The sequence below is a fragment of the Adiantum capillus-veneris genome, chromosome 12 (assembly GCF_014529385.1).
Source record: "Adiantum capillus-veneris isolate H3 chromosome 12, ASM1452938v2, whole genome shotgun sequence".
NCBI lineage: Eukaryota > Viridiplantae > Streptophyta > Polypodiopsida > Polypodiales > Pteridaceae > Adiantum > Adiantum capillus-veneris.
This window is the reverse complement of record NC_140942.1, coordinates 91075050-91219228: the sequence shown is the minus strand read 5'-3', so window position 1 is coordinate 91219228 and position 144179 is coordinate 91075050. Positions and strand designations below refer to the sequence as shown.

Here is a 144179-nt window from a genome sequence, read left to right as displayed (position 1 = left end):
GGAATGGTAGTTACAGATTAGCAGATTTATCAGGAAAACTCCACAAAACAAGAGTCAATGGATGGAGATTAAAGCCCTACTTTCAACGTATCAATCCGTTGATAGGAAGTCATCTACCTAGATCATCTAAGCTCCAAATTGGCATGGATCCCTTCGGCTTGGCAAATGCTCCACCTATTTTTAAAGCTTTGATGTGCAAAGAAGAACCAGCCTTGGAATCTCAACATACCCAAGGCAACCCTCCCATCTCCGATTTATGGGATTGAGGTAATGAAAAGCAGGTCTAATGGAGTAAAAGAGTGTATATCACTCCTCCTTTTTTTAGAAAAAAAAAAAAAAAAAAAAAAAACTCTTTTGTTTCATTTAGGAGCATGAATGATCCTAGATGAAGGGGGAGGGCTAATATGAGTAGCGTTAAATGGTAACCTTGCATTTGAACTATATTTCTACTCAAATGTATATATTTTTTATCAAAGTTTTAACTTAGTGTTCATTCTCTCTTTCCGTAATAGCCTTTTTCCATACAAACACCTTACCCTTCTTAGATCTTTATGCATTTACATCATATTTCTCTCTTCATGCTAAATATAAATAGTAAACTTAATTCTACTCTCCTAGTTTTTTTACTGCATATTCTTTTAACTTATTACCTTTACTAATTTAAATAGCTATCTACATCCCATAATTTGTAAATAAATAATTTATGGACACTTATCTTACCCATCTTTTCTCAAGGGTAGGGTTAACCTTGTAGGCCTTCCCTTCCCCACCACTATGTGACCAACTCTTGGAACATTTACTCGTGTTGGTCAACAAATCTTAAATATAATGTATATCCCCAATAAATCAAACTTTATTGGAGCCTACCTCATTTGTTTAAGGTGGATTCTCTTTTGAAAAAAGCATGCTAAACCTTGGATGCATGCTAAAGGGCCCCCTACAAGGAGACTTGGTTCAAAAGGTGTTTTGGATGCATCTTGAACGCCATAGCTCGTGGGTATACTTGAGTAACACTCCAAAATCAGCTTAAACACTTTGAGAAGGTCAACTTTGCCTTTTACAGCACCCAATTCTGAGTTACAGGCTGAAAGTTATGGTGAAAACAAGGTGCTTCGGACACTGTTACTACAGGTCAAAGTTACAATCAGGTAAACCACAAAGGTGAAAAGTTTTCTTGACTTCTCCAACATTCTAAAATACCAATGGGGAGTTAAAAACCACTTGCATGTGGAGGGGTCGGCTCAAGATGCTTCCAGAGACACAACAAACAGGATGGGGACACTCTGCAGGAGCCACTGGAGGGACATCATGGTGGGGCCCACATACATTATCAACCCTTATGGAGCCTCCACGACTTAAAAGGATATTTTTAATGAAAAAATAAGTCCCTTATTTGCATAATTGAAGGAATGGTCAAAAGGGAACCTAACTATGGTTAATTACCTACCCTAGTCAAGTTTAACCTAACCCAAGGTCTTGTACAACTATAAAAAGGCCCTTTGGCAAGCACAAAAATACACACACCTACTCCATTGTTGCAAATAAGCTCCTCTAAGGTTAGGGAAGCCCTAATCTCTCTCTCCTCTTGTCTCCCTATCCATTTCCTAAGCTCGCTATCATAAGCAGCACCATAGAGAGAGCATCAATATGCTATTGCTACCATTCTCTTTCAAACATTTCTCTTACCATACTCATCCCTAAATAAGGATTGTAGATTCTATATGAGAGTAAGGATATCAAGTTCAATGATCTATCTCATGGTTTGATCAACAAATTGTTGCAATTGGGGTGTCGTCGTCACACTTTTGCTCTAAACGCATGTAAAATTGGTAAGCATATCTTGGCAGCTTCTCATATTTTGTGCTCATTGGGTTGCTTGTTTGTTGAGAAAGTTTTTTGTGCACCATGGTGTCTATTTGTTTGGCTTCTCTCCTTATGTTGTGTGTAAGTAAGTCTTGGGGCTGCATAGATGGAGAAGAGCTCTCTATGCATGCCGCCTTATGTGTGTAAGTAGTCTCTTCTTTTGGGAAAGGAAAGGAATTGTCAAGTATTTGTGGATTATGGTGTTTTGAGTTTTAAGGTTTTGTGGTTGCTTTTCTTAGAAGTATATGAGCACTAATATGGTGAAGGTCAATCTTTGCATGTGAGTTTGTGCAGTGTTCAAAGGGATTGCTTAAGGAGCGTGTGTTGAATGGTTGAAGGGCATTTTGTGTTGAAGCACATAAGGAAGGTGTGTGTGTGTGTGTGTGTGTGTGTTGTATATGGTTTGTTTTGGTTTCCTTCTTTCTCCATAAAAGAGGGTGGTGCCCCTAAGAAATATGCGTGTGTAGGGTCTCACGGAGTGGTTGTCTGGTGGGAGCCTTGAGTTGAGCCCCATCTCAAAAATCCGCTCTCAGTGCTTGGGAGACATAGCCCATAAGCATGTCTTCTCTTTAGTCCATTTCATTCTCCCAAGTAGAGTGACAAATTCTACTTGGTGTTTGAGAGATGTTGGCATCACAAACATGATTCTAAGCATGCACACTATTTAAATTTGTGTATATATAAAAAAAAAGAACTAGTCTTATAAGACAAAAACATTGGTCATTCAAAAGAAATTTGTACATATGCTTACTCTAATATAGCATTGTAAGCATTGACAAGGTTCATACTATCCTTAAGCTGTACTCCTTGCATCCATCTAGCATCTTCAAAAGGATAATTTTTGAGCTTAATAAGAAGCCATCCATTACCATGTCGTAGTACCTTGTCTTCATGCTGAAGGATAACTTCGGGTTGTAGCACCTCTTCTTGGTATTCAATTTTGGGAGGGTCTTCAATAATTGGTTCACTTGGTGGCTCTCCTTTGTAGGGCTTAAGTAGGCTCATATGAAAAGCATTGTGTATGAGCCAATGGTTGGGCAACTTGAGTTGATAATCCATCTCATTGATTGGCTTCAATATTTGAAAAGGACCATAGTATCTTTTTGCTAGTTTAGTATAATACATTTGATGTCCCGTAGGATTTTTGCCCGTGGTTTGCCTCAATCGAGCCTTGGGAAACTTAAGTAAGGCCCAATCATTTTCTTTGAATGTTAAGGCCCTTTTGTGCTTGTAAGCAATAGCTTTTGGCCTTTGTTGAGAGATGGATATAGCCTCCTTAATCTTTTGAAAAGATTCTTGCAGGTCACGGCTATACTCATCGGCAGTGAAGATCTTCCCATGTACTTTAAGTAGCAAGGGACTTTTAGCTCTTTCCTCAATGATTTCAAAAGGTGCTTTTCTCGTTGAAGTATGGACAGTGTTATTTCATGCATACTCTACAAGAGGTAAGTTATTCTCCCATTGTGAGCGTTGATCTACTTTTGTCACATAAGTCTTTAGTAGATCGAGTATCGTAAGATTGGTTATCTCACTTTGGCCATGTGTTTGTGGGTGATACGCCAAAGAGAAGTTCAATCTTGTATCTAGATTTTCAAAGAGACCTTTCCAAAAAGTATTGGTCATTCTAGGATCTCTATTTGACACGATGGAAGTTGCCAATCCATGGTATTTGAAAATCTAAGATATGAAGAGAGTTGCCATTTGGTGTGCCTTAATAGTTTCTTTGACAAGTATAAAGTGTGCTTGATTGCTAAACCTATTGACTATTGTCCATATTCTCGTATTCCCATGGATAGACTTGGCTAATCCAAAGATGAAATCCATGGATATGCTCTCCCATGGTGAATTTGGGATAGGCAATGGCTGGAGTCATCCAGGTTGCTTCCCTCTATCATACTTAGTTTTTTGGCATATCATACATTTTGAAACATACTCTTGTATGTCCACTTTCATGGTAGGCAATAGAAATACGTCTCTACTCCTCCAAGAGTAGGTTGAATGCCTCTATGCCCCGTATAAGGAGGAGCATGGGATTCATACATGATTTTCTCACGAAGGGAGTGGGTAGCATATAGCCTATTGCCGTGGAGAAGATAACCATCCTACAAGGTGAATGGTTCCTCTTTCTTTCCCAAAGCAAGGGCTGATATTTTGCCTATAAAGTCAGGGTCAATAGAATACTCATCTATCATAGAAGATAGATCATAGTGAGTTGCTATAGACACCGCATTAACTTTTAGTTGTCGTGAAAGTGCATCAGCCACTTGATTGTGCTTACCAACTAGCAATGTGAGCAATATGAAAATTAAAATGCAAAAGAAAAATTTTCCACCTCATTTGTTTGTCGAAAATCTTGGTTTGCATCATGAAGTACTTGAGACTGTGGTGGTCTGTTCGTAAAATGAATGGAGTCCCCAATAAATAGTGCTTCCATGTGTCTAGGGCATGTAGAACAACTAAAAGATCTTTCTTGTAAATGCCCCCAAGACCGCTCATCCATATTGAGCCTTCGGCTCTCATACGCTATGGCATGCCCTTGTTGACAAGACTGCTCCAAGGAAATCACCACAAGAATCACATTGGACCTCAAATGGCTTTGAGAGATCTGGAAGCTGAGGACTAGTTGAGAGGTAAGCTTCTCTTTGAGCTTGTCAAAAGCATTTTGCTCCTTACAAATCCATGTATACTTAACGTTATTCTTTGTTAAGTCATGTAATGGTCCCGCTATTTGAGAAAATTTTGCTATGAAGACTCTTCAATATGTACACATACCAATAAAGCTTCTTAGCTCATGTAGATTCCTTGGATTAGGCCATGCTTTTATTACCTCTAACTTTGATAGATCCATACGGATACTATCTTGAGGGATAATGTGACCTAAGTATTGAATCTCTTGAAGGAAAAATTCACTTTTCTTTTGGTTGAGAAAAAGCTTGTTCTCCCTCAATGCTTGAAAGATCACTTGGAGACGTGGCTTGTGTTTCTCCAAGGACTTGGAGTACAGTGATGATATCATTAAAGAACACTCCAATGAATTTTGTAGTGTCTAAAGATTTTCTCCATTAGATTTGAACGTGGCTGGTGCATTAGTCAAGCCAAAAGGCATGACTAGATGTTCATAAAGACCAAACGTTGTACGAAACACAGTCTTTATGATATCTTCATCCAATATCCTTATTCGATGATAGCCACTTTTAAGGTCAATCCTACTGAAGTAGGTAGAGCCTTGTAGCTTATCAAATAGATCTTCTACCCGAGGCATGATAAATCTGTTTTGATAGTGATATGGTTTAGTGCTCGATAGTCCACACACATACGGTATGTACCATCTTTCTTTTGCACTAAAAGGACTAGAGAACAAAAGGGAGAGGAACTAGGCCTCCCCATCCCTTTGTCTACCAATTCTGGTACTTGCCTCATGATATCCTCTTGTTGAGCTTGGGAAACTCGACAAGAAGGCTTGTTAGGCGAAGAGCTTTGTGGTAGGAACTCAATTCGATGGTCACCATTCCATCATTTTGGAGGTAAGTCCATAGGGATATCATAGATGAATACATCTTGGAATCCTTTTAAAAAATTAGACAAGTCTAAATATTCTTGATTCTTACCATTTACATTTGATGAAACATTAGGACCTTTTAGGGACTCTTTGACAAAAATCAAGTACACACAAACTGAGCTCTTTATTGATTTATAAAAATCAGGAGGATTAACAAGTGGTATAGTACGACCAGACTCACTAGCATCTATATACATGCTCTTGCCCTTGTAGGTGAAGTAGGTTCTCCTTTTAGGGAACTTTATGTTGGTAGCCATGCATTTGAACCATGGGGCCCCTAGGATAGCATCCTCATGTTGGAGAGGAGAGATGAAAAAGTCTTCTTTGTCGACATAGCTTTGGACATGAAGCCTCAACTTCCCAATCAAGGGAGTAACGGAGGCTTGTTGTCCCTTGAAAGCTGTATCTGCAATAACAGTATCTTCCATCTCAAAAGCTTGAATGCCCAACTTGGTGGCCAACTCTACTGATATGAAGTGAGTAGAGCCAGGGTCAAACAAGATGAAGGCATCATGCTCCCTTACCTTTCCCAAAGCATAGGAGAGAGGTCATCCTTTGCAATGAGCATCCTCTTTTGGAGCTTCGATGGTGGAAGCTCGAGGAGTCTTATTGCGAGCATTTCTCTTGGGAAAAGAACAATAGCCATGTCCTTACTCCCCACACTTAAAACATTTATGGTCCTTGTGAAAAGCTTCAAGCTCTTCAAGAGAAAGTTTGTTTTTAACTTTGTAAACTCCCTTCTTCTTGGACCGATTGTTGTTGTTGGAATTGCCTTGAGAAGAATTTTGGGCATTGGTTTTCCCCTTTGCATCACATTTGTCTTTGCTTTCCATGGGCTTGACATTCCGTCTAGCCCCTTGTTGAAAATTGACGTGCAAAGAAATCGTGGTATGGTGGATTACTTCGGTGATAGAACAAGGCCGTTGGGAGTTGATGCACTCGGCCATCTCTTTAGGTAATCCCGCACAAAATTGTTTCTTTTGCTCGGCGACGTCTATCTTTTGGAAGACAATAGCCTTGAGATGTATATCCCAAAACTTGTCCACATATTTGTAAATGGGAGCACTTTTTCCTTTGCATCACTTGAAAGGAATTGCTTCATGATGGAAACTCATAGAGTTTTCCATGTCTTTGGAGCTTCATTGTTTCCACAAAGGCTAGCCCACCATTGACGAGCCGATTTCTGGAAGTGCATAGCTACATGGCGTATCTTAGAGGACTTCGTGAAGCCCTCATCTCCAAAGGTCGCATCAAATTGTTGGATGAAGGCCAATACTTTGTCGGTGGTATCAAAGGTGCCATTATAGGTAAGAAAAGAGATAGTCTTTCCTTCCTCTTTAAACTTCTTAAACTTTTGTGACTTTCACCATGCAGGCCCCTCTTGTATTCTCTAGGAGAATAGCCACATCTTTCATCAAAAGAGGAGGAAGGTGAAGAAGATGACCTCTTTCTTTCCCTTTCCTTCCTTTGTTTCCTCTCTTCCCTTTTGGAGTGATGAGGAGAAGGACTGTGGGTCGATTGTTTCCTCTTGGGAGGAGTTGGCGATCGTCTTGACCGCCGTCTTCATGGAGCCACATCTTCAGAGGAACTTAAAGTTTCATTACTTTCTTGCTCTTTAGATTCCTCCTCTCGTATGGGAGAGAGTCTTCTTTTGGGGGTCTCATCAAGAGGCCTCCTAAGATCTCTCTCCTCTTGGAGAGGAAGGGAAATCTCATAAGCGCGAAGTTGTTGAGTAACTTTGGCTTGCAAAGCAAGGTTTCCCATAGCTTTTTGCAACCCACTAACAAGATAATTAACAAACATGGGGGCATCATCATTAGAACCTTCATGTGCAAAATCAAAGTTATCAATGTTCATTCTACTCTCTTGGTTATTGTCAGCCATGTTAACAAAATTTGAGTACTTGCTTAGTGTGTGCTTTGGCAATTCAAAACCTTAGTTACTACTCCTCTTAGCCTTTGAAACTCAGGATTTAAGTATCTATACCCACGTCTTGAGTTGGTTAATTATAGAGAGTAGTGGAGTACTTAGATTCCGACAGAGTTGTCACATCATAGGTGAATCAAAAAAAGAATTTTCTAAAATATGAGGAATCTCATGGCGTGCTATATATTAGTAGATAGAGCTTGAAGAGGACATTCTAACTGTCAAACCTCCGCCAACTTTGGAGTTTATTTGCAAAAATTTATCCATGCACCCGTTTTGGTAGAGAGAGGTAAAGTCAAACTTCTTAAAGGGCCCCTTTGTGAGTCCAAATTTGCCTAATGGCCAAGGGCTAGCTCCTTTCGGACTTCTTATGGATCAATAATGGTAAACTCATAGGCAAGTCTAAAAAGACCCCATTATTAAGTCCAAAATCTCCGGAGGTGTGCACCGTATCCCACATAGTGGGCTCAACAAAATCGATAATAGATCCCAATCCACTTACCCTAATATAATTAACAAAATCAACCATTAATAGGCTACTTAAGGACCTCTCTTCTTAAGCAAGAAAATAGAAGCCAAATGCTTCGATACCAATGTAATGGAAATGGCCTATGAACTTTGAGAGTAGCGGAATTAGGAAACTTAGAAAAAACATTTTTGTGAGATTACTTTGAGAGCATAGAGGGTGAACTTAATTGATGGTAGCAACATAAACATAGTACTTAGTTAACTTGGCATGAACAAGACTTTTGCAAGAGAGAGAGTTTAGAGAACATGACAACAATTGAGGATCGGATTTATGTGGAGCCGGTCCCCCCTCCAATAGGCATTTGTATTATAGATTCTTGCATCAAGAGAGAGACTTGGTACAATACAATCTTTGTGTTACTTGTGACCTAGGAGATGCAATGAAGATGGAAAGCTTCATGCATCACGAGCATAACAAAAACTTTGCAAAAAGATTAACTATCCCAAGCCTCAATCCCAAGGCCTCAAACACCTTCAAAGGTGGAGAGAGCTAGCGGGGAATGAGGGTAGAGAAGAGGAAGAAGATACATTCCATAGGAGAAAGAAGTAGTTCCTCACTTATCATCACTCTTCTTGCTAGCATACATAATAGCATAATAATGAAGATGGAAAGCTTAAGCAATTGAAGCACGGCTCTTGGTTGGATTTGCATTCCGTATCGAAGAGTGTTGGTGTAGGCTCTCAACTTCTCTACTAGCTTGGAGAAGGAGATGGAGCTCGTGCACTTTGCACTTCACACCATGAGAGTGTGTGTGAGTGTGTGTGAGAGAGTATACCCCCAAGCTAGCCCCCTTCTTTCTTTGGTCGACCCCCCCTTGAGAGTGTGTGCAAGTGTGTGTGGGAGAGTATACCCCCAAGCTAGCCCCCTTCTTTCTTTGGTCGACCCCCCCTTGTAGCTCATTGGACCTTCCCAGGCCTAGCCAATTACATGCAAGATCCATAACATGCAACAAGGGTAGTTTTGGGACAAGTGTCCCCCTTTCCCCATTGAGAGAGAGGACTTGATAAATATAAAAACAATTAATTGAATTAACTAATTTATAATGGAAATGGCCTATGAACTTTGAGAACAGCGGAATTAAGAGAATTAGAGTGATCATTTTCATAAGATTACTTTGAGAACATAGAGGCTGAACTTAATTGATGGTAGTAACATAAACATAGTACTTAATTAACTTGGCATGAACAATACTTTTCAAGAGAGAGTATTAGGGAACATGACAATAGTTGAGGACCGGATTTACTTGGAGCCGGCCCCCCCTGTAAAAGGCGTTTGTATTATAGATTCTCCCATCAAGAGAGACTTGGTACAATACAATCTTTGTGTTCCTTGTGACCTAGGTGATGCAATGAAGATGGAAAGCTTCATGCAACATGAGCAAACATAAACTTTGCAAAAAGCATTAACTATCCCAAGCATTAGTCCCAAGGCCTCAAACACCTTCGAAGGTGGAGAGAGCTAGTGGGGAATGAGGGTAGGAAAGAGGAAGAAGAATCATTCATAGGAGAAAGAAATAGCTCCTCACTTATCATCACTCTTCTTGCTTAGCATAACATAATAGCATAGTAATGAAGATGGAGAAGATGGAAAAGCTTAAGCATTGAAGCATGGCTCTTGGTTGAATTTGCATTCCATAGCCAAAGAGTGTTGGTGCAGGCTCTCAACTTCGCAACAAGCTTGGAGATGGAGATGGAGCTCTTGCACTTTTCACTTCACACAATGAGAGTGTGTGTGTGTGTGTGGGAGAGTATACCATCTCTCATGCTTGGTCCACCCCTTTCTCTCTCACTCTGTCTCTTTTGTATTATTTAATTATATTATTTGGACATGTATCCTCTTTTTCGTCTTTGAGAGAAAGAACTTAATTATTTATTTTTATGCATCTAAATTCTCATGGGACCCCTTTAAGCCTACCCAATAGGATTCAAGCACATCATGAGGGCCACATGGGGAGGATCTTGACATGTGTTTTTTATGCTTCTTAAGATATAATGTTTGAATTGAACACTTCAAGCACCTTAGTCATTTAAGCATGAAAATTGTTTATGCCTCTTAAGAGATCATGTTTTAAATAAACACTTCAAGAACCTTAGTCATTTAAGCATGAGAAGCACCTCAAGCTTGGGCAAGGTTCCCACAAACACCTTAAGCATCTTAGTTAGCAAGCACGACAAGCACTTGATGCTTGGGTAAGATTCCCACCTCAAGGTCAACCCTAGCTTGCCTAATGTCAAAGGACTTTTCAACACTAACTTTTGGAGGTATTTAGTGAAGCTAACCCTAAGGTCTTTAAGCTCCATTAGGTAGCATTGTTGTTTAACATACCATTTCTCATTTGACCCCTTTAACCTTGGCCCCATGTTGAGACAAATCCATAAGCACATGTCTATATTTTAACCTTTGTTCCTGTTTATTCTCCCACATTAAATAATCAGGTTAATATGAGAAAATCATTGGGGTTGCTTAGATATTAGATTTTATGACATTACCTCTCTCGTGAAATCATAGTCGTCCTGGACTATGAGGTAGAAGAGATAAAGTCTTAGTCATTTGTCTACGTTTCTTAGTGGGTAGAGGATCCTTTGCACCCTACGACATCATTCCAGAATGGATGACTAATCCATTTGGTTCTTGAGAGACGTAGCTCCCGCAAGTATGTCTGCTCTTTAGTCCATATCATACTGCAAAGTAGAGTGACAAATTCTACTTTGTGTTTGAATGACGTTGTCATCACAAACATGATTCTAAGCCCATTCTAGTTAATTTTGTGCACAAAAGAGGATTAGTCTGAAAAGATAAAAACATTGTTCAATGTAGCATTGTAAGCATTGACAAGGTTCATACTATCCTTAAGCTATATTCCTTGAATCCATTTAGCATCTTCAAAAGGATAATTTTTGAACTTTATAAGATACCATCGGATAATCTTACCATGTGGTAGTACCTTGTCTTCATGCCGAAGGATAGCTTCTGGTTATGGCACCTCTTCTTGGTCTTTGATTTTTGGAGCGTCTTTAATAATTGGTTCTCTTGGTGGCTCTCCTTTATAGAGCTTACGTAGACTCACATGAAAAGCATTGTGTATGAGCCAATGGTTGGGAAATTTGAGTTAATAAGCCATGTCATTGATTGGCTTCAAGATTTGAAAAGGACCATAGTATCTTTTTGCTAATTTAGCATAATACTTTTGATGGCCCGTAGGATTTTTGCCCGTCATTTGCCTCAATCAAGCCTTGGGAAACTTAAGAAAGACCCAATCATTTTCTTTGAGCGTTAAGGCCCTTTTGTGCTTGTCAGTAGCAGCTTTTTGCCTTTGTTGAGAGATGGATATAGCCTCCCTAACCTTTTGAAAAGATTCTTGTAGGTCAGACTATGCTCATCAGTAGCAAAGATCTTCCCATGTACTTTAAGTAGCAAGGGACTTTTAGGTCTTCCCTTTATGATCTCAAAAGGTGCTTTTCTCGTAGTAGTATGGACAATATTATTGTACGTATACTGTACAAGGGGTAAGTACTTCTCCCATTGTGAACATTGATCTGCTTCTATAACATAACTCTTTAGTAGATCGAGTATTGTAAGATTGGCTATCTCACTTTTGCCATGCATTTGTGGGTGATAGGCTGAAGAGAAATTCAATCTTGTACCTAGATTTTCAAAGAGACCTTTCCAGAAATTATTGGTCATTCTAGGATCTCTATCTAACACGATGGATGTTGGTAATCCATGGTGTTTTAAAATTTGTGATATGAAGAGAGTTGCCATTTGGTGTGCCTTAATAGTCTTTTTGACAGGAGTAAACTTTGCTTGCTTGCTAAACCTGTTGACTATTGTCCATATTCTCATATTCCCATGGATAGACTTGCGTAATCCAAAGATAAAATCCATGGATATACTCTCCCTTGGTGAATTAGGGATTGGCAATGACTGGAGTAATCCAGGTTTCTTACTTCTATCATACTTAGACTTTTGGCATACCACACATTTTGAAACATACTCTTGTATGTCCACTATCATGGTAGGCCAATAGAAGCATGTCTCTACTCCTCGAAGAGTTGGTCGAATGCCTCTATGCCCCGCATAGGGAGGAGCATGGGATTCATACATGACTTTCTCACGAAGGGAGTAGGTAGCACATAGCCTATTGCCATGGAGAAAATAACCATCCTGCAAGGTGAATAATTCCTCTTTCTTCCCCAAAGCAAGGGTTGACATTACATCTTTAAAGTCAGGTTCAGTAGTATACTCATCTATCATAGAAGATAGATCATTGTGAGTTGCTATGGACACTGCATTGCATTTTGATCATCATGAAAGTGCATCGGCCACTTGATTGTGCTTACCAGCAATGTGAGCAATATGAAAATAAAATTGCGAAAGAAATTTTATCCACCTCATTTGTTTGTCAGAAAGCTTGATTTGCGTCATGAAGTACTTGAGACTTTGGTGGTCTATTCATAAAATGAATGGAGTCCCCAATAAATAGTGCTTCCATGTGTCTAGGGCATGTAGAACAGCTAAAAGCTTTTTCTCATAAATGCCCAAGACCCGTTCATCCGTATTGAGCCTTCGGCTCTCATATACTATGGCATGCCCTTCTTAAGCAAGACTGCTCCAAGGCAATCACCACAAGAATCACATTAGACCTCAAATGGCTTTGAGAGATCTGTAAGCATGAGGAATGGTTGAGAGGTAAGCTTCTCTTTGAGCTTGTCAAAAGCATTTTGCTCCTTAACAGTCCATGTGTAATGGAAATGGCTTATGAACTTTGAAAGTAGCGGAAATTAAAAGAAGCACTTTTGTGGAATTACTTTGTGAGCATAGAGGGTGAACCTAATTGATGGTCGCAACTTAAAAATAGCATTTAGTTAACTTGGCATGAACAATAATTTTGCAAGAGAGAGAGTTTAGAGAACATGACAACAGTTGAGGACCGGATTTATGTGGAGCCGGTCCCCCCTCCAATAGGCATTTGTATTTAAAGCTTCTCCCATCAAGAGAGACCTTGTACAATACAATCTTTGTGTTTCTTATGACCTAGGTGATGCAATGAAGATTTTCGTGCTCCCATAATTGCCTCTCCAACTGTTGCTACTCCACGTATTGCTTGCTTGTGTGGGAAGCTGCTCGACACCACCCGTTCTTGAGTCCCTCTGTCTGCTACAACATCTCTGTGGGCAACTGCTCGACACCACCCCTTCTCGAGTCCCTATGTCTTCTACACGACACCACCCGTTCTTGAGTCCGCCTGTCGGCTACATCTTCTCTGTGGGAACTGCTCGACACCACCACAAGAAGTTTTGGACAAATTCTCACAATATTTCCCACATTTGACTTACCTCAACATCATGAGCTTCTGTGAAGAAGACGCCGCATACCTAGCTAGGTACGATTGGGAGCCGGGGACTGTCTGCCCGGTGGGGGTGCCGGTGGTCCCCTGCCCCCAATCCTACCTAGCTAAGTATGCGGTGCCTCTCGAGCAGAAGCTCATGATGTTACGCATTGTATGAGAAAGACTCCGTTTTCCTACATGAGAAAATTTCTAAATTTTCTTGTGCACCCCTTCTCGAGTCCCCTGTCTGCTACAACATCCCGTAGGATACTTGTCTTAGGCATCCACCTGGACTTTATGGTGTATAAAGCTCAAGGAGGCTAGCCAGTTTACAGCGGTATGCCCCACTTCGAAGCACAGGATGCTCTTACATGTCGCTGGCGGTTTGAAGCAAGATGACATTAAAAGGTCTTTAATATGTAGAGAAGGTTGGCACTCGGAGGCGACGGGAGGCTAAGCACAAGTTTTGTAATGTTGTGGAGCTCGGAGATGGAGGCCATCCCATGGGTGTGCAGGTGGAAAAAGTTGGAAGAGAACAAGTTTTTTCGGTGGTCGGACATGGTCAGCAATGGTGAAACTGTGAAGCCAGGGGGTTTCTTTAAAATGTAAAGACGGAGTGAAAATTAAAGGAAAAAGAAAATGAGCGTGCAGCTGAAAAGAGTGGCGTTGCTGCATGCGGTGGAGTGGAGTACATGGCTCGCAGTGGAGGGCGGCGCTACAGTGGGCTCGAAGGAAAAGAAGAGGTGGGCTTCAGTTCTGCGTGGAAAGGGGCGGCCATGGTTAATTGAGCAGAGAAGCAGGGACAACAAGTTGCAGAGAAGGGGTGTTGCTTGCATATAAGCGAGGGGGTCAGTAGCATCAGGGGAGGTCCGTGTTGTAGAAGGTGAAGGGCCTTGGGGTGCTACAGAGCATAGGTCCACGACCTCCACCATTTGTATGTTAATTAAGTAATGAGCTGCAAGCAGAGAAGGAGGGGGCCATGAGCCCGAGAGGAGCAGAGGGCCTGTGAGCAGCCTCACTAGAGAAAGGGAGTCTGCAATCGCTTTAAGTCATAGAAGGTGTTCGTTGGTAGCAACCGAGAGGAGGAGGGGCTGCAGAATATTGGGGTGACCTTGGCGAGCGCGTGAGCTCGGCCGTGAACAGGAGGGCAGGGCCGCCGGTTGTGGGGAGCTCGCAGTTTAGAGGACGCTACTGTGACGTTGGCCAAGGGTGGTCGATCAAGAGTAAAAGGGAATGCTAATGCCATCTAAGGGGTGTGTTACCTGCAGAGGGTAGTTGCCAAGAGTCAAGCAAGAGAAGGGTGACTCCACAAATTAGGAGGGTTTGCATGAAAAAGATACATGAGTCTTGAGAGAGTCAAAGGGGCACGCTATATTGGGTGTAGAAGACCGAGAGCTAAGAAGACAAGGATTTAATTAACGAGCATTGATCAAATTGGGAGATCATTAGCATGATTGGAGCATCCTCATTGTTATACGAGTTGCATGCAAGCCAAGTGCAGGTCGAAGAGGAGCATAGTGCAAGTGCAAAGGTACCCTATGTGAATTAGTCCACTAGCGGACAATCTATTTTACTATTAACTAGTAGACGGGATTTAGCCTCTTCTTCTATTTTTTCATTTTCTCTTTTAGAGTCGTATTTTACGTAAATATGTTGTGGGTGAGTAGCAACTAGGGGGTGGGAAATGATGATGCAACCAAACCTTGTAGTTTCTTCAAGGACATGCCCGAAGCCCATGCATGCAAGCTAGCAAGCAGATGGCGGGGTGGTTGAGTATGTACTAAATGCAACGCACAACAGATGTCATTGAAATGTATGTGTCAGATGTGGCTTTTAACAGGTTGAAGGCATTTTTCCAGCTCAACTAGTCAGAGAGCTTAACGATGTTGAAGATTGATCAATACCATCACTTACGAAGGTGACATAGTGTGTACGCAGAATGAGTGCTCCAATTTAAGGAGCTCAAGATGATCTTTTGTACTTGAAGGACTGGTTAGGTTGGGTATAATCGTGAGGTTGCGCCTTTTTCCTTGACCTATCATAGCCGGGCTGCTTGAAGAGTGCACAGGAGAGAAGACGGTTAGCCTTGAAGGCCTGCCAAAAGCATTCAGAAGGGGGGTATTGCGGTTGAGTAGGGGTTTGGTAATGTGAGCTTTGAAGAGGAGTCCACACTGCAAAGGGGGTTGGGAATGAGCTCAAGAGCTGAAGGTGAGCAAGATCAAGAGGCTTGAAGGCCATATTGTAGGAGAATGTGGATTTGGAGAGGCCAAGCAAAAGGATCTTGAGATCCGAGCCGTTTGGGGCTGCTGAGGTTGAGACTGGAAAATAAAGCAAATCCAATAAAGAGCTTCCATTAGAGAATCTAAGCGCAAGTACTGATATGGACGGATGGCCGAAGCTCCCATAACGCAAAATAAAGGGTTGTCTATTGTAATTGCCGACGAATATAACTTCCTGTGCTGGCTTGAATTTCCTGTTCTGTCTTGTCCAGTGCGGCTCAACCACCTCTCGTGTCTAATGTAGCCATAACCCTCTATATGCATCCTTGTGTGTTGACCGGATTCAACATCGCTAATGCACTCCTCCCCCTTGTCTACTGTTGGTCGTTGCCATCTACTGCTCCAGCTCAGCTTGCAGGGTATCTACCTCCAGTCGACTACGTCGTTGTTCGATTGTAGTCTATCCAGTACATAGTTTACCTCTATATCGTTGGAACAGACTGGTAGCGACCTAGGGCCGCCACTACACCATTTCCCACTCCACACCAGCTCTACTCTAATACCATCCCTTGCAACAGTACAAATCAAATCGGCCTTCATTATTACTGCACCACCGTGGTGGCCACCACCTCCGCCCTGATCTCCATGCTCTCCCTCCCTTGGGTGCAAACCCTACACACGCTTCCACAATTTGGCCCACTGTTCACTTTACAATCCACCCTACACACGACAAATTTAAAGAAATTAAAAAACTTAAAATAAGGGGAAAAGAAAATAAAAAGGAGAAATGTGCAAGTTTTCACATATTTCTAGCAACAAATTGTGGCTAAGATTCACAAGTCCCTGCTCAATTCCGATCTTGCATTGGAATTTTACAAGCACTTCAGTATTGAATCATGGCAAGCTTTGAACTTGGACTTAAAATTGTGTCCCACTTGACGCATGTGGGCATATGGCATATATTGCAGAGGTTTGCATTGAATGAAGTCTAGTCTGGTTGTATGCACTACAAATTTTGCTGTCTTTCAATTTTTGTAGTGCTCTATGTCTTGCATCAATCCAACGGGACACAACCCTTGGAAATTGAGAATTACTGCACTTGTTTAAGTTGCAATAGTGATATTTACCTTCCACTACTCCTCTCAAGGACAGGCCTTGTGATTTTATCACTTGTTCTCATTGTGATACATACCCCATTGACATGTTTCTTCTTGGTAAGTTTTCAACTATGCAAATATCTCTTCTTGGTTAAGCGCTCTCCTCATTATCCTAGACGTGCCTTTGTGAAAAGGATATCACCGAGGAAAGCATATCTTATACCTCTCTTAAGTATAGTTTACCTTTGTTGATGGTTAAGCTCTCTCCTTACAAATCTTATGCGAGGCGCATGCAAGCTCTCCGTACCCTAGTATTGTGGATCACCAATCTTCAAGGTGTGAATCTTTTTGGAGAAGGTTGACATAGGGAGCTCATGAACTCTGCATTAGTTCTTTAGGGATATGCCAGACTTGACATGCATAGAAGCTTTGTAAGAGCATCCTCAATTATAAAACTAGTCCTTGATGTTGACTTTGTTCATTTCATGTCCCTTGAATTACATACACAAAAAATAATCATATTTATGAGAGAGAGAGAGAGTAAAAAGAAGACTATATTCACTAAAGCTCCATCCTACCAATCTCTCTCAATCTATTAGGCAAATTCTCACAAAATCCCACCTCCTCACATTAGTTGGGAATGTTGTTTGTTGTATGTCACCTAAAGCTCGAGCTCACGATCTGCAAGAGCGAAGCGTGTACTGAGCTATGCTAGATCACCACATGCGCTTTCACGCTTCTCGAGCTCTGCACAAAGAATTTGAAAAAAAAAAAACAGACTTGACTCTACTGCTACCTTGTGCATGTTTCTCCACATGCATGCACCACCTCTAACATGTGTCTCGCCACCTGTATCTCCCTCCACCCCCGTTGTCACGAGTACCAACTCAACCCCCGGCCGCCACCTTCTCTTTTCATTTGAAGTATCTTCCAGATAAAATAAAGGGGGCCTTGTCTTTTCATTTGAATTACTTTCCATGTAAAACTAAAGGGGAATCACTATTGATTCCCTTGAAAAAGACATTTGTGCATAGTACATGTACGTACGTACGTACTGGATCCACGATATATAATAGACATAATCTTTTCTAGATTTCAAAAATTTAACTTGTTGTCCCCTCCCCTCAATGAGCCTATTTCTCTCTGGTGCTTCCTCTTCTTTCATTTCCCCTTATGTTGGGTACTGCACCATATTTCCTTCTACCCTAGCTCATCGGGTGACTGTTACGCAAGGGAGTGCGGCAAGAAAGAGATAGGGGGAGATAGTGAAGAACATGGCATAGGGCCAGACAAAGAAGAGGGTTGCCTTGCTTGTTTGCACAAGCTTGAGAGACAAGGGCTCCATGCATGCATCACCACGCCCATATCCATCTAGCGCAGCCTCCCTCTCTTCCCCTCCAATTCCTCTAGCTCACTGCAAGGCTCCCAACCTCCCTCATGCCTTTTGCCCCACCATCCTCCTTGCTCTACCCCGAACGAATGTGCCTCTAATAGCACTATCCCCCAGCTTTGTCTTTGCCATTTTCTTAGGGGCAAACGTTCTTACAACGGTTGTGAGCACCCCTTCCTCGAGTTGGATGGCCCATTCCAGTAGCGTCATCCTTAACGCATAGATTGAGAGACACAGACCATAAGCTGGCATGTGCCCTCTACCCCCGCCGCCCTTTGCAACAACATTATACTCAAAAGAAGAGGGATGTGCCCACATGGATGCACCTTGCCTTGAAACTTTGCCCACATCTAAGATCCGACGCACGCAAAGAGAGAGAGAGAGAGAGAGAGCATGTGTGAGCTTGTCATGCAAGCTCTATGTATAGAATAAAGCATAGGATCCACGACCTCCCCTACAAATGACACCCACTCCAAGGTTGCGTGGCCCTAAACTCCTCATCGAGAAGACAGAATGTGCACTAAAATTGGAAAAAGTTACCTCTCTCATACTCTATCAGAATCAAAATCTCTCTCTCTCTCTCTCTCTCTCTCTCTCTCTCTCTAGCTCAACTAGATTTTCCCTCTTCGACGCACTTTTGCTCTAACAAAATTGGAAGGCATCTTCCTTGGGGAATAAAAATCGTTTGCACCACCTATTAATTAATTAAACCCCAAGATTCCTCTCCTAACCATCGCAAGAAGTAAAAGTCCCTTGCTCCAGCCGTTCCCACGCAACCTCGTGTCCCACCACGCCTTCGCTCCCAGCTGCAGTGTGAACCTGTCTCCTTGCCAGCCTGCGCACACAGATAGCCTAAACTTGCTAGCTCTCTCGCAATATAAGCTCAGAGCCCTGGTTTGCATCTGTGCATCCTCCACGAGACTCGCCCATGCATCCTCGCTACACTTCTTTGGCTCTCTGTCTGAGATTGTCTCTCGTCCACGCACCATCAGCATTGAGGTTATCATCCTCCTGCCCGCCTCCTATTGCATACACATTGTCCTACCCCTGTGCGCGATAATCGCGATCAGCTCTCCAGTTGGAGCATGTACTCTCGGAGCCGCAAACGAGAGAGATTCTCTGTGTGCAGACAAACAAGAACGAGAGAGAGAGAGAGAGAGAGAGAGAGAGAGAGAGAGAGAGAGAGAGAGAGCGCTCTTGATTGCAAGCTGGTTGCACCCAAGCCATATACCATTGCTTGCACAACCCCATTGGCTCTTTCTTCCCACAGTTTTGCTGATGAAGGACCATCGCCAGGGACGTCTGCGTGCAGATGATCGCGATGCCCAAAAAAAACTCTCTCTCTACGCTTTTGGCTCTGACAGATGGCATCAAGATGACCGCCATAACAAAATAATTATCTTCGTCTCTGGCAAGACACTTGGCATATCTCTCTCTCTCTCTCTCTCTCACTCATATGCACGTGCTATTTCCTTTCATTTTCTCCTCAAATCCCTCAAGGCATCTTTGTAGATTCCTATTTATAAACCCCTAAGTAAAATTGGCACTGCCTGCTCACTTTGTATTCACTTTAAAAAAAATTGAGTTTTTAAATTAAAAAAAGCCTCCCTAAAGATCTGTACCTATGTACATCCTTTAGGGAGACTTTTTTGGCCTGCCCAAAGGGCAAAGGTTATAGCGATGCAATGTCTTTTTGCTGACTAAAATAGAAAAAATAATTGAGTTGTATTTTTAAGCATTTTTTGCTAAGCCAAAAATGTTGATTGATTGAATTAAGATAGTGGCCGGTATTCATTTAAATGAAGAGTGTGTAACTCTAATGATGACATGTCTGTAGTTTTGAAATATTAAAGATTTTGGGCTGCCTCTAATGAAAAGAGAACGTGGGTTTAGTTTTGAGTTTTTTTTGCCTGCCCAAAGGGGGGAGACATTAATGATGGTTTTTCTTTTTGTTAGAAAAAGAAAAGATTATTTTGTAAAAAAGTTTTTCTTTTTTTAATTCACACTTTTTGGCCAGCCCAGGCCCCAAGTGTTGGGCTCCGGTTGATTCGGAGCTCCCGGGGTGACGCTGGGACGGTGACCACCCGATCTCGGCCAACCGTGGCACGAGCCGCGGGGACGCGCGATGGACCCGGAATGGGGACGACGGACGATGGGACATAGTCCTGACCTACATTTTCTCCTCACCACACCGTCTGGGTTCCGCGGACGCGTATGGGGGTTTGAGAGCGCCTGGTAACGGGAGTGTCCCCCTCCATTTCATCACATGGAGGTAATCGGGGGAGTCCGCCACGCACGGGGACTCCATGACCCAGTTTCGGGGCCGTCGGCTCATAGTCGGCGGGTCTCTTTCGGCGAGCGTCGGCAAGGCGCCTCATGCGGACAGGTGATCCGTTTTGGACGTTCAAGTACTCCACGCGGAGGTCTTGGCTTCCTCTACAAGCTCATCTATGCACATTCACGAACGCGCGCCCGACGTGCTCCTCGTTCGCAAACGAAGGCTGCGGCAGATTCATAGTCGATTCTTTTCGGCGAGCGTCGGCTCGACGCTACACGCGGACGGTATGTCCGAATTGGACGTTTAGGTGCTCCACGCGGAGACCTCGTCTTCCTCTTCGAGATCAGCCATGCACATTCATGAACGCGCGCCTGTGGCGCTCCTCATTCTCAACCGACGGGCTGCTGGCAGGTTCAGCCCACCCCGACCCGAGGCGGTCCGGGGTCCATTTCGGCAATTTTCCAAGATAGCCCAAAGTGGCCTGAGAGAGTTCCAATGAGACCTCTCAGCTATGCGCTCAAGGCCCGAATGGTCTCGTTCGCTCAACTTGAACATAACGACGCTTCCGCACTCAACTAAACTTCAACTCCGCGCGGTGCCACCAAGGCTCCCGCGCGCGTCAAGCTAGACGTGGTCTCGGGTCGTTTTCTGGACGAGCCCATCAGCGAGCCACCAAAAGGGACTCAAGTCAGAGGATGCGAGCCTCCCAGCGAGTGAGCTCCAAGTTGCGGGCCCTTGGCCTCTTGGTGAAGGTGTTCATCTTGAGTGTCCCGGGAGTCCCCGTAACACTTGGTATCAGAGCTAAACCCGCGATTTCCAACGGCGGGACAACAAAGCAAAGTACGCAAAATCTACTGCCAAGAAGATCACATATGTGCGAGCTAGCGATGCAAACGCACTAGGTCACGAGGAATGTGACCGGGGTTGCAAAGTAAAGCGACTCCAATGGAATGTGGGAAGCCCGGCGGCTGATGCCCAACCGTGGCTCAAGGAATGCACAGAAGATAGGCCCAGCAGGGGTACTTCGAGTCGTCAGGATACGTCGGCTCCAAATTTTCTTCGGTGGGGGCTCTAGGTGAAGAGACCCTCCATGCTATCAAAGCAGCGGCCAGTCATTGGGCAGCCGCGGGGACACAACGCTAAGTGTCCCCCCTTAGCTTTCACCTACAATCGGCCTCCAGTTGGATCGGCCCTCAAGATATGCAACTTTTCATCAGTCAGGCTCGTCAGGAGTTGACCAGCACCTTGTGAAGAGGTAAGCGGACCCGGAGTCAATCGTGACTATCAAGCATTGAGCTTCAACCTGGTATTGGTAAGGCTTGGCAGAGCGGCCCAAGGTAAGGGACCGACTCATTCAGATACAGCCTCAGCTGTCAACAAGGGCAGCGAGGTGACTTAGCATTGGCACTTCAAGCCTGCGTGGCACAGGCTCAGAGTCACAGTGGCAGTGGCTCAACTTCAGAATGCAGCATATGCGCTTAGACCCCTGTGGCAGGGTCACGGGCAGCGTGACAGGCTGTCCCTCGTTCAGAACATGCAAACCCACCATCATCGAGCTAAAGGGTACAAGGGATGAAGACGTACAGGGAGTGTGATCCTTGACATGAACATCGACGGCAAGTGCAGTTGTCTACAAGGGCTTTGAGCCCAAATAGCAATCAAGCTTGGACGGCATCTCCAGCTCAAGACATCACAGGTGGAAAGAAAAGCAAAGCAGTTCAGCGGCCAAGGCCTGGGAACCTAGCCGTCATAGCAGCGGAGCTAAGTGTAGCTCTCACCAGAATCACCTGGGCAAGCCCCGTGAGAAATCGGAACCATAGCGCCGTGGATGGAGGGCGTGTTAGGAATACTCCACCCTCATGCATATTTGGGGTGGGAACCTAAGGACTGGCATGAGGCCACTTCAGAGGAAGTAGGCACAGGTACAAGGATGCTACCACAAAATGTATCAACCGACAAAGGACACAACGAAGCCGCGAGCTACAAAGCACCCGGGATGGGACGGGGTTGCTCATCCTTCTAAGTATCTCCTGGATTGTGTTGGGCGCAGTTCAGAGACGCGGTGACTTGATGTAAGACAACACAAAGCAGCCAGCCACCAGCCAGAGTTTATCTGAAGATGACCAAGGCCTGCTTCGGCGCAGTCAGAGCAAAGGAGTAGAGCCAAGGCTTCTTCACCGTGAGGGGACAACGAGATGTCACCCCAGCATGTAGTCCAGTGGGACTCTCTCGAGGTCAGGCTAGATAGCCCCCTCCAACCAGCAGCATCAGCAGCAGCGAGGTAGGAGCCACAGAAGGCCCTCCTCATCAAAGGCAAAGACTAGCCGGCAAGGTAAGGCCGAGCTATATCAGCGTGAGGTCAAGAGTACCTCTGAGGAGAACTCAATCGGCAGGTGAAGGCAAGCAGACCGGATCCTAGCCCCAATCATCAACGGTTGAGCCCGAGGCTTCGGCAAAACACCCGAGAGAGGTTGAGCCCCCTCGAGGCGAAACACCCCAACTCAATCAGATGCAAGCAGCAACCAACACAAGCAGACCTTCACAAGCAAGACCGAGTGCCTACGGAATATCAGGCTACCATGAGAGCCCCTTCAACACACAAGAGACATGATCTTCACAAGCAGGACATGTGCCTGCAGACCATCTGGCTATGTAAGAGCCATTTAGCATCAGCGAAGCCGGGGACCCGATTTCGACTCGGGTGGACCGTGCACCAAACCAACAACGAAGCCGGGTACCCTGAAGTGGGCAGACCGCGCACCAACCATCGAAGCCGGATGACCCAGAAGTGGTGGACCGAGCACACCCTCGAAGCCGGATGACCCTGAAGTGGTGGACCGAGCACCACAGCGAAGCTGGAGGCCTGCGAGCGGGCGGGCCATGCATCTTTTTCCTTGCACACAGATTCGGGGATAGCCCCCCACAAAGACGGCTCAAGGCAAGGGCCACATGAGGAAGGCCCCCTCTCAAGAAGGCCGGAGGTTGAGTGATGCCTCCCGCAGTGACGGTCTACGAGATAGCACTGCTCATACACACAAGCCAACATCTGCCCAATCAGAGTGGGCACATCTTCAACAGAAGAAGGCAATCAAGGCTATGTCCACCCCGACGGTGACATAGACCCCTCAAGCAAAGACACCTACATTCGGGCTCAGACAGGAGCCCCTCCAAAGGTAAACAAGCAGAGATGCCTACATTCGGCTCAGACAGGAGCCCCAACAGGTACACATGCATCCAAGCCCAACATTCGGCTCAAGATGGAGCCTCAAAGGGCACACAAGAAAAGGAATGTGGTGCGACCACATCGGGCTCAAGAGGAAGAGCCCCACCATCAAACCTCTTTCTTTCAACCGAGCTTCAACCCTTTATCCAGATCGCAGCGGATCTAAACAAGGGAAAACATGAAGACCCAAGATGAGTGATTCTCAGGTTTGTTTTCGTCGGCCAACGAAGGCAGGTTTGTTAAGAACAAGTCGAAGTTCTTCCAGAACTACACAGATATATGTGAGCACTCAGGCTCAATCAAGCGACAAGCTTCAAGCAGATAACAAGGAACAGAAGCGGATCGGCCAATCTTCTTCTCTACGAGTTACCTACTTCAAGTCTTGCCCTCAAGTTTGCAAGACTCACATCCGAACTTTCAGGTTCAAGCGAGTCCTGAAGTATGCCAAAGCTTCAAGGTATCAATGGGATTGACTCTCCGGCAGTCTCAGGAAAACCTTGGTTTGTATGCCAAGGAAGCTATCAGCTAGGCTTCATCTTTTTGGTCAAGGGACGGACCGGTGCTCAATAAGCCTAAAAGGTACCTTCTGCGACGTACCTTACTTCATCGAGCAGGTAAGCTCACCTTCGTCGCCATCCAGGAAGGAATCAGCACAAAGTCAGACAAATCAGCTTCAAAGAAGCAGTGGGGATCAATGCAACTTGATTCACACACACAAAGACGAGAGCTGCATCGTCACTGCAGCTACAGGTAAAATATCCGGAACAGACAGGTTCCTCGGCATGGATCACGCAGTCACTTGGTCTATGCCCCCTATGTACATACACCTTTCATTCAAGCCCCAGCAAAAGTGCCAAGCGGACTTGGTACCCACAGCTTTTTCTGCATTCAGCAAGCACGGCTGTTTGAGTTAGACACTGCCTCATCGGTAAGACCACTCATGCAGCCCATTTTGGATTTCGTAGACGCACGTAGCTCTACACCCTCCAAAGCATTAACCAGTGAGATTCCAGCCCTAACAAGGCTACTCTCGGGACGAGAGTTTTCTAAGGGGGGGGTGTATGTTGGGCTCCGGTTGATTCGGAGCTCCCGGGGTGACGGTGGGACGGTGACCACCCGATCTCGGCCAACCGTGGCACGGGCCGCGGGGACGCGCGATGGACCCGGAATGGGGACGACGGACGATGGGACATAGTCCTGACCTACATTTTCTCCTCACCACACCGTCTGGGTTCCGCGGACACGTATGGGGGTTTGAGAGCGCCCGGTAACGGGAGTGTCCCCCTCCATTTCATCACATGGAGGTAATCGGGGGAGTCCGCCACGCACGGGGACTCCATGACCCAGTTTCGGGGCCGTCGGCTCATAGTCGGCGGGTCTCTTTCGGCGAGCGTCGGCAAGGTGCCTCATGCGGACAGGTGATCCGTTTTGGACGTTCAAGTACTCCACGCGGAGGTCTTGGCTTCCTCTACAAGCTCATCTATGCACATTCACGAACGCGCGCCCGACGCGCTCCTCGTTCGCAGACGAAGGCTGCGGCAGATTCATAGTCGATTCTTTTCGGCGAGCGTCGGCTCGACGCTACACGCGGACGGTATGTCCGAATTGGACGTTTAGGTGCTCCACGCGGAGACCTCGTCTTCCTCTTCGAGATCAGCCATGCACATTCATGAACGCGCGCCCGTGGCGCTCCTCGTTCTCAACCGACGGGCTACTGGCAGGTTCAGCCCACCCCGACCCGAGGCGGTCCGGGGTCCATTTCGGCAATTTTCCAAGATAGCCCAAAGTGGCCTGAGAGAGTTCCAATGAGACCTCTCAGCTATGCGCTCAAGGCCCGAATGGTCTCGTTCTCTCAACTTGAACATAAAGACGCTTCCGCACTCAACTAAACTTCACACTCCGCGTGGTGCCACCAAGGCTCCCGCGCGCGTCAAGCTAGACGTGGTCTCGGGTCGTTTTCTGGATGAGCCCATCAGCGAGCCACCAAAAGGGACTCAAGTCAGAGGATGCGAACCTCCCAGCGAGTGAGCTCCAAGTTGCGGGCCCTTGGCCTCTTGGTGAAGGTGTTCATCTTGAGTGTCCCGGGAGTCCCCGTAACACCAAGGGCTAACATTCAAGAAAGAATCATAAGTGGTAGTGGTGGGCTGTGGAAAAATGTGAATCATCCATCCGGTATGTATGAGTGAAGAAGAAGGGGAAAATATGAAACTATTATGTAATTTTTGGCCTTCCCCAAGGGGTAAGCCTCAGTGATGCGCAATTTATTGATTGGTTGGAGAAGACTTTCGAGTTTTATTGGTTGAATAAAGTAATAATGAATATGGTATTTAAAATGTAGGCTGCACATTCGAGAGAAATGTTAGGCTGAAAAATCCATCGCATGTACAGATAGCTAGGGCATCGACACGCGCGATGCACGATCGCACGCCAGAGAGAAAGCTCACAACATTGACGATGGTCGAGGGAGGAGGGAGCAGGCGTAGCTCTCACTGTAATATTCTGTTGCTAAGGCATCGCATACCTGCATTAGAAAAGTTGCATGTCTGCGGATGTCTCTCTCTCTCTCAGGCACACACAACTGCGCGCCTCCTGTTTTGGCATGCCTTGTGAGCCTGACCAGTGACCATGCTACCTTAGATCGAGAGGGTCGCTACCCATTGCATCTCTCTCTCTCTCTCTCTCTCTCTCTCTCTCTCTCTCTCTCTCTCTCTCTGAGAGTACAAGTGCGCCTCCTATTGACGGGCATATCATGGCCAGCTTAGCTAGGATAGGGCACATGGGTAGAGAGAGATCTAGCTTGCTCTTTGTTCTCCTTGTGGGATGTGGTAAGCAGTCGAAGCTCACAACAGTGGTTGCTATTTGCACATTGTGGTGGTGGAGCAGGGGGCAACCTAGCAGCGAATGGGAATTGTAGAATGATACATCAACGACACTACATTATAATCATGGCCAACAAAAGCCAGAATGCAGAATGGAGGTGGTCAATGAGCAATGTGGGCTCAACGAGGTCCTTGACGCACCAGCTTCACGAATACGCCCAAGCTTCCTGATCTAGGAAGGCTTGTGCAGCAGCATGAGATTTGCCCTTTCTGATTGGTAGGCAACTCCTGCTGCTACTGGTAAAAGTGATAAAATAAACTATATATAAGTATGTATGTATAACTGTTTTGCTTCCACGAGTTTTGACATAACCTTGTGCATACTTGGGGATCAGTTTTGACGTAACGCACATTGCATGACTGAAGCGGTAAAAACACAAGACTGTTTTTGACATTTTCCATGTGAGAAAGGAGTTGTTTACCCTTTGTATTTGGCCTCCCGAGGTCATCGTCATGAATCACTACCCGACGGGAGGACCGCACAGTACAGATTTAGCTAGGTGCAGTTTGGGCAAAAAGAAGTTTTTGAAATTTTCCATGGGGGCAAGCAGTTGTTTTCCCATAGTTTCTCCATCATGAGCTACTCCATTGGAAAAATCATGGCTATGTAGTTCCATGAGGTTAATGTTATAGTTGGGAGCAGGAGATTGCCGGCCGGTAACCAGCTTCCTCCCTGAATTGCACCTTATAGTAGGGACCAGGCGGCCGGCAACCAACTAATTCCTCTCTGAATTGCACCTAGCTATAGGTCTGTGGTCCTTCCCTCGCAGTAGCTCCTGACATTAATGTCATGATCCACAAATGGGGCTGGCATGGCAAGCCCACCTAGCTTGGTATGCGGTCCCTTCTTTGGAGAAGGCTACGATGTTGTCATATCTCATTTTGTGGGAATTATGATGGGAATGAACCAAAAACTTCTTGTGAAACTCTCAAATTACGACCTTTAATGATCCAGCTGGAGTAATTTGAGCTAGCATCAATGTACCAATTGTGTTTCCGCACTTGATTCCCGTATTGCAGGACAATGAGAAAACCCAAGGTGTAGGCTCATGCATCTGCTTTTTTGCCAGATTTGCCAGCTAATTCCTAGCTTCTTGCTCAAGATCGTTTGAATGCTTTCTCAAGCACCTGATGATGGTTAATGCTTCATGCAGGCTGCCGAATAGACCAGCGTTGCCACAGATAACCAAGTCACCTTTGCAGGCATGCAGCTCATGCTCTACGACAACGCTGGGATCATCCGGCCCTGGTTGTCCAGTTCCTGATCACCATCACTCTCGAATCACCCATGTTAGCAATGTAGAGTACTACTTCGACACGGTTCGGACTTCTTTCATCAACGCGGCAATAATGATGGTGCTCATAAGACAACTTTTCTAGCGCTCTTCGAAGCTGCAAAACTAGAATGATATCCCTTGGATGCATAAGATTACCTTCGAGCCTTGCACACTTTTCAGTTAATTCCTTGGAAAACTTGCCACAAAAGGTGGCTAGCCTAAGGTCTGCATAGAGGCAAACCTCTTTCACCAACTATGCCAGATCTCTCCATGGTCAAAGGCTCCTTTCATAGCTTGCCCATCTCTCCTCACCTCATTCCCTGCTTAATACTTGTAGCTTTTCTTGATTATCTTGTCTACTTACGCTTTGCTTGTGGGGGCATCGTTTTTGGCATGTTGCATGACATTAATGCAGGTGAGCGAGCTAATTAATCTTTAAGGTTGAGGCCTACTACTTATGATTCAAGCATGCTGCAAGCAAATGCGAATAAAAACAGTAGAAGATTTTTTGTTTTTTCCATGCTAAGAATGTAATTGTGTGTGTGAATAAGAGCTAGCCATGCTTGAAGGAGAGTGCGACTTCTCTATTACCTCACTCATGAAGATAATTCTTAGATGATTTTCCAAGCTTTGGCATTTACGATGAGCGATTTTTCTTAGGATCTCTTGACGTTGTTGTAGAAGTGTACTTACCTTCATATTGAGTTAAGATGACTTGTCAAGCTGGCAAGCAGGTCTATGATTCTACAGGTGTATCGACAGACGAGCACTCTCAAGAATTCCATTTCCATTCTTAATGGAAAGCAATCACTCTTCACTAAGAGCAAACCATTCTCTCTCTCTCTCTCTCTCTCTCTCTCTCTCTCTCTCTACCTAAGTTGGTTGCCTGCACAATGTGCATAAGAGAATAAGGAGGAACTTAATTTGTACTAAGCTCTCTCTCTCTCTCACACACACACATGATAGATCTTTGAGGTCTCTTGGGATAGTTGAGACTACTCTTTTTTTTTTTTCCCTCTCCCACCTTTTCTCTTTCACGATATAGTTTAGCTTTCAATTCTTTCCTTCCTTGGAGATCCCTACATCTCACTCAAGGTGGGATGAGAAAGTGATGGACTTGTAATAAATTGGTAAAGCGTGTTCTAAGAGTACTCAACTCAAACTTTCTTTGAGGGGGAAATTGTTTCTTGCAACCCTTAATGACGGATATGGGGCCGATCTCAATCGCTAGGCATATGGAAGTAATCGCACATAGTTTCTTTGGTTGTCACAAGTCTCCCTATTTTTTGGGAGCATTTCATTCTCTATGAAGAATCCAAAAATTATATTTATATATATCTCTCTTTAGCTCCAAAATGGGAGGCCTTGTGATTTTATCACTTGTTTTATAAAACTCAATCCAAAATGGGAGGCCTTGTGATTTTATCACTTGTTTTATAAAACTCAATCCTTTAGGGAGTTAAGCACTTTGTATTCACTCTTTAAGGGAAACACTTTATATTCACTACAATCCTTTAGGGAGTTAAGCACTTTGTATTGTGGACACATTATATTGGGTCTATTCGACCATTCATTAATTAATTAGATGCTCATATCCCTACTCCCACTCTTCTCAAACTAATTGCACGACCTTTGCCACAGTTCCCGCCTACGAATATGCATCAATCCCCATGCATGACTGTAGTCACTGCACAGATTTGTTCTCCTGCTTCGCTACTGCCACTCTTGGTTTGCCTTTGTTGTTGTTCCCCTCCCAGTCTCCTTGTTCTTTGTGCACCCTCCACCTCCAAATTCTCTTCGCACTAAAGCTCGAGGCTTCCTCCCACTGCAGACGTGCTCCACCCATGGCCTCTCCCAGACCAAGGCAAAGTTTTCCTCGCTCTCCCGTGCCAGGCTGATCCACGGATCACACTCTGCCTGCGACCCATAGAGCTCCTCCTCCTCGCATCGTTCCCTCCGGCCTGGGCATCTTGGACGAATCGACGCCCCACTCTCTGCAGCAACCTCCTCCCTCCCTCTCTCTCTCTCTCTCTCTCTCTCTCTCTCTCTCTCTCTCTCTCTCTCTCTCTCTCCCCCCCCCCGATGCCATGACGTAGATTCGCATTGACACCGCATGCAAAAAAAACGCCACGATTCCCACTCCTGCCTAAAACGGAAAATCTCCCATCGACACATGCGCCAAGCCTGGCAAGGGGAAAAGATAAAATACAAATTCAAGGAAAGGAATTTTATATCCTCGAAAAAATGAATTTTCCCGAATAGACAAGAAAAATGTCTTCGAAGATCGAAAAAATTATACCTTTTCATAAGAAGACTAATTGTCTATCAATACAAGATGATAAAAGTAGAATTTGACTTCGCATGCTCTCTCCGGTGGTGCGTCCACACCTGAAGCAGCAATATAGAGCGGTCTCTCAATGCCTGGATCAACGTTCACTCTTCGAGTATAACACCTCACATGAGAAGCAGCACGAAAAAGAGCAATCTAAACACCTACGATCGTGTGCCCTCCCCACTTATTACCGTTACGTTTATTGGGTCTCTCTCCAAGCGTCACCACCGTTACGAGAAATATTGCATGGACACCTCTACACGAAAAAATTCATTTTTCCAAGCATACAAAATTCCCACACTCTTTTATAAAATTAGGTTTATTTTTTGGGTTCACACTAATTTTCTCTTTTCAGGCAGAGTTTCACCTTTTCCCCTTGCCCTCAACTGGCACGATATTTAGCCAAGACACATTTTTCCTGAAAATTCCCACGTCTAAAATCTCCCTCTATCCCTCTCTCTATCCCATCCACGTGACATGCCCGCCCCCCCCCCCCTCCCTTCCCACTCACTTTAGCTTCCATCCAAAAAGCATCTTTGCTGATTCCTAACAAAAGAAATGAGGAAAACGTTTGAGGGACATACATACTCACCTCAAAAAAAACATTGAGTTTTTTTTTTTTAATGCCTCCCTAAAGGATCCAAGCCGATGCAAAAATGGTCGATTTTTTTAATTAAAAAAAAACCTCCCCTAAAGGATCTGCATCACGTAGACATTTTAGGGAGGCTTTTTTTAATTTTAAAAAATCAATCTTTTTTTGTGTGGGATATAGGTGTCCTGCATTGTGCAGCCTACGAGGCCTTGGAGCTTGGGGGGGCTCGAAGGGGGCGTTGCGGCGGCAGGGTGAAGTGCATGTGTGTCTCTGTTGGAGGATGTTGCATGGAGATTTGAGGCCATAAAGTCTCTGGGGTGAGGCGTCAGGTAGGCATGGCTTCTTGCTGCTGCTTTTCCTTGTCTCCCCCGTATTTTTTATCATATGAGAGGCATCGTTCTCCTGCCTCCTCATTGAAAGGGTAAACGGATGGCCTCGCTACTGTTTCATCACGGGATGTTTTCGGTTCTTCACTTTGGGTGTTCATTGCTTGGGCAAGGCTCCCTTCTAATAGCTTGTGGTTTCGGCTTCAATGTAAGTGTCTGCTCTGATCTTGGAGGATGTTGGTGCTTCTGATTCGCTAGCTTGTGATTCCGGCCTTGGTTGTGGGTTTGGCTCAATTGTTTATGGTGGTCTTGATAGACTGCGAGTTTGGGGTGGTCTGCTTTGCTTTGCGGCAATGTAGGTGCTCTTGTCCGGATCTTGTTTAGATGTTGCCTTTGGTGGTGGCTTTCGTCAGTCAAGCTATTATATCGACTCTATTTGGAGATTCCCTCTGAGCAGGCAGTTTGTCAGTGGTAGGGGCGTTGTCCTGGTGGCAACTACAAATGCCTTTACTCGTGATGGGGATTGTGGGCCCCGTCCTCTTGGCATGCTATGTGGATTAGTTTTTTGTTTGTTTCGGATTGGCCTCCCGTGTTCCCGGCTAGTTTGTTAAGGGTCATCTATGGTCAGATGGTGGTTATTAGAGTTGTTTATGTATTTGTCGGTTAGGCCTCCGTGTAAAAGGTCGTGATGTGGTTGTTGTTCTGTTGTGCTACTGCAATGCCGTGGCTCATTTTGAGCATGGCTTTTCATTTAATTCTTTTTGCTACTTAATATATATACTACTCACTATTATGAGTATTGAAAAAAAAAGGTGAATAGTCTCCTTTTTACTCTGCGTGTGTGTGTGTGTGTGCGCGCGCGCTAAAGTAAAAGTCAATACACATTTATTTTCTAAAGCTCTTGTGTTATTAAAAAAAGATCCCTCAAAGGGTCTCCGTCGGTGCAAGGGTCTTTTTTTTTTACTATACAATGAGAGAGAGAGAGAGAGAGAGAGAGAGAGAGAGAGAGAGAGAGAGAGAGAGAGCCTGCAGACAACCTTCAATTTTTTCTTTTGGGAGCTTGGTAGATTCCTCATAAAATCTAAATAAAACTCAACGAGGATAATGATATTGGTCAGCAAATAGCAACAAATAGGCAATGGTCTCAATTCGCAACACCCTAAAATATTCACAATAGTCGGCTAAGGTTGGCCCAAGCAAAGAGTTCAAAAATACTAAGTTTTACTATAATTAATCAAAGTCACATACAGTGCAAAAGTAGAGGGGGAAGGGGGTTTTTCTTGGAAGGTCGAGCACTGATGCATAGGAAGGTCTGTAAACATCATATCAACAATGTGATTTTCACAAACTTCCAAAATTCCTTTGGGCAATAGAAAATCTATGAGGTTTTTTTTATTTTCTAGAAAAAGACACAAGGAAGAACAAGCTCAAGAGTTGTCCAATGTTAGTCTTGCTAGCACCTACCTCTTGCTTAGCATTCTCATTCTTAAATTTAACCACCATCTTTAGGAGGTCCAGGGAAAATTAATTTAGTCTCTCAAGTGAAGAAATGAATGACTTGTATAAATGAGTGACTTACAGGAACTCTTGGCTATGTGTGTTTTGATAAAGATCCTCGCCGGGTTTTATCATCATATAAAAAAGTCTCCTCGGCCTTTGCAGGCAAAAAAAATTGCTTATGTTCATTCGACTATGGGTAAGTGAACACTATGTTCAACCTCCAAGTATACATAGAATTTGGTTTTATTCTCCTTTTGAATATGCTTTGCTTAGTGTTTTCAAGTTGGATGAATAAGCTTGAATGCTTTCATCAATTTTTCTCTTGAGAGACATGATAAGGTCATATAAGAGGAAATAATTTTGGGTAATAGTGTCCCAAATATATTTCTGCATTATGCAGTTATGGACCTATATGTATGGTTTTCTTTGCACATGTTGTCACATGTGATACAACATAGTCTAAGAACTCAAGGCGTTCGGTTTAGCCAGTGTGGAGTAAGGTTAATGAGGTCCCTCTCACTCATGTTGCAGAGTGTTTGCAGTTACCTCCACACACAAGTACATCTCGTACTTGAAGGAGGTTTCTTTTCTCAGACATCCTTAGTTCAAACATATTCCACATGTGGAGAATATGAATCTCTTGGGACTGACACTGGCGCCCGCTATTTCAATTATCTGTCGCGACAAAGTCCATAAGTGCTGGTCAAATTTGTTTTATAAACCATTTTCAGTACGCCATATTGGAACAATTTCAATGGCCAAGAATTGTTGGATACTTAGATTGACTTGTTAAGGTTAAAAGTACTGCTAAACAACATTAACGAATGGTTGTTTATGCATATATCAAGGCTATGTGTTGTTAATAAAAATGTTTCATTGTTTGTACCTAGAAGTGATTAATGTTTCACATTCTATTATGGTTCATGCTATGAGCATCATATTCTCCATAAGTATTGGCAAGTATGATCATGGATATGCAGGTTCAGATACGTTTTTGCTAAATACATGCACACTAGGTGTTATGGGTCCTAGTGTTTAGCAAAGGCTGATTTGGAGTAGCATGCGCATTCATGACATAGATCTAACAATCACCAATAGAGGTCATGGCTCAGTTTGGGTGCTTGTGGATCTTTCACGTTATAAGATGGTTTTTTATAACATTGTTGATTCCTCAACCATGTTATAAGGTATTGTGATCCTTGTTTACCAGTTATTTTGAAAGACTATATGTAAAGGGTTAGAAAACACATTTCAGTTCTATCATTTATCCAAAGAGGATAGGCAGATTACAAGTGCAATCTTGTGCTAAATAATATGTCAAACGCGTATGCTAGCACCAAGCAATCCAATCAGTAAGCATGTAATGCTCTAGTTGGAGTTCACCATAAGGCAAAGCATGTTTGCAACTCTGTTTATTCTCTTCTTGTGTAAGTCAAGTTCTCAATCTTGAACACTAGTTATGGTGAGGTGGTGGGGTTGTATACTGGTGAGAATTGATAACAAGTCATGAACTTATACTTTGTTGATGAGTTACATTAGCTAGTTACTTTCATGGAAAGTGTAAAGAGGTACTCTTTGGGGTACATCTTTGTTGTGATAACTCATTTAGCATACTCATGTGGGTTCTAAATGGATTTTACATACTATGTTGGTTATGGGCCGGTTACACAAGACGGTTGCAAAGGGATAACCTCCTTCTGAACCGTGTTCTGGTCAAATGAACAATTGGATCCATGAAGAATGTCACTATGGAAAACATTAGTGTTCTTATATAGATACAACCACTTTTGTTTTTAAGGACAAAAACGCTTCTCCAAGGGTGGCGTAATGTCAAACCTAGGGTAAGATCAGGCAGGCCAAGGACCAAGACAAAGTCATGTGGCTAAGGGGTTATTTGCAAGGCAGGGCCTATATAGGGCATGGTAGGGTGGAGAGTTGTAGGCTCTAGTCCCCTCAGTCTTACACTATTTTTACCAAATTAGGACCTGCATAGAAAGAAGCTAGTTCTCCTCAGATTTGTCTTTTATTCATGTTGAGTGAATGTGTGTAGTAATGGACCGCTTAACAAAAAGTTCATTCAACACATGAGCATGCACATCCTTAGCATCCGCTACAAGTATGCAAAACAACTCAAGTAGTAAACTACCAAAACCTGCATCCTTATCCACAAAACACTATCTTATATCATAATTCCATATGCCCTTTGCAACAAAGAGATATTGTATAATGTATGCGCGAGTAGTTGTTCCCATGCAATTTATCCTTAGAAGTCAACACATGGAAAACATCATTATTGTTATCTATGGTAGGTGATTACACCTAATGCAGAAGTTGCCTAGATATAGGAAAAACTACACAAAAATAACATGTGCTATATATAAAAACCCATATTAACCCTTTGCACTACGTCTTCATCTGTAATAATTATAGCTATCATGGCATGATCAAGCACGCCAGGGTTGCAGGCAATGCTCGAGAAATTTTTTTATAGGATCGGCTTTAAGTCTTTTTTACTCACAAATGAGCCAATTTCTTGTAATTTTGAGAAGATAAAATACACATAGAAGAAAGAAATAACACCACATGGTAATCTTTGTCATGTATAAGTTTTCTCCTGCATAATAAAACGATGTTTTGTGTGTGTATTTGTTTTAACATAAATAATAAGACATAATTGAACTTTTACATTCAAAAGATAGCTGGCTCCAGAGAAAGGAAAAAGATAAGTACAAAAACAACTCAATCTTAGAATTATCTTTGTACAATGTTTATAAGAATAAAGCTTCATTCCAGTATATAGATATCAGAAGTACTTCCCTTGCAGTAGGTGTATGTGTAATCAATTGCGGACAACCACTATAAGCCAAAAAAACTTTCCAAGATAAGATAGAGTCCTTACCTGCATCCATCCAAACAAGACAATAGATATGTTAGCCTTGGATGTGTTTTGCAGGTATCAATGGACTATACTAGTTGTTATCCATGTTCATCTTACAACCTCTTTTTAAAACTTACAAGTTTAGTCCAAAGTATTTATGTGTAAAAAGCTGTTCTTAAAAAAAAAAAAAACCCAAAGTTTCTAGCAAAAAAATATTATTTTTTGATTAGAAGGCCATCACCCCTTCTAATCCAAGTGTCTTAATCCCCCATCAACATTTTTATCAGTTTATAAGTTATCTTTCTAGATTAATGAAACTCCACCACCTGAAGCTATAAAAGAAGCTTTAGAAAAATCTATTTATAGTTCAAAAAGTATCAAGCTCATTTATGTTTGTTTAGGTCAGATAAAGTTTATGCCCATCATGGTACATGGAATCCAAATCTTTCCCCAGTTTGTATCACTTACCTTATACATCTCTTAGCATACCAAGTGGCAAGGAGCCCTTGCGGTATCAAGTCAGACCTCAAGTCAAACCATGAAGTCAAAGGAATAAGTGCCATTATGGTTTTAGTTTCCAACTTTTCATGTTATTATGAATGCAAAAGTATTGTAATACCTTACCAAGAGAACCAGTAACGAAATAAGCCCAGTATCTTTTGTAAGCATTCGGGCCAAAAACCCCGAAACCAAATAACGAAAACACAATCCAATATCCATATGCAATCGGGCCAAGCCCCCCAATTTACCATAAGCCAAAACAGTGCGTGAGACACGTCACAGAGTGGAGGACCTGGATGCCATCCTGACGCATCCTCTGAGCACCGAACTCACCCTCTCAGCAGCGAACTCATCCTGTCGGAGCGAACTCACCCGCATCCTTTGAGCAGTTTGATCTCTGGCACCCACACACACACACACACACACACACACACACACACAAAGAGAGAGAGAGAGAGAGAGAGAGAGAGAGAGAGATAGACCCTTGTCCTGGCCCGAATCACCTCTACCTGCTCCTCAATTCACCTTCCCATCCTCCACTTGCATAGACGTCCTGCTCCGCCCCACTTTCGAAACCCAAAACAGAGGCGGCAAAAATTCTTAATCTTCTTCTTTTCTTTCTCTCTCTCTCTCTCTCTCTCTCTCTCTCTCTCTCTCTCTCTCTCTCCCCCCCCCCCCCCCCCCCCCCCACCCCCCCCCCCCCCCCCCCCCCCGCGCCAAAACACGTGCCATCTCGTCCCCTTTTCTCCTCATAGACCTAGCGAAGCATCTCTCGTGATTCCTCTTAAAAGAAACAAAAAAAAATATTGTAGGGACATACTCGGTAGTATGTGTGTAGCCCTTGATCTATATAGGAGTCCCAAAGATAAATGGGGACACTAGGCCCCCATAGGGCCATAGGGGTGCCCACCAATTCAAACCCTTTTTAGTACAAGTTATTGGTCATGCATGGACCTTTGTATGTAAAACTCTTCTAAATAGAAGCATGTAGATGTTTTTGAAGATGTAGATGTTCTTGAAGAGTTTTGTGTGTTTTTGTGATGCTTCTAATGGAGAAAGAAGAGATGTCAAAGAAGAAAGAAGATTATGCTTCTTCAAAGAGAGGACTCTATGAGTCTATGTTTCTAATTAGAGAAGGCTAGAATCGTTGGTTTGATCAAACAAGGCCATTATGTTGGCAAGACGAAAGGTCATCTTATAGGAAAGTTGATGTATTATATTGTATTTAGCTTCATTGAAAGATTCTAAAATACAAATGGCCCTTATTTTGTCATAAAATCTAATATCTAACTAACCCAAATGATTTTCTCATATTAAACTGATCATTTAATGTGGGATAATAAACGAGAACAAGCGCTAGAATATAGACATGTGCTTACGGATCTATCTCAACATGGGGCCAATGGTAAGGGGTCCAAATGAGAGACGGTCTGTCAAAGAGCAAGGTTAACTAATGGAGCTTAAAATATCTTAGGGTTAGCTTAGACCTCCAATGGTTAGTGCTAAAAGTCTTTTTGACCTTAGGCAAGCTAAGGCTGAGCTTGAGGTGGGAACCCAACCTAAGCTTGAGGTGCTTGTCGTGCTTGATGACTAAGGTACTTGAGGTGCTTGTCATACTTAATGAGGAAGGTGCTTGAGAAGCTTCCCATGCATGGGGGGGTAAGGTTTATGTTGCTACCATCAATTAAGTTCACCTGCTATGCTCACAAAATAATCTCACAAAAGTGCTTCATCTAATTTCCTAATTCCGCTACTCTTAAAGTTCATAGGCCATTTCCATTACATATGTGGAGGGGGTTGGGGGGTCAGCCATTTTGACCCTCAATACTAGGTCGTCTCTCCTTCACTCTCTCTTTAACTTTCTACTTATGGTTATGTGATTATGTTATAAATCTCTTATTTTGCGTATACTCAAGTGATGATGGAAGTCTGTTTCTCCCATATTTTGATACAAGATCACCCTTGCAAAGGCATCACTTGCCTCATCATTGTCATCCAAAATAGATAGCTATCAGCAACTTACCTCCTTCAAATTGGCCCACCAAACATGGGTTCTCACACCACAATCTACAAGTCCCCATCCTCTTGGAGATAACCACATCCGATCTACAACCCAACCCTTTGATGTAAAGCATTGAATCTTTTGACCACCCTCATTTTGTGTAGGGACTCTTGTGCATTTTATCTTGTGTCTAGGAGACTTATGTGGGGGAGGATTGTGTTTTCCTACCACCTAAGAGGAAGATTGTATATTGTGTGACTTAACCCTAGTTTGTTTTATGGGTAGAATTGTGTGAGTGTAGCAAAACCCACAAGGGGAGGCTTGTTGGGTGTGAGGTTTGTTGCCCTTTTTGTGTGTGTGTGTGTGTGTGTGTGTACATCCTCTATCTCTATGTACAAGCTTACATGGACATACCTTTGTTGCACCTTGTGTGTGTGTGAGAGAGAGAGAACACCCTCTATCTATGTGGAAAGTTTAATCAACGATGATGCATAAACATTATTATAAGCCACCTAAAGTGTTTGCATGTGTGACACTCAAATCCTTTCCAGCTCTATAAAAGAGCATGTGCTATATATACATTATGCACAATAATCTAGTATATACTTTTGCACAAACTCTCTCTCTCTCTCTCTCTCTCTCTCTCTCTCGCACGCGCGTGCGCACACACACACACACACACAATTAAGTGGTAGCATCTAACTAGTCTTGTTAATAACATGTATTAGAAATCAATGTTACATTGGATTATCCACCATAATGCTTTCAATTATTAGTGTGCAAGTGTAGCCAAACTCAAAAGGGAGGTTTGTTGGTGTTGCACTTTATCTGTGAATACCCTTTACCTATGCATAGGCTTATGTGGACATAGCCATGTGACGTATCCCATGTGAAAAGTCTAGCCGATCATGATGTGTAAGGCATAGAAGAAGCCACCTATAGTGTTTCTATGTGTGGCAACTTAAATATCTTTTCTAGCTCTACAAAGGAGCTTGTGATGTACAAACCTTATAAACAATAATTTAGTATCTACTTGGTAGCAACTCTCTCTCTCTCTCTCTCTCTCTCAATTAAATGGTAGTATATAATTATTCTTGCTAAGCACATATATTAACAATGAACGGTGCATTGGATTATCCACCACAATGCTTTCAATTATTAGTGTGTGAGTGCAACAAAACCCACAAGATGAGATTTGTTGGATGCGAGCTTTTGTTGCACCTTATGTATGAACACTCTCTACCTATTGGAAGCTTATGTGGACATAGCCATGTGGTTATCTTTATCAATCCCTTTATCCTTAGTCTCTTTCTATACAAACGTCTATCCATAGGATAGAGTGCTACCATGCACCGAGCGATTTTTTCCAAGCAAGGACAAACCCAAGCAACTGTTTGTACACGATATAGTAAATTTTATCGTCAACATAATACTTATTGTTTGTTATATATTCATGCACCACAACAAAAAGGTTTATCAATGGATAGACTACCTCCTAAATTCCAAAAGATCAAAGTTTACTTTTAAGAAAATAAACACAATATTATCTTCTCTCTTAGGCTCGCTTGGGCTTCACATGTTTTTAACATAAAGTAAGATTAACACACTAATAAGAAGTCTAGCCTTGTACATGATGCTCAAGTCATTGTAAGTTTCTTTTTGTAAGGTCATTTGTAGTGCTCTTGTGTCTAGTATGTTGGTTCTTGATTGTCATTTATACTTGAGAGCATGTGAATCCTTCCTCATCTTAGACGCATCAATTTGATAGCAATTTATTGCACCTCATTAGTTCATTTATACATCAATCATCTTTTCCATGTCATCTTGCCCTATCTATACATCAAGACTGTGATCTTCATTCAAAGACACCCTTCTTACACGACACATTGCCGACAAACACCATTAATTATGAAAGACTTCTTTTGTTACAATAAAATCATGTTTTTCCTTAATTGACCAATATAGGACTTTTTTAATCAATTTACAAAAATAACAACCAAAATTTATAGAGTTCTATGCCTAAAATTTTCTAGAAAGGCATCGTCATAACTGGGGAAAAAATTAGTTGTAAATAAATAAAATAATTAGGATCTTTTACCGCACAATGTGACAACTTCAAAGCTTAGGGGCGTGAGTCTTCATATGAAGAGCTTCTTTCCCAAAAGATTGAAGATGCTAATCCTTTCTATTGTGAATCATTGCTTGAAAAAGTATGGCAGATGTCAGATATCGGGAAGGCCTAACATTCACCACTCAATAAACAAGCACATTATAATTGGAATATGCTTTACATCCTTGCTCATCTGGAATATTCATGTCACCACCAATTATAAGAGGCAAATTCTGCTCCAATCTATGAAGATAAAATCCATGCCCTACTCTAAAAGGTAGTATTAGGGCCTTCTTCACATCTGGAACAATAGTTTCAACAAGAGGGAAAGTCGTTGTAGTGACTTTTGCGGCGGCGAAATGCAATCATTTTTGAGCTTGTGTCTACTCAAGATAAGGCTGTATGGAAATCTTATTAGCTAGATGAGGGAAAGAGCTGCATCGTATTGACAACGCATTGTTTTGCAATTGATCATATCCATCCACCAGAAAGAACAACGCTAAGTGAGAGAAGATGCTTAGATCTCTCTCTTTCTCTCTCTCTCTCTCTCTCTCTCTCTCTCTCTCTCTCTCTCTCTCTAAAAAATGAGAAACAATATCACTATCGCGGGCACATTAATTAGCGATCGATTTTCAACAAAAATGCCATAGAAAACTGGTCTTTAGTGTATTTTTAAAGCACAAAAAAATAAAAATTCTCGATTAGTTTTGAGGGTCGCCTTGAAGGAAACCGGCTAGATTTGGCAGATTAAAGTGTTAAACCCTCAAAAAATCCTAAATTTTATTTGGAGATTTTCAATGCTCTCCTTTTTTCCATTGATTCATAGGTGCTTGGGAAAAATGTGTCTCAGCTTAATATCGTACCCTTTTCAATTTAAAAAATGTCAGTATGTCCCAACAAATTTTGGAAAAAAAAAGTACGACACAAATCCCTAGAGATGCCTGCTACAAAGACAAAGGACAAGACTGACAAAAGGAAGGACATAGAGTCATCTACTATAGCACGCTGGCACGAGCAATAGCGTGGGGTCAATGACACACAGTCATTAACAACAGCGTAGCCAGGTAGGTTTTGGGGGGCCTTGGTTATATTTCTTTATTAATGCGTTGCACTATGCCACGCAGCACTATGAAGCCTCCTATGTTGATTGCGCAGTTGATTGGAAGATGCACGTGTGAAGTAGCAAGAGTTCGAGTCCAACTTGCTAAGTTTTTGGTTGGGAGACTATTTCGCGACCTACCTTGGCCAGAAGTCGACATAGGCAAGCAGAGAGAGAGAGAGAGAGAGAGAGAGAGAGAGAGAGAGAGAGAGAGAGAGAGAGAGAGAGAGAGAGAGAGAGAGAGAGAGAGAGAGAGAGAGAGAGAGAGAGAGAGAGAGAGAGAGGTGCTCGCCTCTTCTCTCTTACCAAGCCATTGTAGCTTGAGCTTCAGCTCGCCAACCCACTTTGGCTAGTATGCGGGCAGAAGTAGACGCGGCAAGTGAGAGATGAGAGAGAGAGAGAGAGAGAGAGAGAGAGAGAGAGAGAGAGAGAGAGAGAGAGAGAGAGAGAGAGAGAGAGAGAGAGAGAGAGAGAGAGAGAGAGAGAGAGAGAGAGAGAGAGAGAGAGAGAGAGAGTTGTGGCTTAAAATCCTGTGGAGCCATTGCCCACCGCCTCTGAAAGCAACTGCAATAGCCAAAGAGAAGGGCGGTTTCGACTTCGGAGACGATTCGGCGTATGCCACCTGCCTCAAAATCCTCCGGATAATAGGATATAGGGGGAGTCCTACGTCAAGAAGATACGCCTTAAATACACACACACATACGCCTGACGAAAAACATGGGGAAATCTGAGGTGAGTCCCGCATGTGGTAATTCTAGAGAGAAGGCCAAGGGAAGGGGGGCCTTGCTCAAACTCTGGTAAGTCTGGAGATCGTACATTTTCTTTTGCCCAATGGGTGTCTGCCACAGAAAGAGGACACACGCGTCGTCCCCTCACCCTACCTCCACCTCCTCTGAACCCAACCTCTCTCAGTTTTTTAAAAAAATTGTGTGTGTGTGTGTGTGTGTGTGTGTGTGTGTGTGTGTGTGTGTGTGTGTGTGAGAGAGAGAGAGAGAGAGAGAGAGAGAGAGAGAGAGAGAGAGAGAGAGAGGAGAGAGAGAGAGAGAGAGAGAGAGAGAGAGAGAGAGAGAGAGAGAGAGAGAGAGAGAGAGACAAGCGATGGCGTACATTGTGCGCTGTGAGGGCATGGTGAGGGTGTCCTCAGCATCCTCGTCCATCGCTCCCTTGCTACCTTCCCTCCAGTCAACTTTCTCACAACAGTCAAGAAGGAAATTAAGCTCCGCTTCTCATAGGGGTAGAAAGAGCAGCCCTTTGCGTCTGATAGTGCATGCAGAAGGGCGGCGTGGGGATGGCATAACTACAGCAGAAAGGATTGTTTCTGCTTCTGTGTACCTTCTCCCTTTCCTGGATGGTGTACAATATGGACGGTATTTTCTCACACAGTTCCCCCAAGCCCAGATAGCCTTTAGACCTCTCTACCCGCTCCCGCGTGTTTACTCCAACACCCCTTTTGCAAGTGTTTCAGTTTTCTTTGGCCTCTATTTCCTGGTCATCCGGAATGCAAACTTCAATCGCTATGTACGCTACAACACCATGCAAGCTGTCATGTTGGATATACTTCTCATTCTCCCGAGCCTTATAGAAGGCATTTATCATCCACAGAGCGGTGTTGGCTTGGAGATTCTGGTGGTGTTTTACAATACTGTTTTCTTTTATGTGGTTGCCTGCTTCCTTCTTGGAAGTGGGTCATGAAAGACTCCACGCCTTCCTCTTGTTGCAGATGCTGTAGATGCTCAGGTCATGTGAGGTGCGCCATTCTTTCATGTAAGCTTACAAGAAATTGTGTAACACATTATGTAACAACTTAAACTAGAAAATATAGTATTTGCAAGTGTAGTATATCCAGTTGCGAGAGAGAGAGAGAGAGAGAGAGAGAGAGAGAGAGAGAGAGAGAGAGAGAGAGAGAGAGAGAGAGAGAGAGAGAGAGAGAGAGAGAGAGAGAGAGAGAGAGAGAGATAAGCCAATACTACTTGCTTGAGGCAGTTAGCGTTATAATCTTTGCTAGCAACCTGCTCACCATTTTGTGATGTGTTTTTTTCAAGAGAAACCACATCGTCGAAGCCAATGGCATCTCGCGAGAAGCTTGACCAGAAGGCCCGCGCTAGAGAGGTCGTTCCTGGAGGCAAGAACTTAGAAGCGTAGGAGCGCCTTGCGGAAGGGAGCAGCAAGGGAGGGCAGACACGAAAAGAGCAAATGGGGACAGAAGGATACCACGAAATGGGAAAGAAGGGTGGGCTTTCCAACCTGGAGCAGTCTGGCGGTGAGGTAGCTGAGGAGAAGGCAGTGCCATTCGATGAGTAAAAAATATAGGACTCAGTAGAAAAAATGTCCCCAGTTACGTCATCAGTGCATATTGTATCTTTTTGTTGTGCTCGATGGGAATTACGATCTTAGTCTACTACTAGCAGTAGTTTTTCGGCTGCAGATTAGCTTAATTAGTGCACATATTGTATCTTTTTGTTGTGCTCGGTGGGAATTGCGATCTTAGTCTTCTACTAGCACTAGTTTACTGGCTGTGGATTAGCTTCTGTAAACCTAAAGCTCTTGCTTTTGTAATTAAAACTACCATCTGCTATTTAGCTTTGCAAGTCTTTTAGTTTGCTTTCCAAAAAAAAAAAGAGAGAGAGCTAAGTCAGTCTCCATTGTTCTTTTTTTGACATCTCTCTCTCTCTCTCTCTCTCTCTCTCTCTCTCTCTCTCTCTCTCTCTCATGCACCTTAAAAGAGACACAAAACATGTCGTCTAGTAAGTCAGGCAGGAATGTGAATAAAGACAGAGTGGTGGCAAAGATGACATGTAGGGCACAAGGCATCTCACTACCGGTGCTACTACAAATCCTCATGAGGAAAGAGTTGAGAGGCTATGGGTAGTGCTACTGCAATTATTACTAGTATTAACACTTGTGAATGGGTAGCAATAGTGGGGAAGCTCAAGACTAACAAATTGACAGCCATGGTGGCCGATCTAAAATGATGTAGGGATACCTTAGAGTAGAGTTGGATATTCCAATTTTCAAATAATTTGCGGGTTGGGCAGAGAGAGAAGGGGGAGGAGAAGAGGTCTTTAGGGATAGCTAAACTATTGTATGCTTTTTGCTATGCAAATTCCTTTTATGATTTTTTTTTAATATCAATCATGTTCGAATCTGCTCGATTTTATGATTGCTAAAAAAGTTTTGCTCAAAGTTTCAAATTCCCCGTAGTGTATGTTTGAGATGGTTTTTTTTGCTAAAAAACTCTATTTTGGGGCTAACCTAGATGGCTACTCAAGGTGTCTAAAATTGCATAGATTATGTTGCAAAAGGTGGTCTTTAAAGTGCTCTCCAAGCTGGTACAGAGATGGCTTGTAAATCGGAGCTATGATGGCCAAGATATAACAAATACAAGGGAAAGGTGGTTTGCAAATTCCCAACAGATGGACAAATGTGACAATGGTTTGAGATGTATGTGAGCTAATAGGTTTGACGTGCTCAGTTTATGGTGTATGCCAATCTTTTTAGATCTTTAATCGGAGTCAAGATGATCAAGTCATGCGCAAAACATTTGTCAGGTCAATTCTGCAGTGACTTGACCGCTTTGGAAAGTATGCCATTAGGGTTTTTCTGAAGCTTTCCAGGGTTTGCAAAGGTAGTATGCAACATATGGAAGTTATTGCTTGCCAATCGGAGCTCTGGTAGTGATTTATGACTAGTAAAAGTTGGCAGTTTATGGTTGCAATTGGTCGGTAGATGACCTTTGTCTGTTTTTGGAGCGTCGATTCAAGGCCCTGGGAATGTCAAGATGTGGAGATAATGCTAGAGTTTGTTGTTGGTAAGGTAGACTTGGGATGGGTTTTTATAGGTTGTCAAACAAGCAAGTGAGTAGGAAGTTGTGTGCTCTCAAAGTTGTGTCGAAGGGGCTTTTAAAAAAAAAGTTAATGGTTTTTTTCAACCCCCAAAGGGGCGCATTATTCTGGAGCTGCCATGTGGCACGTGATTATACCCATATGCAATGCATGGGCCATGGGCCTTGGGGTATATATATAAAGTGGGGACTTCCCATTGGTATCACAAGAGGGAGTGGTAACTTAGGGGACGCCGGCTATGGCGGCCCCTCCCCCTTCCTTGTGCGGGGACTGCTCTATGGCACTGGTGATCGTTGGCAACAGTGTGTTGGTCATGGTCATGTGGGCTTGCAGGGGCCATTTCCCGTGTGGAAGCCTCTTGGCGCCCTCTTTTGATGATGGGAGTCCTGGGTCGTTTCAGACTCGACTTGGTGGGCAAGACAAACTCATGGCCAGTTCTAACAAAGTGGTGGTGCACATGTAGAAATACTAAAAGAAGTGGGACACTTGTGTGGTCAAAAGCTAAATTATACAAAAGTAAAAAAACCCCTTTTTGTGCATGCCTTGGGAAGCATGCAATAGATTTTTTGGACTACATGAAGCGCGGGAGCAAGCTGAAAGCCATTTTTTTGTAAGAAGAAGCTTTATACATATTCTTGGAGCACATAAAACACATTTTTTAGTGCATTTTAATGTAGATTTCTCATTCCCCACTTTGTTTCTGTGAGTCTCTTATGCTTGTGTATGGATTGAGTGCGTCTCTGTACCTCTCAGATTGTGAGTGTGTGCAAAGAGAGAGCACAAGTTTTTCCGTGGTGGAAAATCAAAGCAATGGTTGTGCATGCCGAGTTTTGTTTTCTGCAAAGCATGTGTGTGTGTGTGTGTGTGTGTGTGTGTGTGTGTGTGTGTTCGATTGTGCATACCAAAAATTTTGCAATTAGATAGTGTTTTTTTGAAGGTGTTTTTGAGAGGATAGGGATGTCATGAGTACCCTGAGCTATGTAGGGGAATTCATGTGTGTTTTGGGTGTGTTAATTCCCCCTCTGCATCTTTTGGTGCTCCCATGGAGGAGCACACTAGTTTCTCTTTGGTGGATTGCAGACTTCGAATTGTATATGCCATCATTGTGTATGCCAAATGAGGATAGCAAGATGTAGACCATCCCGTTGGTGATATTCGACAAGTCCAAGGTATGGTTTGATGCATTGGAAGGTGAACCCAACTAGGCATGGCCGGCCCTACGAGCTTCTGTTTTGCAAGATTTTTGCAAAGAGGTGTCTCCGATCGACATGGTAGCAAAATTGAAGGCTCTCAAGCAGGATGTAAGTGAAGATTTCAATGTTTTTCTTAATTTTTTTTGAAGAATGTTGGGTAAAATTGACAAGACGATGCAGTTCGACAATGGTGAATACCTTAAATTGGACAAGTTTATGGAATGCTTGCACCCCAAGGTGCAGGATTTTGAGAGCCTCGAGTATTACAACATTGTTGTGGCAGTTGTTGTTGGGGTTAAGGCCTATGTGCCTTGACCGGTCGCCCAGGTCATGGGCGGCCGCCCACTGTTACCCTATACTTATAGTGAGTATACTGTATAGGGGGAGCTGCCACTTCACAGTCTCCCCACCCACATCGTGTGTGTGTCTCCTTCTCTCTCTCTCTCACTCTCCGTCTGTGGTGCTCCCCGATCCCCTTCAATTGGTATCAGAGCGTAGGTGCGGAGGGAGCGCGTGTGTGCACAGTCACAACAACAGCGGAGAGCCTGTTTCATTCCCGAAATCGCGTCCGCGTGCGCGCGCACTTTTAAGAATGCAAACAGGGTTTCGACTTCGGCATCGGCAAATTCAGCTTTTCGAGAGCGTTTCCAGGAGGCGACCTGGTGTTTTACCCCCCTTTCAAAGCCATTCGAGCCATCAAAAACCTCATTCGAGCTACGGTTGAGGAGCTGCATTTTTCAGCCCTCTTGTGGCAGTTTATGCTACGTTTTTGGGTCGAAACGGAGGTTTTTGGCATAGCTTTCACACCCGGACTTGGATACATGTGATCCAGGAGTCTACCTTGGGGTTTTGGCACGCTCCGGACAGGCTCGTCATATCAGAATTTTAAAATTCTGAACGCTGAATTTTCTACAGCAGCAGTTGTTTATTGTGTGTCGAGGATTCCACACATGGTTTGCTCTCAGATGTGAGAGTGATATTTGCTGCAAGTTTCCTCACAGGTGGGAGGATACGATGTATGCCTTATGTGGTTTGATGCTCAGGGAGACTAATGTGATTGCATTTTGAGCTCGGCAATGTATGCCTCGAGCATGTTTTTTGGCAGTCACAGGTAGAGCAGATATTTGTGTACTAGATTTGCAGGTGTTTGCAATGATGTATGCAAAGTGTGGAGATTGGTGCATGCATTTGGAGTGCGGTTTGATGCGCTTTGGTTGCTCATGATTTTGAGTGTGCAGTCAGTTTGGTTACTGGTTTTGTGGCCGTTTTACTGACGAAACTCTCCGCACATTGTGGGCTTGGTGATTAGCTCACGGGTTTGACAGGCGTACAATTATCTTGGCACACTCACAGGAGTGAGTATTGTGATGTATGCTTGTGTGGCTACGAGCTAGGTAGCCGGATTCGAGCACTAATGGCTTGAGGTTTTTCAACAGGTTTCAGCTATAGGTTTACAAGTTTATAGGCAGGTTTGAGGGCTTATTTGGGCGCTGAATTTTCAGCCATTGTTTCCTCTTTGCAGGTGTCCATGTATGGCTCAGTTGTAGGCTGATCTGGGACACGTTTGTGACTTGTTTATGCAGCTGTTTAAGAGCTGAATTTTGGGGCTGTTTTGGGGCTGATTTGCAGCCATATTTTACAGCCATATTTGCAGACTTTTGTTTGATGCGATTCGAGCCAGTTTAGGGCTGATTTGGTTGACATTGCGGGAGCTCTATTTTGGAGTGTGTCTCATAGGTTTTACATTGTGTTTCTGGCCATATTGGTAGACAGTTTCCAGGTGTTGTTGGTGAGGTGTTTTTGCTTTCTAGTTTGCTACATTGTGCTCATGGCAGAGACAGGTGATCGATCAGATTGTGACCTCTCATAGATGCGCGTGTTTCATGGGTCATACTTTGCGGCATGGAGAGAGTGTATGCTTGATGCATTGACACATCGAGGGTTGCATCGACCATTGAGTGGTGATGCAGGTAGACCTTCAAACATGTCTGACGATCAGTGGCAGGAGCTAGAGGAGATGGCACTATCTACACTCTCTTTGCACCTTGCGGAATCTGTATATGCTCTTGTTATGTATGAGACTACTTCGAGAGCACTTTGGTGCAGATTACATGATATGTATGATAGGTCTGAGTCGTCAAGGACTCGTGTGAGACATTTACATTCACGAGCACGCCGAGAGGTGACATGTTGGTATTGTGGTCATTCTGGACACGTTAGACGGCGTTGTTTTCATCGTATGTGACATCGTAGGAGACATGGCAGTCTCAGAGATGTATGTAGTGATGCCATGGACTCAGTTGCTTTGACAGTTGAGGCACATGTAGTGTCGGAGTATACTAGTGACGGGGATGTCACTTTTACCTCGAGCTATGCACGAGATGCTATACATGTGGATAGTGCACTCCCTTCGCAGTGGTTGCTAGACGCAGATGCTATGTTTCATGTCACGCCGCATTGTGCATGGTTTTGTAGCTATTCTAGCGGGATGCTTGGCAGTGTACGTTTGACCGATGGATCGGTGCATGCGATAGCAGGTGCAAGAGATGTGAGACTGTCATTACCGAGTGGTGCATCTTACTTGTTACGACATGTGCACTATGTACTAGATTTGACAGTGAGTTTGATCTCGATTAGTCAGCTTAGAGATTGTGGATGTCAGATTTCGCTACGAGAGCGAGATTTTGTGATGCATTTGGGTTTGCTAGTGATTGCGAGAGGTGCCAGGAGTGGTACAGGTTACCCTTTGCATGTGGATCACGCGAGAGACGGTGTTGTCTCTGTGATCATGCAGCCAGGTAGACAGCGAGAGAGCAGGCGAGTCTCTTTTGCTTATGGGTTGCAGGGTGCTTTGCATGGAGTGCAGAGTAGTGAGCTCGTTGTGCACACAGTTAGGGCACGACTTGAGCAGTCACACAGAGAGGTGACAGAGTCAGACATGCATGCTTTGCTAGTGACTGAGCAAAGCAGAGAGTCAGTTGTGCGAGATACTTCTATGCAGGATAGACAAGTAGAGCGGTCTTGCTCTAGTGAGTCACGACAGGAGGACGTTGTGCAAGAGTCTATGCATACGGAGTTAGAGCATGAGAGCTCTAGTGAGTCACAGCAGATTGAGTGGTCATGTTTGTAGTGGATGATTGCAAAGGAGACTGAGATGTCAGCGATTATGCAGGCATTCCTTTCTATGCTCGACAGTGAGCATGGGGATATAGTTGTGCAGGATATGTCTTCCAGCAGACATCTAGAGCAGCTGGTTTGCTCTGAGGTTGCACGACAGGTTGATGCGTCTTTTGCGGACAGTAAGGAGATGCATGTGGCTGACACGCCTTGTCAGTCAGAGATGCCTATTGCCACGGATATATATGTTGATGCATGCTCTATAGAGCTAGCAGGGCCCGCTAGCATTGCATCGGCATTCGGTGGTCTCATGTATGAGATGTTGATCTTGAGACCGGATATCGCAGCTGCAGTGGGAACATTTGCAGCAGGGTTGATTAGTTGTTCGATGACTGATCTCGGCATAGAGCATAGGGGAGGTTTGTAGGTATTGGAGCGATACTTGCAGGAGTGCATGAGCTCTTGTAGACTATTTGCAGAGCTTGGAGCTAGCTCTGTGTGGCTTCCGCAGTGGGATGTTTGTCTGTCAGTAGAGCCGGATGCACTAGCTCATCGAGAGTCAGTGGGCATAGGTTGAGAGAATATCTCAGCTTCTATTAGTTGTACACTAGTAGATCTTGCTTAAAGGCACATTGGCCTTTAAGTGGGAGGTTGTTGGGGTTAAGGCCTATGTGCCTTGACCGGTCGCCCAGGTCATGGGCGCCCGCCCACTGTTACCCTATACTTATAGTGAGTATACTGTATAGGGGGAGCTGCCACTTCACAGTCTCCCCACCCACATCGTGTGTGTGTCTCCTTCTCTCTCTCTCTCACTCTCCGTCTGTGGTGCTCCCCGATCCCCTTCAGTTGCATGAGCAAAGAGTAGAAAGATCAAGAAGAAGATTGAGCATGGCACATTGGGATATGAAGCGGTTTCTCCCCCATTCAACCCAAGAGTCCACGTGATGAAGTTAAAGCAAAGAATCACCCAAACAGGGGGTGTGGCAACCGTTTTGCAACATTGGGTGCGTATTGTTCAAGATTTGTTTGAATAAATGCAAGAGCTTCATTTAAGTGTGATGGATAGAGGACAACCAAGGGTAGGTAGGGGTAGAGCTAGGACATTGCCTGGCCAATGCTACAATTGAGGAGGAAGGGCACTATGCTCTCAATTGTCCTCATCTGCCTAGAGAAAGAGGAGGTAGATTTCCATCGTTTGGCAGAGATAGAGAACAAGGGCCGCTCAATGGTCAAAATGAGCAACTTGTGGATAATGTTGCACCCACCAAGTAATGAGGAAGTTCATAGTCAACATTATTGGAGTGGATAAACAGGATGTTGATGTTTTGGCCGATAAGAGGGTTTGTGGAGATAGAGATGGAATGGGAAACCATAGCTCGCAAAGGTAAAGAGAAGGTGGATGAAGGAAGAGAGTAGGCAGAGTCTAGTAAGAGGAGAAGGCGGCACAAGATCCGACAGACATACTTCCAACTTGGGCAAGGTCATCCTAAATATGATATAGTGAGTGATGTTTAGAGTCAAAATTCTAATACTACATTTGGTCAATTGCTAGCATTGAACCCCAAGTTGAGGATATAGTGGTCCACTAGTGTCAGTATTAGGCTTCCACAGGTCATAGGAGATGTACATGCAGTGACCTTGAGGGTAGGGAATCCAATGGATGTGATAATTCTCATTGATGCTCTTATTAAAAAGAAGATGCAGGCATAGGCATACATCGATGGTGGAGCTCAAGTATTTGTTATGACAGATACTCCTATGAGGGATGCAGGGGCTAAAACAATGGTCGTCCACTGTGTAGATGAGGATGGCCAATCATGCCAAGGTGAGGTTTTTGGGCATATCTCATGATGTGAAGGTAAAGGTGATGGGTATTGAATGCCTTATTGACTTTTTTGTGATAAAAGCAAGTGATAATAGCTTCTTGCAGTATGGGCCGAGCAAGATTGGGAAAGTGGGGTGTTCACTTTGTTGGACAAAGAGAATGGCAAAGAGGTGGTGTTAGACCTAAGGACCAAGGAAAGCCACTTCCATCCTATGGTAGAGGGTTACAAAGGTGATTCAACAAAAAGCTATAAGTACGAGATTGATTCGGCTTATGACAAAGGCTACGTAGTTATGAAGGTAGAGGAAAGCGACCATGACCTTTTGAAGATTGATGCACATATGTTTGGAGTTAGCCTTGACACTCCCTTGCAAAGGAAGGTATGCGATCTCAAGTTCTTGGTGTAGATGCAGTAGAGGTGGAGGGTATGCTAGCTGAAGACTTAAGTAAGTAGGAGAAAGAGAGCTATGTGCGTTTTTGTGCATCCAATCCTCATTTGTTTTGTATGAAGTACAAAGACCTATGAGGGGTAGAAGGGATGGAACACCGGATTCTGCTTAAAGAGGGATATAAACCAAAGGCATGGAAGCTATGAAGTCTGGGGGGGATTCAAAAGGAAGCTTTATGGCAGGAGATCAACAAGCTACTTGAAGTAGGTATTATCTACCATGTGCAAGAGTCTGAGTGGGTTTCTCTACTTGTTATTACACCCAAAAAAAGGGGGAAGTGGAGAGTGTGCATGATTATAAGACATTAAATGCTGCTAGAAAGCGGAATCACGGGGTGATACGAATTCCAGTGTTTTATTTTACCTTGATATCTGTATATTGATAGGAGCACCCGTTGGCTATGAGCACAAAGGCTCCATCCTCTCTTATCTTTTTGGTGTATTTATGCAAAGCAAGGCCTCAATTATTAGCATATTGCATAGAATCTTCCAAAGTTTGGAATATGTTATTAGCATACAAGCTTGGGAGGGCTTTCCAACAGGTTTGAATGATATTTCATTGGGTGTCAATATGAACCAAGCCAAGCGGGCATGTATGGTACATACGACAACTCTCAACCTAGCAGCATACATGGCTATGAGCCAGATTCAAGCACACAGACGACAAACACAGACCAAAATTCACTCTCAAGTGAGCATTTACTTCTAATTCTAGGACAATTGGCTACAGAGAAATACTTGGCCTTTTGAGGTTGAACTTTGGGTACTGTATCTTTCAGGTTTGGAAAGTGCATTTCACTTTGGGTAAGTGTAAGCTATTTTCCACCTCCTAGTTAGCATATGGTTTGGTTTAGTTTCATTTTTTAATATACTTTGATTGAGTTTTCCAAGTGGGATACATATGATAGAATGCTTTTATCCATTTTTCTCTTCAGACACATGACAAGATCATGTAGGAAGAAAGAATTTTGGGACAGTAGTGTACCGAATATGATTTTGCACCTTGCAGTTATAGACATACATGGTAGGGTTTCATTTGGTACATGTTGTTAGTCATAAGCTATGCAACATGGTTTAAGAACTCATGGTGTTTGATTTAGCTAGTGTGGATCAAGGTTCACAAGGGTCCCACTCGTGTCACAGAATGTTTACAACTACCTCCAGACACAAGTACATATTGTACTTGAAGGATGTCATATTTCCCGACGTCATTATATGAGACATATTCCACACGAGGAGAATATGAGTCTCTATGGCTGACATTGGCCCTTGTTTTTTCTAATCATGTGTCACAACAGAGTCCTTAGGTGTTGGTCAAATCCAATCATTAAAACATTGTGAGCACGTCGTATGAGGAGACAGTTTTAGTGGCCAAATTTTTTTGGATACCAGTTGACTAAACTTTGTAAAGTTTATTTAGTTCACTATTCAATCTCTTGAGTAACCAAGTTGGTTGTCTATAATTTTTATGGATTTTATAGATTACTCAAAAATATTGGGAGGAACTGTCACCCGTGCTAGAGGATATGCTAAGAGCATGCGTTAGGCAAAAGCAATCCAATTGGAAAGGTTATCTCTCTAGTTGTAGTTTTCTTACCATGATGCAAAGCATGTTGTGACTAGGTTTAGTCCCTTCAAGTTTATGTCAGGTTTTCAACCTTGATCGCCAGTATGCTGCTATGGAAAACATTATTATTCTTACAAAGATATCATCATTTTTGTTTTCGAGGATGAAAACACTTCTCCAATGGGGGAGTAATGTCAGGCCTAAGGTAGGACTCGGCAGGCTAAGGACCAAGGACGCACATGCATTGGGGACCTATATTTAGCAGGCCAAGGGCCTTTATATGGCATGGTTGGATGGAGAAGTTTACGTGCTAGTTCCTAGTCTCTTACAAAATCTGTGACATTTTTTTTGTGTACGGAGTCTACGTACATTGTACAATGTTACTTAGGTGTTGAAAAATTAAAATGAAGAGGAAAGTTGTATCAAAGGCATGTGTGAGTGGATAGACTTCTTATGCATGGGGTGGGGGACATAAGGAGATTAGATTGGGTAGCTTTCAAAACAGCCATGTGGGGGAGGTATGGGTCAAGCTCCATGGCATTTGACTCGTATGGGAGGTGCCTTATCTTAATTAGAGGAATAATTCTTGGAAAATGGTAAAAACATCACATCTCAATAATTTTTTTAGAGATAAGCGTGCATTTGGGCTCACATTTTGGGTCCAAAGAGAGAGGAGGCATCCAATGCTAAAGAGCATGTATATTTTGAGTGTTTTGCCGTGGAGCATTGCTTCATCTCTGCAAAAGCAAAGCTAAGAACTTCAAGCATCAAGTCTTAGCAATGCACATGCAAGATCGTATATTATGTTAGTGTTTGGATCTTGCAGTGTTGCTCTAAAGGCTTTCCTTTATAGACATGTCGGTGGATGAAGCACCATACTCATATTTCAAAGATATCTTTATATTTTTTGCTTCAAATTTATAATCTTCTTCTATACTTTCATCTTTGTAACCATCTAAAATGGTGTGAAGGGTGCAATCAAAGGATTTTGTACTATGTCTCTAATCTACTACAACTAAAAGTTTGTCATTTCTTTCTTTTGTGTAATTAAATCTCTAAACTTCATAGCTATGTTTCATCCTTTTTCTCATCATAAATTTGATGCCTCAAATGTGTGTGAGTGCAATTAATGAGAGATGGTTGCACTTTTATCACATTTATTTGGCAAATCTATGCCAACTTTATGCAAAGCATTGATTTATTTTGCTTAAAACCTAAACGTTAGAGAGTTTTTTCTGTCCTAAAAAGGCATTCTTAATAAATAGGTTTGCCAAAGTGTCCCGTTAAGGGGAATCAACAAAGATCCTTTGGCTTTGAAAAGGTAAGGCCAAAAAGAAAAAACTTCTTGCTTTCCACGTGTAGCACGTCCAAATGTTTAGCAAGGTCTCTTGGGATATTTCCTGCGATGTTAGAACTCTCTTCTTGATTTCAAAAATCCCCAAAATACCTTTTATCTATTTTGGTTGGATTTGTCTAATCTTTATTCGTTTTTGACAATTGAGATCCGTTTTTGCTTGCTTAGCATCTAATTTGTGGCAAATTACCTCGCACTAAAAGCTAGAAAAAATTTTACTTTTTGAAGAGATTTACTCTCACAACTAGGGTACTTTGGGAATTTTGGAAAACTTGAAGGACATTTTGGGAATTTCTGCTCGGATATTTTTTGGAAGGGGTACGTGGAGCAGAGAGAGAGAGAGAGAGAGAGAGAGAGAGAGAGAGAGAGAGAGAGAGAGAGTCTCGAGCCACGAGATCTAGCAAGGTAGGATCTTCGAGCCCTCTCTAGATTCTTCATGCGGCGTTGAAATCTCTCTTCTTCTGCTTCTCTCGATGCAACAACTCTCTCTCTCTCTCTCTCTCTCTCTCTCTCTCTCTTTGAGACAGGGTAGATGTTTGAGGCCTCATGGGATCGTTCCTGCAACATTAAAATCTCTCTCGTGCTGGTTGATATGCAAAACGTGGTGCATAGAGAGTCTGGGGGCAAGTTGCCAGAGGAGGAGTATTGCCATTGCTTGTCATGCGGCCTATTCGCAGAGGGACCTCTCGTAGGTGCAACCATGTGATCCTCACGAGGGGAGTTAGAGAACCCTACAAAGGTGACAAACAAGGTAGGAAGGAGTCCTGAACGACTGTCTGAGGATGTTGATTCAATTGCAAACACCTTCCAAGAAGCTGTTGAGGCTTGGAAAAGCCAACCGTAAGAGGGAGTTGGCGAGAATGCAAGGGCACACACATAGAACACAAGGAGGCTGGAGCAGGCACAGGTGGAAGTGACTGTTGTTGTCATGATGGAGCTCGATGACCTGTTGCCTGTAGCTGTGTATGCAGGGTTCCACCAGCCATGGCGAAGCACACGAGGGCAGCGATGGCGAAGCTGCGTGGAGGGCAGGACGGCCACGGAAGAGAGAGGAGAGAGATGGAAGAGAGAGGAGAGAGAGGGGTTATTTTGGGGCGGATCTGCCGAGATTCCGCATAATAAGGGCAGAGCCATTAGGAGCTATAGCTCTATTTTATATAATTGTGATGGATATAGGTGCAGAATTTGGAGGCATTCTTGCACAAATCTAAGTTACATTTTAATACACAGGACACGATCACTTCCACATATTAGCACCCTTTCATAATGTACATAGGACATACTCACTTCCACAAATTAGTACTTTTTCATGATATAAAAGAATGAAGTGTGGTTTTTGAGTTGGGTGCATCTTTACTTCTATACATGAGTACCTAAAAGATGAGAATTTACACATGTGGCATTGTTCACTCAATTGTGAAGTTTGTGTGAGTTCTTTGCCTTGGAGTTTTGGAGAGGCCACCGTTATTATTAGGTAGCTGTGAATAAAATTTTCAAGTGAGATCTTTTCTTTAATTCTTTCACTTGTGAATTGTGGGTGTGTGCTACAGAGCCAATATACATGCACTCTCACCGCACAGCATATGCTTTATTCTATATGTGCTAGTTTACAAGGGTGAGATCCTCATCCAAAATTTCCCTTTTGAGCGTCCTCGTGTGTCAAAAAGACTCTCCATTTAGAACAAACACCCACCCTCAATTGTCTCTGATACTGCCAAGGTGCTGTGTATCCATACATGACACTTCATTTGCTCCTATTTTGATACTCAATCACTTTGTTAGCTAGCACACTTTACAACCATATCAACAATGTACACATTTGTTTCATTGCTTCTCCCTCAAGTGTGGCTTTCATCATTTGAATCGAATTTCTTGGCGTCCCCTTATGCTTCTTCACCACCTTCATTTTCCTTTAGTGTATGTTGCATCGTGTGGGTGCTACAAGGACGCCTCGTGTGAACCCAGCTCGTTCATTTTCGAGAGAGAGAGAGAGAGAGTTTGAAAGTTTAAAGCAGCTAGCTGTCGATGAACTTCGGGGATCTCGGCGCAAATGGGTTCTCTTGGCTTGTCCGTCTTGCGGATAGCAGCACTGCTTCTCGCTTCCACCTCCTCTGGTATGCTCTCTTGAGCTGCTCGCTTCACAGAGAGAGAGAGAGAGAGAGAGAGAGAGAGAGAGAGAGAGAGAGAGAGAGAGAGAGAGAGCCTGAAGCCTATAGCTAGATCTACGCATTGAGGCTCTGACTTTTTAGCGATGTTTGGACGAAGCTTGCTTGAAGGCTCTGATTTTTCAACGTTGTGCATCTTTCTTTGGCACCCACATGAGAGAGAGAGAGAGAGAGAGAGAGAGAGAGAGAGAGAGAGAGAGAGAGAGAGAGAGAGAGAATCATCAAGCTCTTTGTGATGCTTGCCTACCTTCATCTCCACACCTCTCTTGTGCTCCCATGAATGCCTCAAGTTTCTGGCAAGCGACCCTGAATGCACAATTGGTGGCAGGTTTGGACGTAGGGTGTCGAGACTCAAGAATGGAAAAGTGGATAAAGGCTGCCTACCTGGTCGATTGTAGCAGTTCTTCTCTTGTTTAATATGTATTTTGCACTAGTATCTATGTGGTGCATGAGTGTGACCGGAAAAGGAAGCTTGGTGGCCTTATAGGTTCAAACTGCTCCCTCCAAGAAATGCTACAAATAAATGAATTAAGCATTATTTTCCACATTATAATTGAAGATAATAAGAAAAACCTTGAATCAATGAATGAAGGAGAGAGAGATGGTGCAAATAAACAGAGAAGGAGAGAGCGATGTAAGAAGCCTGAAGCAATGGTATTCATCACCTTGATATCATATTGAACCCCAAAATCAATACACTTGGGAATTTCTTTCTCTCTTTGCCGATTTTCATGCCCACAACCTAGAATATTCATTGGAATATAAGGAGGTCTTGAGTGTGACTTATAGAGAAGATTCAAGCCTCGAAATCGGTGCCCCTTGGGTTGAACTTTATTTCGTGTGAAAGCACTCAAGGGTTAAAGGTTTAGGTAAAAAGGTTTTCACCCAAGACTTAGTGCGCTTTGTAACCTTGAGGGAGTTGAACTGAATTCAAAAGCCAATAAACCATAGGCATAAGATGGCTCCCAAGAGTTGGAGTGCTTCCTAGGAAAGTCTTTCCTTTATTGAATGGGTGAATCCAAAAGCCAATAAACCATAGGCATAAGATGGCTGGCTTCCAAGAGTTGGATTGCTTCCTAGGTCGAAGTCTTCCCTTTACTTAGTTGGTGCTACAAAATTAATTAAATCCTTGGAGACAAGACTGCAAAGTTGCGTTGGAGACATGACCAAAGCGAGTGTCAAAGGTTACTCTCATTATCTATGATAAGTGCTTTTGATTTGGAGAGCAGCAACGGATGCAAATGTGACTCTAAGCTAGAAGAGAGATATTGTATGGAAAGAGAAAGATTATACGGTCAGAGAGGTTCCTTTGATCGATCACTTTGATATGATCATTATCAAAATAGACTCCAGGACCTTTAGAAGTTGCTTTAGAGGTTAGTTGAGAGCTTAGTCACATGTAGCCCATCATTCAAGATAGCATTTCCAATAGAGATGTTTGGAGAGCAGCTTGTGCAAATGTGACTTGTTGTTGTAAAGTAGAAGAGAAAGACTCTATACTTAGAGAGGTTCCTTCTATCAATCACTTCAATAAGATCATTATCAAAATAGACTCCAAGCACTATAACAGGGAATGGACAGAACGTAGCCCAATCGTCCCGAAACGGCGTTCCAGACGAGTTCCATTCCCAAAACAGAGTCAAGAACGGAAAGCTGTTCCGGAACGGGGTGTAACCGAAACAGGGTGGAACGTGAGGCGAAATGGTGGAACGCGGGGCAGAAGGGGAAAAAGTAGGCATTTGGGGGACACATTTGGGCCAGTTTGAGTTTGTTTAGAAGTTGATTTGGGACTAAGCTGAATGGAGGTAATTCAAGTCTTATTTTAGTCGATCGTTCCGGCTTCCCCTCCCCGTTCCCGTCTCGTTCCGGACCCTTCCGTTCCTGTTCCGGGTAACTATTGACTTCGAAGACCTTTGGAAGCTACGTTAGAGATGGAGAATAGGTTAGTTGAGAGCTTAGGCATGTGTGGCCCATCATTCAAGATAGCATTTCCAATAGAGATGTTTCCAACACCAACTATAGGGAAGGGAGAATTATCACCAATATGATGTTGTGACAAGTGTGATACATATGAGAGGTGTCCCACTATTACCAATCCACTCACTCTTGGCGACAGCCTCAAGTACTTGGGCAGTGGGTGAGGCAATAGAGAGAGAGAGAAAGAAAGAAAGAAAGAAAGAAAGCTTTATTAACGTCTTCGAAAGGCCGAACTCGACCTATGAGACAATATCATATACATGTGTTGATGCTCTAGGCATCGGAAAATAAAAAAAGGGTACAAACTGAGATGAGCCTATACTATGCAAGAGGGTGTGGTAGGGTGGTGCATGTGGTGTACAATGTATAGTGTGGGTCCTCGTGTCGAGGTGTGCTCACGCATCATCAGGCTCAACTAGGGGCTGCAAGGTGATACCACCATGAGATGATAGGGAGGGTATCTAAAAACAAGCAACATATGTAGGGTAGAGAATGTGGTACATCGATGGTGGCCTGCTCAGGTATCTCTGGAATGCTGGATCTCCTGGTGCTGGTACATGACTCTGCTCTAGATACTGATGGTGTAAGGTTAGTATCCTCGAGACCTCCCTCTGGTGACACCCATGTGTCCTGTATCCTAGGCCTCGGTCTCCGACGTGCCCTCTGAGACTCTGCCTGCAGAAGGGTAAGCCCTCTACTCTGTGTAGGTAGTGTGGGGGGGTCTGGTCCTCCTCGTCGGAAAAACTGTGTGATGGTAGTCTGTGTCCTGCTATCCTGACTCTGGCGTGGCTGTAACAATTGCTCTCGAACCTCTAAAGCCGCAACCAAGAACTGGCCAAACCTCCTCTGCTCTCGGCCTATCATATGCTGCTGTAATGAATCTCCAATTCCATCTCTCTCTCTCAGCTCTGTATATGCTGGGCATCTCATGACAAAATGCTCCTCACTCTCCACCTCCGTCTGGCAAATCCGGCATGTACGCTCCTCTCGTGGTATGCCTCTGGCTCTGCCACTCTCAATCTCTAGCTGATGTGATGACACTCGTAGCTGGCCAATGTTGACCCGAAGTCGGTGTGGCATGTACTCTTGCATGTATGATGGAATCTCAATGAATCCCTGCTCTGAGAACCTCAGAAAATGCTCATAGTAATATAGCATTTTAGGAGGTAGGGTGTCTGTGGGCCTGCGCCATGTCCTCTGAATATATGTATGCCATATCTCCTGTCTGATGACCCTATTCCGCTCAGAGCGTGAGAGGGTATAGGTCGGGGCCTGGGTGTCATACTGGAGTGGTGGTAGTCTATCAATATCAAAACCGTGCTGAGCTAGCCAATCTCTTGTCTGGGCATACCATGAGCTAGTGTCCCCTGCTCGTGCCATCTCTCTAGATGCAATGAAGGCTCTATGAGAGATCCTATCTGGATCCATATCTTTGAATCTGCGAAGAAGGCAAACAGTCTGAATCTAAGAGAGAGAGAGAGAGAGGGAGAGAGAGGGAGAAGGGGTGTGCTTCAAATGTGGTAAATCGGGACACATAGCAAAAAAATATGCGAACAAAGGAAACAACAGGGTTTCTTCCGAAGACAAAGCCAAGCCATTGGTCACAATCAATGCTATAGGAGATGTGGTTGGCAATACAAACCATACTCCAGCGATGCTTCAATTACTTAAAGCTTGGGGACAATCGATCCAACGGCGAATGAGAATCTCATCTCTTGAAATTTAGCCAAAGAACTTGGCTTGGAGAACAATGACATGGAGACACGCTTAGAGATTCACCAAGCTCTAAATGCCGATGACAAAGACACATTGAAAACAATTGTACCTTAAATTGGCAAGCTTAAATTTGAGCTTCAAGGTTTCAAAGATCAAGACAAGCCATACTCAAGTCTCTAGATTAGTTAAGGATTGTGTACAATGTTGTTTGTTTTATGAAAACGATAGCCATGATAAAATGCATGTTGAAAATCAAGAACAACTCAAATTCTTGGAAAAGAACAAAGATCGTTTTTGAGAAGATTTTCCTTATAAATTACCCCCAGAAAGGCCTGAAGATTATCAAATAGATATCATCCTTGGCAGTTTTTCTCCCAACATTACGCCTTACCGAGTGAGCCATCCTCAACAAGAGATCAGGAAGCAAGTAGAAGACCTACTTAGTTGTGGGTTGATTAAGCCTAGTAGCTCACCCTTTTGTTCTCCAGTTCTTCTTGTTCAAAATAAGGATGGCACCTTAGAATGTGTATCGACTATCGGGCACTCAACAAAATAACTATGAAGAACACATTTCCCATTCCACGAATTGATGACATTTTGGATTGCCTTGGTGGTGCCAAGATTTTCAATAGGTTTGATCTAAAGAGCGGCTATCACCAAATGAGGGTAATTACATAAGACACCCACAAGACTGCTTTCGGTACTCCTTTTGGCTTATATGAATTCTTGGTGATTCCTTTTGGATTAACTAATGCACTGGCAACTTTCAATTGCATGATGGAGCGTACGTTTAGAGGTCACCGCCAATATGTCGACATTTTCTTTGATGATATTCTTGTGTTTAGCAAGAATGAAGAGGAGCATCGACAACATTTGGAAATTGTTTTGCAACTTCTTCATGAGAACCAGCTTCTCATCAATGGTAAGAAAAACGAGTTCTTCATGCATAAGATTAATTATCTTGGACATGTGATCTCTTTAGAAGGCATTCTAATGGATCCAAAGAAGACCACAATAATCTAAGAATGGCTAGACCACCACACTTCAAAGAGACAAGAAATAGAATGAGGGTTGAAGATGGGCACCCCCCAGAAGGAAATATATTTATGCTCAATCCAAGTACCTTAGGATTGAGTTTATGTAGACGGTGGGAGTGTGCATTATTTATTGTTCTAACCCACTACGTGGGTCCACCATAACGTGTGACCACTCATTAATGGCCTGCTCAAATGTACTATTCTCGCTATCCTTGAAAGAGGAAAACAATTTTCAAATGTAAAAAAAATGAGCAGTATTAGAAAAAGGATACAACATCTTTGTCTATTGAGTTGTGACAGCGGCGACATCATCTTGGTGGCTGAAATCTGAAGCAGCATGGGCTCAACCTTAGGGCTGGCTTTTCTGGTGTCTGTGAGTGTGAGAGAGATTGCTTTTATAGCCTTTGGCAACCGGTAGGAATAGAGGGCGTTTTCCCTCCAATAATAGGGTAGAGAGGGGCTGCCCCAGTAAGAGAGAGAGATGGCTTTTTTCTTCTGCTAGAGAGAGAGGGGATGCTAGTTTTTTTTGCTTTTTTAAATCTGCAAGTGTCCACTTATGAGTGGGCGGCCGGACACTCTTTAAATTGGTATGAACCTACTAAAAACTTAGTAAAACTTTAAATTGGTATGAACCTACTAAAAACTTAGTAAAACCTTATAAGCTGAAAATAATGCTTAGACAATCCATCACATGTACATCTAATCCTATGTGCATGTGGATAAGCGAATCCTTATTTCTAGCGTTTAGGACAGCCTAGGAAATGTTCTAGCACCGCACCCTTGTGAGCCTGTACATAAGACCTACATGACTAGGCACTTTAGATTAGTTGCATACCCTCTGATTGCACATGAACATAGCTTGTGTGCTACGTGTCGGCACTAGGGAGTGTTCCCATACAGTTGCATTAGTACCCAGCCTAGGTATTTATGTGCATGTGAAGCACCTCATATAAGTGAGTTTATTAACTCATCAATAAGTGACATTTTAGAAATTGTGGGATTTTTATTGGCATTGCCCAACCCAACTTTAATCCCATATATAAGTGACCCTGGGGGGTGAGGGGGGGGGGGGGGGTTTCACTTCTCAAGGATAAGTCAGTACCCTCAGTGAAGCACCAAGTACCCGTAGTATCTCAACATCCACAGTTCCCCTGTGTTTTTGCCTAGCATCAGCCTACCATCCGAAATTCAGCCTGTAGTGCCAGATCAGCCCTAGCGTTAGCAGTTTTCAGCCATATCCACGCCGTATCGCCGCTGATGCGCTAGTCACACCAGCGTTTCAGATTCAGCCCTCAAATCAGCCCAGCGTTTTCAGATTTCAGCCCATAGCCTCGTCAACACTTGCAGATCTCATGAGTTCTCCGAGTGTTTTTGCATTTCAGCCCTTAGCCTCGAAGAACCAAGCATCTACAACAAGATCCCATCAGCATTTTAGCATCTGGGACCATTGTATCAGCATTTGTGCAATCTAAAGCAAATACCTCTCTAGCGATAGAGAGGGGTGTAACAAACTTGGACACCCAAGTCTAGATTCTACCGCAACACAATAGAGATTCACTTTAAAACAGTTCACAAAAGACGACACGGCTTGGCGTAGTTCTGTGCCCAGAGGTATTAGCCCCAAAGACTGGCGCCGCTTCCGGTTTTTCTTTTTATATTAACCTTTGAGCAAAGTACAACTCCCGTAGGGTCCTCCGCTCTGAGGCTCTGTGTCCAGATGCCCTGAAGAGTGAGGCCCTTAGAAATTAGGGCTCTTTTATTCTTACAAAGGATGCCAAAAGCAGAGCCCCAAAATCAGTCAAACTGAAAAGCAAAAGTTCCAAAAGCAAATGATCCTCTAAAACTGGCAAAAAGCAGCTAGTGCAAAATCAGGGATTTTCGTATAGTACTGCCACGTCAGCTATTAGGGCAAAATCAGGGATTTCGGTACACTGCTGTCCGTACAGTACTGCCACGTCAACCTGTCGGCGCAATATCCGAGGGACAACCACGTCAGCAGTTTGTGAGTGTGTCCGGGGGTCAGCCACGTCACCAGTTTGTGACATACTGTAACAGACTTGGATACTCCAAGTCAAGAATCTACCACGACACAAGAGGAATTCACTTCAAAACAGTTCACAATTCACACTTGATTCGACACGGCCCGGCGGAGTTCCGTGCCAAGAGGTATTGGCCCCAAAGACTGGTGTCCCTTTTGGTATTTCTTTTTATATTAATCTTCGAGCAAAGTACAACTCCCGCGGGTGCTCTCTCTCAGACTCTAGGTCGAGATGCTCTCCAGAGGGAGCCCCCTTGGGTTCTTAATAAAGGTTACTTCAAAATCAAAAGCTTCATAAAGCAATGTCTCTGAAACTAGGCTTAAAAGAAAAATAAAGCAAGTTTTCCCCCAAAAGCTCCTCAAAAATTGTGTAAGCTTTTCTTGCTGCTTTTCCCCAGCGTAAAAGGTGGAATTCCGTACAGCATGCCACGTCAACAGATTTCCGTGTTTTCCGCCGCCCACCACGTTAGCATTTTAGCGTGCTTTCCGGAATCCTCTGCTGCTTGGGAGGGTGTGTGTGTGCTCTGCTGACAGACATGCCACGTCACCCATTTGTGACATACCCCCCTCTTGAAAGCTTTGTAATCACCCTCGATTACACTTGCAAAATAGACAGAAGCCATAAATTGTTTTAGCAGACACTGACTGTTAGTACCGACACACTAGGAACACACATCTAGCACATGTACCGATCGACAGTCACATCACACGACATCACAGAACATCACTTGACATCACAGGACATCATATGACAAATCACATTCAACATTCATTCGGATCTCAGACCATGATTAATTGGCAATGTATTTAGCAATCGCATCTAGATCCACTCGGGACCTCACAGATGCCCGATTGACTAATCCTTATTGCAATCACGTCTATCGAGATCTTTCAGACTGGAATGCTACAGTCATTTCGTCTATCGGTTTCTCCACTTAAACAAGTCAAGAACAAGTCAGTATTAGGAATTTCAGTTCATAAAGTCTTACAACAGAATATTTTTAGCTCACAGTATCCCTTAAACTCAAAAGAGACATCAGTGACTTTAGTATCAAAAATCGAGGCAATTTGTTGACAAAGGAGTGGAGCGACTCCCCTCTTGTGCATCCCCGCTGCACCAGATTCCGCCCAAGCTGAGTTCGGGGTTCCATTTAGAATAGACTATGCTAAACTAAATGCTTCGAGGTAAAGATTCACAATCCGAGGAGTATCTGCCAGGTCCTCCTCCTCCATTCACTTCGCATCCAATGCAAAGTAGGTCTTGAATTGAACCAAGAACCGTCTTTTCGCTTTACCTTTTATGTTTCTATCTTTCTGTGTGCAAATATCTGTCCTGGAACGAGTATCTGCTCGTTTTCCTCCAATTCGGGTTGCTCATCTGGCTCCCCATCATCGGGTACATCGCCTTTAAAAGGCTTCAAGAGACTCACATGAAAACATTGTGAAGTCTCCAACTGTTGGGTAGCTTCAGTCTAAAGGAGACATCATTTATCTTTTCGGAAATCTAGAAAGGTCCATAGTATCTCATGCTAAGCTTTCGAGAAAGCCGCTCCTTTCTCTTTTTCTTTCTTAGACGTACCTTCTCAAAATGCAAGAGCACCCAATCGTTCTCCTCAATCTCAAATCGCGACAATGTCGATCTGCTGCCTTTTTTCTGAGGTTTCTGCAAAGCCTTCCGGACCAAGTCCAAGTCCCTCATGAATTGGTCGACTTCAAAGAAATATCTTATCTTTCGTACTAAGGAAGGGTGGAACCTTTGTAGCAAATTCAATAATCTCAGATGGCACCTTTCCCATTAAAGAGTTAATCGTGTTTTTGTAGGCATATTCCACCAAAGGTAAAAACCCTTTTTCCATGAAGTCGTCAGATTCAAAGAAGAAGACTTCAACAAATCCAATACCACTGAATTAGCAATCGCTAATTGCCCGTCAGTCTGCGGGTGGAACGATGATGAGAACTGCAACCGTGTACCAATGTTCTCCCACATAGCCTTCCAAAACAAACTCGTGAATCTGGGGTCTCTGTCGGAGACAATCGTCTCAGGCATGCCATGTAATCTGAATATCTGGGCAATAAACATTCGTGCCCACGCTGTGTTTTCGAGAGATCAAAAAATGAAATCCATTGCAATACTTTTCGAGGGGCGAGTGGGTATGGATAAAGGTTGTAACAATCCTTGTGCTTTTGCCTGTCAAAACTTGGCCTTCTGGCATACCAAGCAACTGCGTACAAAATCGTCCAGGTCCTTCTTGAGTCTCGGCCAAACAAAAGTATCTCTCCACACCGTTCAAGGTGGTAACAATGCCGCGGTGACCCATAAAAGGTGGACAATAGCCTTTGGTTAGAACCTTTTCCCTCAACGGCTGTGTCACGCACAACATTGTTTTCTTCATCAAGTAGCCATCCCGAATGGAATATTTTGCTACCACTTCCCCATTTTGTATTCAAGTGAATACATTTGCAAAATCTGTATCTGTGGCGTACTGACCGACCATATCCTCGAAGCTTCTATGATGTATCGCGGAAATAGTCAGAACCAATGGCTTCCGGGACAAAGTATCTACCACCAATTTCTTTTGTCCTTGCACATGGACAATCCGCAAGTAAAAGTGTGACAAAATGTTTGCCCACCGCATTTGCTTTTCCGATAGCTGCTTCTGTGACAAGACGCAGCGTAAACTCCAACCATCTGTGAAAACCGTAAAATCGGCTCTGAGTAGGTAATGACGCCACTGAGTAAGAGCATGGATAACCGCCAAAAGCTCTTTCTCACGTATCTGTACCTGTCAATTCCGGCCTTGAAAACAATCGTCTCTCATAGGCAATGACATGGCCTTCATGCACTACGACCACAAGTATCACAATATACTTCAAACGACTTCTGCAAATCCGGCAAAGTCACAACTGGTCGTGTAGTCAAATTCTGTTTCAATTTCTGAAAGGCAGTCACCTCTGTGGGTCCCCATGAGAGGACTCCTTTCTATGTTAACAAATGCAAAGGGGTAAGCAACCTCTGCAAACTTTCTGATGAACTGCCGATAGTAAGAAAATAAGCCCAAGAAGCTTCAAACTTCATGGACATTCTTCAAATCGGGCCAATCACGGATAGTCTCTATCTTGGCCGGGTCCATTTGCACTCTTGCTGCTGAGACAGTGTCCCAAAAAGTGTATCTCTGGGCTCGGCTCACACGGTAAGGTGGCCGGTTCGGTGGTGTATTTCTAGGTATCAGATCAATGGTATGATCCTCAGGACGAGCTGGCGGCAACTCGCCTAAATAACCCTCTGAACAGCAATCGGCATGAGTGTGGAGAAAATCTTGGCGCTCTTTTTCAAGGTCAAAACATATTCGACCTTCAATCATCATTCAATCCTTTCCAGAAAAGAAATTGAATTCATCAAGTACAATGTCTGTGCCCTTCATTTGTCAAAGTCGCTTTCTCGGCCCGATAGTCAACCACAATGTTGTTCTTGTGGTACTGTAAGGTGCAGCGAAATGAATGAACTTTGCTCAAGATGAGTGCTCCGAATTGTGCTCAAGGTTCCTATTTTTTCTTATGGAAGGGAGAGCCTTCCGTTCTTAATGAGAGAGTGCAATGGACACGAACAAAGTGAATGGACATTGTGCGTGAAAGTGAATGAGACTGAGAGATAGAGAAGAGAATACGACACCAGAGACGTAAAACCCTCCTCCGAAGGCCCCACTCTCTATGGCGAGAGTGGTCTACTTATGATTGCACAAATCTCTACAATGCTTGGACTTGCCGACGATGTCGACGACGACGAGACAGGCTGAAGTCTGCAAATCTTTATCTGCTGAATTTTGACTCTATGTCGGTGACGATGTCGACGACGACGATGCACTGAAAAGGCAGATGCTGAAATCTGCGTTTTCCGGGCTGAAACTGTAAACCTTGCGGGATCTGACTGTGCGGCAAGAAACTGCTCTGGGAAGGTGAGATTTGCGAGGTTCGGGACTTGATCTGCGGTGTCTAAGGGCTGAAAACTGAAAACGCTGGTCCTATGGCTGATTCTGTCACAATGATATGCAAAAACGCTGAGGTTGATCTACAAACCAAAAACGCTAGGGCTGAAATTGGTCCTGCTGTCGCCGGTGGTTCTACAAATGCAAAATGCTAGGCTGATCTGCTGTGTCGTGATGACGTTGCGGCTGATCTGCTTTGCACAAAACGCCAGGGCTGATCTGATGCAAAAACGCTAGGTCTTCTGTGGAGAGAAAACGCTAGGCTGCTGCGGGTGTTGGTCTTGCTGAGAAGTTGCCTGTTGAGCAAGGTGCTCCTGCTGCCTCTTCTGCCAATTAGTGCTAGTCTATGTTTGCTTATGTACAAACTTACTCAATTTGCCCTACCTACTTTCCAACAAAAGTCACTTAAAAATAATAAGTGAAAAATGTCAAAAATAGGCTAAATGCACTGGAAAATTCCCCTGAAGGGTTCTGATGGGAATGCTGATGATCATGCTGTGTGCAACCAGAGGATATGCATCTACACTAAGTGCCTGGGCATGCACAGTCTGCTAACAGACTCACAAAAGTGCCAGAACACTTCTAATCTATACTGATTGGACTAACTGAACCCTTGTCGTGCTGTAGCTTGTCCACGGACACATAGGGTTGGATTGTGTCACGTGACAGGTACCAAGGGATGTCGAGTAGGACATCACAACCTCCCAAGGGAATTATGTAGAAATTCTCGTGCCCTAAACAACCCCTGACATTGCAAACGAAGTTTGCCAATGATCGGTGTAATTGGCAACATCCCGTCCGTGTGCCGCTAGAACTAACTCCGCCTGTGGCCTCAGCCTGTCGGGCCTAATTCCAAATCGAGCTGCCAATTCAAGTGAAAAGAAGTTGGCCTTGGCTCCTTCATCCAAGAAAAAGAGTGCTTCCTGATCTTTCACTTTGCCCTAAAAGCGGCAAAGTTTTGTACTTTCATTCATTTGATTCGGTTCGGGCCCCACGCAATGTGGTACTAGTTCTGCTTTCATCTGCCTTTTCTGCCACGTTCCTCAGCTGCTTTCGAACTCTCTGACCTTTCTTCATCCTGTTCATTTGGTGCCTTTTTAGGGCACTTCACGGAGATGTGCCCAGTTTCCCCGCATCCAAGGCACTTTCCCTCTTTGATATAGCTGACCCTCTCTTGAAGAGTGAGATGGGGTCGTGCATCCTTTTCTTTCTTTTCTGGGTTGCTCTTCTTCTTTCTACTTTCATTGTTCGAAGTCTGTTCGGTCCTTTGCGTCATGATTTCATTTGTGGGGTAGGTCAAAGTGCCTGAATGAATGGCAAAACCCCGTTTTGCATGACTCATGAGTTTCTGAATGGAATCTGACTTTTGCTATAAGCAGTGATCTCGGATCTCTGTAGGAAGTCCCAAGGTAAACCGCTCAATCTGTTCTTTGAACGAGATATTCTTAAATGAAGAAGATGGTAGAAAAGAGCTCGAGAATTTCTCGCAATATGCGTCCAATGTATCTTTCTTGGTCATCCGAAGATGGTTCCAAGTAGTTCGTCTGTTGTGCTCGTACTCTCGAGTCAGCCATGAAGAAATAAAAAGCCTTTTAAGTTTCAGCCGTTAAAGTGGCTCTTTCTTGTTCAATAGAAGAGTGGACCACCAAGTTCGAGCATTTCCCGTGAAGTAAGAGGTAGCCCTCCGAATCTTGGAGTGCTCTGAGTAATGTCCTTCAAAGAAAGCTATGTCAAACTGTTGTATGAAGGCCAAAGCCTTCGAAGCATCTCGAAAAATTAGAAAACGTGTCAAATTTAATTGATTGTCCACATTCTTTAAATTCTCGGACTTTCTTGCTTTTATCTTCCAGAAAGTCATACTGGTTGGCTTTATAGAAATTCTTCTTCTTTGCATAGAATCTGTGATCATCTGAGTCCGAACTGTCTGAAGACGAGTCCTCTGTAGAACTGTCAGAAACTGGGCGAAATCTAGGCTTTTTTGCCTTTTTCTTGCCCTTTTTGAAAGCTTTGCTTTTTGCTTCGCTTTTTCCATTTTCTGTCTTCTTCGCTCGTGTCAGAAGAGCTAGAAGAACTGTTAGAAGAAGAAGAAGAAGAAGAAGAAGAACTGGATACTCCTCCAAATCTGACATGCTTTTTCTGCTTTCTTGCGAAGGCAAAAGCAGATTGTTGACCCAAATAACCCGGGAAGTCAGTTCCTTTCTTCTGCTTTTTGTCGTGCTTTTCAGCTTTGTTCTGTGCGTCAAAAAGTTGAGAAATCCGTGTATCAACCACCTCTTCTAATTCTTGCTCTGTAAACATTCTTGGAGTAGGAGGTTTCTTGAGTGCCGGTTTGAGGGGTGGTTTTGTGGTTTGCCGCCACTGTGAGTGCACCTCGTCGAAGGAGGTCTGGGTCATAAAGTTTGCAAATTTCAGGTCCTTCGCAAAATTTATCATCATCTTTGTTGCATCGTCAATCAATCGTCGACGCTCCATCTCTTCAATCTCCGCCTGAGTAGGCCGAGGTGGGCCATACTCCTCGTGAGAATCTTCTTCGTGATCTCTTCCCGCATCTCCAGATGTAGAGGAAGTCGACTGATCTCTGTCTTAATCCATAAGTGCCACGTAAAAAGGATCGGATTTCCCGGTAGAAGAGAAATCGGCCGTGCTCTGATACCATTGTAACAGACTTGGACACTCCAAGTCAAGAATCTACTGCGACACGACAGGAATTCACTTCAAAACAATTCACAATTCACAATTCACACTTGATTCGACACGGCCCGGCGGAGTTCCGTGCCAAGAGCTATTGGCCCCAAAGATTGGCGCCCCTTTGGGTATTTCTTTTTATATTAATGTTCGAGCAAAGTACAACTCCCGCCGGTGCTCTCTCTCTTACTCTTCGTCCAGATGCTCTCCAGAGGGAGCCCCCTTGTGTTCTTAATAAAGGTTACAAGGGTTGCTAAAAGCAGAGCCCCATGCCTCTTAAACTAGGCTTAAAAAAGAAATATAGCAAGTTTTCCCCCAAAATCTCCTCAAAAATTGCGTAAGCTTTTCTTGCTGCTTTTTCCCAACGTAAAACGCAGAATTCCATACAGCATGCCACGTCAACAGATTTCCGTTTTTTCTGCCGCAAACTGCGGGCCTGCCACGTCAGCATTTTAGTGTGCTTTCCGGAATCCTCTGTTGCCTGGGAGGGTGTGTGTGCGCTCTGCTGACAGACATGCCACGTCACCCATTTGTGACACATACCCCCCTCTTGAAAGAATTGTAATCACCCTCGATTACGCCTGCAAAAACAGACAAAGGCCGCCAACGCGATTTACGAAAATGAGCTTCAGAGATAAAGTTTTCGATTTTTAAGGTTTTAGGCCCCTCGGCCGGTGCTACACAAGTTTTTCAAGTTGGAGGGTTAGGATTTTAAAATCCTAACCCCTTTTTAGCCCACTCAGCCACAAGTCCTTCCAAGTTTTCTTGGGTTAAGTTTCTCTTGTCCACTCGGCCATTTCTCTGCTAGTTGGGCATGCCACATCATCACTTCGTGACAAAAAAAAGAAGCCTTGGTGTGAGCTCAAGTCCACCATGGGATGCACCCGCACATAGGAGTTGAGCTTGGGTAGAGAAAAGCCTTCTTAAACGCAGATTGCAAGCAATACCAAGTACTAAGAATTGAAGCTCCTACACCAAGAGGACCGTTACCGGATCCTCCTCCATTCCCATCATCTACACCACGGATTGCGCCAACCTCTTTGGAGACTTTGATGAAGTCTACGATGGAGATGATGCTACAAGAGGCTCAATGGGCGGCAGCTGAAAGGGAAAGAATGGCTTTAGAGAGGGAACACGAAGCTTTATGTCTAGCTACTGAAGAAAAGAGGGTAGCTATAGAGCAAGAGCGTGAGGCCTAGAGAGACCAACGCATGCAAGAGTTGGTCTATCAGTTCCTCTCCTCGAGGGTCGATGCTTTTAAAGAGGCCGACGAGTCATTATTACAGGCTTGGACACTCCAAGCGAGAAATCAATAGCAACACACGAATACAAATTGCAAATAACTGAATTGAACTTGAATAGAGATTGAGAAGGAGAGTCGACACGGCATGGCGGAGTTTCGAGCCAAAACGGACTAGCCCAAAAGACTGTCGCTTCTTTTGGTATTTCATTATTATTGCTTTTCGCATAGTTCTTTGAGGAGTGGTCCAAAGGGCTCTTTTAAACTTACAAGGGATGCCCAAAAGCATTAGTTCTAAAAGCACATACTCCCAAAAGCATATGCTCTCAAAGACTCGCACAAAAAGGGACCCAAACAACCAACGCAAATCGCAGAAATCCGTACAGCTTGCCACATCATCCGTCAGCGCAATTTGCGAGAAATCAGCCCCAGACTTCAAGCTTTGGTTATTTTAGGCTTTAGGCCCCTCGGTCGGTGCTGCATAAGTTTGTAGGGTTAGGATTTTAATTTCTAAACCCTAAGGCCCCTTGGCCAATCTTTTGGATTGAATTTTCTTGTCCTCTCGGCCAGTTCTCTCTCTTTCCAATTGGACACGCCACATCATCACTCTATGACATTCCCCCCTCTTGAAAGAGTTGTAATTGCCCTCAATTACACTTGCAAAATAGCCAAAGAACAGAAACTTTCTTGAGTAGACACTGACTTGATGTACCCATGCACAAGACTCCACAAATCCAACGCTTCTACAAAGACATCAATCACTGATCGATCACATTTGTGTCGAGGGTCTCAGATACAAATCATGATCATTGTAACCATTTAGCAATCACATCCAGATCGCGGTGATCTGTTTATGGATGTCTTGATCCACTAAATCTTGTTACTATCAGATCCATATTCTTTCTTTTCACATTTCAATCAAGCAAACCATGCCCATGACCATCCCCACTAGACAATACATCCACATAGCATGCAATTCACAAAATCACACACTTAGTTCACATTGAACACCGTGTTTCAATCATTCAATATAGCCATCTCATTTCGTTCAGAACTCTTGATGCACCTAGATCAGTGTGCAACTATCTCATCCTTCTGGAACTCTTGATGCACTCACAACAGTATCCAGTTATCTCATCCAGATAGACATCTTGATGCACTAGAATCTCATTCGGTTCACATTCAGTTCTCATTCACTTAGCCATCACATGCATATCTCTCTGATCTCTAGCAGATGTCAAAATGCACTAAGTTCAAATCATTCATCATACAAAATGCTGTAGACATTTCATCTTTCTCTACATGTCTCTAACAACACACACATGAAAGAGCACATGTTTTAATCAAGGAAATTATGTACATTTGTTCATAAAGTCATTCCGCAAAATACTTTTAGTACCCCTAAAATCTCAAAGAGAAATTATCGACTTTATTCAATCTAGGTAATCTGTGACAAAGGAGTGGAGCAACTCCCCTCTTGAGCAGTTCGCATTGTACCAAATTCAGCCTGCGGATTCATTGGTAACTTTTGACATAGACATTGCTAAAAATCCAAAAGCCTCAAGGTATAGCTCAAACTGAAGAGAATTTGTGATATTCTCCTCCTCCATCCCATTTACTTCTTCAGAATCCTTCTATGAACTCTCAATTGGTTCCCTTGGTTCTTTATGTTCCTTGGAAGACTCTTGCCGTGTTGAGGTGGACATTGGCTTGTCCGTAGGATAGGTCAATGGGCTCGCATGCATACCAAAACCTTGCTTGGCATGTCCCATAAGTCTCTGAATGGGATCAACTTTTGTTGTAGAAAATAGCGTCAAATCTCTTTTGGCAATCCACAACAAAACTGCTCAATCTGGTACTTTAAAGTGTCCCTCAAAACAAGAACATTGGCAAATAGGTGTCCCAAAATTTGTGGCAGTAGTCATCCAAAGCGTCTTTCTTAGTCATTCTTAGATAGTGGCAAGCCGTGATGACATCATATTCTTCCGTTATCTAGGCAGAATTGAAAATTCTCTTGAATTTTACCCACTGCTTAGGTGCTTCTCCATGCAACAGCAGAGTAGAACACCATGTTTGGATGTTTCCTTTCAAGTGAGATGCCGCCCTTCGCACCTTGGAGCGTTCCAAGAAACGACCTCCCAAGAAGGCAACATCAAACTTTTGTATGAATTCAAGGGCTCGATGGTGTCTTGGTAGCCTGAAAATGTGTCAAACTTGACTGCTTGACCCCCATCCTTGGTCTTCTTGTCCATGTGTTCACTATGTTAGCAGAAGATGAAATCTCTTCCGCTGAACTGCTAGACGGCTCCCTGTGCCTTCTACTAGACTTCTTCAAAAATCTGCTTTTCTTGCTTTTCTGTCTTTTTCTCTGCCTCTTCCTCTTTTTCTTGTCTTCTTTGGAACTAGAGGACGACGAACTGTCGGAACTCTCTGAAGATCTAGGTCATCCTTGAAACGAACATGCTTCTTGGATTTGCTCACCAACTTGAAAGTTGACTTCCAGTCCAAAAAACCGGGGAAGTCCATTGATTTCCTTTTCTTCCGAGAATGCTTTATGCTTTCCATCACCCGATTTGTCTTCTTTCAAGAGCTTGGTCAAACCCTTTCTGCAAGTACAGTTTCTGTTATTTCTCACTTATCACGTATTGTAGTTATTGGAAATTGTGCCATTGAATCTTAATAACTAAAGATCAAATCGGAAGATCAAATGCTATGGCATGTAATCAATACAACTACGTATTGATTAAAATACAGAAGTATGGGTATGAGACCCAACCTTGACATGGAAGGTTCTTTGCTCGCATATCTTGGGTGAAGAGCATTCTTGCACTACTGGCTTCTTGATAATGAATTGGTTAGAGCTCCATACTTGGTGTAGGTTATGGGTAGCCTGCGCTTGTTCTTCTACAGCAACACAAAAAGTACATTCAGTGGGCCTTCAGTTTTGGGGCCAGATGTCATTGTACATGCAGTGGGCCTTCAATTTTGGGGCCAGATGTCATTGTTCTCTGTCGTTGTCGTGCTCACTTGGATAAGCATTACTCTCCTATGGAGTTTTCCCTTTTCATTCTTCATATCCGCCACCTTGATTGTTGGTGTATAATTTTTCGCCTCTTACTTGGCTTTCCATTGATCTATAATCTTTCCGTTGGGTCTGTTTGATTGTGACCTTTGGAACGCTCATGTGCATGGAAATATGTAGCCACTGTTTTATCAACCGGGAAAAGATAAACGAGGATCTGGAAAATACCTTTAGGGTCCTCGATCGTGCTTGCTAACGAGTTTTATGGAATCTGGACTGAATCTTAAACCCAGGTTCAAAACCAAGAGCAGGTCACAAAACTGCCTTGGTCTCAGCAATCAGGTTAGCTTTAGTGACACACTTCTTGTAGTGAGAAGCTTTTACCAATTCTTGGAAGTCATCCACAGCTAAAACTTTTACAGTATGTTCCACAGGATAAAAGACAGGCTTACAATCCTTATGCCAAGGCCTTCAGTAGATCCTGAACGTATTGCTACTGAGAGAGAAATTTTCCCTCACTTTGCGAAATTTCCAGTTTTTTTCTTGCACATGGTGGGACTTTAAACAGTAAAGTGAAGTCATAAAGCTTCTACATAATGCTTAAGACAGCCAGTATCAGGAGCAGCCTTTGTTATCAACCAAGAGGAGGGACTGAAATGAAAGCAAAGCTCATGGAAGCTGGTTAAGATGCTCTATGAACCTGCAGGGTGCAACATACTTATGCTCATATTTATGAAGTGTGAAAGATGCATGCCTGATTTGTTGACATAATTTGGGCCCTGGTTCTCGTTGGTGGGTTGCCCTTGTCTTAGGTTCTTTACTTTCACTGCAGACTTCTGTTTTGGACAAAAAGCAGCGGAGCTTAGTGATAGTCTGAGATTAACTATGCGGAAAGATTTACGTCCAGTCAGCCAATCAAGTAAGCTGATGCTGATGCCTGTAGTGCTTTTAAGTTTACTTGCTTGGTTTGACATTGAAGCTATTGCCTAGATTTGTTTTCATGCTGGGATAACAGTTAAATCTCTTGCTACGGTTCAGAGTCGCAGTTCTCTTACAAGAGCAATACAGAGCTGGAAGACTACATGAAAGTGCTTGCTAGAAAATGTGAGAGCATCATGCTTCTTTACAGGTGTGCCTTTTGTTTGCATTATGCATTGATATGTCATTCCTAACATAAAGCATTGTAGAGCTAGATGGCATGCATGAAGGTCGATAGGACCTACTCCTCCTCTAAACCTCAACATTTATATTTGTTTGTTCTCTGTTGACTTGTAAAACTTTTTCTCTCAGTTGTACATTATGGTATGCCTTGACAGTCTTAACTATTTTGTGTGCATGTCTTGCATCATAACAAACTTCTACTGAACTCACTTCAGTGTCTTCGTGGTGAAGCATGTAGGTCATTACCTATGATAGAACAAGGAATCTTAAATTTTGCTTTATAGCAGGCAGTGTTGCCAGCGTTTATTGACGAATGCAAAGCTGGCAATTTTTGTACAGTCCATGTCTGTCTGCAACTTTTCATATTGACATTGAAATTTTGCACTTGTGCTTCTAAGCTATCATCTGGACATCACTGCTGTGGATACCATGTATCATTTTGTGGCATCAGAACCAGTTTACAGATTCACATTTGCCCTTTGTCAGAGTTTCATATTGCTGGTGTTTTTGTTATTTCATGCCTGCCCTTTTGAGAAGGTTTTGCACCTGCGCTTCTACGAAAATGTAGCTATCATCTGGACATCACTGCTGTGAACATCATGTATCATTTTGTGGCATCAGAACCAGTTTACAGATTCACATTTGCCCTTTCTCAGAGTTTCACATTGCTGGTGTATTTACTATTTCATGCCTGCCCTTTTGAGCAGGTTGAGCACAGCCTTCAGCTAAACTGCAATTTCTGTGCATGTTCTTTGATTTAAACAACAATCCCCTTGGCCCCCCCCCCCCCCCCCCCCCCCCCCCCAACACACACACACACACACACACACACATAAGTACTTATATAGCTAGCATTTAACCAAGTACAAAAGCCGACTCTTCTCTGGGATACCTATAAACCATGATCAAAACCCCCTAGGCTTACTCTAACTATCATATGGCTCAGCATTACCAAAAAAACGGGGAAATCTCCTTCCTTTCTTCCCCCCTATGGGCACCCATCCATAATACAATGCTTGAAGAACGTGGCATACATGCCTCTTAATATTTACCCGACCTTTCACACTCTCTCTCCCCTCGTCCCTACTGCAACACACCTCGTACTTAGGGTAACCTCGCACTAAATCTTACTCTCTCCCCCTCTCAACCCCCACTATACGAGCAGGGGCGTCCGTAGTTGCTTCTTGGAAACCTGCACCTACTGAGTACTTGGATCGTGGGGCTTTTACCATCTTGGGCAAGATTGAAGACCGAACCCTATAAAAGGTGAGGGTGCTTTGGCCCCTCACTTAGTCTGTGGTATATTTCTCTTTGCGTGTGTTTGTGAAAGAGAGGAGAGAGGGCATAGACGCGTACAGTGCAGTCATGGAGGTGGATGAACTACCGTCTCAGGTCGGTGTTTACCTTTTGATGGAATCTGGGTGACGTACTGTGAAGGTTTTTTTGGTACATAGCTCATGATTTAAATAATCTAGTTACTTTGACTGTTTAGGTTTTTGGTTTGTAAGCTTTGTATAAGCATTTTACTGCATATGGTAATTTATTGATTGGTTTATTTCACAAAAGTCCTCACAAGTAAAGAGGTTACCCCCTAGCTTGACTAGGGAACATCATAAAAGGGTGTGTTGTCGTGCCTCGAACGCATACTGTTCATAATAGAGATTGATAATCACGGTAGAATGATTAGGATTAATGATGTTACTCTATAAAAATACGTCTGCATGGTGTTTGTTTCCTTTGACATGATACAGGTCGTGCTGAGGCTTATTAAAGTGGCTCTCTCGGAATTGATTACCATGTTAGGAAGTTTGTATTATGGCTAGTAAGTTATGGTGGTTTTGGGTAAAAACTTATTACAATTTACACCTTGGTTTGATGTATTAAGGACCTCTGCGTAAACAATATACTGATAAAACTTCCTGACGACAATTATGGTGCATTATGTTACTGGTTATTGCCGTGATTTTGGTAGAACTCTGCCGTAAGCACTACACTGCCTAAAAATGGTTTTTTTTTTTAATAGAGAAATGATGGGGTGGTATAATACACCCTTGGCACGCAGAGGTAAGGGAATGGTTTATTGGGTAAAACTAGCCCAAAAGGGTGACTGTTCTTTATACTTTGTGGATTGATTACTGCATACCTTGGAGTAACCTTCGTTCTAGTTGATACCGAGTTCATATCAGGATACCAACATAAAAGAAGGGTGCCACTTTTTATGTTAATCATTGGGGCACAACAATTTTTTAACTTTGTTAAAGCTAAGATGATTGAATTTAGTATGTTTTCTTCTCATTTGGCATACAAACTAAGGTAGGATGGATTCCGTAAGTCCGAGTGGGCATGTGTATTTCGGTTTTGCTTGATAACATAGCCGAGTTTGATACCTTTAACTGTCAATGGAATTTGTTGTTGTTGAGAGATATCTAAAGCCTTTGATTTGGTTACTTTATGGCTTCATGGTACGTAAAAAGCTAGAGGAGTTGGAGCTTGTCAAATCCGGCAAAGTAATTCTGATATTGAAAAGATTGATGAGATGTTATGGGGATTAAGACACTTGGATTAGAAGGGGTGGTGGCCTTCTGATCAAAATAATATGTATGCTATTATCTATTTAAGGTCTAATAAAAATTAGGGATATACCTCTATTGCAGTTGTAGGAAACGTTTCCTACCTGGAAACGTCAATAGGCAGAAACGTGAGGAAACGGCAACACCAAACCCAAGGAAACGTCGGGAGTAGAATGAGTTTCTAGTAATGCATATTTCTCGATGATGTTACCATATACATGTGGTAGTGATGTGTGTGAACACACTAGGACCGCCGGGGCATTTTTTCCCTCTTTAGGAGGTTTTTTCCCCCGAGCATTGTATATACGTCCATCACTCTAGTGCTATCTATCTTTTCCATTGCACACTAAGAAACACACTCTCTATTGTGTGCCTTGAGCTTCCTTCTTCTTCTCCAAACTGTGTGCGTTTCTCTGCAACTCTAATTCCAACAATTGGTATCAGAGCAGGTTACGTCCTCCCGGGCTTAGTTGCCAGCTGCTCCAACACACGCCTGCCCACTTTCTCCGATTACAGTGAGGTTTGGCGAGCGTTCGTAAGTCGACAAATATTTCGGATTTTTGATTCGGGCTCATTTCAGCCTTCGTTTCCACTTCAGCACGTGTTGTTTCCGCTCCGTTTCTCCTATTTTCGGGCAGTTTTCACATAGGTGCAACATTTACCATGGCTGACAACAACACAGATGTCTTCAAGATGTTTGTTGCTGAGGACAGGTTGGATGGGGACAATTACCCTATGTGGGCTTATATGATGCAACACGTTCTTGTGTCAAAGGGCGTCTGGAATATTGTGCAGGGCATTGATGTACGTCCTGGTTCTGAGGATGTTGCAGGTTTTGCTGCAAGGATTACTGCTATTAGAGTTGTTTTACCTACGGCAGAACAAGCTCGTTGGGATGTAAAGGATGCGCAGGCTCATGCATTGATTGCGTTGTCTGTGAAGCGCACCATTGTTCTTCACATCCGTTCAACAAAATCTGCAAAACAGGTTCAACAAAATCTGCAAAACAAGCTTGGGATATTTTGGGTGGTCTTTATGCAAGCCGCAATGAGGCTAAAATTGCTTTGCTGCGTAAAGAGTTGAAGTCGAAGATTATGCATGAGAAAGATGATATGGACACTTTCCTTGCTAGTGTCAAGGATATCAATGAGCAACTTATTTTTGCAGGTGAAGTCATTTCAGACAGTTCCCTTGTGCAGACTGTTCTTGATGCCTTACCAGATTCTTACCAGACTTTTGCTAGTACTTAGAGACTTATGACCCAAGGAAATCCAGAAGTTGTCAAGTTTGATGCATTATGCACATTGCTGTTGCAAGAGTCACTTTCCGGAAAAAAACAGGACAGCGTGCAGTTGAGCAGGCTTTTATTGCTTCTCAAAGAAAGGGTGGTAACAGCAATGCAACCACTTCTTATGGTTCTGCTGCGAGTGGCAAAACTTCTGTTCCTAATGCTTTTATTGGCAGCACTTCGTCTGGCAATTCTGGTGATAAGGGCAAAAAGAAGATGCGTTGCCATTATTGTAAAGCTAATGATCACTTGATCAAGCAGTGTCCTAAGTTGAAGGCAAAGGAGGCTAAGAAGAAAGAGGGTGGTTCCACTGCAAATGCTGGTTTCACTACAAATGCAGCCATTGTTGAGTCTTCTGTGAAAGGAGACTATGTTGCTGATGTTGATACAGAATGGGCTTTTAGCGCAGAGTGCACTTATAATCCTGCTGTCCATGATGCATGCTTGACAGTTCCTGCAGATTCACATGTGTGGTATTTCGACAGTGGTGCTACAAAGCACATTACCTCACATCGTGAATTATTCACCTCTCTCGAGTCTGTCCCTCAAGGGAATTCAGTCACTTGTGTCAACAATGCCTCTTATCCGGTTCAGGGAGTTGGAAAGATTGTGCTTACTGTTGCAAATGGCAGTTCCTTCACACTTGTTGATGCACTTTGTGTACCTGGGATCAAGAAGAATCTCTTATCTGTATCCGCACTTGCTAGACTTGGACTTATAGTCAAATTTGTGGATGACAGATGTACAGTTCATGATCTCAGTTTTGGTGATGAAATTGTTGCATCTGGCCTTTTGTGCCGTGGGTTGTATAAGCTCACTTTGTATGACAAGTGTGGACAAAATTTTGCAAATGTTGTTGCAGATTCAAGGGCTATTTCAGATGCAAAACTTTGGCATGCACGTTTTGGTCATCCGAATTTTGCCAGTTTGCTATGGTTGCAGAAATCTGATATGCTTGCTTCTTTGCCGCCTCTTGAAGCACCTGTAAAACATGTTTGTGAAGGCTGTATTTTGGGTAAGATGGAGCGTTCTAAGTTTCCAAAGGATGGTTCAATTCGGGCCATATGCAGGTTGCTGCTTGTACATAGTGATGTTTGTGGGCCCATGCAAACTCTGTCCTTGGGCAATTACCTTTACTTCGTGACTTTCATATTTATTACTCTAGGCATGCATGGGTATTTCTGCTTAAAGCGAAGTCCGAAGTTTTTATGTGCTTTCTGGCTATGGTTGAAAATGTCTCAAAATGTACTATGGACACCCTTTGTTCCGATCGAGGGGAGAAGTATATGTCTCATGAATTTAATGTATTTCTGGCTAGTCGTGGGATAAAACACCAATGTACAGTGTCTTATACACCTTAGCAAAATGGTGTTGTTGAGAGGATGTAACATTTAATGGCCTAAAAACTTGTGTGTAGCGGAAATTAGTATGAACATAGTGGGCATTTCATTAGAATAGATTCCTAATGAGAATTACAAGAGTGCTTGGGTGGAAAGAGCAACAAAAAGCATAACACCTAGTTAGATAGCATGAACAATACTTTCAAAAGAGAGAGAAATTAAGCTATTGACAACAGTTGAGGACCGGATTTTCATGGAGCCGGTCCCCCCTCCAAAAGGCTTTATATTATGGTTTCTCCCATCAAGAGAGACATTGTACAATACAATTCTTTGTGTTCCTTCAAGACTAGCTAGTGCAATGAAGATGAAAGCTTCATGCATTAAGCAAGAACACTTATCAAACACAACATCAATTCTCCCCGGTCTCAGACCCAAGACCTCACACACCTTCGAAGATGGTGAGAGCTAGCAGGGTATGAGAGTAGATTGAGAGGAAGTAGGAGTATTCTTACGAGAAAGATGTACATCTCCTCGCATAATCACTCATATTAGCATAGCTTAGCTTAGTAATTAGCATGGTAGAGGAGATGAGCATGCATTGAAGCTTGGTTCTTGGTTGGATTTGCATCACAAAGCCAAGAGTTGTTGGTGTAGGCCTCCCTTCTCACAAGCTTGGAGTAGGTGATAAGCTTTCCATTAAAGCTTGAGAAGGAGAGAGAGTCTTCTTTACTTCACACATGAGATTGTGTGAGTGTGTGTGTGATAATGCCTTGCAAAAATCAGCCCCCTCTCTCTCTTGGTCGACCCCTCTTGCTATTTGCTCAAGCCTCATGCTACCCTCTCATTGGACCTCCCTAGGGCTAGCCAATGACAATTAAGCAGCATAAGTGATAGCCTTCTGACATGTGTCCCCCTTTCCCCTTTTGTAAGAGCTTTAGGTAATTTAATAATTCAACTAAACTCTCATTGGACCCCTTTGCCTCTTGGCCAATAGGAATCAGGCAAGCCATTGGGCTGCTGAATGCTCATTGGACCCCTTGGGAGACTGTCCAATAGTCTTCTAAAGGGCTTAATCTCATCGGTTCTTTTATTAAGTGTTTTTAAATTAATTAAACTACATTTACTCTAGCCTAATTCTCATTGGTCCACCTCCAAGGCCATCCAATAGGAATTGGGTACACCTTGTGGGCACCTGGGCTAGGGAGCTAACATGTGTCCCTCATTCCCTTTGTGTAAAGGGAGCTTGTGTGTGTGTGTGACTTTCTCTCTCATCCCCTACAAGCAAGGCTCGCCCCTCCTAAGTAGGGATTTGTAAAGACTTTTTTTGACACACACAAAGCATCCAATTCCCCCATGGTTGACCTTTGGACACAACCTTTGAATTTTGGAACCTTAGCATTTTGGAAGTCTTAATGGGCTGAACCTTAGTATCTTTTTAGCCCATTGTTGCACATGGCTCTTTTGCAGATGGCTCCCCCTTTGGATCCCTATTTTCCCTTCTTTGGATCCCTACTGTGGTCGGTCTACTATCTTAACCAATATTCTAGCTTTTTCTCCGCTGTCACTTTCCTATATTAATTGATCAGTTTAACATGAGAAAATCATTTAGGAGAATTAGATATTGATTATTATGACATTATCTCTCTCTTGAAATCATAGTCGTCCTCGACTATGGTGTAGAGAAGATGAAGCATATTCATGAGTCCTTTTCTTAGCGGGTAGAGGATCTCTATGTTACCTTACGACATCATTCCACAATGGATGACTAATCCATTTGGTGCTTGAGAGCCTAAGGCTGCCGCAAGCATGCCTGCACATTAGTCCTATCAATCTTCCATAGTAGAGTGACAAGCTCTACTTGGTGTTTGGGAGACGTCGTCTCGGCAAACTTGATCTAAGCATGCATACTACTTCATTTTTTTGCACAATAAAGAAAAAGAGAGTCTTATACGACAAAAACTTTGTTCATTTTTAACATTTGTACATTTGCTTACTCTTGGGAAGCATTGTAAGCATTGACAAGCTTTAGGTTATCCTTTAATTGTATGCCTTGCATCCATCTAGCATCTTCAAAAGGATAATTCTTAAACTTAATAAGATATCGTCGGATAGTCTTACCGCCTCTTAGTACCTTGTCTTCATGTCGGAGAATGGACTCGGGCTGCAGCACCTCCTCTTGGTCCTTGATCTCCGGTGGGTCTTCCGTAGTTGGTTCTTGAGGTGGTTCTCTTTTGTAAGGCTTTAATAGGCTCACATGGAAAGCATTGTGTATGAGCCAATGATTGGGCAACTTGAGTTGATAGGCTATCTCATTGATTGGCCTAAGAATCTGGAAGAGACTATAGTATCTTTTTGCTAGTTTAGCATAGTACTTTTGGTGTCTCGTAGGATTCTTGCCCGTCGTGTGCCTTAATCGAGCCTTGGGAAACTTTAATAAGACCCAATTATTTTCTTTAAAGGCTTGGGCTCTTCTGTGCTTGTCAGCAGCGGCCTTTTGTCTTTGCTGTGAGATAGAGATAGCATCCTTAATCTTTTGAAAAGATTCTTGTAGGTCCCGGCTATACTCATCGGCAGCGAAGATCTTCCCATGTACCTTAAGTAGCAAGGGACTTTTTGATCTTCCCTCAATTACCTCGAAAGGTGCTTTTCCCGTGGAAGTATGTACAGTGTTATTGTAAGCATACTCCACTAATGGTAAGTACTTCTCCCATTGGGATCTTTGATCTACTTCCGTTACATAGGCTTTTAGTAGATCGAGAATTGTTAGGTTAGCTATTTCACTATGGCTATCCGTTTGTGGATGATAGGCCGAAGAGAAGTTTAGCCTTGTTCCTAAATTCTCAAAGAGACCCTTCTAGAAATTACTGGTCATTCTAGGATCTCTATCCGACACTATGGACATTGGCAAGCCATGGTACTTGAAAATTTGTGAAATGAAGAGGGTTGCCATTTGATGGGCTTTGATAGTCTTTGTGACAGGTATAAAATGAGCTTGTTTACTGAACCTGTCTACTATCGTCCATATTCCGGTATTCCCATGGATAGACTTAGGCAATCCAAAGATAAAATCCATGGATATGCTCTCCCATGGTCAATTAGGGATTGGCAAGGGTTGAAGCAATCCAAGTTGCTTCCCTCTCTCAAATTTTGTCTTTTGGCATACCACACATTTAGAAACATACTCTTGTATGTTCACTTTCATGGTAGGCCAATAGAAATATGTTTCAATTCCCTTTAAGGTAGATTGAATCCCTCTATGCCCCACATAAGGTGGAGCATGAGATTCATACATTACTTTCTCACGTAGTGAGTTAGTAACACATAGTCTATTGCCATAGAGAAGATAACCATCTTGTAAAGTAAATGGTTCTTCTTTCTTTCCTAATGCAAGGGCTGAAATCACATCTCTAAAATCGGGATCAATAGCATACTCATCTATCATTGAAGATAGATCATTGTGAGTTGCTATGGAAACCGCATTCACTCTCGGCCGTCGTGAGAGTGCATCAGCTACTTGATTATGCTTGCCAGCAATGTGAGCTATATGAAAATGAAATTGCGAAAGGAAATTTGCCTACCTCATTTGTTTGTCGGAGAGCTTGGTCTGCGTCATGAAGTACTTAAGACTTTGGTGATCCGTTCGCAGAATGAAAGGAGTCTCCAATAAATAGTGCTTCCATGAGTCTAAGACATGTAGAAATGGAAGGAGTTCCTTTTCATATATGCCTAGAGGTTGCTCAACAGGGTCGAGCCTTCGACTTTCATAGCCTATGGCTTGCCCTTCTTGGAGCAAAACAGCTCCAAGGCAATCACCGCAAGCATCACATTGGACCTCAAATGGTTTTGAGAGATCCGGTAGTGTAAGCATAGGTTGAGAGATAAGCTTTTCTTTAAGCTTTTCGAAAGCATTGTTCTCCTTAGCAGACCATGTGTACCTAACGCTTTTCTTTGTTAGGTCATGCAATGGTCCCGCTATTTGTGAGAACTTTTCTATGAAGCGTCTATAGTATGCACACATACCTATAAAGCTTCTTAGTTCATGAAGATTCTTTGGTTTAGGCCATCTTTTTATTACCTCTAACTTTGATGGATCCATTTGGATGCCATCTTGAGAGATAATGTGACCTAAATACTGAATCTCTTGCAAGAAAAATTCACTTTTCTTTCGATTAACATAAAGTTTATTCTCTCTTAAAACTTGAAATATTACCTGGAGGTGTTGCTTGTGTTCGTCTAATGAATTAGAGTAGATGATAATATCATCAAAGAACACTCCAGTGAAGGTTCGATGAGGCTTGAACAGCTTCTCCATCAAGCGGTTGAATGTGGCTGGTGCATTGGTCAAGCCAAAAGGCATGACAATGTATTCGTAAAGACCAAATGTGGTGCGAAATGCGGTCTTTACAATATCTTGATCGACTATCCTTATTTGGTGATAGCCACTTTTTAGGTCAATCCTACTGAAGTAGGTCGATCCTTGTAGCTTATCAAATAGGTCTTCTACCCGTGGAACGGGAAACCTATTCTTGATAGTGATCCTATTTAGTGCTCTATAGTCGACACACATACCATATGTGCCATCTTTCTTTTGCACTAATAGCACAGGTGAGCAAAATGGAGATGAGCTAGGCCTAACCATGCCCTTCTCAACTAACTCATGCACTTGCCGCATAATCTCCTCTTGTTGAGCTTGAGAAACTCTATAAGGAGGTGTTAGGCGGTGAACTTCCTGGAAGAAGTTCAATTGCATGGTCATCATTACCTCGTTTAGGAGGTAGCTCACAAGGGATGTCGTCAATAAAACCATCTTGAAACCCCTTGAGAAAATTGGATAACTCTAATTCCTTTTGGTTGCTTTTATTTTCTTTTGCTAAAGCATTAGGTTCATTTTGAGAATCTTTAATAAAAATCATGTACACGGAAATAGAGCTCTTTATTGACTTGTTGAAAGCTGGTGTATGTACAATGGGGATAGTGTTACCCATTTCCTTAGCATCTATATTTATGTCTTTTTCCCTGAACTTAAAGGAGATTCTCCTTTCAGGGAATTTAACATTGGCAGCCAGGCGATCAAACCATGGTGCCCCTAGGATTACATCCTCATGCTTGAGAGGAGAGATAAAGAAGTCCTCTTTGTCCACATAGCTTTGGACATGAAGCCTCAATTTCTCGATTAAGGGAGTGACTAAAGCTTCTTGCCCCTTGAAAGCACTGTCTGCGGGTAGAACATCTCCCATCTCATAGGCTTGTATGCCTAGCTTGGTGGCCAACTCTATAGATATAAAATTGTGAGTAGAACCAGGGTCAAAGAGAATAAAAGCATCATGTTCTCTTACCTTTCCCCAAGCATGGCATAGAGGAGATCCTTTGTGATGAGTTTGGTGAGTCTCCTCCTCTTGGATTTCAACCAAGGTAGCTCTAGGAGGATCTTGGCGGTTGTTCTTTTGGGGACAAGCGCGGTACGCATGCCCTTGTTCTCCGCACTTGAAACACCGGTTATCCTTGCGATAACACTCAAGCTCTTCAGCAGAGAGTTTGTTTTTACCTTTGTAAACTCCCTTCTCTTTAGCTTTGTTGGAGTTGCCCTTAGGAGACTTTTGGACATTGTCCTTCCCCTTAGGCTCGTTGGAACCTTTGTTTTCTGTGGGCTTATTATTTCTTTTAGCCCCCGTTTGGAAATTGATTCGAGAGGCCACCATAGTATGGTGTATTACCGCCGATATGGTACGTGGCCTTTGGGAGTTGACATACTCCGCCATTTCTTCAGTTAAGCCCGCACAAAATTGTTGCGTTTGCTCTCCAAAATCCAACTTTTTGAAGATAGTGGCTTTGAGTTGTAGATCCCAAAACTTGTCTATATACTTGTGGATGGATTCATAGGGAGAGAGCTTTAAGCTTCGCCATTCGGTGAGTAATTTGTCTTTGGCATCTGTGGCCAAAAACTGCTTCATAATGGAAGCTCTTAAAGCTTTCCATGTAAGTGGAGCTTCACCGTTGGCTCGTAGGCTAGACCACCATTGCGTGGCGGACTTTTGAAAGTGCATAGCTACATGGCGTAGCTTAGAGGACTCCGTGAAACCCTCATCTCCAAACGCCGCATCAAACTGTTGGATAAAGGCCAAGACTTTGTCCGTAGCACCAAAGGTGCCATCATAGGTAAGGAAAGAGATGCTCTTCCCTCCCTCTTTGAACTTCTTCAACTTGGACGACCTCTTCCATGCGGCATAGGATTTCCTATGGCCTCTTCATTTTGATGGTTCAAAGGTTGCACCATCACTTTCTTCAGAAGTTGAAGAATTTGAAGAAGGTGGAGAAGAGGGTGACCTCTTTCTCGCCTTGATCTTCGTCGTCTTCACCATCACTTTCATAAGAGGAAGAGGATGAAGAAGATGGAGAAGAGGGTGTCCTCTTTCTCGCCTTTTTCTTCTCTTGCTTTTTATCATCCCTCTTTGAATTATGGTGTGGAGAAGGGTGCGATGGTCTTCTCCGCTTTGGTGGTGATGGAGAGCGTTTAGCCCGCCGTCTTCGTGGAGCCATCTCCGCCGAGGTGGCGGGAGACTCACTTCTTTCTCGTTCCTTTGGTGGAGGCTCTTGAGTTCTCCTTTGGGAAGGAGATGCATCATCAAGAAGTAAATTCTTGAGCCCTTCGTATGGATTCTCTTCTTCTTTCCGAATCGGAGAGTGACCTCTTTTGGAAGTCTCACAAGGAGGCTTCCTAGGTGTTCTCTCGTCATGGTGGTGAGCTTGGAGAATCCCATGAGCACGGAGCTGCCGTTGCACTTCACTTTGGAGAGATGGATTGCCCATGGCTTGTTGAAGCCTAGAAACAAGATAGTTAACAAGCATCGGAGCATCATTAGTAGCTTGCTCATTAGCAAAATCAAAGTTATCAACATTAATTTCACTCTCTTTACTATTGTCAGCCATTCTAACAACTTTTAGGTGTAAACTTTTTAGGTGTACTTTGGCACTTCAAGCCCTAGTTGTTACTCCTCTTTACCCCTTTAGAGAAAGCACTCAAGCTACTGTACCCGTGGCTCCAATACCATTAATTGTAAGCAATAGAAGAGAGGGTCGTTCAACACCAAAACAACACCGGCTCCTGTCAAGCTTCTAATAGCTCAATAGTGGTTAAGCCGTAGGCAAGCCTCGTAGGACTCCACTATTATGACCATAGCTCTCGACGGTGATGCCCCGTTAACTGCACGAAGGCAGGCGCACTGCAAGGGTGAAAAATCCCTATTCTACTTACTCACAAGCAATTAATAATACCAATCATTTATAGCTAGCTTGAGGACCTCCCTTCTTGAGCAAGAAAAGAGAAACCTTGTGCTTTAATATCAATGTAACATTTAATGGCCTAAAAACTTGTGTGTAGCGGAAATTAGTATGAACATAGTGGGCATTTCATTAGAATAGATTCCTAATGAGAATTACAAGAGTGCTTGGGTGGAGAGAGCAACAAAAAGCATAACACCTAGTTAGATAGCATGAACAATACTTTCAAAAGAGAGAGAAATTAAGCTATTGACAACAGTTGAGGACCGGATTTTCATGGAGCCGGTCTCCCCTCCAAAAGGTTTTGTATTATAGTTTCTCCCATCAAGAGAGACATTGTACAATACAATTCTTTGTGTTCCTTCAAGACTAGCTAGTGCAATGAAGATGAAAGCTTCATGCACTAAGCAAGAACACTTATGAAACACAACATCAATTCTCTCCGGTCTCAGACCCAAGACCTCACACACCTTCGAAGATGGTGAGAGCTAGCAGGGTATGAGAGTAGATTGAGAGGAAGTAGGAGTATTCTTACGAGAAAGATGTACATCTCCTCACATAATCACTTATATTAGCATAGCTTAGCTTAGTAATTAGAATGGTAGAGGAGATGAGCATGCATTGAAGCTTGGCTCTTGGTTGGATTTGCATCACAAAGCCAAGAGTTGTTGGTGTAGGCCTCCCTTCTCACAAGCTTGGAGTAGGTGATAAGCTTTCCATTAAAGCTTGAGAAGGAGAGAGAGTCTTCTTTACTTCACACATGAGATTGTGTGAGTGTGTGTGTGATAATGCCTTGCAAAAATCAGCCCCCTCTCTCTCTTGGTCGACCCCTCTTGCTATTTGCTCAAGCCTCATGCTACCCTCTCATTGGACCTCCCTAGGGCTAGCCAATGACAATTAAGCAGCATAAGTGAGCCTTCTGGTATGTGTTCCCCTTTCCCCTTTTGTGAGAACTTTAGGTAATTTAATATTTCAACTAAACTCTCATTGGACCCCTTTGCCTCCTGGCCAATAGGAATCAGGCAAGCCATTGGGCTGCTGAATGCTCATTGGACCCCTTGGGAGACTGTCCAATAGTCTTCTAGAGGGCTTAATTCTCATCGGTTCTTTTATTAAGTGTTTTTAAATTAATTAAACTACATTTACTCTAGCCTAATTCTCATTGGTCCACCTCCAAGGCCATCCAATAGGAATTGGGTACACCTTGTGGGCATCTGGGCTAGGGAGATGACATGTGTCCCTCATACCCTTTGTGTAAAGGGAGCTTGTGTGTGTGTGTGTGTGTGTGTGTGTGTGTGTGTGTGTGTGTGTGTGACTTTCTCTCTCATCTCCTACAAGCAAGGCTCGCCCCTCCTAAGTAGGGATTTGTAAAGACTTTTTTTGACACACACAAAGCATCCAATTCCCCCATGGTTGACCTTTGGACACAACCTTTGAATTTTGGAACCTTAGCATTTTGGAAGTCTTAATGGGTTGAACCTTAGGATCTTTTTAGCCCATTGTTGCACATGGCTCTTTTGCAGATGGCCTCCCCTTTGGATCCCTATTTTCCCTCCTTTGGATCCCTACTATGGCCGGTGTGCTAGCTTAACCAATATTCTAGCTTTTTCTCCCATGGCACTTCCCCATATTAAATGATCAGTTAAACATGAGAAAATCATTTAGGAGAATTAGATATTGATTATTATGACAGAGAAAAAACAGGTCACTTACGGAAATGGTATGATGTATGGTCAAAAGTCAAGCTTTGCCGCATTCTTTTTGGCTTGAGGCCATCATGTGTGCCACTTATGTACTAAACAGGTGTCCTACGAAAGCTTTGCAGTCTATTACTCCATATAAAGCATGGCATGATAGAAAGCCTTCTATTGAGCACATGTGTGTTTTTGGTTGTTTGGCATATGCTTTGGTGCCACAAACACAGCGCAGAAAATTGGATGATAAAGCTGTCAAATGTATTTTTGTTGGTTATAGTGCTGAAAGCAAAGGTTACAGATTGTATCATTCGCAAACAAAATGAATTTTGGTTTCATGGGATGTAGTGTTTGTGGAAGATTCTGTTCAACCCTTGCTGTCATGTACCAGAGACAATAATGTAAGCTCACAGGACATTTATGACACTTCGTTGCCTCTTTTCAGTGGTGGAAATACGAATGTAAGTTCCAATGAGGCAAATGTACAGCCTATAGGGGTTTCCGAAAATGTTACAGATCAGCCTATTATTGATGTAGATGTACATGATGTACTTGATGAGGAAAGGGCTGAAAATGAGCAGGCTAGAGGTATGCGAAAATGGTTGGTGCATACATTGCATGACAGTAAATTGGATGCACCTTTGTCTAGTCGTACTCGTTCAGGCTCTCGCCATGCATCTTATGCATCAGATTGTTATGCTTGGCTATGTCTAGCTTACATGATGTTGAGGAGCCTCTGTCTTTTGATGAAGCACATAATTCAGAAAATTGGATGGCTGCCATGCAATCAGAATACGACGCACTTATAGAAAATGACACATGGACTTTATGTGATTTGCCTCCTGGCAAAAAGGCCATTGGTACGAAGTGGGTTTACAAGTTGAAACGCAAGCCGGATGGTGAGATCGATCGCCATAAGACTCGACTTGTTGCAAATGGTTATGCACAACAAAAAGGCATAGATTATGAAAGACTTTTGCTCCCACTTGTCGTATGACTACTGTTCGTTTTCTATGTGCATTGGCAGCTCATTTTGGTTGGGATGTACATCAATCAAACATTGTTACTGCTTTCTTGAATGGTGACATATTTGAGGAAGTTTATGTAACGCAGCCTTGCGGTTTTGTCATAAAAGGACAAGAGGACAAAGTGTGCAGATGTAAGAAGGCTTTGTATGGGTTGAAGCAATCTCCTTGTGCTTGGTATGAGAAAGCTGACACTCATTTGGTCAAACGAGGCTTTCGTAACAGTCCAACAGAAAGCACATTGTATGTAAAGCGTGAGGGTGATGTACTTCTCATTGTGGTTCTTTATGTCAATGATTTGCTGATCACTGGACCAAATGAGAGACATATTGTTGAGTTTAAGGCTGATTTGAATGCTACTTTCAAGATTAAAGATTTGGGGCTGTTGCATCATTACTTGGGTATACAGTTTAAGCAGTGTGATGGTGGTATTGCCTTGTGTCAGAAAAGTTACATAGAGACATTGCTATGTAAGTTTGGACTTGAGGATTGTAAACCTATTGTCACTCCCATGGAGACAGGTTTGAAGTCTAGTCTACATGATGCTGGCGATCCTGTTGATGTCACTCTTTACCAAACTGCTGTTGGCTGCCTCATTTATGGATGCAACACGAGGCTGGATATTCAGTTTGCAGTCTCACAGGTCAGCAGATTTATGCATAGCCCAGGGTCTAAGCATTGGCAGGCTGTCAAGAGGATTTTCCGTTACCTTAGTGGCACTTTACATCTTGGCTTGTTTTATCCCAAGGGGGGATCATTGCCACCAGATTGGGCTGGTTGTTTTGACCCGCGAGTGTCCACAAGTGGTTTTTGTTTCATGCTTGGCAGTTCATGTATATCATGGTTGAGCAAGAAGCAACCTACTGTGGCTACTTCGAGTTGTGAGGTTGAGTACAGGGCAGTCTTCACAGCTACGGTTGAGTGTGTATGGCTCAGACGCCTTATGGCTGATTTGGGTGTTGGACAGGACACTGCCAACACTATCTACACTGACAGACATAGCGCATTGGTAGTTGCGAGGAACCCAGTTTTTCATGCTCGCACAAAGCACATTGAGGTGCATTACCACTATGTCAGGGAGAGGCTCTCAACAGGAGAGATCAGCTTGGCTTATGTGCCAACACAGGACAACCTTGCAGATCTTTTCACAAAGGCATTGTCTCGTGAGAAGCTTGAAGCTTTCCGCAAAGCTTTGGGCTTACTGCCCTTTGTGGACTGATCATGTCCTCAGGGCATGGCACTTCCCTTTACTCATGTGCCAGCTCTCGTTCACCGCATCACTCCAAGGGGGATTTGTCACCATATACATGTGGTAGTGATGTGTGTGAACACACTAGGACCGCCAGGGCATTTTTTCCCTCTTTAGGAGGTTTTTTCCCCCGAGCATTGTATATACGCCCATCACTCTAGGGCTATCTATCTTTTCCATTGCACACTAAGAAACACACTCTCTATTGTGTGCCTTGAGCTTCCTTCGTCTTCTCCAAGCTATGCGGCAACCCTAATTCCAACAGGTGAAATGTAAATTATTGAGACTTATTGAATATGACAAATTTTACAGTTTGAAGACCAGCATGGCTGAGTTTTTGAACAAATAGAAAGCAACAACTTACAACACCCAAACTTTAGAGGCTAGTAGGACAAAGTGGACACTAGTGATTAATCAATAAATTGATGACAAATCACTTACAATGGGAACATATCGTCATCCTCATCTTCGGCCTCAAAAGAACCATCCAATGAATCCCCATTCATTACATCCCATGCCTTGCTTGGACCTGAAGAATAAGAAGGAAATGAGCCTTAGATTGCTGTGTACATAGACCAAATCATCTGCCTTGCTGTGCCCTAGGCGGTTACGCTTCAAAGAATGTATGAAGCCATAAGTGGACCAATTCCTTTCACACATTGAAGCGCTTGAAACTTAGACAAGACACGAACTGCTAGCCTTTGCAAATTTAGAGCTCCTGTGCCATAGTTCTCCTACCATCCAATAGGAGAAAGCTTTTGCATGTCACCAAAAGCTGATGTGTCTTCAAATTCTCCTTGAAGTCCGATGTAGTCAGACAATTGTGCCTTTAACCTTGTCTTCTCTGCCTCATCCCTAGCCACCCTATCCAATGTCTATCTCCACCCTTTCATGACCTCCTTATCTTTGTATGGCTTCTTTGAAAATAATAATGGGTTCAGAAGAAAGGCTGTGGCATGAAGAGGAGAATGAAGCATGTTCCTTGTGCAAGCTCACGAATCTCCTCATACATGGTGACCTCATGCGTGTCTTCTTTCAAAATCTCCTTAATTTGCTCTAGCATTTGATCAATGGGCTCATACACCACACCCATGATGGGCTCATCCCTGTCAACCACACGAAGCATTGCCATGACCGGCCACAAAACCTTGACATATTTCTCTGCATTCTCCCAAAAGTCACCTGATAGCACCCGTTTCTCAATGGTATCAGCTTGGTCATTTTGTTTCTTCCACTGATCCCACTCCTCACTAGTGACTAGCTGCTTCAAGGGGCTCTTTACCCTCACCAATTGATGCAACATCATGAAGTTTGAAGCGAATCGAGTGTCAGCAGGCCTTACAAGCTTCAACTTAGAAAACTTACTAAACATAGCCCTGGTTGCATCGTGGTTGAAGATGAATTGCTGGACCTCCTTCCCTTCATTGATAGCTTTGTCCATCCACCCGATAAAAGTCAAGTCCTTCAGCAAAAGATTCAAGCAATGAGTGGCACATGTCGTCCAAAATATGTGTGGAAATACTTTCTCCACGAGGTGTCCAGCAAGCTTGCAATTGGCAGCACTGTCGGTAATTACTTGCACAACATTTTCCTCACCCACGTCTCCAATTATGGCCAGAAGTGCAGCAGTTATAAAGTCTCTTGTCTTCGAGCTGCTTGAAGTATCAATAGACCTCTTGAGGACCACACCTCCTGCACTCGAGACCTTAAAGTTTATCAAGGGCTTCTTTGCTGTGTCTGTCCACCTATGTGAGACTATGGAGCATCCAAAATGTTCCCAACTGGACTCTATACCTGACAATTGATGACAAACTCTCGCCTTTTCCTTGTCTAGGAGCGTTGTGCGAATCTTTTTATAGTTAGGAACCTTGTATCCCTTACCAAATGAAGCAATTTCACTCACCATGTCTTGAAAGTAAGGAGATCTTGCAAGAACAAATGGCAAACTGTCACAAGACAGGCACCACGTGCCAATAGAAAAGAACAGACTGAACAAACTTTTAGCACTTTAATAACAACTGAACTGAGAGAGAGAGAGAGAGAGAGAGAGAGAGAGAGAGAGAGAGAGAGAGAGAGAGAGAGAGAGAGAGAGAGAGAGAGAGAGAGAGAGATGACACATGACACGGAGGTGGAATTCCGGCCCAGAGAGTATTGGCCCCAAACCTTGGCGCCCCTTTCGGTATTTCTTTATAATGCATCAACATAGTACAAGCCGATACTCCAGACTATGCACCTTCTCCAAGAAGCATGCCAGAGAATGAGCCCTAACCTCATATTTAAAGGCCCTTGGCCTGAAAAGCAGTTAGAGTGAAAAGCCTTCAAAACTCAAAAGCTTCTAGTTCAAAAAGCAATGCCAAAAGCTGCCAGCGTAATTTACGGAAATCCGTACAGCCTGCCACGTCATCAACCAACGCAAAACCCGGAATTCCATACAGCATGCCACGTCATCAGCCAACGTGATTTTTAGAAATCTGCCACGTCATCAGCCAGCTTCACGATTTCTAGTGTGTGTGTGTGTGAGTCTTGCTTTATTTTAATTCTTTATGTCACTTGGGGCCCCATTGGACGGGGTCTCCATAAGTTGGTAGGACTTCTTCTTCTATTACTTAGGGTTTAGGCCCCTCGGCCGGCATCTGTAAGTTGGCTCGATTCTTTAGGGCTTTGGCACGTCAGCAGTTTGTGACACAAACCACATGCATAAAAGCATTGACCATTTGCCTCATCTACTTCCTCTCAAGATGCATTTTTGAACGTACCTTCCACAAATGGTTGTGTAGCCCGTTTCTTGTTGAATGAGTCGTTGGTCGTCTTTTGCTTCTTGGCGGCGCTATCATGGTCCTCTTTAGTCAAGCTTGCTCGCTCTTCGGCTGAGACCTTGCAACACACTTGGATCCCTTGGTTCTTGATGCCAAGAAGATGAGCCTGTACACGTGGATAAGAGCCAGCAAAATGTAGCTTGCAAAAGGAGCACAACCATTTCTTGCTACCTCCCTTCGCAAATGATGCACTCGCAGCCACATACTTCCACAACGGTTCAGGAGGTTGAGATGACTTAGGCTTGAATGGCGTGAAGAGGGGACTGTTGATGAAGAAGGTGAGGAAAACATGGCTGCACTTGTGCAATCAAGAAGGGAGAGGATATCTACAAATAGCTGGTTTGTAGGCTTTCTCCAATGCGAGTTGCTTGGTGCAAAGCCATGGGGGGGTAGGAGTCAGAACACATCGATAGTGTGCAGCTCTATGACGTATTGCATCTCCAAGGGAGAGGAAATATTTGGGTTTCAGAGGGCACTTGCAAGGCTCAAAAAATAACACTTCTAGGCACACAATTTAAACAGAAGCAAACCGGTTGGGGTGCACAATTGGAGCAAGGGCATGATGTGTCCTCCTCTGTGGGCATGAGAAGAGGCACATTGTACTTTCTCTCTGGGCAGGTGATCTCTCTCTCTCTCTCTCTCTCTCTCTCTCTCTCTCTCTCTCTCTCTCTCTCTCCCCCCCCAATTCTGGAAATGCTGAGCCGTACGTGGAGTCGTCCAAGCCAAGCGCAGATTCAGCCCGTATATGGTACGGCCCAGGCCATGCACGTCGATTTCAGGCAAATTTAAGCCACGTGGCATTTAAAAATGGTCTCTAAAATTGAAGCCGTTTCATAAGCGTTTCCAAAGGTGGAAAACGTACGCAAGGCTGGGAAACGTTGAAACAACGTTTCAGAGAGTACCCCTCACGTTTCCTACAACAAAGGGATATATAGAAACCATACTTATAAATATTTTAAAAAAAATCTTTGAGATAATAAAACTTTTTTTACAAAAAAAACTGGAGTACATGAACACTTTGGACAGTGGTTTTAAGTTAAAAAAGTTGTAAGTTAGACATGGATAACAACTGATATAGTCCATTGACACCTGTAAAACACATCCAAGGCTAACGTATTTGTTGTCTTGTTTGGATGGATGCAGGTAAGAACTCTTATTCTTTCTTGGAATTTTTTTGGCTTAAAGCAAATGTTTGTCCATGATTACACTTGCTCCTACTACTTGGGAAATACTTCTTTAATGAGTCACTAGCATTGTAAACTAGAATGAGGCTTCATTCTCATTAGCCATGTACAAAGATAATTCTAAGACTAAGTTGTTTTTGTACTAATCATTGTTTTTTCTCTAAAGCCAACTATCTTTTGAATGTTAAAGTTCATTTATGTCTTATTATTTAAGTAAAAACAGTTACCTACACACACACACACACACACACATGAAATGAAATGAAATGTAATATTAACATCCTCAAAAGTCCAAAACGACCTATGAGACCAAAAGGCACATGTGGTGAATCTAATACCAGGTCTCGGTACAAAAAGTACAAAGAACTGAAAAGAAATTAGTGGGTAGGGGTGAGGTGAAAGCTAATACAAAGGGTGAGCTGATACAATGGAGCTTTCTGACAGTAGATGCATCATATACATATACATCAGTGTCCAAAAGGCTGTAGAGGTTCAATGTCCTCCAAGGTAAGTAGTCTGTGGGGATGGCTCCTAAGTTGCGCCAGTACAGTATGGATCCTTTGTCGCAACTTGCATCGATGTTGAGAGGGCCCCCTCATCTGTGGGCGACGGGACTGCCCAACTCTATTGCCCGATCAAGCAATATGCTTTTGGTGCCTCTCGTGCTGCTATGCTGTGGGGGCTGCTTGAACTCCTCTGTCTGTAACTGAAAGAAATCTGCAATCTGCCGCTGTCGCTGGATCTCTCTCATTGTGCCTCTCTTCAAGAGGTCCTCTCTGTGTCTGTGAATCTCCAGTAAATTTAATTCGAGGCATCTCTGATCCTGGTATCTCATGACTCTAGAAAGTGGTCCAAAACCCTCTCTGAATAGACAGTAAAGCGGCCTTGTATCTCATAGTATACTGGGCAGTGACATTTGCAATGTAGCTTTGTCTGGGGCTCTATCTGGCACACCTGACAAATCCTGGACTCAACGGGTACTTGTCTAAATCTGCTTGTCTCGATCTATAGCCGATGTGAGGATGTGCATATCTGACCAATAGCGCATCGTATCCCGTGGGATAGATGAGTATCCATGTATCCTAGTTTGATCACAAAACCATCCTTTGTAAGGTGGAGAAGATGCTCTCTATAGAAAGCCATCTTCGCACCCAACTCATGTGTATGATGTATCCATGTCCTCTTTGTACCCGACTGAATCAAGTCCCGTTTGATGAGCCCGGTAATCTCTTCCCTAGTGAGGGAGATGGGGGGTGCATCCAAAGAGTACTGAAATGGGGGTAGCCGATTGATACGAGAGAGAGAGAGAGAGAGAGAGAGAGAGAGAGAGAGAGAGAGAGAGAGAGAGAGAGAGAGAGAGAGATGAGATGAGATGAGATGAAATGATACATTAACGTCTTCAAAGGCCAAAATGACCTATGAGACCAAATTGTTACATACTGGTGAATCTGATACCATGTCTGAGTACAAAAAAAGAGACTAAATTGAATTGAATCTAGATGTGTTACTAGTTGGAACTGTGTGGGGTATGTGTGAGCACTGATACAATGGGTGCCCAATACGAGAGAGAGAGAGAGAAAGAAAGAAAAGAAAGAAAGAAAGAAAGATTTTTAACGTCTATGTCAGGCCGAAATCGGCCTATGAGACAAATCAAATGTACATGGTGTGTATGTCATCCGTCTATCGGAAAGACAAATGAAACAAAAACTGATACAAAACTGAACTGAGTGTAGGTAGTGGGGTATCTGAGGAGGGATGGAGCTCTATCTCTAGGGGTATATGCATGTCTATATGCTCAAGGTAGTACAATCATGAGAATGCATCAAGCTATCTAGCTCCATCCTGTACTAATGGGGGGATGTAAGATGTGGTACATGGGCGGGTCTGGTGCCAAGGCTGCCCGGATGAAAGCTGTCGGGTCGGCCCTCATCCGGGCCACTCGCTCCTCAGTGGCACGGCGCTCCCGGGCTCGGATCTCCTCGATCTGTCGGTGGTGGGAGCTCACGCCCCTGTAGCCTGTGACTCGTGGTCGTCGTCTAGCTCGGCTCACCTCCGCCTGTGGGAGTGTCACTCCCCTCTGAGTGTCTGGTGGGGGAGGGGCGGTAATCCTCTGAAAGAAGTCTGTGAGCTGCGACTGTCTCCCCTCTGTCTGTGTAGCTGTGTGTGGCTGTAGTAGTGTGTCCCGATGGCTCTGTATCTCTAGTAAGAACCGTCCGAGCTGTCTCTGATCTCGAGAGTCCATGATCTCTCGGAGAGTGGGCTGTCCTCTGAATAGGGCCTCATACCTGCCTCTGATCTCAGTGTATGCTCTGCATCTACATACAAAGTGCTCCTCACTCTCCACCTCCTCTGTGCAGGCTCTGCAGACGCGCTCCTCCCTGGGAACACCAGTATGTCTCCCGATCTCAATCTCTAACCTGTGTGAAGCCACTCTCAGCTGACCAATCGCCACCCGTGAGCTATGTGGCATATATGTGTCCATGTAGCGTGGTCTCTGTATGAACCCCCCGGACAATATGGTGAGAAACTGGTCTCTGTAATCTGACATCCTCGTCCCCAAGCCAGGTGACTCCCAGACTCTCCTAGTGTATAGCTGCCACAGATCCTGTCTCAGTACCAAGTTCCTCTCACTGCGAGAGAGGTGAACATATGGTGAGTGGGGGTCGTACCGGAATGGTGGTAGGCTCTCCATGTCAAGACCGTGTCCCTCAAACCATGCTCTGACCTGTGAGTACCATGCTCTCTCATGCCCACTCTCTGATAGCTGTATAGCTGCCTCAAATGCTCTACGAGTAAGTCTGTCAGGAGGTAGCTCTCTCATCCTCTGGATGAAGCAGACTGTCTGGAATAGTGCCTCTACCACCATGGGTGGTGTGGCGAGCTCGGCTCTAATAATGTCATGTGGCACTGTCTTCTTGCTGCGGAGCAAGCGTGAGATCATACATACCTGTGGCCTCTCAAGCTGTGTCCACTGGTCAGCTGTCAATCCTGGTGCCCATACTGCCGCCGAGTACATCAAGGCCGGGGTGACTAAGGTGTCGAAAAGCCACCCCTTCGTGCGGGGTTCCTGAAAGTGTGCCTGGTGGCATCTCCGCTCTAGCATGGCCAGAGCTGCATATCCTCGGGTGAGCCTGTCAGCAGCAGCCTGCCTCATAGTGAAGGGTCCTGGTAGGCTGGTGAATGTGATGCCAAGGTAGACATAGGAGGTGACTACATCAACCTTTCCTCCTGCTGCTGTGAAGGTGGCAGCGCTCCTCACTGCACTGGATGTGTGAAAGATCATAACCTTGGTTTTGCCAAGGTTCACAGTCAACCCCCTGTGTGTGCTGAATTCGTCCAAGGCCTCAAGATGGCGTTGCAAGCCCTCGGGTGACTCTGAAATCAACACAATATCATCAGCATATAACATGATGTGGACCGGAGTACCTGCCAAGTCGCTCCCCTCTCCCCCTGCTCGCAGTATGTAGTCGGAGATCTCGTCGATGTAGAGCCCAAAGAGTGTCGGGGAGAGTGGGCATCCTTGCTTAACACCAATGGTGCTAGCAATGGTCTCTGAAAAACCGCCTGGGCAACGAACTCGACCCGTCACCTTCTCGTAGAGAGCATATATGGCCCAAATCATCTCTGTTGGTACCCCAATGCTGTGAAGGCGCTGGAAGAGTCTCTCGCGTGGGACTGTGTCAAAGGCCTTGCGGAAATCCACAAAGCAGCAGTAAAGCCTCTTCTTCCGCGCCTTTGCCCCATCAATGAGGCAGCGCAGAACGAAGATGTGATCAGTGGTGGAGAAAGCTCGTCTGAAACCTGCCTGGCCTGGAGCTCGTAAACCCTCGATCTCTGCGTAGCAGCTGAGCTGTGCCTCAAGTACTGCTCCATATAGCTTGGCCATCGTGTGGCCAATCATGATAGTCCTGTAGTTCCCTGGATTCAGGGTGTCGCCAGATTTGTGGATAGGCACTATGGTGTGCTGTGTCCACTCCTCTGGGAAGCCCTCCCCTATAGCCCGGTTGAAGACATGTGCAATCAACGGGGCTATAGTGGAGGCCGCATAAATGATGTGCTCACTCTGTAATCCAGTATGGTCAGCTGATCGTCTGTGCTGCATGCGGCGTATGGCCCTCTCTACCATCTGTGCTGTAAAGAAGGAGGAGCACGTGGGGCGTGGCTCGTGTGGCTGTGGGATAGGAGGCTGTCCTGGCACCTCGTAAAGTCGCTCTGCATAATCATGCCATATCTGTGGATCCTCAATAGCTGTAGTCGGACGTGGCTCGCGCAGGGTGCGCCATGCTGTCGCGCTATCCATGCTCATGAATAGGCGGTATAGCTCAAGCTCCTGTGCCTCTTCGAATGCTCGCCGCTTTTGGCGTGTCAGCGTCTTCATATGCCGTCTGGCCTCTCTCTCTGTGATCTCTCCTAAGGCTCACTGTGCGCGGAGGCGTCGGTATAGCTCTCTGCACTCATCATCATACCAGCGGTTCTGAGGCATAGTCCCGGGGGGGGGAGTGCATCCTGTGTGAGTGGTGTGTGGAAAGGAGCTAATAGCTGAAGTGTGGAGAACGGAAGAGATATGTGATGTGAGAACTGAGAGTGGTGTGGATGGGTGGAGGAGGCATAGGCCATGCTCGACCTCGGCCGAGTAAAGAGAGGCTAGCTCATGTGTGAAATGGATGGTGGTGTGTGGAGTGTGTGCTGTGGAGCTGTGTGGGATGGTATCTCCGGTGATGGAGAAAGAGAGGTATGTGTGGTCGGCTCCGATGGGTATGGGTGGAATGGTGAAGGATGTGATAAGGTGTGTAGCCTCCCTGGGTCCCAGAATATAGTCGACTGTACTCCCCCCTCCCTCTGCAACTCCATGTGGCATACAAGTCAGGCCGCCTGAGGTGGGCCACTGGACCATCCCGTTATAAATAACGAGACGGTGCTGGGAGCCAAGTCGAAGTAGATGTCGTCCGTAGGCTGTGACTGGAGCTCTGTCTGCTGTATCTCTCATAGTAGCCTCCTCATCTAGAGTGTGTAGTGCCTCTGGGTCCTCGTGGTCATATGCCTCACACTGCTCACTGCGCGTACGAGCATTGAAGTCTCCCATAAGGAAGACTTCACCCAGTGTGGAGTACTCCATAATCTCCTCCGTGAGGCATGCGTACGGTGACTCCTGCTCAATAGGGGCGAATCTGGAGCCTGTGGGAGCAAAGTAGCAAAGGGCAATGTAGACGATCCTGTCTCGTGAGAGCTCGAGGCGAATCCACATGTAGCGGGCCTGTGGGTCCCGGGCAACAATCTGTAGTCTACTGTGAAGCCCCTGTCTAAAGAGTATGGCCACTCCTCCTGAGCCACGAGTGGTGTGCTGGCGCATACACCCCCGATGTAGAGACTCCCACTGGAATCCATGTATCCGTGGTAGCCCTCTCTCTGGGCTCTCGTGTGTCTCTGTAAGTAGAATGATGTCTCGACCTCTCATCACCTCCTCAAGTCTCTCTGGGTGTGTCCATAGGTCTCCATTGCAATTCCAAACCGTGACATGAATCTCCTCGTGTGTCCCACAGGCCGCGAGTCCCTATGCGATGGTCTTGCCATCAATGATAACCCTACCATCTCGATATACTGCCTTCTTCCCTTCTTTGCGGGCTTGGTGGACTCTAGGCATGCACGCGCGACGGTGATCTTGTTGCATCTTTGTGAGGTCATCATCAAGATAAATCGGGGGGCCTTCTAGCCCTCTCAAGATGACCCTCTTTCGGAGGAAAGAAGTTCGAGACTCCTCGGAGGCGAATTGGAGGATGAGAGCTCTCTTCTTTGGATCTTTGCCGGCTCTCCAAACTTTGGAGAAAGGGATCTCTTCTTCCTTGTATCCCACTTTCTTGCATAAAGCTTTCCCATCGCTCTCGGGTGTAGACCCTTCTTCTTCTTTGATGCCGGTCACTCGCACATTGAGACGGCGAGCTTGTCGCATCTTCTCCTCCTCGATGGTTGTGTGTACGATGAGTACCTCATCTTTTTGGGCTTCCTCTCTTGCAACCTTCTTGATGTTCTTTTTGACCACTTCGACCCATCCTTCTTTGGTGGCCTCTAATTTGTCCTCAATGCTTGCGGTGAGGGCTTTGGTGATCTCCTCCTTGAGGGCTTCCTTAGCCTCCTCTTTAATCTCTCCTTCTTCGGGGGTGAGGGATGTGATGGAAGCATGAAGGAGATCGATTTGTGCCTTCATCTCTTCTTGCTCTTTCCTCCATCTCTCCCTCTCCTTCCCGTTCTCCCGTTCCCTTCTCTCCTTCTCCTCTTTGAGATTTTGGATTTCCGCTCTCATGTCCTCCTTCTCTTCGTTCCATAGCTTGATGAGGGTGGCTTTCTCCTCCTCCCATATCTCTCTCTCCATCCGCCATTCTTTCATGTCCTTCTCCAATTGTGCAAGCCTCTTGTTCGTGAGCATGAACGTTGTCTTCATTGTCGATGCCGGCGTCTTGATGATGGGGGAAGACATGGCTGTCTTCGTAACTACCCTCTCTTCATATTGTGAAGAAGAGGGGAGAAGGGGAAGAGAGGGAGTACTTGTGTGTATGCGTGTATGTGTGTAGTGTGTGTGTGGGTATGTATCCGTGTGTGAGAGATTGGGGGCAGCGGGCCTGGTGCACTTGGTAATGCTGCCACAGTGAGGCAGCGGCAAGTGCTACAGCCTTGGCAGCGTGCAGTCGCAACAGGTCAGCTACAACGGGTTCAGCAGCAGCAGCAGCAGTGGCGCGCGCAGGGGGTGAAACAGCAGCGGCAGTGCGCGCACAGGGGGCAGCAGCAGTGGCGCGCAGAGAGAGAGAGAGAGAGAGAGAGAGAGAGAGAGAGAGAGAGAGAGAGAGAGAGAGAGAATATGGGTGATGAATCCATCCTCATCTGTACTCTGGATGTCGAGATAGTATGGCTTGAATCCTTTGTTGTAGTCTCCGTCGATGCTGTGAAGCTCCTCTCCTCAATCGTGGGCGTCTCGATCTCCCTAGCTCTAATGCTCGGTCAATGAGAGTACTACGGGTGTGAGTATGAAATGAGCTTTGCAATGGTGGCTGCTCCAGCCTCCTCTATCTATCCAGTGTTTGGTGTGAAGAAATCAGTAATCCGTCCTTAGGATTGTCTCTCTGTAGATCTCCTCAGTAAACTATCTCGATGTTTGTGTAACTCAAGTAGATACAATCCAAGACATCTCTGGTTCTGATAGCTCATGACTCTTGAGAAGGGTTCGAACCTTCTTTGAATAGATAGTGGAAGCGACCCTGTATCTCGTAATACACTGTGCACTGACATATATAATGCATCTCCCTCTCTGGCTCTATATGGCATAGACGACATATCCTGTTAGCAACTTAGCTGATGGTATCCCTCTGAATCTACCAGTCTCAATCTCAAGCTGGTGTGAAGATGTCCGTATCTGACCAATGGCACACCGTAACCCATGAGATAGCAGTGTATCCATATAGCTGGGTCGAATCACAAACCCATTTGTGTGAGTTGGAGAAGATGCTCTCTATAGAAAGCCTTCTTCGTTCGCAACACCTGTGTCAGCTGTATCCATGTCCTCCTGGTGTCCAACTGGGTCAGGTCCTGGCGAATGAGTCTAGTAATCTCCACGTGTGTAAGAGACAATGATGGTGCATCAAGGGAGTACTGGAAGGGAGGCAAGCTGTCCATGCTCAAGCCATGTATGTGAAACCATGATGACATCTGTGCATACCAGCATGATGTGTCCCCATGTAAAGCTAATTGTCTGGAGGACTCAAGGGCCAATCTGGCATATCTGTCTCTGGTAGTATCCCATAAGCTGTGTATAAAGGAGATTGATCTGGTAAGCGCCTCCATCTCTATAGGGGGGACTACTAACTTCGCTCTAATCATCTCGTGTGGCACAGTGGCCTTGGCTCTAATCAGCTGAGAGATCATAGATACCAAGGGACTCTCCATACCTCTCCACCCATCCTGACCCACAGAGGGTCCTTAAACCTGAACCCATAGAGCATAGCTGAAGCTACCAAGGTATCAAAGAACCAGAGCTTTGTTCCGGGTTTCTGGAACTGAAACTGCGAACACATCCTCCTCAATTCTCCCAAGGCTGCGTACGCTTTGGTCAGTCTAGTCTCTGCTGCTCTATTCAAAGAAAACTTTTGGCCCAGTGAAGACTACCCCAAGATAAGTGTATGGATTTGTGTACTCACAGTCCCTGACAATAAGTGCATGTAGGTGCTGATCTCCTGATCCACTGTGGTGTGGTGTTAAACACCATACCCTTGGTTTTACGAAGCTTTACATATAGTCCACTATCCTCCGCAAAGTTATGTAATGCGTCCAAATGTCATTGCATACCCTCTGGTTAGTCAGAGATCAGCACAATATCATCAGCATATAACAATGGAATCCATGTCCCTGCCAGCTGGGCACCTCTGTCGCCCTCTCTCTCAATGTAATCAAAAACCTCATCTAAATACATACCAAATAGACAATGTACAACCTTGTTTCACTCCAGTAGTGGAGTGAACTAAATCAGCTATCCCCTCTAGAGTGCGTACATGTCCCACCATTGATCTGTATAGAGCCATGATCCCCCAACTCAACTCAATGGGCACTCCCATCTCCTGTAGTCTGCGCATCAATTTGGTTCTGGGCACCATGTCAAATGCTTTGCGGAAATCTACAAAGCTACAATAAATCCGTCTCCCATGTGCCCTGCCCTCCTCAATGATGGCTCTGAGTGTTAGAATATGGTCAAGAGTGGAGAAGCCTCTCCTAAAACCGGCGTGTCCCGCTGCCCGTATGCCCTCACTCTCTGCCCATCTGCTCAACTGCTACTCAAGGATAGATGCATACAACCGTGCCAATGTGTGTCCAATCATAATAATACGGCAGTTTCCTGGCTCCGTAGGATCACTTGCCTTGAAGATAGTCACAATAGTAGATAGTCTCCAAGTCTCAGGTAGACCCTCACACATGACACGATTGAATAGAACTGCAAGAACCTCTCCTAGCATATCTCTAGCATGTATAAAGTGCTCTGCTACTAGGCCATCATGATCATATGCCCTCTTGGTCCTCATCCTGTCAATGGCCGTCTTTACCATCTCAGTGTTAAAGAAGGACTCGTAGATGGGCATGGCTCAGGAGGATCTGGAAGGGGTGTCTATCGAGGGACCGTATATAACGATGTTGCATACTGACCCCACACATTAGGAGAAGTAATCACTGGGGGAGGGGAGTAGTAATGAAAGAAACGCCGTGTCTCTCCTGAGTTGCTACTCAAGGACAACTGGTATAAATCTCGTTCCATTTGAGCTAGGAATGCTCTCTTCTTCCGTAGCACAAGGTGCCTGAAGGCTATTCGAGGGTGTCTGTGATTGATGACCCCTAGGAAAAGATACCTCTGAAGCTGTGCTCTCGTCTCTCTACACTCCTCGTCATACCAACTGTTTTGAGGCATGGTCCCAGAACAGCGTCTTTGATTAGGCTGAGTGTGTGGGTAAGCCTCTACTGCTACATCATGCAATGCCTCAGTCAGTAAAGTGGTGATCCCCTCCATTGAGAGTCCTGGCTTGACTGCTGTAGATAGACGACTATAGATCTCCTTTGTATAAACACACTCAGTCTCTTGTATACATATATAGCGGGTATGTGTCCTCCCTCTTGACACTTGGGTTGCAAGGTACTGAAAGGAGATAAAAAGTGTCAAGAGAGCATGATCCACTGCTACACCCATTGGTCTTGGTCCTACTGTGAAATCCTGAATGCAGGGGATGAAGCTCGGATGTGCCATGACATAGTCCAATGTGCTGGCCCCATGCCTGTGTGGAAAGCAAGTGAAACCGGCCGCTCTAGGAAAACGTTGTAGGCCGTTAAGTATCGCAAGACCATGTGTAGTCGCCATCTCCGTGAGATGTCTCCCATACTCTGTTTGCTCTCTATCTTGCAAATGTCTATCAAGCCCCAAATCTCCTACATCCATCTCTCTAAGCATCTCCTCTGAAGTGTCATAGAAAACTGTCTGAGCATTGCCCGTCCGGGCATTAAAGTCCCCAAAGGAGGATGATGTCACCATCCTTGGAAAACTCCCATATGTCATTGTCTAGGATTGAGAAAGGTGGCTGGCCTCTAGGCTCATCATAGATTGATGTACTCGGGGGAAAGTAGCATATGGCAATGTATAAAAATCGGTTTGTGTCGGCCTTCAGCCTCACCCACATGTATCTAGCATGATTGTCTCTTCGTATAATGTGTAGAAGTGGCTGTAGCTCCTCTCTGAATAATACTGCTACTCCCCCCAATCCTCTGCTCCCATGCTCAGATCTTGTGTTAGTCCGGCAAGCTCTCCCCCAGCTATATCCTGTCACATGTGGCATCATCTGTCCAGGGGCCTGATGAGTCTCTGAGAAGAATATAATGTCCCTGTTTCGAAAGCTATCCTCAAAGGCACCCACATCCAATATGGTCTTATAGGTCTCACACCGTCATGTAAAGAGTCGCTCTACAATCACCACCCTACCATTACAATTCCAGGCTGCCATCTTCAATATGGTCCCATAGGTCTCACACCGTCATGTAGAGAGTCGCTCTACAATCACCACCCGACCATCTCTGTAGAAGGCAGTCTTCCCTTCTCCCTTGCTGCTGTAATCTCTGGCATCACCTCTCTCATGTGAGCTAGTTGCGAGAGGGTGAGATCATCACCGAGAAAAATACCTGTCTTCTTGAGGGTTGGCCTCTTCTACAAGAACTCCTCCTCCTCCAAGGAGGGGAAACATAGAATGAGTGCTTTGTGCTTTGAGGACTCTCTTGGGCCTTCACTCCTCTTTCCCACCCTCCATGCCTTTGTGTGTAAAGGCTTCTTTATTCCGCATCGTGGACATGAGGCTTGTGACCTCTTTTTCAACATTGTTGACATTCTTGAGCCGGGGTTTCTCCATTCTCTCATTTCCTTCTCTATTCTCGACACCCTCTTCCCTGTCCGCATGAAAGAGGCTTTGTGGGTGGCCGGCGAGGGATTCATCCTCTTGCACGTGAGGGAAGCCGTTTGCACTTCTCCGATGCTTCCCATGAGAGAGAGAAATGAAATGAAATGAAATGTTATATTAACGTCTTCAAAAGGCCAGAGTGACCTATGAGACCAAACTGATACAAAAGTGGTGAGTCTGTTACAATGTTTGAAAAGTGTGAAAGTGTGAAAATAAATGCGAAAAACTAAATACAAAGTATTAGATAAACTTCTTAGGAGCATTCTGGGTGTCTGGCTAGAATGCTTCTAATCCTTTGTTGTAGTCTCCTCCGGTGAAGTGTGCTTCTGCATCTCGGTCGTGGTCGTCTCGATTTCCTAAGCTCAATCGCCCTGTCAATGAGGGTGCCTTTGGTATGAATGTGGGTACTCCTTTGTGCTCGCTGCTGGCCTCTTGCTTCTCCTTCCATTCCTGCTTCTCTCGATCCGAAGAAATCTGTGATCTGCCTCTGAGGCTGTAGTGCTCTTTGGCTTCTCATTAGATTATCCCTGTGCCGATGTAGTTCCAGTAGGTACATGCCTAAGCACCTTTGATCTTGGTATTGCATGACTCTATCTAGAGATCCAAAGCCTTCTATAAATAGGCAATGGAAACGCCCACGTATCTCATAGTATATGGTGCAGTGGCATATGTAGTGTAATTCTGTCTCCGGCTCCATTCCGCATAACTTGCAAATTCTGCTCTCAGGTGGGATTCCCCTAAATCTGCCAAATTCAATTTCCAGCTGGTGTGAAGATGTACGAATCTGACCAATAGCACATCTCAAACCATGAGACAGGTGGGTATCCATGTAGCTCTGGCGAATCACAAAACCACCTTCAGATAGCTGTAGGAAGTTTTCTTTGTAGTCGGCCATCTTCGTGCCCAATTCTTGTGTAGGGTCTACCCATGTCCTCTTAGTGTCCAACTGTATAAGATCCTGGCGGATGATTTTATTAATCTCCGTTCGTGTGATTGCCAGTGATGGAGCCTCAAGAGAGTATTGGAAGGGGGGTAATCTTTCCATACTGAACCCGTGTCTCTGAAACCACGAGGATAGTTGCGCATACCAGCATGATGTATCTCCTTTCATTGCTAACCGTCGAGAGGATTCGAGGGCCAATCTAGTATATCGGCAATTATTTGTATCCCATAAACCATGTATAAAGAACACTGATCTGGTAAGAGCTTCAATTTCTATCGGAGGGGCAGCTAGTTCCGCTCGGGTAATCGCGTGTGGTACGGAGGCCTTGGCTCTAATCATTCGGGAAATCATAGATACCAAAGGTCTCTCCATTGACTTCCAATTATCCTGATCCACAGATGGTCCCCAAATCTGGACCCCATAAAGCATAGCCGAAGCCACCACAGTATCAAAGAGCCAAAGTTTTGTTCGTGGTTCCTGAAACTGCACTTGTGAACACATCCTCTCCAACCCTCCCAAGGCCGCAGAGGCTCTGGACAATCTAGCATCCGCTGCTTTCTTAAGAGTAAACTTCGGTCCTGTAAATACCACACCAAGGTATGTGTATGCATCTGTGTACTCTACTGTATCCTGGCCATATGCAAATGTAGGTGCCGATCTCCTAACCCATTGCGGTTTGGTGTTAAACACCATAACTTTGGTTTTACCCAAATTTACCGACAGTCCGCTGTCCTCCGCGAATTTATGTAATGCATCTAATTGCCTCTGCATTCCATCTGGTGATTCTGCTATCAATACAATAATATCATCTGCATACAACAACAAAGGGATCCATGACCCTGCAAGTTGAGCACCTCTGTCACCCTCTCTATCAATGTAATTTGATACCTCATCTATATACATACCAAATAAAGTAGGGGACAGTGGGCATCCCTGCTTTCCTCCAACGGTGGAATGAACAATGTCGGAATCCCCTTCTGGAGTACGTACATAACAAGTTACTGACCCGTATAAGGCCATGATCCCCCAGATAATCTCTTTGGGGACCCCTAACTCTTGCATTCTGCGCAACAATCTGGCCCTTGGTACTGTATCAAAAGCTTTCCGAAATCCACAAAGCAACAATACATCCTTCTCCCGCTTGCTCTTCCTTCCTCAATAATGGCTCTGAGCGTAAGAATATGATCTAAAGTGGAATAACCCCTCCTGAATCCAGCTTGTCCTGTTGCCCTTATGCCCTCATTCTCTGCCCATCTACTCAATTTTTGTTTCAGAATGGATGCGTACAATCGGGTCAATGTGTGACCCACCATAATGGTAAGGTAGTTCCCGGGTATCATAGGATCCCCTGACTCGAAAATAGGTACGATAGTAGATAATTTCCAAGATTCAGGTAATCCTTCACACATGACCCGATTAAACAGACGAGCAAGGACTTCTGAAAGTAGATCCCTTGCATGGATCAGATGTTTTGCTACTAAACCCTCATGATCATATGCTCTTCTTGTCTTCATCTTATCAATGGCTTTTTCCACCATTTCCGCAGTAAAGAAAGTACTAGTAGCAGGGCATGGCTCTAGCGGATCTGGTAATAGAGGTTGTCCAGATACCGTATATAATGCTGCTACATATTGACCCCAAATCTCAGGAGAAGTAATTGTCGGAGGCGATGAGTGCTCGTGAAATAAACGCCAGGCCTCATGTGAGTCCTGACTCAAGAAGAGCTGATATAAATCCTTCTCCAGTTTGGCTAAAAATGCCCTTTTCTTGCGACGTACTATACCCCGAAGAGCAATCCAAGACTGCTTATATGTGATGATCCCAAGTGTAAGCTCTTTTTGGACCTGGGTTCTCGTCTCTCTGCATTCCTCGTCGTACCAACTGTTTTGAGGCATGTTCCCAGATCCTCTCTTCTTATCAGGCTGAGTATGTGGGTATGCCTCTTGTGCTGCTCCATGTAGTATCTTTGTTAGCTGAGAAGTAATCTCCTCTACAGTATATACTGGCTCGGCTGCCCACATCCTATTATAGATCTGTTCCACATAGACTGAATCAGTCTTTGGCATGAAAGTATATCTTGTGTGTGTCTTCTTCCTTTGTACTTGAGAGGTATTGTATTGGATGGAGATTGATAGGGTCAAGAGAGCATGATCCACTGCAATCCCAACCGGTCTGGGTCCCACCTTAAAGTCCTCGATACTAAAAATAAAGCTTGGTGAAGTCATGACATAATCCACTGTACTGGCCCCATGCCTGTGCGGGAAGCATATGAATGCCCCAGATAAAGGGAAATTTTCTAGACCATTAAGTATGGCCAAACCATGTGTAGTTGCCATCTCCATGAGATGTCTCCCATATTCAGTGTGTTCTTTATCCTGTGAGTTTCTAGTAAGCCCCTCCTGTGATAAATCCACTTCTCTGAGCATTTCCTCAGAAGGATCATAGAATACTGCTTGAGAGTTGGCCGTTCTGGCATTAAAGTCTTCTAAGAGAAGGATGTCTCCATCTCTAGAGAACTCCCATATGTCATTATTCAATATGGAGAAAGGGGACTGTCCTTTAGGTGAGGAGTAGACTGATGTACTCAGAGGGAAGTAGCATATAGCGATATATAGACATCTACCTGTCTCGGCTCTCATTCTCACCCACATATACCTTGCTTGTTCATCTTTCCTGATAATCTGTAGTAGTGGTCTCAGCTCGTCTTTAAATAAGACTGCTACTCCTCCTGAACCCCGGCTACCTCGTAGAGATCTCTTGTCTGGTCGACCAGCTGTTTCCCATAAATACCCCTTCACATGTGGCATAAGCTGTCCCGGTATTTGGTGTGTCTCTGAGTAGAAAACTATGTCTCTGTCCCTAAAGCTGTTGTCACCAGCGTGTGACTACTATCTATCCTTTTTGTTGATTTCTTTCTTATTATCTATTTACTTTCACTTTTTGGAAACACCCCTCGGGAAATCTAACTGCCCTGCATTGCATAGCTAGTGTGGAACTGTCCAGAGGGAGTCCAGGCCTGAGGGCAAGAGAGCACTAAGGTTGGACAAGGACTATGGTTAGCCAAGTGGGGTCATTGACTAGCCAAAGTGGAATCCTTTGCTACAGAGGCTACATTTCAGTTTTGGATGTGGCCACAGTGTACAAAGAGGGTCGGATGACCTAGAAAGATATAATGGCAGCATCTCCTAAAATTTAGGGAACTGCTATTTTGGGACCTGAAAATGTCTTCGCGTCATTACGTGCAGTTTGACATGGGGATCATTTTGTTACTCTGTGGCCAAGTCAACAGAGGCTGCAGGTGAGATATTTTTAGACCCGAGGGTCTAAAGCGGGAAAATGCACAAATGAGTGACACTTGGCACTCTGAGGCCAGTTTACTACTTATAGAGAAGGCAAAAACGTGATTTATAGCTGGGAGGCTCATTTTGCAAGTCTCTGTCACAGGTTAAGAGCTATGGAGTGCTTGCTTTCCCTCTTATGCACAGTGCGGTGCCAGGAGTGATGCCCTGCACGCTACGCACTGCCCTCTCTCTCCCCTTTGGCAGTATGTTATGCCCCTCTAGTGGGCTTTTCATTTGACCAATGTACAGTTGTGTGGGTTCATGCGCGATTGCCGAGGCAAGAGCCTCTTGCACAGGTACTGGATTAGCTAGCGGCTAATCCCCCCGCAGGTACAGGTGAATTCGGAGAGGTTTCACGCCAGAAATCTCGTCCGATTCAAAGGGCAAGTAGCCCTACAGGTGCGGGAGCTCGAGGACTTGCTAGGGATGCGACCGGCACGCGGAACGGAGCCCGAAACAGTGAATTACAGCCTGCTGTGTATTTTTGCAGGTTTAGGGTTTTGGCCCTAAACGGACCCTAATATCCCCAGGAGGTTCGGGGACGCAAGGGGACCGCTGTACAGGCGATCTGGAGCATTTTCAGGGCTGAAAACAGAGAATTCAGCGTGCTGCAGATTCTCGCCAGGTTTTGCAAAGTGCCCGTATGCGTCGGGAAAGTCAGTCAATGCGTGGGAATACTGACCGTGAAGGGTTCTAGTACAGTTATGCTGCCGAAATCGGGCTGGAACAGTGGAAATTCAGCCGAGTTTGTGCGGGGCAGCTTGTAGGAACCACAGCGTTTATTCCCTCTTTTGAACAATAAAGAAATACCGAAAGGGGCGCCTAAGTTAGGGGCCAATCTGGTGTCTGTCCACTCATACAGGTGCAATCTAGCAGCCTGTATCCCTCTCCCCTTTGTTGTGTCTTGAAAGTACAGGTAAAATAGACGACTAATAATGGGTGAAAGCTAAATCAAGGTTTAAAGTAAAGTCTACCGCCCTTTTTGGATTGAACAGGCCGGTTTCATGGTTCCATCGACGGGATTTGATCACTTTTTCCCATAAAAGTGAGCCTTGGTCAGTTTTTGGGCTTGAAGACACAGGGGATCATAGACCAGACACAGGGAATTGTAATTATGGCTGACAGACCAGATGATGTGACTGAAGAGGTTTCCTCTTCACAGGGTCAACAGATACATGAAGTGGGTGAGTCCTCAAGACCACCACAGACTGATGATGATATATTCAGGACCCAGTTGGCTACTGCTGTGGCTATGTTCACACAAGTAATGCAGAACCCAAGGTTTTTAGCCTTTCTGCAACCTCCTGTTCCGTCTCAGCAAGTTGGGTCACTGGATCATATTCAAAAGCCTGTTAAGGCTCGAGCACAGGTGATTCATACCGCACAGTCAATGGAAACACCTGTACACTTGACGGAGAACATGCAGTCTCCACAACGTATGCCTAAGGTGCAAGAACAGGTGGCTGAGATGCCAGTTTTTCAAGCTGTACCAATTCAGCCCGCCACCTTTCAGCAGCCTATAGCTGGTTCTAATGGGCAGGGAAGCAACCTACAGGCTATGCAACAGGTCTTCCCACCACCTTCAGTACACCCTGGCTATTTTGGAGGTGGATCGGTATTTCAGAGCATGGCTGGTCATGCACCTGGAAATCAGTTTTATACGCCAGGAACAGTGTTTGCGGGTGCTCAAACGATGATGCCTAACCCCATGTACAGTGTCATGGGTATGCAACCAGGGTTTCAAAGCACTCAGGGACAATTTGGGATGCCACAAGCAAATTTTGGTATGGCTGGAATTACAAATCAGCAGCCAAATATGGCATTTCCAGGTCAAGTTAATAGCGGCCAAGGAACACAAATGAACCCTAATAGTGTTCCCATGTTTCAGTCACTTCCATATGACAATTTAACGCCGCTGGAGAGGCCAACTCCGTACAAAGAAGGTGGCAAAGGAGTGTCATTCACGACCTTTACAGGGTTTGATGACAGGAAGAAGGCTCTTTCATTCCTCCAGCAGTTTGACAAGGCCTATGCAGGGGGAAACTTTACAGAGGCTTCAAAGGTCCGCAAGGCAGCCACTTTCTTGACAGGGAATGCGGGACACTGTTGGACAACTTTATTGCTTCAAGGGCAAGCTCCGTCCACATGGATTTACTTCAAGCAGATTTTTGAAACAGCATGGTTATCTGATGACTTTGAAGCAGATGTCATGACAGAATGGCACCAGCTAAATGCTGCCACTTGCAGAAATCTGGATGATTACAATCGGAAGTTTTGGAAAGCTCTACTTCCAGTAACTTCCTATAGGTTTGTGCCATTGACAGAACAGATAGAAAAATACTGTTGTGGCCTACCCAAAGGATTGAGAAAATACTGCACAAAGACCAAAGTCACTACTTTGACGCAGCTCATCGAGGTAGCAAACACTGGCAATGGTTTGCTCAAGGGAGAAGATTGTGAATTTAACACTGGCGTCAAGGCAGGATCAGGCAAGAAAAATTCAGCCAAGAAGCACGTTCCCAATGAGGCTCCTAAAGGGACTCAGGAGTCGGCCAACGCAGGGAAAGACAAAGCTACGGCTGAATCAGAAAAAGGACCAGCAAAGAAATGGAAAAGACGTTTTCCTCGCAAGTCAGAAGAGCAAAAGAAGGTCCTGAGGACAGAGAACAAATGCTTTATATGTGAGCAGCCTGGCCACATTGCTTACAACTGTCCTACAAAGAAAAGGCCAGCTGATTCTGAAGACAAGGAAGACAAGAAAGGAAAGAAGCCCATGGCTGGTCTAGTGCCAGATATGGTGGGCGACAAGCCAAATTCAGATGCAAGTGAGCTTTGCAGAGCATGGGGAAAGGTTAGGGATCAAACAGTGCTTATCTTCTTTGATCCAGGTGCCAAAGCCAACTTTATTTCCCCAGAATTGGCTTCAAAGTTGGGAATCAGACCTGAAGAGATGGGGTATACAGCAGAGGCAGGTTTGGCATGTCCTGGCCATACAGAGGCTGTGACACCCATCATTGGAAAGTTGCGTCTACATATCCAGTCCTATGTAGATGCTGAAGAATTTTACATCATGCCACTGGACGGATGTGATGTGTTGTTAGGTATTCCTTGGTTATTTCGTGTACAGGGAATCATGGATGCCTACAACAAAAAGATCACTGTACAGAGCAGGGGAAAGACTCACATTTTGGATGTAAAGCTTAAAGGGGAGTCTATTCCTACTGTATCAGCTTCTGCTATTACTTCTGTAATGAAAAAGCATCTTTCTGCGTACTTGGTTTTTGCACGTGAAGTGTCAGATTGTGATGAATCAAATTTATCTGTGCTAGATAAAGAAAGGTCAATGTTTTTACAACAGTATAGTGACTGTTTTTCCGATTCATTACCGTCTCAATTACCGCCAGAGAGACCCGAGGACCATGCGATAGATTTGGTGCCAGGCAGTAGCCCACCAAATAAGCCTCCGTACAGGGTTAGTGCGGCTCAGCAGAAAGAGATAATGGGCCAAGTACAGGAGCTGTTAGAAAAGGGGCTGATTCAGCCCAGTTCATCTCCATTCTGTTCTCCAGTGTTGTTGGTGCAGAAAAAAGATGGCTCATGGCGTATGTGCATCGACTACCGTGCACTGAACAAGAATACCATCAAGAATAGGTTCCCTATACCTAGAATTGATGATATTATGGACAAATTAGAAGGAGCAGCTATGTTTAGCAGGATAGATCTAAAGAGTGGGTATCATCAGATCCGCATTAGATCAGAGGATGTGCACAAGACTGCTTTTAGAACAACGTTTGGCCTTTACGAATTTTTAGTGATGCCCTTTGGTCTCACAAATGCTCCTGCTACGTTTAATAGGATGATGGACAGAATTTTCCGTCCACACCAGCAGTTTGTTGGTACGTTCTTTGATGACATGATAGTCTACTCAAAGAATGAAGAGGAGCATAGGCATCACTTGGCCATTGTGTTCAAAGAGCTACGCAGTCATAGGTTGCTCATCAATGCAAAGAAAAGTGAGTTTTTTCTGGAAGAGATTCACTTTCTGGGACACATTGTCTCAAAGGATGGTGTCAGAATGGATCCTGCAAAAGTTGAAGCGATCAAGTCATGGCCAAATTTGAAGACGGTGCATGATGTCCGAAGCTTTTTGGGACTATGCTCCTATTACAGAAGGTTTATTCGAAATTTCGCTGAGATTGCTTCACCTTTACATGCTCTTCAAAAGAAGGCAGTCACCTTCAGATGGACACAGAAAGAGATTTCAGCTTTTAATCTCTTAAAGGAAAAGATGACTTCAGATCCAGTCATTGTGTTGCCGGATCTTAGGAAGTCATTTGTGGTCCAGTGTGATGCCTGCGGTAGTAGCATTGGTGCAGTGCTAATGCAAGATGGCAGGGTAGTAGCCTATGAGAGCAGAATTTTGCAAGGGCCAGAGATGACCATGCAGGTCTATGAGAAAGAGTTACTGGCTGTGATTCATGCGCTCTTAAGTTGGAAACACTACCTGCTAGGTGCAGATTTCGTTGTCCAAACGGATCATCAGACCTTGCGATACTTCTTGACACAGACAAAGTTATCTGAGAAGCATATGCGATGGGCAAATATCTTGTCCATGTTCCATTTTCAGATTGTGCATGTGGAAGGCAAGAAGAACGTTGTGGCTGATGCCTTGTCAAGGAAGCCACAAATTTCAGCTGTGTCGATTCCTTATCATCATGAACTTGATGATATGAGAGAACAGTATGCAAATGATGAAGATTTTGCAAGGGTCTTCGAGCAGCTAATGGATGGACAACGTCATGAACACTATCTTCTTAAAGACGGGTTCATGATGATGCATGGCAGATCGTGTGTCACAAAGCCATTGCGACGCAAAGTTATGGAAGAGAGTCATGTCCCACCGTATGCAGGGCATCGTGGTATCGATGCTACAGTTAAAGCGGTTGAGACATTCTTCTATTGGCCTACATTGAGAAGGGATGTGGATGCCTTTGTGCGAGAATGCCTAATATGCCAAAAGGTCAAGTTTGACAGGCAAAAGGCACCAGGGTTATTGCAACCACTACCTATTCCAGATAAACCATGGGAAAGTATTGCTATGGATTTTATCTTTGATCTTCCAAGAACGCAGACAGGAAATGATGGTATTTGGACCATTATTTGCAGATTCAGCAAACAGGCTCATTTTATTCCTGTCAGGAAGAAGATAAAGCCAGATCAGATGGCACGCTTGTTTATGAGCAATATTTTCAAGTATCATGGCATGCCACAGTCGATTATTAGCGACCGTGATCCACGCATGACTAGTTTGTTCTGGAAAGGCTTGTTTGAGAATATGGGTACTACGCTCAAATTCTCTTCGTCATTTCATCCTCAAACAGATGGGCAGTCAGAAGAGGCAAATTCTACTGTCCTAGATCTGCTGAAGTGTTATGTGTCAGAGCATAAAGGAAAGTGGGAGCAGTATTTGCCATTGGTGGAGTATGCATACAATAATACAGTGCATTCATCAACTGGCAAGGCACCCTTTGAGATAGTTGAAGGTGGCAAGAAAGTTCCTCCCATACTGCATACAAAGGACAAGATATTTGAAGCAGATAAGTATGTTCAAGACATGGATGAAATGTACAAGAAGGTCAAAGTGGCCTTAGAAAGGACTCAGGCAAAGCAAAAGAAAGCAGCTGATCGTCACCGTCGTGAAGTGGTATATTCACTTGGTGATTGGGTGCTTTTACGCTTTGAAAAGGCAAGGTTAAAGAAGATGAAGGGCAAGGAAAGAGTGTTTCCAAAGCTCAGCATGCGTTACTATGGGCCTTTTCAAGTGTGCGACATAATCAGTGATGTTGCATATAGGCTGAAATTGCCTGACAGTTGGAACATTCACAATGCGTTTCATGTGAGTCTTCTCAGACCCTATGTGGGTGATGTGCCAGAAGATATGCCAGCTGAAGATCAGCCGGAAGTCGAGGAACTTGACGAGATCTTGGTCCCTGAACAGATTTTGGCACACAAAGAAAGGAAAGTGAAAGGCAAGGTTGCTAGGCGTTACTTGGTAAAGTTCAGAAACTATCCACCAATGGATGCTAAGTGGATGGAAGAAGGTGAACTTGCAGAGTCACCAACTGTGTTATCACTCTACCTGGAAGCCTTCGATTTGCAACCTACCTTGACCCCTTGAGTTTCAAAGCTACATGGATTGTCAGTGTGACAATGGCTTCTGAAACAAATGATGTACATGGTATTTAAAGTGAGCTCAAATCAAATACCTGTTACATGAATGTTAGAGCTGTACAGATTGTCAGTTTGGCAATTGCTCTTATGGAATGTCCAAAAGTTTGGTTAGTGCTATAGAAGTGAGTATTTCTTGTCAGTTTGTCAAGGATACAATGATTGCTTCTATTCAGGAGTACATGTGTAACTGCATTCTTAAACTGTCGGTTTGGGTATGCTCGAAAGTGTTACGGGATCCAACGTGTACTATAAGACAGTGGCAAAATGTGCAGCTACCATTTTGTCATTGGAAAGTTAGTGACTCAAAGCAATGGCAGAGTGCGAAGCTACCACTATGTCATTGGGACAGGGTTCACACGCAGGCAATACATGAGTCGACGAGGTGTTGAATACACCAGGGTTGACAATGAGCATGTATGTGTCGTATATGTGTCGACAGGTGTTGACAGTAAGCATGTACGACATAGATGCAAACGAGGACGTTTGAGATTTCAGGAGGGGGGTATGTCACCAGCGTGTGACTACTATCTATCCTTTTTGTTGATTTCTTTCTTATTATCTATTTACTTTCACTTTTTGGAAACACCCCTCGGGAAATCTAACTGCCCTGCATTGCATAGCTAGTGTGGAACTGTCCAGAGGGAGTCCAGGCCTGAGGGCAAGAGAGCACTAAGGTTGGACAAGGACTATGGTTAGCCAAGTGGGGTCATTGACTAGCCAAAGTGGAATCCTTTGCTACAGAGGCTACATTTCAGTTTTGGATGTGGCCACAGTGTACAAAGAGGGTCGGATGACCTAGAAAGATATAATGGCAGCATCTCCTAAAATTTAGGGAACTGCTATTTTGGGACCTGAAAATGTCTTCGCGTCATTACGTGCAGTTTGACATGGGGATCATTTTGTTACTCTGTGGCCAAGTCAACAGAGGCTGCAGGTGAGATATTTTTAGACCCGAGGGTCTAAAGCGGGAAAATGCACAAATGAGTGACACTTGGCACTCTGAGGCCAGTTTACTACTTATAGAGAAGGCAAAAACGTGATTTATAGCTGGGAGGCTCATTTTGCAAGTCTCTGTCACAGGTTAAGAGCTATGGAGTGCTTGCTTTCCCTCTTATGCACAGTGCGGTGCCAGGAGTGATGCCCTGCACGCTACGCACTGCCCTCTCTCTCCCCTTTGGCAGTATGTTATGCCCCTCTAGTGGGCTTTTCATTTGACCAATGTACAGTTGTGTGGGTTCATGCGCGATTGCCGAGGCAAGAGCCTCTTGCACAGGTACTGGATTAGCTAGCGGCTAATCCCCCCGCAGGTACAGGTGAATTCGGAGAGGTTTCACGCCAGAAATCTCGTCCGATTCAAAGGGCAAGTAGCCCTACAGGTGCGGGAGCTCGAGGACTTGCTAGGGATGCGACCGGCACGCGGAACGGAGCCCGAAACAGTGAATTACAGCCTGCTGTGTATTTTTGCAGGTTTAGGGTTTTGGCCCTAAACGGACCCTAATATCCCCAGGAGGTTCGGGGACGCAAGGGGACCGCTGTACAGGCGATCTGGAGCATTTTCAGGGCTGAAAACAGAGAATTCAGCGTGCTGCAGATTCTCGCCAGGTTTTGCAAAGTGCCCGTATGCGTCGGGAAAGTCAGTCAATGCGTGGGAATACTGACCGTGAAGGGTTCTAGTACAGTTATGCTGCCGAAATCGGGCTGGAACAGTGGAAATTCAGCCGAGTTTGTGCGGGGCAGCTTGTAGGAACCACAGCGTTTATTCCCTCTTTTGAACAATAAAGAAATACCGAAAGGGGCGCCTAAGTTAGGGGCCAATCTGGTGTCTGTCCACTCATACAGGTGCAATCTAGCAGCCTGTATCCCTCTCCCCTTTGTTGTGTCTTGAAAGTACAGGTAAAATAGACGACTAATAATGGGTGAAAGCTAAATCAAGGTTTAAAGTAAAGTCTACCGCCCTTTTTGGATTGAACAGGCCGGTTTCAGCTGTCTTCAAAGGCACCTACATTTAGCCTCTTCTTTAGAAATTCTTTCCTTATTTCGATATTCGGGAAGCGGAGAATAAGTGCCCTATCCTTTACGTTTCCCTTCTCGTCGATTCCTTTCTTGCCCACTCTCCATGCACTTGTGTGAGTAGGCTCTGTGATGCCCATGAGTTGTAGCAGTTCCCTCACTTCTTCATCTACATTCTCTTTGTCTTTGACTCTTGTGACCCGCACATGCAGAGCCCGATTCTTCCTTTTCTGCTCTTCCTCAATGGTCATATTAATAATGGTGGAGGTAGGTGTGGTCTCAGGCATCTGGGCCTTCCCTTTCTTCGCATCCTCAATCCATTTCTCTGCTTCATCAACCTTTTCTTGTGTCTTAACAAGACGTTCCGCCCATGAAGATGCCGTTTTCGATTTCTGTTCCTCCTTCCCGTAGAGCTTTCATCTAATCCTTCATGTTCTCGAGCTCCTTCAGCACCGAAGGTTGGTCGTCTCCCTTCTCCTTAGTTGTCGATTTGCAAGCCGCAAGTTCTCCTTTTAGCTCCTCGATTATTGCATCTTTTTTCCCCATGTGCTTTTCCATATTTGTTTTCCATGCTTCAAAACTTGCTACTGCCTCATCGAGTTTCTTTTGCATAACGCATCCTGTTACATTTACTTCGGCCTTGATTAGGTTTCGTAATTCCGTTTTCACGATCTGAATTTCCTCATTCTGTATCCCCCGGATCTCTCTCCTTAGTTCTCTCATCATGTCTCCATACATGGAGTTCCTGTAGCTCTCAGCGTTCGCGTGCATTTCCTTCCTGATGTCATCCCTCATATAGTTTAGTTTTGATTTGAGCATCACCTGGACCTTCTCCATCAGTAGCTCATCATGTATCCTGGAGATTTTCCCGACTCGTAAGGATCTTGGTGATAGTACATTATCTCTGTTTCTCCGCTTGAAAGTAGCCGTCGTTTTTTTGGGGGTGGTGTAGCTATCTACACCCGGGCCTTCTCCTTCGGTAGGCGGATCCATCGAACCCGAGCCACAAATGTGGGGTAGGGTACTAGGGTACTAGGGTGAGGGACTGAGAGTAAGGCAAACTTAAAAGTTTATTTTAGAAGCTTAAAAACCTTCAAACTTTAAAAGTTTATTTCAAAGCTTAAAGGCCTTTAAACTTTAAGGCTTAAAATCTCTTTTAACTTAAAATTCCTTAAGGCTTAAAATGAAATAGTGTAGGAGATATTGACTTCCTACGCGTAGAACAATTGGGGCGTGCGTAGGTCTGTCGGACATGCTACGCGTAGAACAGCGCGGGACTCTCTGCACGCACACACACACACACACACACACACACACACACACACACACACACACGTAGAGAGAGAGAGAGAGAGAGAGAGAGAGAGAGAGAGAGAGAGAGAGAGAGAGAGAGAGAGTCGCCTGCAGGTCCTCGAAACCCTAATCAGTCGAACCTCACCTTGTGTACGTGCACGTGTGCGACCTGCTAAGCAAACCCGTCCACCTTCGAACCCTAAGCATCTGCCTCTGCCTGCTAACGAAGTCGTGCTGCCTTGCAGCTGTTGTGCGTGCGCTTCACGAGATTGTCACCCTGCTCAGTGCAGTCCACGCTGCAGCGTGCCCACCTTGTCAAGCTTCAAGGCCACCCCAAGACCTGCTCGCGACAGCCCACAGCAGCCACGAACCCTGCTCTTGCTCTTTTGTTGACGCCCTTCATATTGCTGCACACACACACACACAGAGAGAGAGAGAGAGAGAGAGAGAGAGAGAGAGAGAGAGAGAGAGAGAGAGAGAGAGAGCTTTTTAACATCTATGTGAGGTTTTATGATCTTGTTGACGTGTTCATGCATTTCTCTCTAGGCACACTGCGGAATACATGGATCACTTGGGTCCAGACTCTTTGATCTGGTCTCTTTTTCGAGGAAAGAGTACATCCTCTATGTGAGAGAGAGAGAGAGAGAGAGAGAGAGAGAGAGAGAGAGTAAAACAACAAAAAATACAAGAAACCCTAAAAAACAGCCAGAAACGCTTGTGAAACCCTAAAAAACAGAGAAAATTGGTGTCGAAACCCTTAAAAACAACAAAACACAAAATTGAAACCCTAAAAAGCAGCCAAAAACAGTGGCAAAACCTTGAAAAAACAGCAAAAAACGGTGACAAAACCCTAAAAACAGAAGAAAAAAATCGAATTCTTAAAAACAGCAAAAAACGGTGATGAAACCCTAAAAACAACCAAAAAATAGTTTCGAAACCCTTTTAGCAGTATTAAAGTGGTGACGAAACCCTCAAAACAATGAGAGAGAGAAGTCCAAACCCAGAGAGAGAGAGAGAGAGAGAGAGAGAGAGAGAGAGAGAGAGAGAGAGAGAGAGAGAGAGAGAGAGAGAGAATGAGATGAGATGAGATGAAATGAAATATTTATATTAAATGTCTTCAAAAGACTAAAATGACCTATGAGACCAAACCGATACAATCTTGGTGGATCTAATCCAATGTTTGGGTAAAAAATAAAATTAAAGTGAAAGACTAAAATCATCATCATCATCAGTGCCCGAGGATGCCCTACATGGGGCGTTACTTGAGAAAGTACTACATTGATCGCGGAAGAGTTTCGTCAATGTCCCCTCTGTAAATAGTCGTACCGGGCGTCTCCCATGTCATGCTAGAATAGTCCCAATCCTCTAATAGAGCTTCCGTCGATGTCGTGGTCGCCCTTGTAGACGTGGGCGTCTAGCTCTCCCGAGCTCAATGGCTCTTACAACTAATATACCTCTGGTATAAGTGCGCTCTGAAGTCTACTATGAAACATGCTCATATGGTTGTCGAGTCCTTGCTCTAAAGAAGTTAGTAAGCTCCCTCTGTGAGTATTTCCCATTGCGTGATCTCCTCAAGAGACTCCCTGTGTCTGCGCAGCTCTAGCAAAAACAACCCGAGGCATCTTTGATCCTCATATCTCATGACTCTAGCCAATGGTTCAAAGCCCTCTCTAAATAGACAGTGAAAGCGGCCTCGTATCTCATAGTATACCGGGCAATGACAAATGTGATGTAACTCTATGTGTGGCTCTATATGACACAATTGGCATATCCTGGCCTCTGTTGGTACTCTCCTAAATCTGAGAGTCTCAATCTCTAGCTGATGCGAGGATGTGCGCATCTGACCAATAGCACATCATATCCCATAGGATAAATGAGTGTCCATCTAGGCCGGTTTGATCACATATCCATCTTTTGTTACTTGGAGAAGATGCTCTCTATAGAAAGCCATCTTCGTACCCAACTCTTGTGTCGGCTGTATCTATGTGCTCTTGGTATCTAGCTGAATCAATCCCTGACGTATGAGTCCAGTGATCTCTGTCCGTGTGAGAGATAGGGAGGGTGCATCCAAGGAGTACTAGAACGGAGGTAGTATATCCATGCTGAAGCCAGATGATTCAAGCATAGTCACAAGGGACGCGTTCCGAGGAGTGGGGACGAGGGACACGGGACGGGGCTCAAATGAATTTTTAGTGTATAAAAGAGGGCGGGACGACAAGTGATGACGGAAAAGTAGGGACGAGAAGCCCAAAAATGGGCGTTCCCTTTGACTATGGATTCAAGGACTAGCGGAGCATATCTGTCTTTGGTGAGTCCCATAAGTTATGCATAAAGGATACTCGTCTATTAAGGACCTCGACCATGAGAGGAGGGGCAGCTAGTTCGGCTCGAATAATCTCATGTGACACTGAGGCCTTAGCCCAAATCATCCGAGAGATTATAGAGATTAGAGGACTCTCCATACATCTCCATCCGTCAGTGCTACCAGATTTGCCATGATGGTCCACCAAGGATCCCCAAATCTGAACCCCATAAAGCATAGCTGAAGCCACTAGAGTGTCAAAAAGCCACAGCTTTGTTCGAGGTTCCTGAAAGTGAATCTGCGAATACATCTTCTCCAATCCTAGGAGATATGCTACAAGCATATCTAAGTAAACGGAAAACTAATTGGGAAGAGTGCTTACCTATAGTAGAGTTTGCATATAATAGTGCCAAGCACTCTTTCATTGGATATAGTCCCTTCATGTTAATGTATGGGTTTCATCCTAGATCTCCTTTTGCAGTAGGATTGGAAAAGGAAAAAGTTGAGACAGCTGAAGACCTGTTAGAAGGTATTGAAGGCCGCTTTTCAAATTTTTGGTCCACCTCTCTCTTGATATGTATTTAATGGCAAGGCTTGAAGGGTTCATGGAGGAGGAGGGACTTGATGCATTAAAATCACAAAAAATCTATGTATTTATTTTGTACATAGCTATGGTTTTGACACATTTGGATCTCGGAGATAAGGAAAGGTAGGAACAAATCCTATGAAAACGAAAAATTCTCTGGATACTGATTCTACTTGGACCACTACAGATGAAGAATAAGAGTCAATATTGAAAGGGAGGAGAATCTTATGCATTATGGAGTTGGAGTCAACAAAATATTATTAAATTCAAGCATAATTGACTTGTGGACACAAGGCTTATACATGGAGTCAAGAGGGGACTACCTAGAAGACTTTTGGAAGGGAAAAGACGGATACATATTTTTGTGGGATTTTTCTCTATTTTTCCATTCCGATTTGGAAAAGTTTTCAACAGCAAAGTTAAGGCGTTGAGCTGATCTTTCTGCCCCTATTGTTTTAATAACTTTTGGAGCTACGGTTTGGGAGATATGGCCGAAATGGTGGAGCCTATCTGTTCACATGGGAAGAAGTCATGATTATCCGACTCCACACACACAATTTCTTTTAGGTTTCTCTCCATTATTGTTGTATTTTCTCTTATTTTATCAAGATTCTCTCAAATATTATAAGGAAGCTCTTGGACTTAAGCTATGGAAGGTGGCATGGAGACAAAGCTCGCCATGATGAAGGCGATTAGGAGGAAATTGGTCAATAAGCAGAGCACAAGGAGCTCTCTCATTGGGGGAATGCCTCTAACTGAGGTTACTTTGTAGTAACTCCTCTTGCTCATAATCTCTTTCCTAATCACTCTCTTGGCCTATAAAAGGAGTCCTCTTTTGTAAACACACACACAATCAAGCTCTAGCACTACGCTTTCATATGTACATCTTTATGTATGCACCTCTATGTACACATAGCTCTACTATGGCATAGTATTGGCTATGGTCATTCGTTTTGGTTTCTTAATGGCCAAGAGGTTTGAGTTACCATGCACACATGAGTTTGTGAGATGTTGATTATGTGCAATTTCCCTCGTGAATGTTTGTATAGTATTTATGAAGCCTATATTAATGAAGCTCTAATGATCTCTTCCTCTCCTTCTCTCTCATCTTCGTTGTGTTATGTGCCGACCCCCCCTACCATGTGTCCTAGCCGCATTCTCAGCTAGGTGGTGCTCCTATTGTGTACCTCCCATGACGAGGCCATCGTGCATAGTCTTGGTATAGAGGCCACCGGGTCTGTTTTGTGCCTCCGCTCCTTAGTATGAATAAAATGCTTAAACATACTAAAGATTGTATTAAAAAGGCTCAAGATAGAGCAAGAACATATACTGATTAACATAGAAGGCCTCTTACCTTTGAGGAAGGGGAGCAAGTCTATTTGAAAGTGCCTGAAAAGCCTGAAATCATGAAGACAGGGCCATGTCCAAAAGTATCACCAAGGTATTGTGGACCTTTCACAATACTAACTCCAATCAGTAGAGTTAGAGAAGTTGGGTCAATCTGATAGTTATTCAAGATAGTGGAACTCATAGATACTCAATCTCCTCCTTATGAGTCAGTTTAAATACTAGACACTAGAGAAAAAAGAACTAGGAATACAATTTATAAAGAGTGTTTAGTTAAACGGAAAGATTGTGCTGAAGAGAGTTCAACATGGGAGCGACTAAGCATTATTTCCAATTTTAGGATTATCCCTTTCAATGAAATTTTTGAGGACAAAAATTCGTAAGGGGGAAGGAATGTGATGTATCCTATTGGCGCATGCGCAGTTACACTAGGAGCTAGGGATCATTGCCTCGTGTGAGAACCACCTCTTATGCTCAAAAAGACACACCTAGTATAAGAGCTAGGTGTCGAGCTGGTGGATGAGAGGCCCATGCAGCTTGGCGACACCTCACGGGGGCCATGAGAAGGAGTGTGGTGGAAGCTCCGATGTGTGTGTGTGTGTGTGTGTGTTCCTTGCTTTAGGGTTGCTTGGCCATAACTTGTAGCTAGTATGCTCGCCATAGCACGTCAGTCTTATCCAATAATTCCTCTCCTCGTGGGAGAGACGGATGAATGGTGAGCTGGGGTCATACTAAAAGGGTGGTAGCTGCTCTATATCCAAGCCGTGTGTGCTAAACCACCATGTCATCTATGCATGCCATGATCCACTCTCCCGTCTCCACCAGTTGTCGGGATGCCTCCAGTGCTCGGTATGATAGTCTGTTGGGGGAGCCGTCGTACTCTCACTGAACATTCACATCACTATCTCCATCGAGATCTTAGATGAGAATCATGATCATTATAACTTATTTAGAAATCACATCCAGACCACATTGATCTTTGTGACAGATGCCTTGATTGTCTAAACCTTGTCACTATCATATCCACATCACCCCTGAGGTGAACAAGACAGAAATGTTGTAGTCATTTTGTCTTTCAAACATGCACTTAAACAATACACACATGTAACAATTTCATTTTAGGAATTTCCATTTCAAAGTACTTCTTTACATAAAGTCGTATCCCTGAAATCTCAAAAGAAATCAATGACTTTATTCCATCGAGGTGACCTGTGACAAAGGAACGGAGTAACTCCCCTCTTATGCAGTCTGCATCGTACCAAATTCAACCTGTTGATTCATCGGTAACTCTTGGAATAGTCGGTGCTAAGCCAAAAGCTTCAAGGTAAAGCTCTAATGTCAAAGGAGTATCCACTAGGTCCTCCTCCTCCATCCACTTGGCATCAGAGCCGGATAGTTCTTGAACTTGCCTAATTTCGTCGTGTCAGCTTATCTTTGACTTTCCTTTCCTTGTGGGTCAGGACTTGTTCTGGAATGATAATCTCTATTATCTCTTCCACTTCGGGTTGCCCCTCTAGCTCCCTGTCCATCGTCACTTCACCTTTGAAAGATCTCAATCACATGAAATGCATTATGAACCTTCCAAGTATCCGGTAACTTCAGTTTGAAGGATACATCATATATCTTTTCTTAGATTTGGAAAGGTCCATAGTATCACATACTTAGCTTTGGAAAAAGCCTCTTTTTACCCTTCCGTTTCTATAGGCGTGTCTTCTCAAACCGTAGTAGCACCCAATCATCTTGCTTCAGCTGTAAGTCACGTTGATGCAGGCGTGCCTTCTCAAACCATAGTAGCACCCAATCATCTTCCTTCAGCTGTAAGTCACGTCGATGCTTGTTTGCTGCCTTCCTATGCCTGCTTAAGATTCTGTACCTTGGCAAAAGCAGTGCCCAGATCTTGTGTATACTGATCTGCTTCAAAAATCTTTTCGTTGGTGCTCAGAATAGGTGGAACCTTCTTGACACCCTCGATAATCTCAAATAGTGCCTTCCCTGTGGACATATGTAGTGTGTTGTTGTAGGCAAACTCCACCAAGGGCAAATATTGGCCCACTCTTGCTTCTCTCTATTGCCGAGTGTTGTGCAAACACATAAAAGGCAAGGCAGCAAGGCGCTTTCACAAAAACATGCAAGGACCTTTACTAGCCACCCTCACTTGTTGTATTTCTATGTAGTGATTGCATGAATCAGTAGTAGTCACAATCATAACTTGGACACTGTAGATGATTAAATGTAAAGATTAGTAATATTGTGAAAATTGTTTGCACCTTCTATGCAACTACATGATTTTTAGAATATTTTAAAGCTTCAAAATGTGAACTAAAATAATTATTGTAAAAAAAAATTCCTTAGCTTTTGATCTATTTTCTTCCAACATTGTCTAACCCAAGAAGCTAGACAGTGCTCGAGATTTGAAAACCTTGAAAGATCAGCTAGTGGACACTGCAAACATGTGTTCTTGTAAAAATCGAAAACCCAATGTGGATAGCTGAGCAGCATTGAAGAAGCAGCTCTTATCACCAAGCGCATGTTTTGACAAGTATTAAAAGGAAGACATCATTTTCACAACATAGGGTGTATTGCAGATTTTTACGTTTACATGTAGTTACAAGTAGCTTACAGGTGTGATTCTTGGATTCAGTTTTCATGTGTAGCTTTTCTCTTCAACCTTGTACTTTGAATCTTATTCTTGGTCTTCCTTTCTGTCTTTCCTCTAACCAGCATCGGGACAAGTGTCTTGGGGTTCCCATTGGTAAGAGTTCACATGCTTTAGTTTAGATTACCACTTTTGGATTTACAGTTTGAAACCTGAGTTGGCTAAATACTTCTGCTGCAATTTGCTTACTATTGTCGTAGTGGGTTTTGGAGATTTCAGATAAATCTGGGGACATAGAGGCAGAGCCTGCCTTCAAGGTAATGTGGCCCAAATACAAGCTGTTTTCTGTTTCTTTCTTGCATTTGCAGCTGGCAAGGTGCGGAGCTTTTGTTTTGCCTGATTTTAAATGCAGTATGTAGGGAACTTGCATGGAGATGAGCCTGTGGGACGTGAACTTTTACTGCTTCTTGGAGACTGGCTTTGTGACAATTATATGAAAGATCCGCTTGTGAGTTTATTGTCTCCTTGTGTGTGAAGATAGAGCTTTAAGTGGCAATTGGTCTGAGATGCTATTTTGAGAATGGATGGTGTATATCTGTACCTTTGCTCTCACCATGCAACATAATGATGTGTGTGTGTGTGCGCTACCCCAGATCTAGGCAGTATTTGAAACTACTAAGAAGCTTTATGCACTGCTTAATCTTCGCATGCTAACATATATTAAAATTCTTGTATTTATTAAAATCTTAGCATATTTTATAAATTTTGCAGGCCGCTCTTATTGTCAGAGATGTCCATTTGCATCTTTTACCCTCAATGAATCCTGATGGTTTCAAACTAAGATCTCGAAATAACGCTAATAATGTTGACTTGAACCGGGATTTTCCAGATCAGGTAATGTTGCTGCTATCATCAAGTGAATGCTGAAAAGAACAGCCATGTGACCCTTATTTTCTCTGGGAGGAAAGAATTTTTTTCTTTGCTCACAACTTGCATACACAGGAGGATTGAATTAGGCATTTCTTTTAGCTTGCATTTTTCAAGTCAACCAACTTAGCTTCATGACAGTGATGCTACACAGTTTTTTCCTCAAAATAACAATGAAGACTTGCGGCAGCCAGAAACTAGGGCCATTATGAATTGGACAAGGGGACTCAACTTTGTCGCATCTGCAAGTCTGCATGGTGTACGTTTGTTCTGGTCCTGTTGAGTCTTATCGATTGCCCCATGCAAGTACCTCTTGAACATAGTTGAGTTTTGAATTTTAGGGGGCCCTTGTTGCAAACTATCCTTGGGATGGCACTTCAGATGGAAGGTACTGCAAGGCGTTATATGATATATACTCTTTTACTGTTCTGTTTTTGAAAGTAACTGAGGCTGGACTTTCTGGTGGTGACAGTACACGTTATTCTCAGTGTGACGATGATAAGACTTTCCAGTACCTTGCAAAGCTTTATAGTGGACCCCATGTCAACATGCATCAAAGTACTGAGTTCTCTGAGGGTGTAACAAATGGGGCCTCATGGTAAATTGTTACAGTTTATGGTAAAAAGTGCATGCACACACTTGTCTATGGATGAGCGCACTTGCATTTGCATGTGCAGGCTTGGTGACAGTAAGTTATCTGTGTGTGTGTCGATTACATATTAATTATAGCTTTATTACGTAAACATATTCTAAGCTCTATGGGAACCTCACTCATAGACCCAAACAAAGAAGAAGTTGTTTGAGATATACTAATTACCACCACCTTGATTATTGCTAGCCAAGAAGCCATGCCTTGAACTCAGCGAAAGCTGAAAAACAAAACTTTGTTTTGTTTTATCTAGTTTTGTTTCGTAGCAAACAAAGTGATTTAGTTTGTTTGTTTGTTTGTTTTTGTTTTTCTTTTCTTTTCTTGTGTCCCTTGCTTTTATAGTTTTATGAGTGCTTTATTCCCTCTTATAATTCGTGAGTTCAGACTATTCTGAACTTAGAAGGTATATATAAAGAATGGAGGAGCAATAGTCAAAAGTAGGAGCATTTCTAGAGCTGCTCAATGACCCGCTATGACTGTGAGCCCATTGTCCAGATACGTGTGATCCATTCCGGGTGTTTATGCAACGAAATGGCCCATTGCGTATTTAAGGCAGGCCTTCTATGATGTCTAAAAACTGAAGTTTAAAACACCCACTCCAATGCTATGACATTCACAATCAGAAATATGAAAACTGCCAATCTATCCTATCTACTGTCTTGCTCAAGTTTTCTCGAACATCAGTTACTTGAAGCTTTCAAATTAAAGAAGCAAGAGTCTTAGCATGGCTACTATGGGGGAGAAATCATCTCTAGCTATCCAACACATTCAATCAATCTCTAGGATAGCTATGTAGTAGAGGAGAAAGGGCCACATTGTAATGAGGTTGAAGGGCCAAGCTTCAAAGTTTGAGGTCATGAAGAGCTGGAAAGTTTGGGCCTCGTTATTCAAAATTCGAGGGTAGCAAGAGAGGTCAAAGCAGTGGAGAGCTTGTTTACATGGTAGTGGAGGCTTGACACTTTGTGACAATGATTGGAGAGGGAGGCGAAGAGGTTCTTTAACGAGACCTCTCACAGAGTTTCCAAGAACAAGCCTCTTGGCTCTCTGGAGGAGACTAATAGCAGAAAATAACAGTTGTTTGTTTTCAAACAAGCAGACCGGATGAATGTTGTTAGCTTCATGTTTCCATTCAGAGTCCAGACCAAGGAACAGGATCAGAATCCATTCCCAAAATGGGAATGTTGTCGGATGTAGTAGAACAGGATAAGAATCGGTCCCTTTTTTTGTGCGTCTTCACATCATGATCTCCGGTGCTAATAAATTATCCACATAAACAATAATTGTAGTGTGCCCCTCAACAATATGATCTACTTCAATGCAATATGCATGAAACCTCACTCCAACAGAATGAAAACACTATAGAGCAATGGAACAAAGCAAACTCAAGAGACACAACAGCAGACTCCGAACTCAATGGAACTCGACTAAGTCGAACTAGTACAGAGTCTGGCTTGCAGGACACTCAGCTCCAAGCCCAAGACTCACAAGTACAATGGGGTGTCGAGGCTCCAACTATGTAGGGAGTGCAGATGTGTGGTGCCTGACTGAACACACGACTCAAGACTCAATGACTCATAAGACTTACATGCTGCCGCGACCACTAGAACCAACTGAGCATACCATAAAGAGCACCCAACGGCTAACACAAATATCCCTGACAATGGGGAGCGAGGGAGTGGGTGGGTGGGTAGGGGCGAGTAGAGGGAGGGTAGGGGTGGATAGGGGTAAGGAGAGAGAGGGTAGGTAGGGACTAGATAGAGGCGAGGGGGGTGGGTAGGTTCTAGAAGAGGTATGGCTGGGCTGTCATCGGAGGGCTTTACAGGAATCTCATTGCTGAAAATTTGTAAACACGTGCCCACATCCATCATGTGACACAATGAAGCAACCCAAAATCTTGACTGGCTCCAGGTCCAAGCAATTGAGTTCTCACACCACACAAGGGACCTGGGGGTGACATATCTGGTACCGGATGTGACGCCTCTAGATCCAGTAGGTTGCAGGCACATTGTGGTGCACTTGTTTGCTGACACTCAGAGCCCCCCTTGCTATGTATTTGTACATGAGGATTCTTGGACAGAGGATGTAGCCCTACGGACTGCACGCTCGGCTTGGGCTTGGGGGGGATAGTCACTTTAGATGCGTTTGTCTGGAGGTCGCTCGGATGTGGATTACTCCCCATTCAAGCTGGCCTCAAAGATAGCGAGGTTGGCTACTTTTGCAACAATCGATTGTTTCTCATTGACTCCATGAGGATTGCCTCATGGAATGTGCAGGGATTTGGTGGGCCCCAGTTTCAACATTAGAGGGGTTACTTAAAACACTTCACAATTCAAGAGTCGACATGGCTCGGCGTAGTTCCGTGCCAAGAGAGATTGGCCCCAAAAAAGATTGAAGTCTTCCAAAAGCATCTTGGTCCAAAAACTGCAGGAAAAGCTGTCAGCACAATTTCCGTATGGGTGTCAGCGCAAAAAGCGGAATTCCGTACGTTTTGTCACGTCAGCATGTCAACACGATTTTCAGATCCGTACAACCTGCCTCCCACGTCACTGTCTGTACAATCTGCCGCTACATCATTGTCCATACAATCTACCGCCACGTCAGCAATTTGTTCGGCCAGAATTGCCACGTCATCAATTTGTTCGGCCAGAATTGCCACGTCATCAATTTGTGACATAACCCCCTCTTGAAAGAATTGTAATCGCCCTCGATTACGCCTACAAAATAGACAGAGGCCATAAACCATTTCAGCAGACATTGACTCTAAGTACCGACGCACTAGACACGACACATCTAGCACTTCTACAAAGACGATAGTCACATCACTGCACATGACATCATAGGACATCACATGACAAATCAATTACAGAAAAATCATTCCAAATCTCAAACTATGACTGCTAGCAACACATTTAGTAATCGCATCTAGATCCATCCCGGACCTCACTGATGTCGGATTAACTAATCCTTATTGCGATGCGATCATGTCTATAGAGATTTTATAAGAACAAAATGCTGCAGTCATTTCGTCTTTCAGTTCCTGCACTCAAACAAGTCACATGAGAGAGTACAAATCATTCATGTTCTATTTCGGCCATTCCATTTCATAAAGTCATACAACAGAATACTGTCAGCACAGTAGTATCCTTGAAACCCAAAGGGATATCAATGACACTATTCAATCCAGGTAATCTGTGACAAAGGAGCGGAGTGACTCTCCTCTTGTGCAATCCCTCTTCACCAGATTCAACCTGTTGATCTACGGGATCTCTCGGAGTAGACACAGCTAAACCGAATGCTTCAAGGTAAAGTTCCGAAATCTGAGTAGTATCTGCTAGGTCCTCCTCCTCCATCCACTTCGCATCTAATGCGGGATAGTTCTTGAATTTAACTAAGAACCGCCGAATCACTTTACCTTTCATTTTTCTTTCCTTCTGTGCCAAAATCTATTCAGGAACGAGTATCTCCTCGCTCTCTTACACTTCGGGTTGCTCATGGCTCCCCACCAACTGGCACCTCACCTTTAAAAGGTTTTAAGAGACTCACATGGAATGCATTGTGAATCTTCCAAGTATCTGGCAGCTTGATTCGAAAGGAGACGTCAGCTATCTTTTCTTTAATCTGGAAAGGGCCAAAAAACCTTATGCTAAGTTCTAGAAAAAGCCGCTCCTTTCCCCTTCGTTTTCTTAGGTGTGCCTTTTCAAAATGTAAGAGCATCCAATCGTCTTCCTTTAATTTCAAGTTGCGGCGATGTCGATCTGCTGCCTTTGTATGTCGTACTTGAGACTTCTCTAAAGCCTCCCGGACCTTGACAAAAGCAGTGTCCAAGTCCCTCGTGTACTAGTCGGCTTCAAAAATCTTGTCTTTAGTGCTGAGAAAGGGTGGAACCTTCTGAGCACTTTCAATTATCTCAAATGGCGCTTTCCCCGTCGAAGAGTGAATCGTGTTATTGTAGGCAAATTCCACCAAAGGCAAATTTTTTTCCCATTGAGTCTTCTGATCAGAGATCTAAGACTTCAACAAATCCAAAAAAACTGAATTTGCGATCTCAAATTGCTCAACTGTCTACCAGTGGAATGATGACGAGAACTGCAACCGTGTGCCAATGTTCTCCCAAATAGCCCTCCAAAATAAACTCGTGAATCGGGGATCTCTGTCGGAGACTATTGTCTCAAGCATGCGATGTCACCAAAATATTTGTGCAATGAACAGTCTCGCTAAATGGTCCGGATTGACTGTTTTCTTCACTGGAATGAAGTGAGCTTGCTTGCTAAATCAATCAATGACAGTCCAAATGCCATCGTGCCCACTCTATGTCTTCGGGAGATCAAAGATGAAATCCATTGCAATACTTTCCTAGGGGGGGGTGGGAATGGGTAAAGGCTGTAGTTATCCTTGTGCCTTATGCCGGTCAAACTTGACCTTTTGGCATACTAAACAATTGCGAACAAAGTGGTCCACATCCTTCTTGAGTCTCGGCCAAGAGAAATAATGCTCTACCCCCTTCAAGGTGGTATCAATGCCGCAGTGACCCATAAACGGTGGACAGTGGCACTCTATCAAGACCTTTTAAGTTTTGCGGGTCCCCACGAGACATTCGTTTCTTCATCAAGTAGCCATCTCGTAAGGAATATCTTGGAACTGTCTCTCCATTCTCTATCCGTGCAAAAACATCGGTAAAGTCCGGATCTGCGGGGTACTGGTCAACCATATCCTCGAAGCCTCTATGGTGGATTGCAGAAATAGCCAAGATGACGGGCTTCCGAGACAATGCATCTGCCACTAAATTTTTCCGTCCTAGAAGTGAAACTGTGACAAGATGTCAACCCATCGCATCTGCTTTTCCGAAAGCTGCTTCTGTGACAAGAAGTAGCGCAGACTCTGATGATCTGTAAAAACTGTGAAGTCGTCTCCGAGTAGATAATATCGCCATTGTGTAAGAGCGTGGATCGCTGCCATTAGCTCTTTCTCATAAATCTGGGCTACCAATTCTGGCCTTGAAAACATTCTGCTTTCATAAGCAATCACATGGCCTTCTTGCATCAAGACCGCTCCCAGACTACGACCACAAGCATCACAATAAACTTCGAATGGCTTTGCAAGTCTGGCAAAGCCAACATTGGTCCAGTAGCCAATTTTTCCTTAAGTGTTTGAAAAGCAATCACCTCTGTCGGTCCCCACCAGAAAGGGACTCCTTTCTGAATCAATAAGTGCAAGGGCGAAGCTATCTCTGCAAACTTCCGAATGAACCGCCGGTAGTAGTAAGAGCTCAAGCCCAAAAAGCTTCAAACTTCATGAACATTCTTGAAGTCAAGCCAATCACGGATAGTCTCAATTTTGGCCGGGTCCATTTGTACTCCTTCTACTAAGATGATGTGTCCGAAGAAATGTATCTCCGGCAAGAAAAACTTGCTCTTTTTGGCATTAATAACCAATCTATGATCGTGCAATGCCTGAAAGACATGTAGCGGATGGTGTCGGTGCTCTGCTTCATTCTTGGAGAAAACTATAATAAGTGCCCACAAAAGATCGATGCTCTCGGAAAATCCTATCCATCATTTGGTTGAAAGTTGCTTGAGCATTGGTAAGTCCAAAAGGCATCACCAAAAATTCGTGTAAACCAAAGCTTGTCCAAAAGGCTTTCTTGTAGACGTCTCCCGGAGCGATTCTGATCTGATGATATCCGCTTTTCAAATTAATCCTGCTGAAACAAGAGGATCCCTGAAGTTTGTCAAGAATATCATCGATCCTTGGAATCGGGAATCTGTTCTTGATGGTGATTTTATTGAGAGCTCTATAGTCGAAGTTTGCCAATGACAGGTGCAATGGCTACATCCCGTCCGGGCGCTGCTAGAACTGCCTCCACCGGTGGCTCCATCCTGTCAGGCGTAATCTCGAGTCGAGCCGCCAATTCAGGTGAAATGAAGTTGGCCTTGGCTCCTCCATCAAAGAAAATGAGGACTTCCCGATCTTTTACTTTGCCCCATGCGCAGTAAAGTTCCGTACTTTCATCCATCTGCCTTGGGTCGGCGATTCCCATGCAATCCGATACCAGTCCTGCTTTCATCTTTCCTTTTCTGCCACGTTCTTCCGTTGCTCTAGAACTCTCGGGCCTTTCTTCACTTTGTCCTCGTTGTGCCTTTTTGGGGTACTTTGTGGAGATGTGCCCTTGTTCCCCGCAACCAAAACACTTACCCTCTTTGAGATAGTCGCCTCTTTGTTCCGCATTCAAACGGGGTTGTGCATCCTTCTTTTTTTGGGAGTTCTTCTTCTTTCTATTGTCGTTTGTCGAGGTCTATCTGCTCCTTTGAGTCAAAACTTCATCAATGGGGTAGGTCAAGTTACCCTAATGTATCGAGAATCCCCGCTTAGCATGTCCCATTAGTTGTTGTATGGACCCAGACTTATGTTCAAGGCAATAATCTAGAATCTCTGTAGGGAGTCTGTAGCAAAACCGCTCAATTTGTTCTTAGTAAGTGACCTTCTTAAACAAAGAGGTCGGTAGAAAAGAATCTCTCACAATATGCGTCCAAAGTGTCACCCTTGGTCATCCGAAGATGGTTCCAAGCGGTTCTCACATCTCGTTTGTACTCCTTGGTCAACCAAGAAGAAATGAAGAGCCGTTTAAACTTCAACCACTTGGTCGGGGCTTCTTTCCTCAGAAGAAGAGTGGACCACCATGTTCGTGCATTTCCCTTCAAAAACGATGCGGTCCTCCTGATCTTGGAGTGCTCTGAGTAATACCCTCCAGAGAAGTCTATATTAAACTACTGAATGAATGCCAAAGCCTTGGGAGCATCTCGGAATCCAGAAAAGGATTCACATTTCACTGATTGTCCACCCTCTTTAAATTCCTCTGTCTTTTTGTTCTTGTCTTGGAGGAAATCATACTGGTTGGCTCTGTAAAAGTGTTTCTTCTTTGCATAAAACATGTGGTCGTCGGAGTTCGAACTGTCAGAGGATGACTCCTCCGTAGAACCATCAGAAACTGGTTGGAATCTAATCTTCTTTGCCTTTTTCTTGTTCTTTCCAAACTTAGTTTCTTGCCCTTTCTGTCCTCCTCGCTCGAGTCAGAAGAGGAAGAGCTGGAAGAATTGTCAGAAGAAGAGGAAGAAGAACTGGGTAGTCCTTCGAAGTGCACATGCTTCTTCTGTTTTCGTGCAGTTGCAAAAGAAGATTGACGGCCCAAGTAATCGGGGTAGTCAGTCCCCTTGCTGCGCTTCTTCAATTGCTTCTTCGATGGTTTCTTCAATGGCTTCTTCGTGTCTAGAAGCTGATTGATTCGGGTCTTGACAACATCACGAAGTTCTTCTTCCGTGAACATCCTCAGAGTAGGAGATTTCTTGATTGCCGGTTTGATTGGTGTCTCAATTGCTTTCTCGCGTGAAACCTCTCCGAATTCACCTGTACCTGCGGGGGATTAGCAATTAGCTAATCCAGTACCTGGACAAGAGGCTCTTGCCTCGGCATACGCGCAATGAACCCACACAACTGTACATACAGATGGAAAGCCCTTCAGTTGGGCATTACGATTCTGTATTCAAAGGGGAAGAGAGGTGCGCGAGAGCGGAATGATCGTGCTACATAAGACAAGGGAGAAGGCAAGCTTTCCATTAAAGTTGTGATCACCTGCACCCACTATCACACACACTGTGGTTCACTTATTGTAAAAATCAGCCTCCTCTCTCAAAATGGGCGCCCCCTCTTCATGCAGACTTAGAAAAGTGATCTGGAGCCGCCATGTGTCCACTTTGCTTTTTTTTTTTGAGTTAATTCCTAATACCCACCGACTTATAAAGTGTAGCGAGGGGCCTAAATGACTTTGAACTAAGCCTAGACACCCTTTTACTGCTCGGTGCCAACTGGCCCCGACCATCTCGTGGCGACGTGCCCTTTTCGACTGCAAGTGAAACTCTCGGCGGTTGGCCGTTTCACACTAGCCACTCAATGTCCAGCCATTTGTGACTTCAAAAAGAGGGTCCCAAAAATTAAAGAAAAATCAAGGGAAATAAACCAACAACTAAGGTTAGTGGTTGCCACAGCCTCATGACACCTTTTTAGCCGATCACCACTGTTCCACTGTTCGACTAGGACGTTACATACTGGCAGCACGGAGAGGCTCGTCCTACTGCAGCACTTCATTGGTAGGAGGAGGGCCTCACAGTTGAGTTCTTGGCAGGTTTTTAGGAGCGGTTGTGGGACTCCAGACTGCCGAGGCGAGTCACTTTGTTCGAGTGACTAGTTGCATACAAAGCTACAATAGTCGGGAGCTGGCTAGTACTTAGGCTTTTCGGTAGCTTGTGACCATCCTTTGGAGAGTCAGCGTCACTTTCCATGGGACTGTCCCATGGCACAACATCGGGTTCTTCGATTGATGCCAGCTCTTTCTACAGCGTGACAGTGCACTTGGGGTGCTGCAGCGTGGTCCACCCTCACGGGCCCTGCGCTCCATTTTGAGCTAGCCTCCACCAACAGGATGATAGTGATTTAGAGGGGTCGCCCTATACTTCAGCCTGCAACAGAGCTTACCCCTTAGGAGTGGTCTAGTGAGAGAGGGGTGTGTTGGGAGCTCGTCTGTCGTCTGACAATCTGGTTTCATTTGGCGGGCCCACTGCTTCCGCATCTTCGAGGTTTGCTCTGTCCCACCGGCGGAGACTGTTCGTGACTTTTGGTTGGAGTTGATTCATACTCTCAGGGGTCAATTCGAGACTTCAGGGCAGCTCTGACCGCATGCGGGAGCGCAGAGAGGCTTTCCTGTGACTCTGGCGCCCAAGGCCTTTCTTCACCATGGTCCAAGGTGTGCCCAAATGGCACTACAGGCCACCTGTGTGGCTCTTTCCTCCTCCCATTTTGTGATTTAGTCTCATTGTACAGATTTGTTTACTCATTGGGAGAGTCTCCCCAAGCTTTTGATGTAGCCGTCTCTAGTAGAGGTGGTTTGTAACCCTATCGGCAGTTCTATTAACTAATGGAAGGATCTTTTTCTTTTAAAAAAAAAAGAAAAATACTTTGCTTGGGTTCCCATCATTTTGCAGTAATCCATTCACCACAGTGCATGCTAAATGTGCTTTGTTTCGAAAAGCTCTCATCATCTGATTTTGGAATCTTTAATTCCTGTAAGGAGACCTTGAGTGCAAAAATAAGTTCATTCAAGCAAAGAGACAAATCTTCAAAGCATCACAGAACTATTGCCTTAGAGTTGCCAAATTTGTTAAGTATTTCTTAGCAAACTGATTGTACTATTTATCTGCTAAGCCATCCAAGGTTGACGGGAAGAGCACTAGGTAGGCATCTTTTCTATTGAGGCCACGACCTCTACAAAGGCCTAGCATGGTCGTCTGCATCCTCTGTGGAGAGTCCCTTGAGAGTCAGAACTTTATGTTCACCTTGGCGAATATGCTTCTTAGCTCCTCCATAGCTGCCTGCTCAGGAGCCTATTGTAACACAGCTGGTGGAAAGTTTAATGGGGAAGGTGACAGGGATACTGACGAGCTGGTTGAGAGAGATGCCAGAGAGAGTAGAGGGAGTGGGGGTGGAGGACTTCTACTTGGCAATTAAGGCTGGCGCTTTCTGTGGTAGTACTGTAGAGGGCTTCGTAGTGGGCTTTGTTGATCTTTAGACTGCCTTGTATGTGTCATGCAGTAGCAACAGACCCACCCGAGCTGTGGGCAGGAAGACCCTTCAACTTGCTGGACAGTCTAGACCCACTCGACCAGACTTGACTAGACTAGGCTAGACTCGACTAGATCACTCTAGCTAGACCGGGGTGAGAGACTAGACCAGCTAGACCAAGCTGGACGAGGCGAAGACCAGGTAGATCAAGCTGGACGAAGGCGAAGGTGGACCATACTAGGCTAGACCAGACGAGTCTAGATCAACAGGCTAGGCCAGGCGAGAGACTAAACCAGCTAGCTTCTCAACCATGTATTCTTAGCAGAGTGAGATTTCAGTTGAGGTCCACCGGGCGTGCCAAAAATGAGAGCACCTGTAGCAGGAAAAGTGTGTCGTGCTCTTTATTGTGGGTGTTCAAACCTCCATACCCATATGCGTTTCCTATATAGTTGCCGTATTGAACAACTATGCTGTGTATCGAAGGTTAATATAGTGCTGACTGCGATTGGAGCAGGTGTGTCTATGTAGTTAAAGCCCTCTACTTGTGCAAGACTATGAGACGGGGGCTTGGAGTTACCCAACATCCATTAACTTTGTACTCGGCAAAGACCTTGCAATTCTTTGGACAAATCTCGAGATCCCTAGGGTGGTTACGCATCATGGGGTTATACTTCGCTTGCATATGTTTCATCCAGTTTGGATTCGCTTTTGCCTTTTTCAAGGCTAGCAGGCCATTGCACCTTATGTATCTCCGCCATGAGCACATGGTTTAATATATGTTCTTGTGCCCACCTTTACTCCTGGATTAATGAGTTCACCAGGTGCAGTATTGAAAGCTAGTGGGTCTTTTCATTGATGTAGTTTGCAATTGTGCGGGGGTGTATCATGCAATTGACTCGGGCAAGTCCTTAATGCAATGGTTTGAATGGAGGCCAGTCTTATGCTTGACACTGGCTAACTGTCCACCATTCTAAAGGCAGCGTAAGCAGAGGAGCAATGCACTTCAAGCGGGGTTGTTACTTTTTGAGCTCTATATTTTGGCGTCTGTAGTGTCCTAGATCGGCACGTGTTGGTAGACAGATCTGTAGTTTCAGGTTTTAAGGAAACCAGACCACTCAAACCAGCTGTGATGTTGGAACATGTATTGGATAATTTTGACTTGTTTAAGACGCTCCTGTGGTGATCTGTCATGTATTTGTTATGTTTTTTCTTAAGTTGCTATCGTGTAATTTGAAATATTCTTATCGAGCTACTTGTTTCTTCCGGAAGGTATCCATTGTATGGAGGTATGCAGGATTGGAACTACATTCATGGAAAGTGTATGGATCTAACTTTAGAGATCTCTGAAAACAAGTGGCCTCCCGAGAATGAGGTACTTCTGCACAAGCTGGGGTAATTTTGTCGTGCTTTTTTATTTTGGTCATATATGCATGCTTTTTTCTTGCTGGGTTTTATCTCCAATTATTGGCTCTTGTACATTCCTCAAGGTTCTTTCTTGCCTTTCTTAAGAATGCCTTTGAGTAGACCCGCAAACAATAGCTAGACATGGAAGATGGGATTAGGCCATTTACATGTATTAGTGGGGCTGTTAAGCAAGGTAGCATCTAGTCCTCGATGCTCAACAGGAGGATTGTGACACTCCGTCAACTCATTTTGCCTCAAACCCTTGATAGGGCTTTTAAAATGGTTGAAACATCAGCCCAGTGAAGTTGTTTGGCAGCTAACAATGCCGGAAACCCTGTTGTAATCTATGGCTTCTCTCTTTCTTTGTCAAGCTAAAAGACATCTGGGAGGCAAATCGATTAAGCATGCTTTTGCTTGTTGCAAGCCTTGTTAAGGTATGACAAGAGCCAACTTGATTACATAGGTCAGTTTCAAAATATCAGGAATTTGATTTCTTTCCTTTGTGATCTGTAGTCTGGTGTCCATGGACGAGTTTTATCTTCGAGGGGCACACCTCTTCCTGCAACTATTTCTGTGAAGGGCATCAATTTCACTGTGAGTTTTCATAACTGAAGCACGAACATCTATGAATGCAGGTGTGCATATAGCACACATTTCCCACAAAAAAAGTGCATAATCCTCTGGACAATTATCCTAAAACTCTTTCTGAGTGGAACGCTTTTGAAATCAAGCCCTCTTGGGATTCCTGAATTGTATCTTTGCCCATCAAGCCTCCTTGGCATCAGTGTGACATAAAACCCGTTTCATCAGTATGAAACCTTGAAACCGCAAAACGCTTGCAAAACCTACGAAATGTGCGACCTCCAGTAATATTTATATCTATTTATATACATGTATGTATGTATAGATGTTTTGCCCAAATCAATAAAATACTGCTAGCTGCACTATCAGAGGTAGTTATCGTCGTAGTCTCGACACATGCGTCAAAGTTTTCTCTTTTAACTGCTTGCTGGCTTCAACATGCTTCAGGTGTTTGCAAGCAAGAAGTACGGTGATTATCACAGACTACTTAGTCCAGGAAGAGATTATGAAGGTAATCATACCATCAGCTTACTCATTTTATACTCTAGACCATCAAAGTACGTAAGGAGTGATGTAATGTTTTGGCAGTAACTGCGAGCATGCATGGATATATTAGTCAAACAGCTGTAGTGCTTGTTGAAGAAGGCAAGGCGGCACTCCTTGATTTCAAACTTCAACCCATGGCCCTTGATCATGGAGAAGGGGCATCTCTTGGACAAAATGCAACGGGCTCTCAAAAGATTTTGTATAATGAGAGCTCACGTGCCGGCGGGCTTGAACTCAACTCAGAGAGCTTCATATCCATGAAAGACGTGCTGGTGGAGCAGTTGGTTTCATGGAGAGAACAACAGAAGGCTGTTTATGATAGGGATGTTATCAGTGAAATAGTAGCTGCTCATCTGAAGACAACAAGCTTTTGTCTGGTGTTTGGTGTACTGATAGGTTTCATTTTCTTTTTGTGTAGACATAGGGCCTTTTCTAAGGTCCAAAAAGCTACCCGACCCACTACAATATTGTAGCATTGAGTGATTATTGGAAGAAAGGTAGAGTTTAGAATTGAGTCTTACACCTTTCAAAGCACAATCCTCTCTGCATTGATGATTGTGTAACACGTCAAACATGACCTAATGGCTTTTGCCTTTTAGGTTTTGATGGTATGAGCTGTAATATTTGCGTTACGGGTGCATGTACAACCTAACATAACATAAAATGAATTCATATGGAGTAATCAGTAGCTCACCGAGTATCCATGCATGCTCGCAGTTACCATCCATGGAACCTCATCGATCATGCGAGCATTTGGCCAGATGATTGATCAGTATTTGGAACTGATCAATCATTTGGAACCTCATCAATCATCCATGGAATCATAACATAATTTTTTTGCTCATCATGAATTCATTTTTGAGCACAAGGAGCATGTGCTACGTGAAGTGCATGGTGCACAGATTCATGAAGAGGATGCACTAATGGAGTACAACATGACATTTTTCAGATTTGGATGGTTGAGTGAATAGCCATGTGTGCTGTCCAAATGTTACCATCTGGCCATTTTGGTCAGCCATTGGTAAGGGACTCGGAATGTCTCTTCTCTGGGTTATGCAACTCAAATCATTGAAGTATTGGCACACAAAAACATGAGATAGCGATGGCTAGCTAAAGAATATCCAAAAAAAATTGTGTTTCACAACAAAGAGGGGAGATGTAACAAAGATAGTTTTGACATGTACTTCCAAAAATAGAGAAATGTGCATCGGTCGCTTGCACTTCAAAGAAGGTGATTGGTTTCATGGATGGGCTAAATAAGGAGCACTAGTGCTACATATATATCATCTTGAAAGATGCAAATAATTATATTGAAATATATAATGACTTGTTACATGAAGAGCACTTTAAAGCTAGGATGGGAGTTGAAGGTCGCTCGGAGGCAACAAATGACCAGCCTTTTGGAGTAGAGCTTACTAAGAAGCCTAAAGGGAGACTCATGTCTCTCCTCTATGAAGTTTAGGTAAGGTTGAATTTATATTTTATAGTATGGCCGGCCGTCGCTCTCTCTCTCTCTCTCTCTCTCTCTCTCTCCTCCTCTTTATCGCGTGCACAAGGGCTTCTCTTAAGTTTTGGAGTTTAGCTTTCATGTCACAGATTTCAACAAGTGTAAAGGGTTCCCCCTTTCGCCATATTATGTTAGTTTAGATTTCCTCACCAATTATCAAGAGTGGAAAGGTTAATCTAAGAAAAAGGAACTATGTATTTCATGAACTTATACGGAATGATTAACAGACCTTGATGTTACATGCTTCCTTACTTTCTCTCTCTAAAGAGGATCATGTCATACATAGCCTCTCTCTCTCTCTCTCTCTCTCTCTCGTGCGTAACCTACAACACACCCTTCACGCGTAACTTGCAACTCACCCATCCCGTTCTCCCCTTTCGTACGTAACCTGCAGCCCACCCCTCGCATAACTTGCAGCACCCCCTCGTTTTCGCGTGCGTAACCTACAACTCTTTTCCCATAGTACGCAACCCGCAGGCGTCCCCCCACGGGCCAGCATTCCCCCCGCCCCCCCCCCCCCTCCCACCCTCGGCAAGTGCAGGTTTTTTCCAAACGAGTTTCAAATGGCTTTTTCAGCCCTACAAAAAAGCAGTAATTGCAAGCAAAGTTCAAAAATTTATAGAATTTGCATAACTTACAAAAATTGCAGAATTGGAAGTTGCAGAAAGCGAGAATTTGTTTTGATTTGCAAATTTTGCAGAAAAGGCAAAATGTATGTCCAGTTTGCTTAAAGTGAGGGGAACATGTATGCATAGTGTGTGGTGCGTGGAGTGTGGTCTCCTACTACTATCGTAAATTTTTCTCTCGTTTTTTGGGACGACCAAGCATGAGGACACAGAATGATAAGCTCGACCTTTAGAGGATGCAGTTCAAAAGTGCAAAGAGAAATGATCGAAACAATTAACAAGCTCAACCACAACTTATTGACCACAATAAAAATGCTCGATGAAGGTGTGTTGGCCCAAGAAAGCAAGATAGCTACACTGGGAGATCGTGTGACGGCCCAAGAGGAAAAGATTGTGTTACTCAAGAGGGAGCTTGCAGAGGCACGATCACGAAATACACTTGAAGAGGGAGAATTGTAACCTTCAGTAATAGAAGAGCTAAACACGATCAAAGAGGGGGAAGAGCGGCACAAAGAAATGACGACCTCTTAGGTGGACGTTATTACAAAGACTCAACAGAAGGCAGATCAGGCCGATAAATGGATTGAGGTTGCCAAGAAAAAGAAAAGCAAGGAAACAACTACGTCCACACCCACCATAATTAACTTGACACTAGAAGAGGAGCAAAGAAGGTGTGCGCGCTCTTTATGTGTGAGGATTTGGGGCCTTAAAGATAAAGATAATGTGGACGAAGAGGTAAAAGAACTCATGGCTTTGATGGGGGTTCATGAGCCGATGCACTCAAGAGCTTGGAGAGTGAGCAACAAGAAAAATGTGAGCAAGGGGGAAACCTCGAAAGAAAGGACACTCATCCTTCGTTTTCCTTCCATGAAAGCGAAGGAGGACTTTTTTTTGAAGAGACCAACTCTTAAGAAAACGAGCATCTTTCTCGGGGATGATTCATAGATAGCTCATATGCAAGAGGTAATGTCAGAGATTAGAGTGGCAAAG

At 44.1% G+C, this 144179-nt stretch overlaps 1 protein-coding gene and 2 pseudogenes across 2 annotated transcripts; 2 read left to right on the top strand and 1 right to left on the bottom strand.

Moving 5' to 3' along the window:
• The first annotated feature begins 42007 nt into the window (after positions 1-42007).
• Positions 42008-42655, top strand: LOC147446125 (protein TIC 20-v, chloroplastic pseudogene; annotated as a pseudogene).
• A 13557-nt stretch (positions 42656-56212) lies between these two features.
• On the top strand, positions 56213-141738 carry SOL1 (carboxypeptidase D). Of its 2 annotated transcripts, none has more exons than XM_086525427.1 (15): positions 56213-56369; positions 74951-75037; positions 75157-75247; positions 127465-127495; positions 127600-127656; positions 127752-127847; positions 128111-128233; positions 128457-128525; positions 128608-128654; positions 128739-128864; positions 139794-139896; positions 140300-140362; positions 140442-140522; positions 140958-141021; positions 141099-141738. In XM_086525427.1, the coding sequence occupies exons 1-15, from the start codon at positions 56306-56308 to the stop codon at positions 141527-141529; spliced, it is 1533 nt and encodes a 510-aa protein (XP_086381553.1). In that variant the 5' UTR covers positions 56213-56305; the 3' UTR covers positions 141530-141738. The 2 variants fall into 2 exon arrangements, with proteins under 2 accessions (XP_086381553.1, XP_086381552.1); XM_086525426.1 differs by having other exon boundaries at positions 128421-128525.
• Positions 92198-93456, bottom strand: LOC147446124 (uncharacterized; annotated as a pseudogene).
• Positions 141739-144179: the final 2441 nt, after the last annotated feature.

What these genes read in the sequence shown, in the direction of transcription:
- SOL1 (XM_086525426.1), top strand. Translation starts at nt 56,306, where the DNA reads ATGGGTTCTCTTGGCTTGTCCGTCTTGCGGATAGCAGCACTGCTTCTC. An exon ending in GTGTCTTGGGGTTCCCATTG is followed by an intron (nt 127,496 to 127,599) that starts GTAAGAGTTCAC and finishes CTATTGTCGTAG; the next exon opens with TGGGTTTTGGAGATTTCAGA. An exon ending in AGTGGCCTCCCGAGAATGAG is followed by an intron (nt 139,897 to 140,299) that starts GTACTTCTGCAC and finishes TTCTTTGTCAAG; the next exon opens with CTAAAAGACATCTGGGAGGC.